General features: G+C 41.6%; 1 protein-coding gene across 12 annotated transcripts; it reads right to left on the bottom strand.

The window, feature by feature from the left end:
* Positions 1–39,579: 39,579 nt before the first annotated feature.
* On the bottom strand, positions 39,580–130,398 carry LOC148021587 (ATP-dependent zinc metalloprotease). 12 transcript variants are annotated; one of them, XR_015694344.1, is made up of 10 exons: positions 129,808–130,393; positions 110,279–110,338; positions 109,937–110,185; positions 79,217–79,293; positions 42,243–42,319; positions 42,033–42,165; positions 41,795–41,941; positions 41,251–41,375; positions 39,995–40,210; positions 39,597–39,918 (listed from the first exon to the last, which is right to left on the bottom strand). XR_015694344.1 is itself a non-coding variant. In XM_087697022.1 (9 exons), exons 1-9 carry the CDS (start codon positions 130,286–130,288, stop codon positions 40,078–40,080), a joined length of 1,362 nt encoding a protein of 453 aa, XP_087553148.1. In that variant the 5' UTR covers positions 130,289–130,394; the 3' UTR covers positions 39,585–40,077. The 12 variants fall into 12 exon arrangements, 10 of the variants coding, with proteins under 10 accessions (XP_087553153.1, XP_087553152.1, XP_087553148.1 ...); XM_087697022.1 differs by having other exon boundaries at positions 39,585–40,210; positions 109,937–110,068; positions 110,279–110,335; positions 129,808–130,394; XM_087697020.1 differs by having other exon boundaries at positions 39,588–40,210; positions 109,937–110,068; positions 129,808–130,394.
* Between the last annotated feature and the right edge of the window lie 13,781 nt (positions 130,399–144,179).

Here is a 144,179-nt window from a genome sequence, read left to right as displayed (position 1 = left end):
CAGCTCACACACTCCACAAGCTCCCTCTCTCCACACCAAGAATCTCCAACATCAATGGACGATGGATTGTGGCCACACTCCCTCCTTTTATAGACAAATATAAAGGAGTTTTCCTACCACAAAATATGCTAACTAATTACCAAATAAAGAATAAAGAGAGTGCTTATAAACATGGTCGTGGTTGCCTGTGAACCTATGTTATGACCACTTCTAATAGCAATACCTTAATTATCGAAAATTCTTGATATCAAAATCCTTGCATAGTCCATCTACATATTAATAAGTTAAGCGAATGTCTCATCTTTTTTGAGTTTCTAATCTATTGTGCATTATTTGTGGTGACTTTTTTGCCATTTTCATGTGGAGGTACATATTTTCATGTATTGTTTCTTGACTAGTTACTAGGTTTGTTTAAGATTCACTTGCCCCCATTATTTGACCTCAAGTCTTCTACATGTATCCCGAATTACTTTTTATCCATATCCTTGATCTCCAAAACAAATTTTAAAGGGCTCACTTTTATACTACAATAAGTGTACCCAAGTTATTTTGTTGAAATCATCAATAAAAGTGAAATAATATTTTGCATGATTATCCATAGAAACATTTTGCCAAGGTCTCCAAAATGTCTTAATGCACCATTTTCAAAAGATGCATATTCTTTTCCTCTTTGGAAATGATAACCTTGATTGATCTAAATTTCATATGCCTCACATACATAGTCATAGTTAACATGTTTAAACAATGGTAGTCCATAAACTATCTACCTTGTTTGCATTTACTTTAACCTTTGTAAGTTCATATGTCCAATCCTTCTATGCCATTGTTCTGCATCATAATTCTATCCATGTCCTTGCTCCACATATACATTAGTTTACACCATGGGAATTTCATCATCCAATGCAAAATGTATCTATTTCTTACGACCTCTAGAAACTAGGGTGCTTGGCCTTCCATTACGAAATTCCTCTAAAGAAAACTTAGAATCCTTCTTTAGTCATTTGACCAATCGATGCAAGGTTTTTAATAGTGAGTACATAAAGCACATCATTTAGCTTATTTTCAATTCCATCCTTAGCAATAAATGATACTCTCCCAATATGCATTAACTTATATACAGTATGATCTCCTATAGTCATATACTAATCAATATTCGTATTTTCCTTAGAATAGAACCACTTTTTATGATTTGTCATATATGGTTTGTAGCACTTGAGTATGAAAACCAAGCATCATCATGTGATGGTTGTTTGATGCTACCAAGTATATGCTCCATAGTGAAGAGGCATTGCACAATCAATGTTTTTTATATGTATATCAATATCCAATGTAAGACATTTCTAATGTTTCCAATCTAATCTTTAAATGCTTTCTTCTACTCTTCAATAGCTCTAGACAAGCACCTCTCCTATAATGGGGTCCCATGGACCTAAGACACCCATTAAAAAAATGCTCCATTTGATATGATCAAACATTATAGTTGTCCTTTTTCAAATTATCAATTACAATTTGAGTGATTTGTGCATTTTTTGCTATTACTTTAGTCAAAAATTGTAGCCCAAAAGTAAGTGTATAATATCTCCACAACAAAGGTAAGAGATCCGAGAATACATACACCAATATGCTTAATTATAAGAGCACAATGTGAACAATCGAACCACCATTACAAATACATAATGGACAAACACAATTTTTGGCAAAAAAAGAGATCAATTTGCAACAAAAAAAACCCTCAAAACACACTAAAAAGACATACATTAAATGCCCATTCAAAAACTATCAATACAATGTGCTCTAATAGCTAGAATCAGGTAATAGAGGCTAAACAACATGCATTGAATGATACCGAAAAGTCTAAATTTCACTACCCAAAAATCATCTCCCAAAAGATTCGTAAAGGTTGATGATGATTTCTTAGACGTTAAAAGTGACGAAAATGTAAATAAAAAAATTTACCCCTGTCGTCGCAAAAAGCGTCATTATTGGCGATGCCATAGAATAGTTCGTATTAGCGTCATTATCAGCATCGCATTTGCGACGCTAATATCGACGCAAATAGCGACGCTTTGCGACTGTGGGAGCCTTCGCTCAACCGCCAAGACCCACAGACCGCTTATTGTTCAAGCGTTCCAAGCCGAGCACTAATGGCTACCTCTCACATAGCCGACGCGCCGTCCACATCTACGGTGTAGTGAGCTTACCTCCATGCCGATCGAGTTACCTCCTCTCCCGCGCACTCCGGTAGCTCAATGATCCAAGTGCAAGCTTCAAGCAAGCTCCACACTCCAAGCTCCATTGCCGCGAGCAAGAGAAGAGAAGAGAAGAGAAGAGAAGAAGAGAGGAGAAGATGGAGAGCTTCTTCTCCCCGGTCCCTCATCCTCACACACTCACTCCCTCATACTCTCACACTCCCTCTCTCAAGCACAAGCTCAAGCAAGCAAGAAGAAGAAGAAGAAAAAGAAGAAGAGGAGAGCCACTCTTTGCCACACACAAGAATGAGCTTCTCACTCACTTTTTAACTTTATATACAAAACCCTAAATTCCTTTTGGGCGGTCATCCCCTTATCCCCTTTTTTACATGGCCGGCCGTGGCCTAGGCAATGTTTCCCATTGTCCTTCTATCTTCCTAGCTTCCTTTCCACCACGTTTACATTTACAAATTGCACGGGTGAGAGCCCGGCACTCCTTGAATTAAACCATGATGCGCTTGCACTCTTTTACAAAAGTATTGACTTGCGCTTTTCCTTGCGCACCTTTCTCCCTTATTTAGGACTTTTCTCATTGTGCGTCTTTGTTTTCCGTTTCTTTTTGCCTTGGCCTTTGTCTTCTGCTTTAGCTTTTCCGAAATTTCCACCTTCATTCGTTTGAGGGTTAACATTACTCCCCTCCTAGACGAGTGCGAGTCCCATGGCACTCATCGTCGTAAGTAGTAGGCTTTAGCATAGACCGAAGACATGGGTGGCAAGGACGTCTATGGTTGGCGTGGAGGAGTGTTGGTAGTGGTGGGGAGGAAGGTCGGTGAGGATACGTTGGTGCTTTAGGTGGCTGGTGGTAGGGCTATTGGAGTTGGTGGTAGGACTGTTCTTTGTGGGGATTGCACTGATGGAGTACAAGTGGCGGTTTGTTGGAGATTCTGCACATGACCATTCTTGGCGGACTTGTAGGATGATAAAGGATAGAAATTCAGAGTTGAGTGTCGATGAAGAGCGAACAACACCTTCGTTGGAGTCTTCAATACCTGCAATTGAAAACCTCTCATAAGTGGTCTCTCTCTAGGGGTAGTGCTAGTCTTCTCTATCGTGCACAAGACATAGTTTAATTAGTTTGGGAGACATGTCGAACTCTAAGTAAGCTGAGAGTATTGTCCTACACTTGAGGACCCAAATTGTGTATATACTTTGGTGTAGATATTATGTGAGTGCTCATGCATACTTAGATATTACGTAGGTAGAAAACCGTGGGCTGGTTTCTCATAACGATGTGTGGATGAAGCAAAGTTATCCATGTTGAGAAGTACACGTGAAGGTGTCTACAACATCCTTTGTAATGTGACTGCACGACGTAACATAATTGAACATAGGGACACTGCACGATCGGTAGCTGGTAGCTATTGGACCTGCGTGATGAGGTCAGTGTACTTCTCATGACCAATCGTGCGGTGCTTACCACAATTGATTGCAATGGTATTAAGGCAGAGTGCAAGAGGGAATCGTGTGAATGGGTCAGGGTGACAGGTCTAATCATAGGCGAGACAAGCTCCCTAGGTATGTCCTGCCCTTGGTGTGCCCTGAACAATTGTGGGTGATGCTAAGGGGCTAGGGAAGTAGGGACGGAGCCAGCCGACTAAGGTCACTGGATGCACCTAATTTGAGGACCCCTAGGTGTTGTGCTATGATCGTGGGTGCTTCTTATTTTTCATTTTTTTCTTTTCTCTTTTTTTATCTCTCTCTTTTTTTGTGTTTCTTTTTCTTGTTTTTTTTTGTCTTTTCTTCTTTCTTTTTCTTATCTTGTCTCCCCTTTTTTTTTAAACTTGCATGAGTACAATCATTGCAATATGTTGAGGCTATTAGCCTTTCAATGGGTTGGGAAATGTCGAACTTCGAAGGCTTAGGAAATAGATATTACAGTGATGATTGTGCCCTAGCCTCATTGTTAGAGAAGCCGTTGTTGAGATGGGGAGAAATACTTGAGATATTGCAAACCTCTTTGCGACATGCGATATTGGTACAATTGAGGTAACAACTGTCGTGAGCCAACTGTAGAGCTTGACCAAGAAAGAGAGCGTAGCCCATGACTATGCTTTGGGTCATACGATGCGGACACTCGCAAGGGTGATTTTTTGCGTTTGGCAGCGTGGCTTTGTCACGGTTCTTTGTGAGGTTGGTGATCTTGCGGTGACTTGGGCATTGAACACGTTTGCATGAAGGCATGTGTCATCCTGCATCCACTTGTCACTTCATGAGAGTATATGCAAGTCGCCTATGATTAGACCTATCCTATGATGCTGATTGTGATGCTTATTCCGGTGCTTGTTAAAGACGTGGCATATATTAGCGATAGGTAAGGAAAGTGTGTACAAGTGGGGAGCCTGCCCCTTTAACCATTTAAAAACAAAAGATTATGGCAGGGTGGTCTTTGTTAAGTTGCTTGTATATCATAGGGGCTACTCGATTTGCATGAGGCGGGGTGAGTCCGGGTGGTCAGGCGACTAAGGCTCTACCGGTGAGTGGCTCCTATAAGGTTGGGCAGGAAAGATGTCGGCCGGGACCTGAATGGTGTAGTCTCTGGCCGCAACCGTTTACAAAATGCTTTTAAACAATGCATCGAATTCTTCCTTGTCTCGAGCGCTCCTCTCTGCTTTCGAGCACTTGGTGTTCGAGCGTTTGTTGGGGGCCTGCACATCCGGTGTTGCCACGCCTTGTGTGCTTCTTTGAGCTTCTATTCCCCTGGCCTGGGGATTTTTTGGCCTACGTCCGGGGCGGTGTCGCTTGGGACCGCGTTTCTTTGCATACCTTTTGAGGCTAGGCATATAGCGCACCGGCGGTGGAGCTTGTGCTACATGTTCCCTTCATCGGCAGAGAGCATCTTTGCAAGCCAGCTGGCCTGGGTGCTCCATGTCTTCCACATAGGGGGACCTACAAAATGCGAACTAAGGATTAGGCCTTGATATAGGATAAAACCATTCGTATGGAAGGGATTATAGTGTGGATTATCAAGCGCATATGACGAGGAGGGAAGAGGTGAGGCATGCAGTGGTTGTAGTAGAGGGATGGCCCCTGTGATGATGTTCGTTTGGCCTCCAACCATTAGCAGATCTTGGCTTATGCTAAATTGTGTGGACTAGTTGTCAAGGAGTGGGGCAGGGCTCATCCTCGGAAGGATAGACCATAAAGGGAAAATGTGTATAGGAAGGGGCGGTACCCTATCCACACCCTCAGAGATGTTGGTCAGAGCTTCCTATGGTGGTGATGAGGGTTGCATGCCCTCCACTTGGAGGCAGTAATGGTCACCTAACTTCTAAATGTGCGGTGAGAGGAGGACCTGAGAAGCTTAGCCTGTTGAACCCAACTCTTCTCCCTGCGCTTGACTATCATTGCTTGTGTGGTTGACATTGTCTATATAGGGTCACAAAATTCATTGTTTATTTATATACATATCTACGAATCCATGTTACTTTACGAGGATAAAAGCCAATTGTAGAACTCCGGATTGTACTATAGCATGGCACATGCATCTAGTACTCGTGGCAGCTTACTCACTACAGATAGATATTTTGCAACATCGAGTAGCATGGAACCTTGTCCGAGTCTATTGGCAACATGTAACTCCTCCTCAGTGAGAACCTTATCAGACAAAGAGTTCTCTTGGCTAGTTTCAGCTAAGTCCGTACCCCGAATGGCAGTCGAGAGAAAGTTGGTGCCACATAGGTTGCACGTCTTTGAGACCACCATTTGACCAATTGCTCCTCTGAGACTGTCATGATTTGGGCTCCTAGTTCGGCCATTGCAACGCGGTTTTCACACCAACGTTGTTCAAATTGACTTCGACCCTCTGATAGTTGCTTTAGTTTCTCTATCTCTAAGAGATTTGGTTGGCAGAGCGCATCATTGAATGTAACAATTAAGCGTAGTTCGTCGGCTTCCTCGTCAGAGATGAGTCGCATGCATTCATACAAGAGCTTGTTATAGTGCTCGTCAAGATGTTCTTGCTCTTCTTAGTATAAGGGAAATGGCAAGTATTCTTCAAGCTACTCTTTAGGGAATGCGCCCATGTCTGCCAGAACATAGACATGTGCGAACACTTTGAGCTTAGCACCCAACTCGGTTAAACATTCTGTGACACTTCTATATTCAGCGAGGACTTGCTCGGTTACTATCTCATGCAAGGTTCTAGGAGTTTGCCTAGGCTTTAGCATAGCTGGGGGCTCAAGCCTAGAAGAGCAAGTTTGGCCAACGGTAGGATTTCTTATGCTCTTGGGGTTGCCATGTTTCTCCTGAGGCTTCGTTATTGCGTCATGGTTCTCCTTGGATGTGATTGGTATAAATTTGTCACCCTGTTATGATAGCATTGTATCCACTCTTGATTGGTCAATGCGAGTTTTATTGTCGGTGGATTGAATGTTGCAAGCAGCCGTTGATGGTAACGATTGCTTTGATTTTTCAGAGCATATGGATGTGTCTAAGATTTCACTGCTATTAGGAGAGGCATCAATGGGGTCATTGGTGGATGGACTCGATGCTTTATTCCTCATCTCTCCAGCGCTCTCGGTGTCAATGTTCTTGGGATCCACAATCACTTGTGACTGCTGTTGTCTTCGTTGTTTTCTCCTCTTTTTCTTGGCTAGTGAAGGTGCATCTCTCAACGACTCACGACCTTGGAATAGGTCAACTGTTGATGTGCTTGGTTGGGCCTCAATATTCTCTTTCTCTAGTGTGTCCTTGTGGGACATAGCCGTGGCCTGCTGAATAGCCTTGCTAGGTTGTGAGGGTACAATTTCCTCCCTCTTTGGAGAGTCTAGCTCTTCATCCAATTCCCTTGTGTTTAACTCCTTCAGCCTAGGCTTTAGGCACTTTGGAAGTGCTGGAGTTGTCAAGGAATTTGGTTGTGACACCTCCTCCACAGGTAAACTACTAAGGACACATTTCACAAGGAGCATTGTCACGGCCAAGGGCTGCGACTGTTGTGATCCCTAATTGGAAGTAGTAACGGCTAGTCTAGTGGGCTCGCTACCCTTGGTGGATTGCGGTGTCAAGTCCCTAGGGCAATCGGAAGTGGTCGTGTCTTTTGTTGCCCTTTGAGCATTCATCTGTGTAGATCGAGCATGAGTTGATCTAGTCACATTAGGTTGCTCAGGCATATCCTTGGGTCGAGAACTACAAATGGCATCATGTCCCACCTCTTGGATATTTTGAAGCTTAGATGGAGATAGAGATTGGGATTGAGCAGTCGCCCTTGACGACTGCTATAGTGCTTCTTGTGTCTATTTGGAAAAAGAAGGTGTAGGAGATTTAGGACTCTTAGGTGGACTTGGCACTGACTGAATAATTTGCTCAAGGCTATTAGACGATTGGGCCATATGCTTTGTTGAGCGATCAACCTTGCCATGAGCAATGTTGTGCTTATGATGCCTATTATCCTCTTGGAAAATCAAAGGCTTTTTGGGCACTAATGGCTTTTGTGCACGCTCAATGGTTACATATGACATCTGCTTATTAAGCATGCTAGACTGAGGCTCTTTCTTTCGAACACTCATGTTTGGTTTCTTGCCTCGAGACCTGGAGTTTCTCTTAGATTTCCTCCTATGCTTTGTTGCTTTTGATGCAATCTGGCCTTTAGCTGATAGAGGTGATTTAGCAGGGGGTTTTGGTACCCAAATCCATCGGTTACCTGTGTAATACCCTTAAGCAGGTAGTAACGCTTTGGATATCCATCGCAGCGTTGTGCTGACCCTTCATCGATGCCTTCATCTATAAGGCTTGGGCTTCTTTTGGGGTCTTCTAAAATATTTGTAAGTCCAAAGCCCGTCCTTGGCATTGTCCCCTAACCTTCTTCTTGTTGTTTGACATGTGCTTGTATCAACTCTTCCAACAAGTCCTTGCTCTCGTTAGTAGGCTCTACTGTTATGTCAGCACCTTCCTTGTCTTTCCCTCGAGGTTCAATGAGGTCACCCTTGCTAAAGGTTGTGACTATCCTCACACCCGGTAGTGTCAGGTGTATCCTCTGTGCTACATAGTCAACCTCACACTTGGTTGCCCTGTTGAAGGGTCTTCCTAGGAGGGCTTCCTTCCTATAATTAGCACTATTTGAAGGAACATGAAATAGGATAGGTAAGCTTTCAGTTTCAATTTTCATAAGGATTTTACACTTTCCTATGAGTGCTTGCAGGTGTCCCCCATAAGGGCTAAGAGTTGCATTAGTCAGTGTGAGCTCTGGTTGGCCTAGTAGGGTCCATGATTCATAGGTCAAGATATTAAAATCTGCTCCTTCATCAATTAGAGCATCAATAGTATGCTCTCTTTTCGCAGTGAGTTTGACCCTAAGATAAGTAGGTGGTACAATGTCTTCGTCTTCCGGGTCTTGGCTTGTAAATTTAAGCCTTCTAACAAATGCCCTTGAGTCCCCAACTGCACGACCAGATGTGGATTCTCCACTGATGTCTTGGATCATCAGTGCAGTGCTATTCAAGGAGCATCTATTGTCAAGATTGTCATATCTAGTCATTATCGCTGTTGTAGCTTGATGTTGTTGCTTTCCACTTTGACTAGATGCAGTCTGAATGCAACATGTATGTGTTTTTGCAGTGTGGCCTTTTTTGCCCTTGTTGGCTAGATTGGCCCATTGAGGATCTAGGGTCTTTGTTTATCTCTATTCGGGTATGGGCTTTTGGTTGCTCTTTTGCAACTGAGAATCCATGCTCATGTAGAGCCATTACTACACTAGGATCTAATTTGGAGGACCTGTCACAGCACGCGTTTTCTTTCCAACCTACTTGGGGGAGGTGCAGAGGGGGCAGAGCCATGCCCAATTTGGAGGACCGTTTATAGCCAAATTTTGAGCTACTTGCTCTAAATTTCAGCCCAGTGATGGATCTGTGATTGTGCCTTTAGCTCTACGTAGCCTTTGGGGTCAATTTCGGGGTTTAGATGCATCAAAATTTGTGTTCTAGTTACCTGTCTGATTTTGATCGTTTTTTGTCCGACTCTCAGACGTTCGATTTTCAGGAGTTCGATTATCGGAATCAGACGTCTAATTTTAGTTGGTCCGATCGGCCGAGTGGTCCGATTTTGGTCACGTCCGATTTCTGGAATCGGACGTCCGATTTTGACAGGTGTCTCATTTTGAGTGTCCGATTCCTTATGTTCGATTTCCAGGGTCCGAGTGTCCGGTTTTCAAAATTAGACGGTCGAGCGTCCAATTCGACAGACAAAGGTGGTCCGATTCTAGGATTGGCCCGATTCTGGGATTGGTTCAATTCTAGGAATTGGATCGGAAGGGTGGTCCAATTTTCGGAGTTGGACGGTTTTTGGAGAGGTCCAATTTTCAGAGTCGGACGGTCCGACTCCAAAGATAGAGCAATCCTATTCTGGGACTCGGACGAACTGGTCCGATTGCGCGGCCAACAGCCCACGAGTTTCACACGATGCCTCTAGGCTGACGTCTACTTAACCGAATCGTGCCGTGCCATCTAATTAGATGCAAAGCAATAGAGGGAAACACCTGGCGTACCTGAAAACGGTGTGGCGCTCGAATCGATCAGCACGTCGATGATCTCCCCGCAGCTCTCTCTCTCTCTCTCTCTCTCTCTCTCTCTCTCTCTCTCTCTCCCTGGCTCTCAAGCTCACTCTCTTCTCAGAGGCCAGGATGTCAAATGTGGCCTTTCCTGGTTCCCTAGGCCTCTTATTGCCCCATCCCAGCCTACTGTGACCTCAGAGGTTAGTCCCTCATACTCTTCCAGCCAGAAATTTGAATTTGTGCCCCTATTTCCCTGTTTCAGCCTATTATACAGCAACAGAAAACCCTACTGTCTTCCTTCTTTTTTCCTATCCTAACCTTAACCTAATGCAACAAAAATCAAAACCAAAGATGGAGATGGATGGTCCTACTCTAATATTCAACAACAAATCAAAAGCCTACTTGCTAAGGAGATCGAATACCTCTTCAAACTCCCTCGCTTCCTACCTATCTACCTCAAGCACTGGTTCGGGAAAAACCCTACTTCAATGCTCGATTCAAAGCGCGCAAGCGCTCAAGGCTTGAATCCGTAGGTCCCGACAATGGAACCAAAATGTGCGAGCCTTTGCTCAACCGCCAAGACCCACGGATTTGTAAATCAAAATGGAACCAAAATGTGCGCTCCTTGAATTAAATCATGATGCGCTTGCGCTCTTTTACAAAAGTGTTGACTTGCACTTTTCCTTGCGCGCATTTCTCCCTTATTTAGGACTTTTCTCCTTGTGCGTCTTTGTCTTTCGTTTCAATTTGCCTTGGCCTTTGTCTTCTGCTTTAGCTTTTTCGGATTTTTCATCTTCGTTCCTTTGAGGGTTAACAACGACGCTAATAACGATGCCAATAACAACATCGCTATTTAGCGATCAGCGATATCGACGCAAATAGCGACGCTTTGCGATGCTAATAACGACACCAATAACAACACACGCATATAAATTTGCGAGGGTAACAGGAAAAAAAAAATATCGACTATGTACTTTATTTCAGCCATACAAAATAGTTTCTGTACTATGTACAATGCTCGTGTAAATAAAGACAAAGTGTACTTAAATCATAACATTAATATATGAAATAAATACATGATCGCATAATGAAAGTGACTGGTACAATCATGGCAAGATATCACTACTACATAGAAAATGTCTACACAGATCACGTGATAAAAAAAGAAGGGTGTGTGAGCTCCAGGGATCCAAGGGCGAGCTATAGATCCTCACCATTCGAAAGCTCGTCCTGCCACAAAGAAATAATGCATTCTAATTAAACATGGTAACTACGGACAAGAAAGATGAGTGACTTATAGGGCCGCCGCGTCCATATAATCAATCGATCAATGCAGTGAGACCGTGTCTCTCTGCATATCGAGTCTCAAGGCCGGTCGGATCGCGATTTGTAATGGAGTGCTACAAAGGAAACAAAATAGTAACTGTTAGAAACATGATTGTCAGTACAAAGGATATTGCAAAAAAGTAAGCAAGCAAAATAAAAGAAAAACTTACAAAGTCCTCTAGATATGTCCTGTGGCCACCACTCCCAAGATGATGGACCACTCCGGCCTCTATTCATGCCCTCACCACCTCGCGCTACTGACTCTAATGTCTTGGTGAATCTGTAGCTTCCTCCCTCAGTCAGCGTCAATCGTCCGCGTCTAGCCACTCAGGCTTTTCAGCCCTGCTCTTGAGTGCCTTGCGTGCATCCGATTGTCTGTGTGACATATATGCACGTATACACTCCATCATCCAGCCCGTAGAAAACCTATATGCTGTGGCTGGTACCGGAGACTCCTCATGCAAGGATGCTACTATGTAGTCCTTGTTCCCCTCCAGTATGTTTTTCCAATGATCCAAGACGTTGTGCCAAAAAACTTGTTGGCACAACTCTCATGCCAGCCATCACCCTCCTTCCCTTATCATTCATGATGATGGCTCCTAACCTATCATCTACAAGGTAGGTATATCCCTCTGGGGTATGCCTAAGATGGGTCCTCTCCCACTTGCGACCACGCTCTTGGGCATATCTAGGAGACCCCTCTACATATAGTGTACTGACCGGAGTAGTATCTATCGGAGTAGCACCCATAGGGGTGCCACCAGCGGATGGCTAAGCAAAAGCCAGAGTGATTGGAGTAGACATCCCCACAGGTGTGAAAAATCCCGGAGGTGATGCAACTCCAGCAGAACGACGAGACAGAGACACTGCGTTCGTGCCTCCACAACAACCACCTGAGCTATGCTCTCTGGAATTGCCACGAGAGCCAAGAGTAGCAACTGTATCCCGAGCCGACCATGGGCTCACTGCATTCGTATCTCTGCAACATCTCCCTGACCTTAAAGCACTCCCTCTATCTGGCTCAATTTTAAAGCGTCGACCTTATCTGCTCGAAGCTGAAGTATCTGATCGCGCCGAAGTAGATCTAATAAAGCCGCCTGATGATGTCCGAGACGACTTCTGGTCCTCCATGTCTCTGAATCTCGCCATCCGATCTGAAGACATGCGCGTAAAGATATCCTACAACTCCTCATCGCTCATCCCTCAACTCATCCTGATGATCTAAGTATCCACAAATGTTATCTGCACAGACAAAAAATGATGTTAGCACAATCAATTTAAATCATACAAAACACGATAATATAAATCTTAAAAAAATGATCTTACTGAAAATGCATATCTTATGTACTCTTATAAGCGATTAGTCAATGAATTGAGTAAGTGGATGCTTCAAGTATGAAGTATCCTATGGTCCCATGTCAATCTCCTAACACAACTCAGCATAAACTGGAAGGTTGATAGACATATCACCACAAAAGGATGAGTCAATCTCGTTCTCAAAGAATTCTTGGACTCCTATATTTTCATCATTGTTACCCGAATGCTAGCTCCTCTACAGGCTCCAAACTTTTGATCGCCTCCACCCCTTGCAATATCAACCCCTCTATTTGCATATTGTCCTCATCTATGCTCGAAACATCACTTTGATCATATACTCTCGCACTTCGGTGGATCCACGAACAAGAAAGAGAGAGAGATATCATGACCACGACCACCACTACCACTACCACTACCACTACCACTATAATAAATAAGAAAAGAAGAAAAAACGACAACAACTACTACTAATACTGCTACTACTACAACAATAAACAAGAAAAGAAGAAAAAACTACTACTACAATAACAAAAAATAAGAAAACTAAACAACAATAAATAAGAAAAGAAAAGAAAAAACTACTACTACTACAAACAAGAAAACAACAACCTCTCCCTCTCCCTCTCCCTCTCCCTCTCTTTCTCTCTTTCCCTATTATGTTTAATGTTTTTTCTCTTATCTCCTCTTCCTCTCTCATTTCCTTTTCTCTTTTCCTCTCCCTCTCTCATTTTCTCTCCCTCCCTCACCCTCACCCTCTCTTTCTCTCTTTCCCTATTATGTTTAATGTTTTTTCTCTCTTTTTCTCTCCCGCTCTCTTTCCCTGTTATGTTTAATGTTTCCCTCTCTTTCCTCTTCCTCCCTCTCCCTCACCTTCTCCCTCTCTTTCCCTATTATGTTTAATGTTTTTTCTCTCTCCTCTCCCTCTCTCATTTCCTCTCCCTCCCCTCCCTCTCCCTCTCTTTCTCTCTTTCCCTATTATGTTTAATGTTTTTTCTCTCTTCTCTCCCTCCCTCATTTCCTTTTCTCTCTCCTCTCCCTTTCTCATTTCCTTTTCTCTTTTCCTCTCCCTCCCTCACTCTCTCCCTCTCTTTTTCTCTTTCCCTATTATGTTTAATGTTTTTTCTCTCCTCTCCCTTTCTCATTTCCTTTTCTCTCTTCCTCTCCATGTCTCATTTCCTCTCCCTCCCTCTCTCTCTCCCTCTCTTTCTCTCTTTCCCTATTATGTTTAATGTTGTTTCCTTTCTCTCCCTCTCTCATTTCCTCTCCCTCTCCCTCCCTCACCCTCTCCCTCTCTTTCTCTCTTTCCCTATTATATTCAATGTTTTTTCTCTTCCTCCATGTCCCTTTTCATCTCTGTCCCTCTTCCTCTCGCTCTCTCATTTCCTCTCCCTCCCTCTCCCTCTCCCTCTCCCTCTCTTTCTCTCTTTCCCTATTATGTTTAATGTTTTCCCTCTCTCATTTCCTTTTCTCTCTTCCTCTCCCTCTCTTTCTCTCTTTCCCTATTATGTTTAATATTTTTTATCACTTCCTCTCCCTCTCTCATTTCCTCTCTCTCCCTCTCCCTTACTCTCTCCCTCTCTTTCTCTCTTTTCCTATTATGTTTAATGTTTTTTCTCTCTTCTTCTCATTTCATTTTCTCTCTTCCTCTCTTTCTCTCATTTCCTCTCCCTCCCTCACCCTCACCCTCTCTTTCTCTCTTGCATTTAATGTTTTTCTCTCTCCTCTCCCTCTCTCATTTCCTTTTCTATCTTCCTCTCCCTCTCTCATTTCCTCTCTCATTTCCTCTCCCTCCCTCACCCTCTCCCTCTCTTTCTCTCTTTTCCTATTATGTTTAATGTTTTTTCCCTCTTCTCTCGTTTCTTCTTTCATTTTCTCTCTTCCTCTCCCTCTCTCATTTCCTCTTCCTCACCCTCACTCTCTCTTTCCCTCTTTCCCTATTATGTTTAATGTTTTTTCTATCTTCCTCTCCCTCTCTCATTCCCTCTCCCTCTCCCTTTTCCTATTATGTTTAATGTTTCCCTCTCTTTCCTCTCCCTCCCTCTCCCTCTCCCTCTCCCTCTCTTTCTCTATTATGTTTAATGTTTCCCTCTCTCCCTCTTCCTCCCTCTCCCTCTCCCTCTCCCTCTCCCTCTCTCATTTCCTCTCTCTCCCTCTTCCTCTCCCTCTCTTTCTCTCTCATTTCCTCTCCCTCTCTCAATACACATGAATTTTAACAAAAACAAGTAAAAGAGAAAGAGAAAACACAAAAACAAAGCAAGAAAGAACAATGCACTCACCGTAAAGGCTCGAAGAAGGGTTTGGTGGCTCCTCTTCGCAACGGCGGATCCTCTTCGCCCTCCGTACACTTCATCCTCTTCTTCGCGAATGGCGGCGACGACGGTGAGAAGCTCTCTTTTTCCCTCTCTCTCCCTCTCCCTCTCAAATGCAAGATGTTCGCTCTCCCTTTCACTCTCTTTCGTGTATGCGTGCAAAATAACGCACTCGGGTTTCGGCCCGCGTTTTTTTCATCTGAGTATCGTCGCTATTTGTGTCGCATGTCACTATACCTTCATATCCTTGTAGTGTTGCTTTAAAATGGCAAAAATATGCAAGAATGACAATATACTTCCATCACATTCAACTCGTTTGAAAACATCCTCTAATCCTCAATGATTTGATGAAGACTTATAAAGTTGTTATTCATCTTAAATTGATTATTTAAAAGGAGATTGTGATTAACAACAAATGTATATAACAAGGGTAGAATAGGTTGTGTGAAGCTAACTATAGAAAAGAAAAAATCATCTTTTCAGACAATTTACCCCTTTTAAGTATTTAAGCCCCCAAAATTCCATCTATTCGGAACAACCTAAAGCCTCAAAGCTAAGCTCAACTTATTACTTGTGTTACTAGTGTGTATTGTTAATGAGTTAGCCTACATAGTATGAAGTCATGAATGTCCATCTTTCGAAAATTTTATAAAAATGGCAGACATTATCCTTTGGTCTATAAATTAGAGGTTTGTAAGACTTCTTTGTTAAAATGCCAAAAGTTATCGTGGTAAATATGGACACTTTTAATAATGAGGGATTTCATACATGGAAAATGAAGAGAATGTAGAGCTTGATTAGAAAAGACCTTCATTTGAGGATTAAGATATTACTAGTGTAGATTTGAGAAAGAGAGACGACAAATCACATGTGAAAATCGCATACGTTTCATTAGATTATGTGTTCCACCACATATTTGGTATTAAAGAAGTTGGAAAAGCTTAGGGAGATCTTGAGAGGACCTTGATAGGATCTTTAGATTATCATTTTATAGATTAAAACATAATGAGTTCAACATTTTGGCTTTGCTTATATACAAGCTCAAACTTTTAGCTCACTTTCATGTGTGCCAAAATATCTCTAGCCAAAGCTAAGGGCAAAATTGTTTTAAGATCTATGTATAAGGATGAGACTTCATATATACCTATGCATGGAACTAGAATAATCTCAACTATCTTAGTATGGATATATTAGTCATATTTATACTTGTACTCAAGTTATGCTATGTGGTCGTTATATGGTTGTTTTTTTTGCAGATATTTAGTTTTCACCCTTTCAATCTTTAAAAAAAGTAGGTGAAGTGGGCATTTTGCTTTACACACCAAAAGCACCCCCTTCTTCACAACAAATGTGGTGTGGCTTAGTGGTTAGGTCCCTTCACTCTCATCTTATTGGAAAGGGTTATGCGTCTCATGGAATGCAAAGGTTACTTTTTGGGTAGGGGTGCTTTTCTTTTGTCATGCGTAGGGTGGTTGCCTACCTTAAATAGCCTGCTACCTACAAAATATGGCCCAAATTAAACTCCATGTGGCTACTTGCTACTTCCTTTTGTATCCATTGTCCATAGAGTCCATGGATAGTGTGTAACTGGCCCTTGATTATTTATATTGTTCTAGACACATTTTCATTTGACCACATGTCTATTTATACTTTTTGGGTTGAGCACAAGATTTTCATATTCTCAACACTTGTGTATATAGACATTTTCGACTTGTTGCCTTGCTATTCTATTCTAGAAAAAGAGAGTGAGGCAAGCCTTAACCAACAATTTTTGGGTGTGCACATACACACACACATTCATTCTCTATGTGTATGCATGTGTATGTGTGTGTGTGTGTGCATTTGATTCATTCACCATACTTGAACTTCATTCACCTACTCTTGGCTCGCTACAATCATATCAACTTGCAATAACATGTACCTTCAACTTCATTTGTGCTTCTCGCAACATTCCCCTCTCTCATGTATTACTCATGTGTTTTTAGAGCATTTTATGCTTTCATAGCGATTCTCCTCTCAAACTTTTCTTCTCTATACTTGGAACTTCTAGTTCTACTTCTCAAATTCTCTTGAGCTTCCAATTCTAGCTCTCAATTTCTCTATATTTCTTTGGGACTTCTAATAGTTTCTCCTAGACGACTTTTGACCTTTCTATAGATTTTCTAGACTTCACTAGATCTTGTTTTGGACTTTTAATGCAACATCACTCAAACCTCTACATATCTCGTCCTTGGATTTTCTACAACATTTATTCTACTCTCTTTAGCTCTTGCGAAGCCTTTGATTTTGGCTTTTTTGTAGCATTTACTTAACTGCCTATAGCTTTTTTAAGGCATTTTATTGTAGCATTTGCGTACAATGTGGCCCAGTTTAGCTTTCGAAATTTTGACTACACGCGAGTATGTTTGCATATTCTCCTCAAAATTTTCCCCAACCCCAACCACTTTGTACCTGCCTTAGTTTCCCCTCCCCTCATGCTCATTTAGAGTGGTTTGCGGAACCGATCTCAGTTCGGCAACCGCTATGACATTACAAATACCCGATCCCTCACCAGTCCTGTGCCTACAAGTCGCTGCTCAAGCAAATCGACGGAGAAAAACGGCCCCACTCCTTTACAGACGTGATCGGTCTCCGCCATCACGAGAGCATGGCCAAGTACGGATGGACATCATCATAATACTAACATTTCTAATATTGACCATGCAGTATACGTTGACCACATACACAGGATCATAATATTGACTGCTGCGTATGTGGTCAACGTATGCTGCATGGCTAGTCAATCGTGAGAAATGGAGCTCCAACTGCAGTTACGAGGGAGGGGGCAGCGCAACAGCAACCTGCAATTTGAGGCATAGCAATAAGTACTACACATGCCACTCGACGCTTCCAAAGTTCTTCTCTATGACTCCATTGCCATTGGTGGACGTGTCATTAGTCACCTCTAGGCTCTCATATGCCACACACACGATCGATTGGGGTGATCTCTATGGTTAAAAACTAAGCAAAAGCTCGATTGTAGTTGTAGTTGCTCGGTTACCACCACCTCATAACCAAAGGAAGAATTGTAACCACTAGTAATTAGGCATAAAAAAGATAGAAGCAATACATTTAATATAGTAGTTGTAGCTTTGGCTTAGAAATTTCCAAACCAACCCAAAAGCTCCCAAGCCTATATGGCGTAAGGAGGAAAGGTTTGGCATCCAACAAGAAAGAGAGCTCTTTCTCGAAGGATGAGTGCAGTTTAATTGCCATTCTCTCCCTCACTCATAAGGTGTTCTTGCTAACAGGTAACCTAGAGTATAGTCTCAAATAGATCACTTATAAATGTTGTTGGAGTGCTATTATGACTTTTCCACGTCTATAAATACAAGCGTTGAATTAAAAAAGGTTTTTAGACTTTACACACACACACACACACACTCTCTCTCTCTCTCTCTCTCTCTCTCTCTCTCTCTCTCTCTCACACACACACATAGATGGCTAGGAGCAAGCAAGGATGACCAGAGGCAAGCAATCTAAGGGAACATGCAAGGGTGATCGATGGTCAAGCAAGGAAACACTACACACAATTATCGTCTTCTATATGATTCCATATGCTTTATGTTAACTATCAATAATATAAGAGAGCGTTGTTGATCTTATAACAAATGCGAATTATTGATATTATAAAAAGGTGCTACTTTTTATTATAAATTAGCATTTATTTAAAAATTGATGTATCTTTGCATAAATTGATATCAATCCATGATTTTTCTAATCATGGTAGCTAGGATGGTGGATGAAATATAAAATTTAGCAAAGAGGATGTATCATGAAAATTGACACCCTTCCTTATGGAGGTACAAGCATAGAGGCCCAAGAAACCACGCACAAGAGCTCCATGGAATTTTGTAGGGATCAAGGAAATGTCCTTAGCATTATGTTATTGAGAGTTGTGATATCCATATATATTTTATTAGGGCAAGAGGGACATTTATCTCCTTCCTTAGTGCACGTGCTTTTAATTTCTGTAATGTTGATGGAGCTTTGCTATACAAGTAGGTTAGTTCGTAGTCAAGTAGGGTTTCAAGTGCTATAGTGTGGATTCTTCTTTACAGCAAGTGTCTCTATCACCTTGTCTTTGGTTTGTCATTTACTTTATGTCTTGAGAGGAAGGGGTGGGGAACATCAGTATTGTTTTCCATGGTGAGGACTTGGGCTAGGGTTTGAGTGACCTGCTAAGTGGAATACCTCGGTCACTAGGTCCTTTTTTGAGGATGCTCATAGGTTGAACTTGAGTATGATTCTCATCATTTTGATAGTTAATATGTGGCTATTTGTTTTGTGTGCAGTAGTCAACCTAGATAGGAGTGCCTAGTTTAACTTCCTATCATGACATCCCTTAGTGAGTGAGAGGCTAGGTGTTGAAGGTAGTCTATAGGCTAAAAGTTGTTACAAGTCCCATCATACTAGAAGTTGCTCGTCCCCTTGCAAGGGCTTGGTAGGTTCCTAGAGACCTAGGGCATTGGGACAATGCCCTATTCTCATTGGGATGAGACCTACTCTTGGGGCTTAAAGGACCAAAAAAAAAATTATATGTGTCACCTTGCGAGATTCTGATAGGTTCTTGGCCACCTTGATCTCCTTGGGGCACGATAGCAAAAGCAATGGCCAATGAAGCATCCCTACTAAGAAAAGGAAAACACAACCAATGTAATGACGAATTGAAAAAACAAAATCATATAGGAGATATTGAACTTAGATTTTTTATCTTTTGGTATAAGAGGGTCCTAAGTAATAGGGAGTTAACCTAGGCCTCTTGCTAGTGCTTGTGAGCCTCATGTGAGGCTGGATTGTCCACTAGGTGTCTATCCAATTGGGCTACAATATCATTTGTCACCTCATAAGTGTTTGACATCAAGGAAAGTTATTAAGTGCCATCTCCTTCAGAGAGCTCTCATTCCTTGGTCCTAGTCTTAGCCATCGAAGCCATGGTTTATGGGGCTAAATGTGAAATCATTGCTATATTCTATGGTTGTTTTTTGCCTATGAAGTGTGCTTTGACAATTTGTGTTGTATTGCCAAGCTTTACTCATGGATTGGATGAACTAGGTTGTCCTATTTTATGGTTGCCAATGAGAGGCAGATTTAAAGGTGCACATTATGAGATTTTAAAGCACTTTGAGTAGATCTACAATGTGCTTTTGGTGGAAAATGAATATTTAAAGCTTAAAAATGGTTCACAATTCAAAGCATCTAAGATGCAATACACAATGCATTTAAAAGCCAAAGATGCAATAAATCACCCAATGGCATTGGGTATTGTGGTAGTGTAATTAGCTTTAATTCATGGCAAAATAATAACATTGCATACAACTTTTAGCCTTAGTAACCTTAGTGTTTGAGAAAAAGGAAGAGGGCCAACACGTAAGTCCATTTTTTACCATATTTATAGAGCATATGGCAAATAATTAAAATTTCATACCTCTAAAAATTGAGAAAAGAGGGGAAATGTGGAGAGAGAATGAAAAAGGGCGAATGACACTTTTATTGTCAAAATTTGACAAAATTAAGGGCCATAGACCAATATACCAAAAGGCATGATACAAAAACTCAAGAGATAAAAGAGAGGATTCGTGTAGAAAAACAAAGTGCCAACATTTGGAGGAAAAAAAGAATCATCTCTTAATTTTCATCTTCTTTCACATGCTGCAAGTGAAATAGATTTTCCTCTGCAAGATCTATAAGCCTACATACTTTATTTAAGAAGAAATGAAGGATGTGTGATTGCTTAAATTCTAGTCTATTTCTCTCCTCTCTGCTTGTCTTTCACTCTCCTCCTTCCCTACATACATAATGTCTGTTGTCACGTAGGAAGAGATAAATGTGTTGTGACAAAGAATGATCACAACATGGTGCTAGAACACATGAGAGCATATCCAAGAGTATTAGCGGCTTTGATATTGTACCCATTTCATCTCATTCAAATTTTTATTTATGCTACATGTGGCAATCTATAGAATAAATAACAATAATTTGCTCTCAATAACTAAGGCATTTTATTATTTTCAAGTTGCTTGGCATGTACTAGTCCACATCAAACTCTTCAACTCCATTGATACTTTCTTGCCATTGATATACTAACCTATCAAGATTGAGAGATTTCTCAAACATCATTGTTCTCTCTATGGCACATGAAAAGCAGGAAGCCACAATGTATCATTCTATGATTGGACAATATGTTCTTGAATTTTCTCTCTGCTTCAATCTTGTGATTCATATCATATCCCCATGACGGTGAAACACTCTAGCTTTTGCCTTTGCTCTCATCCATATTTAGGTAATATTAAAAATGAGTATTTTTTCATTTATGTGAAGATAATTGTCTTGGACTTTGATAAAATACATTTCTACCCTTCTGCATTGATAAATATTAACTCTTGAATTCATGTTGTAGAACATCACCATTCATTCTTGAGAACATTTGTTAAATTATTCTTTAACAATATTTTAAAAAAAATTATTTTGAATAATTAAAAATGTGTTTTAATGTGATGAAGATAACTTATCCCAAGTCTTATCAGATCATACTAGTTCTCTTATTTCTTTAGTTTCGAACCTACATTTTTGTGTAAAGCCCCTCAATTGCTCATGATGAAACTTACTTCTATTGATTGTGGAAGTATAATTTGTCATGAAGGAAAAATACAACATTAATATTTGCACCTTGGATTAATTCCAGCCTTTGTAAACTTAGCTTTAGCCTATGTGTACATGTGTGAACAGCCCTTAAGTTTGAAAGAGGGTTAGAATAAAAGGGACTAGAGGCCAAAGGCAAGACATCTTTTGATCATTCAATAATCTTGGCTTTACCATTTCTTCCATTATTAATGCCAAGAATCACCATCTTCATTCCTGTTTGTAGCAGTCTTTCACAAGTAACTCCGGTTTGAATCCTTCATGTCCTATCAAGTCTTGTCACTCAAATTTCTAACTATGGTTTGCTCTCTCTAGCCTAGGAAACTGAATCTACTACTTCAAAATGACTTCTGCAAGGATCTAAGCTATGGCTCTGATACCAATGTAATGAAAGTAATCAACCATGGAATGAAATCTAACAGAAATTGAAAATTAACTAAGCTACAACAAAGAATTAACAAATTTATTGCACCAAGACATCCTCATCATGTATTAATGGTTGGGGATTCAAGAATGCATGACGGCCATGGCTGAGTGCTTCATAGGCTAAGAAGAAGCTAACTCCAAGAAATGGTAAAGCCAAGATTATTGAATGATCAAAAGATGTCTTGCCTTTGGCCTCTAGTCCCTTTTATTCTAACCCTCTTCCAAACTTAAGGGCTGTTCACACATATACACATAGGCTAAAGCTAAATTTACAAAGGCTGGAATTAATCCAAGGTGCAAATATTAATGTTGTATTTTTCCTTCATGACATAATTTTTAAAATATGAGGGAATGTAAGACATTGTAAATAGTGTTGTAAATCACCTCATAGGACTCAAAGCTTATGCTTACTTACTTAATCACAATCATAAAGATGGTCTTCCTTTTGAATTGCTTTTAAGCCCACCTTTAAAGCAAAGTTTGCCATTGAACGAATGTGTCTTGTGCAATGCCCTCCATCAATTTAGAGGCATTCAACAACTTCTTAGAAGTTTTGTTTCGGTGCTCTCACCATCTTTGCTACGCACGAATCCAATCATACTTTAAGATGAATATGATTAGAAAAACTTACACATTTTATTGACATCAAGAGATTGCTCACGCTATAAACTTATTGCTCCAACTCTCTTTTATATTTTTCACTGTCAATTGGAAGTTGATAAATGGGGAGTAATCATCTTTCCACTTCTGAAAAAAATCATGGAAAGGTCTAGATTCTTAAATATATGTGCTGAGATTTATGGTAATATTTTCTAATAAGCAATATGTTGTCTAGGTACTTTCACATGCACAATTAACTCTTTTACATGATTTTTTAGGATAGTAATGTGGCTTGCAAACCAAAGTACTCTTAACTTAGGATACCATTTTTACCAAGTAGTATGTTTTCATAATCTCCAACACGGAGGAGATAATATTAGATGTTGGCCTCTAGATGCTGCTTCTTTTAAGAAGGTAGATAGCCACCAAAACGATATTTCAATATAAACATGTTTGTAGTCTTCAAAAGTAGGGGGATGTATTGAACAAATATTTAATAAGCTAGTGACAAATTCACTTAAACTTAAAAGTTAAGAAAATTGTTCTCACATCGGTAGTTATAGTAAGCTAGAGTTGAGTTGGCCTTGCGACATCATAAGTTTTTATCTATGCCCATCAATTGCATGAAAATAGGAAAGTTCATGTTTAATCATTGCATAGATAACATGATTGTGCACATCCTCACCAATTTGTGTTGAAAAGGGCAAGGTGAACCCCCCCCCCCCCCCCCTCCCACCCCACAAAAAAGACAAAAAAGCAAAAAGCCCAACTCTTTTCAAAAGCATTTGCACAAATAGATCATTCCTAGTACTTGAAGCTACACACAAGTTCTTATATAAAGTTATATCGCTAATGCGAGTTGATTGATTGAGCCATGTCAAATTCATTTTCTTTTGGATTTTGTAAGACCTCAAAATAATGCATCTTGAATGTTGCTATATTGGCCTCTCATTGTTAATCCTTTGAACACCCTTCATTTATAACTAAGTCTAATTGATAAAAAAACAACAAATACCCCAATTCCCTTTAGTTTGAGTCCAATATTATGTATAGAATTTAACACTATAAGAAAATAACTCACTTGAAGACAAAAAAGATCATATGGGGGACCACTAAGTGTCACTCTAGTGGCCCCTATTGGATGACCTCTCCTAAAGGCTAGGAGCCGATCTTGTTCCACTTGTAGTCCCCAAGCATGTTAGCACATAATATAACTCTCCTCGAGTTTGATATAGCAATGGAAGGTTTATTCATGTATTAGTGTCATCATCAAAGTCATTATTGGCCTCTTTCAAGAAACCCAAGGATAAGAAACGAGGAAAAATCGATCTTATGCAAGAAGAAACTATATACATGTGTGTTTCTATATGTGAAATAATTGTGCTCCATCTTTAGTGCCATTGTTGAATAGTTAATCATCACCCAAGGTGTTAGAAAGAACTATAAGCTAGACTTTGAGAAGCCCTTGTCCCATTAGACCAAGATTGGGATTTCATCTTGAATATGAACCACATTTGTCGAATGTATTGTAGATCCACTTCGAGATTTGTATTTGGATCCCTAAGGGAGAGCAATGATGAACTACAATGCTGACAAGCATAAACACATGATGAAGAAAAGTGACCTCGCAAATGAAACCAGTACTTTTTTGTTCACCAAAGACAAATCACAAAGACACACCTTATGCCATAGCAATTACTCTAAATGTTGTTGGGTATCTTTATATGGGATGTTGTGAAAGTATCGAGGAAATGCCCAATAAGGCATCACATTATTGGAAAAACAAAAACTCTTGAAGATTAAAAAAAGAATACATAATTAAACGTGGGATTAGGTTATATCTAAGTGAAACTGGGATAGGTAATAGGTAGCTCGTGTATATGTAAATTGTCTTCGTGACATTTTCATTGGCTTTGATTGAAAACAGTGTCCAAGATATGCAATTGTCAAATTTGTCCAACTATAATTGTCGGATTATTTTTTCGACATTGTCGAGATAATATTTACAACTCCCAAAAAGTTTGAATACAAAGCTTGGGCAACTAGTACACCTTTGACATGTTTAAATCTTCCACGAATGGCTTCATTTGTGATGGAATAAACTTGCATCATAAGGGATCATGATATTGATCCTCTCTCACGCTTCATTCATTTGCCTCTATCACCTAATAGCATTTCTTTCCAATTAACCTTCTTCATTCCACTTTTGAATTTATTCCATAGAGCTTGTGTTTCGATCCAACTCCAACAGAGATGCTTCAGATCCCCCTCATTTCTTCCACATAGCAAACAAGTGGGAAAACATCTTTAAACTTGCTAACACAATCCTTAGAAGCAAGTTTCTTGGTAATTCATTCTATGAGAAGGGGTAGTATGGAAAGCCTTCTTAAGCCTTCTCTTCCATGTACACATAGCTACCCTTGGATCCTCCTGCTTCAAAACCTCACCCACAACTAAAAATCACCGGACGTTGGGCCCTTTGAAATCCTCCCTTTTCTTCATGGTTGAAACTTGAAGCTAGTTTATCTTTCTCATTCTTCCAATGTTTAATTGATCTCATGGCCTCAGGTTTATTGGAGGTGGATCATACATCCTTCATCCTAGATGGAATCAATTGCAACCAATTGCACTCCTCTGCAAGGCTAAACTGATTATTAATTAGGTCAACAGACTTTAAAGGCTCCTTCAATAAGATCCCATATATCCATCTAGTGTGACAAACCCTTTGAGTAAATCCTATGAGAGATTGCAAGATTGGCAACTACAATAACGAACTCTCCACGATAAGCATAATCATTCAACCATAACTGAGGAAAAGTGAAGCATCACTTTTAGCCCTCTGACCTCCTTCCCATTTCATCTTTTTTTCCATGCTCTGAACAGTTATTTATCAAATTGTGATTCCTTGATCTTGATATTTATGGAACGATGAAAGATGATGTATGCGACTTGCATGCATGCCATGTTTTTCCAATAAGACTTCGACCGTTCAATCCAAGAGGCTAATACAACCAACCATGGGTGCTCCACGAACATCTTCTCCAGACTTGAAATCAAGCTTAAAACAATCACCAATTGATGGAGAAGGTTGGATAGTAGGCAATAGATAGAAAATCCATTTGTGAAATCTTCGTGAACAAGTGATGGATAGCAAAGATATGGCACCTCCAAACTACAAAAACGAGATTTAAGGCTCAATGGTGGGCAGCTTGTCTATTCATAAATAGATGGGTCGTCCAAAATCAAGTTTTGGCTTATGAGAAATAAACACACTCTAGATTGTGTTTCTTTTTAATAAAAGATTGGTAATATAATACATTTTTTAGCTCGACACCCCCTCTTATACCCAAAACTAGAGCTAGGAAGGGACTATCAAGATAGCACACCTAATTTCTCTTTTCTTTTACCCCAAGGCATCCTAACACAAAGGAGTCAAGGCATCAAGAAAAAGGTGCTCTTTGACCACCTAGTGACCTACCAAGACTATGAAGGCCATGGTTATCTTACCAAGGGAGCTAGAGAAATCACCCTAGAGAGCCCAAGGCACCAGACAAAGGAACCCAATGGCCTACCAAGACTTGTTAAGGTAGATGGAACCACATTAAACTTTTTCTCTCTTCTTTTTTGTTTGAGTGTTTGACAAAATAGTTTTCGTCATATTGAGTAATGTGTGCCCTTGGCAGAGCACATCACAAAACCGAAAAGCTATCTCAACCACTTGTGCTAGTGTGACTAACAAGCAGAATGATATCAACCGTGTTGTGTGCCCGAAGGTCTCCTCATAATCAATGACGTGCTTTTATCGAAAACCTTGCACTAAAAGGTGAGCCTCCTATTTATCAAAAGTCCCATTATCTTTCATTTTAGTCCCTAAATCCATTTAGTCCCAATGACCTTATGACCTAAACAATCCACCAAGGTCCAAGTTCTATTCTCATCGATGCTCTCAAACTCTTTTTCCATGGCCTTGCACCATTGGGGATGCTTAAGAGCTTCGTGCCAACTCTCAAGCTCAGAGTCTGCTACGTAATCTATTGTAAAGGTAAGACATAAATGTGGTAGTAGATGCAAGTGGGACATATCTTCTCTGACCCTCCAGACTAGAATCCGATGGGAAGGATCACCGAATCCCACATGGTGTGCAAGTACCAACGAGGTAATGGGTCCTTGGAATGAGGTCTAAGTATAAAAGACTCTATAGGGGCAAGTAGTAGATATGGCTCAAATAGCACTATTTTTGATGAAGTAGACTAAGCAATAGGCTCATAGGCCCGTGCACTAAGCTGCATTGTATTCCCCTCGTCGAAAACTCTCTCTCCGGATATTCAACTTGTTCATCCGAGGATCGAATAAAGAATAGGCTTCCACCTCAGAATACCCTATAAAAGTCAAGAGACGAACTTGAGGATCAAGCTTTCCTATCTTATCATCAAGGATGTGCTTGTAGGCACGACACTAGAAGACTTTAAAGTGGGAAATGCGAGGTCAAGTACCAAAGATTGTCTCAATGGGGGTTTTCTAAGAGACCACCATAGTAGTGAAGCATTGGTTGAGGACATACTAATGTATTAGTAGCCTCGATCCACAACTATTCCGAGAGCTCTACTATGACCAGCATAGTGTGCCATGTTTATCATAGTCCAGTTCCTACGTTGTATGACTCCATTTTGAAAGGGGGAGACAAAGTTAGTGGAGATGAGTTTGTGAGGGATATTGTGCTCATGCAGAACTCGAAAAAATCTCGGGAGGTAAGCTCACCACCATGATCACTCTTCATGATTTTGATACGACGACCTGTTTGATTTTACACAACACATCCATGTAGAGAAGTATACGAAGGTATCAATTTTATGCTTTAAGAAATACACCCACATGTATCTCAAACAGTCATCCATGATTTTAAAAAAAGTACAACGCACCATTCAAGCTGGTAGTGGATGTTGGCCCACAAAGATTAGAATGAATCAATCTAAGGGGCTCCTCGGCTCTATGTGTAGTCTACTATGGGAATGACATGTGATGTTGCTTCCCAAGCTAACAAGCTCTACAAACATCCTTGGACAGTTTCAAACAAGGAAGGTTCTCAACCATCTAGCATCACAACTCCTAAAGAGAGTCATACCCAAAGTATCCAAAGCAGAAATGCTAGAGACACTCATTGTTCTTATTTTCCTTGTGGTAGCTAAAGCCCAAAAATGGTGGAACTCAAAAGTTATTAACAATCAACTAGGAGAGAACCTGAGTTATCATATAGAGGCCATTAGGCTATATCTCGCCGAGAGTAATCACTAAACCATTTTGAAAGTCTATTACATCGACTTTGGTCACAATAAAGAAGACTACTCGCCTCAATCGACAAAGCTACTAAGTAGATAAAAGGTTCACCCCAAGTTAGGGGACATAATACACATGGTCCAAGGAAGTAAGATCTTGGCCCTCATCGGTATCAAGCTTGACACGACCTAGACCACATATCTTGACTAAGAAGTTGTTTCCATATTAAATGTTCCCGACTGTAGAGGCTCATGAGACCAAAATGTCTTCGATCAAGGTCATGGATGGCTCTACTATCCGTAATCCAAACAGGAGATGTGCTCAATTGGATAGAGTGGATCTCTGTGGTCTGCTTCTTAGGATGTAGCTTGTGAATATGGACTAAGCTCGCATTCTCTTATCTCTCTATAGAGATGAGATGGGCCTATGGTCTAGCAAACGAGTCAGACGTGCCCTCTAGACTTGAGAACGATACTAGCTATGATGGCTAACCAATAGTAGTGTTGATCTGAGTCCTCCACTACCCTTGATTTTGGTTGCTACTAACTTGCGTCCCCTGCTAGGGGTTTTCCAATTGAGGAGTAGAGGTCTAATTCTTGGATTTTGGTTGAGTGTCTCTTACCTATGATCATCACTCTTTGTCGAAATGGCCAATCCTTTGACAGTGTTGTCAATGCCTATTTTCTTAGATACATTCTGCTACCTCGGTTTGAGAGCAAAATGGGTGTTCCCTTGCGATTCACTTAATTGGTTTTGTTTTCTGTTTTGATTTTGATTTTATCTTCTTGACTTTATCTTGCTACCCCCTCTGAAAGTTGTAGTAACACGGCCCCTCTTTAAGGAGGAAGTTCTATAAAACCATAATGCAACAAATGACTGGAAAACTCAAATGAGTAATCATTGATATTTAACTAACTTGATCTGAAGGTCATCTCGATCTGTGATCCTAGATTCTTGAAGCTCATGATCGAGATCTGTACAATGAGTCCTATCCCAAGCTATATAGCAATCAGTCAAGTGTTCCTACTACTCCAATGCAAGGTTAAAATATTGTAACTATAAACCAGACTTTGGGAGCAATCCCTGTATGAACTCAATGATAGTGGAGGTGTTTCAAGCCTTCTAAGAACAAACATCATATTGAACAAGAGGAGGGTTTGATTGGATTCCAACTCCTATACCAAGTAGTGCAATTAAGACTTGTTGAGATGAGTATTCTTAATGAATGCATGCTTGGCTAATAAGGAGGAAAAAATATTAGGTATTCAATAAGAGAGATAATGTGGATAATAAGGAGGAGATATATAGGTAAGAATAGGTTGTGGTGGTCAAAAAGTGCCACCTAAAGAGCAATAAAACTTTACTCGACTATAGGCTAAGGTACATGAACATAACCAATTGGTCCACTAGGTACAACCATGTGGGTGAACTCTGGTACCAATTGATCAACACTTACTAATGCTTGGGAGGTTATTCTATGCATAAAACCCAAAAGTGTATAAGACTAAGGTTGAGCCTCCTGCATAGGTGCATTTCACCACCCAAAAAAGAAAATGTTCTAAAGGGCATACCTATGTTTAATGAATCCTCTTGTGTGATGTGAGATGTCAATCATGGTGACTAAAATAAAGAACACAATTATGGTTAGCGTAACTCAGAGATTATGAATGAATATTGAATGTTGAATATACATATGATGCTCGATGCAGCAAACAAGCTATTCAAAGGTGCAATATTAACCCTTGACTCCAATGTCTCAAGGAACGGGGTAGAGAGAATGAGTTGGACGTAGTCTCCTACTCTGACAAATCCCGAAATGCAAGAGACCCCCTCTTGCATGCCTCGCAGCAACAAACACACCTCAAGTGTTGGTGAATTAATGTGACAAATGGATAGGCAAAGTGCAAAATCAACAAAGAGTTGATCAACTGATGACCTGACAGCAAGCGACTGGCGACTAACGACACACTGCAAAACGCAACTTCAAATGACATGTGACAAGTTGTGGGCAATGGCTGGAGCAGTCAAATGCAGGTCTTCAGCTGACGATTTGATAGGCAACATCAGTTTTTGTGCAAACTGCACACTCGATAGCAGTGTAGACCAGTAAATGCAATAGGCCACCAATCAAAATCAAGCTAAAAACAATCACTAGCTGATGGAGAAGACTAGACAGCAAGCGCTAGTCGATAGACAAGAGTGGACAACAGCTCGAATTGTGATATCCTCCATGAATGGAGTGTGGATAGTAGAGATATGGCATCCACAAACTGGAAAAATGAGATTTAAGGCTAAGTGGTGGACACCTATCTATTGATAGATGGACGGGTCCTCCCAAATTAGGGTTTGACTTATGGAACGTAGACACTCAAATCGTGTTTCTTTTCAATAAAAGTTTGGTGATTTTGAGTTTTGGGCTGTAATTAAGAGCTAATTAAGTTATAATGTACTTTTAGCATCCAAATTGCACAACAATGGCTGTGTGACCAAGGCAAAGAGCAATGGGGCGATAGGACTTCTCCAAATTCAAACTTGTCCAAAACTACAATAATGAACTCCCAAGAAACCCTATTGGTCGTAAGCCTTCTAGATCCATGTTAATAAGCATACGGAATTGTTTGATGGCTAAGGCATAGTCAATGCCAAAAATAATGTTCATGATGGCATCATGAATATTCTTGCCATGCACAAATCCATATTGCCTCCTATGGAATAGCTTGGCAACAATGGATTTAACTCTAGTGGCCAATGTTTTTGCCATGAGTTCGCACATGGCATTTAGCATCATCAAAGGATGCCACTGGCTAGAGCTACTGTTTTGAAGACTCTTGGGAATAGTTTTAGTTACACCTTTGTTTACCAATTCACATAATGTTGATGGTTTGGCATGCAACACATCTCTTGCACATGCATCCCAAATTGACAAATAGAATTCAATAGGGAATCTGTTAGGACCGAAACCTTACTTTTTTCATGGATTTTGCTACCTAATACAACTCTTTAGAAAAGGGACAACCTAGGCTTAGGACATCAGCTCCAATCCTCACCTCCGTGCGTTCCAAAAAGGACTGCACTCAAAAATAGTAATCCATACCGCCTTCGACTTGCTTACTAACAATGGTGGATACATGATCATGGAAGATAGCCCAAATGCCATCTTTGTCCAGGGTTGTCTTCGTACACAGTACAAACTGATCCATACGATACGATACATATTCGTACGATTTAATACAAAAAATAAACACTTTTTTGTCACTCTCCTTCAAGCCTACAACTTTTTTTTTCTTCTTTCTTTCTTATTTCTCTCCCCCAAGCCTCTCTCTCTCTCTCTCTCTCTCTCTCTCTCTCTCTCTCTCTCTCTCTCTCTCTCTCTCTCTCTCTCATCCATAATCACCCTACCTTTAACCATATTTGATAATCACTGGTGCCTCCTTTTTTTGCTTCATTCTAAGGGGTGCAAGATACACTGTTGAATGTCCTCCCTCTTTATTAAACATTCTAATACCAGAGCAGCTGCAGCTCTATGGCGCTGCCAATTCCTAATAAAATCTTCAAATTCTTGCAAGAGACAAACTAATATTAGGTTCTACACTGTTCAACTGAATCAAGTTGTGTTGGGAATAAAGACTCACCGTGCCTTTTTTACCTAGTTCCAATGTGAGGGTGTGAACGCTCCCTTCACTTGTACTTTATAAATATATATTCAAAACCTAAAAGTGGTACACTATTAAGATGTTTGCAATCACAGCTACTTTAGTCTCTTTGGATGGAGCAGTGAGGCCTCAGGACAAGAATCCCATAAGCACAGTAGGAGGATGTGCTGCCTAAACTTTCCCATCAAGCATTGTACTTGGTTCCTTTTTTCAATGCAATGATAGTACTCTTTTCTTTCAAGTAAAGTGTCGGTATCATTGTTCACACACAATACTATTTACGAGTCCAAGTCTCAATCTTGGAACCTAATTCACTTGTGTGATAGTTAATCTTGTATAGACACCTAATTCACTTGTGTGATAGTTAATCTTGTATGTGTCTATATCTTCATGACTTTGGTCTTCATTTTTCAGCCTCCATAGCTTCTGCATTGCCGTGTCCTAGATCCATGTTTTAACATGGTATCAAAGCCCAATCAGGCATGGCCTTGGCTCCCTTCTCTTCTCTTTCAGCTTCTCTACACCTGTGCCCAGAGCTCATTTCTCACCTCCATCCTCATTCTTTCCTTCGTGACTATCATAGCCTGCAGGACCTAACTAACTTGGAGGGCTGAGATCTCCTCAAACAAGGCACATCTCCCCGAGCTTTCTTCTATGGATATCTTCTCCAGGTTAAGGCGAGCTTTGTCGAAACCCTAACTATGGCAACCATAGCCATTTCATTTAAAGCTTTCTTTTTCACTTAAGTTTCTCACTGTTCCAGTCAACTTAAGTTCCAACCTACTAAATCTGAAGTTCACAGCATCAAATCAACGAGGGGAAGATTTGGATTTGGAAGATCTTGAAATTTTTGGAAGACCCAAGAAGATACAAGCATAGTGCCTATTAACACTCATTTAGTGACTTTTGCCACTTGTGCCCTTTGACACAATCAACTCATTTGCTGATCTGATCTGAGAATTTTGGTGCTGATTTGCTACTGCTCCAGCCATCCAACATGGGAAAAGACTCTCCAACAACTTGCTTCAAAGGAGTCGGGTTTCACGTCTGGTAAACCCGCACAAAACTCATCCTGATGAAGAAGGGCCTATGTGCCCCTCATAATCCGCCAAAAAAAGGTGTTGCAGAGCATATGAATAGAACCATTCAAGACAAGGTCCGTAAAATGCTATCACGTGCTGCTTTACCCCATGGTTTTTGGAAAAATGCTATTATGACAACCGTGTACATATGCAAGGAAGAACACAACGAACTTGAGCCAAAGTTCTATAAATGTATTTTCCTAGGATATGATGATGAAGTAGAGATGGGATATAGATTATGGGATCTTAAGAAAATAATAGTACGCATCAATGATGTCATCTTTCGAGAAGATCGCATGCACAAACAGCCCGAAAGACCAAAGGAGGTCAGTAGGGTTGTATTCTGGGAGGATGTACCAATAGGACAGCAAAGAATGCCCATTAGACAACAACAAATACCTACTGTAAATGTCCCTGAAAATGCAAGAAATGATGCTGAAAATTATCAAGTATAATCTTGCCCATGATGTCCCACAAATTCACCAAGAACATGTGCACCTAGAACAACCTGAACTAGCTATACAGCAAGCTGTTAATGCAAATTTGTAGACTGAATAGCTACCAAATTTTGACCACTAGGTCTATAGGTCGACCAGAGTGCAAAAACAGCCATATATATTTATTCCTATCGTAAACTATGTGGCTGATTATGTCATGTTATCAGATTGTGGTGAATCGGTATACTTCTAGGAAGCAATGGACAGTTAGGATAGTAAGAAATGGCAAAAAGCAATGCTATCAAAAATGGAATCTCTCATAAAGAATGGCACTTGGGATTTAATACATTTACCAAAGGAACAAAAAGTCCTACCCTGCAAATGGGTTTACAATATGAAAGTTACTTTTGGCTCTTTATCCAAGTACAAGGTACGCTTGGTTGCTAAAGGATACAAGCAATAACATGGAATTGATTTTGATGAAGTATTTTCTCATGCAGTCAAAATGACTACTTTGCGAACCATCTTGGGCTTGGTTGTATTTGAGGACATGAAACTCATACAGACGTATGTAAAAAACCACCTTCTTACATGGTGATCTGCATGAGGAAATCTATATGCAGCCGCCTGACGATTTTGTTGCAAAGGGAAAATAGCACATAGTATGTAAACTCAACAAAAGTCTACACGGACTGAAGCATGTACGGTAAAAATGGTATCACAAATTTGATACATTCATGCAATCTCACGGATTTCATCGTTCTCAAGTTGATCACTGCTTATACACCAAGAAGGCAACAGATGGCAGCCTTATTCTCTTGGTTCTATATGTAGATGACATGCTAATTGCAGGTAGGGATGTTCATGCCTTGGACTCCTTGAAGCAAAGTCTAGACAATAGCTTTGATATGAAAGATCTTGGTGAGGCAATCACATTCTTGGCATGCGTATACTCAGAGATAAATCAAAGGGTCTTCTTTATCGGTCACAACACGAGTATATTACGAAAGTTCTTTCTGCAGCATTTCAATATGAAGGGAAGGGAAGCTATTAGTGTACCATTGTCTCCATATGTAAAACTTAGTACTGATGACAGTCCTACATCAGATGATGGATAGGCTGAAATGGCCAAGATATCCTATGCTTCAGTTGTTGGTAGCTTGACGTATACTATGGATACTACACGTCCTAACATTGCATTTGCGGTGGGTGTGGTTAGCAGATACATGGCATATCCTGGCAAAAAGCATTGGAAAGCAGGAAAGGGTATCATGAGATACCCTAAGGGCACAAAGGATTCTACTTTGGTAAGCAAAAGTCATCTATTGTCGGTTTCATAGATGCAGACTATACTGGCCATCCTAACTGCACAAAGTCTACTTCAAGATATGTATTCATATTCATAGGAGGAGAAGTCTCTTAGATATCTAGACTGCAAAAGTGTGTTGCATTGTCTACTACTACAGAGGCAGAATATGCGGCTACCACAAAGGCATGCAAAGAGACTTTATGTCTTTCACGTCCAGTGAGAGAGCTTGAGATTATAGAGGTTCCTATCCTCCACTGTGACAGTCAGAGTGCTATCATGCTAGCACGGAATTATGTCTTTCACACAAAGACAAAGCACATACAGAGGTAAAGTATCACTTTATCATGGATGTACTTGGCAGCAAAGGCATTGAGCTTGTCAAGAATCCTGCAAACCTTATTACGGAGCTGGCCATCCTAACTGCACAAAGTCTACTTCAAGATATGTGTTCATATTCATAGGAGGAGAAGTCTCTTAGATATCTAGACTGCAAAAGTGTGTTGCATTGTCTACTACTACAGAGGCAGAATATGCGGCTACCACAAAGGCATGCAAAGAGACTTTATGTCTTTCACGTCCAGTGAGAGAGCTTGAGATTATAGAGGTTCCTATCCTCCACTGTGACAGTCAGAGTGCTATCATGCTAGCACGGAATTATGTCTTTCACACAAAGACAAAGCACATACAGAGGTAAAGTATCACTTTATCAGGGATGTACTTGGCAGCAAAGGCATTGAGCTTGTCAAGTTACATACAGATGATAATCCTGCAAACCTTATTACGGAGGGTCTTCCAGTGGAGTGGTTTACTCATAGCCGCCAGATGATGGAGGTTGGATAGTATATGTGTATTTCAGCTTTGTACATACATAGATTTAGCTGATTCTTTCCTCTACCTTCAAGCACGTTGCCTTTAGGTGGGAGGTTGTTGGGAATAAAGGCTCACCGTGCCTTTTTTACCTAGTTCGGGTGTGTGGGTGTGAACACACCCTTCACTTGTTGCACTATATATATATATATTCAAAACCTTAAAGTGGTACACTAGTCTTTGTACCAAACATTGAGTGTAGTGCTCACTCTCTCACTCTACTACTCTCAACTCTCTGCACATTCACTCTCAGCTGAGAAAACTGCACATCAAGTTGTTTTCACCCCATCTTAGCCTGATTTCACCCATGTTGCTTGCTGAATGATGTGATTCTTTTCATGCAGGCATCCCGACTACTAGCCAGGTTCGCACAAGGCCGCCTTGCTTCTTCCAAGTTCCCATGCCTTCATAACACCAGCAAGTATTTCTTATACTTTGAGAGAACTTGTGGTAGGTTTGAAGGGAGGTGGCCCTTTTGTAGTTCATCCACTGCATATCAACCTGCATGTGATCATTGAGGTGCATGATCCAGATGCGAGAACATCCAGATGCAAGATCATTGAGGTTGATCATTGGACTTGGCATGGAGCTAGATTGGCCTTGGCACGGAGCTCCATGATTGAAGTAGAATCTGTCCAATCTAGCTCCATGCCAAGTCCAATGAATGTGCTTCTTATGCCAAGTTGAGTCAAAGCTGAATCAATGGGCTTCTATGCCATGTGACGCCTTTACATGCATCACCGGCAGAGATTGTTGTTGCATTAATCAAATGGAGATGTGTAGTCATGCTTCTCTTTTAGACCTACTGGAGCCATGAGATCTGTCACTCATGCTGGACGCCATGTTCTAGACGCCAAAAAAAGACACCTGCTTCACTATAGGTTGATCTCTCAACCACAGCCACTTTTTCTCTCATATGTGGGAGACATTGGGAGCATAAATAGTGACACAAACCAAGGACTCGCCACTAACCCTTAATCCTAACATGGCATTGTTAAAGAAGCAATAGCCTCATACTGTGATTTCTAAGGGTGTTTCATCACCGAGCTTGGTTTCCTGAAACCCTGCCACATCTGGTTTACTTCTGATCAAAGAAGCCACCTCTAATTGCCTTTCTTTGGAACACATTCCTCTAGTGTTTCAAGGATAGAAACTTTCCTTGATACTTTGTCCATAGAGTAGAGGTGATTTGAGTTTCAGCAAGACTACCCAAAGGAGCATAAATGTTAGCAAATGTTTGGCTACCCCTCACTAGTTACTTGATTGAAACCTTGCCGGTGACTTTGGCTTCTCAACTTTAAGCCAACCTCAATTGGGAGGAGAATTTTCTTTACCATTGTTTCTACAGTCTCCTTAAGCATCCCTAGCTTAATTAGAATCAATGGTAGATACTCTGTTCTCATTTCTACTAGCCTTCTTGACCTTCTCCTTGCTGCTAGGATCCCTGTCAAGCTCTTCACAAAGAGGCAGCAACATGCTCGTAGGGCTTTTCTGCATCCTTTTCTGCAACTTTCTCTGCATGCTGAGTAACATCTGCAGCATCCTTCTTGTATACATTATCAGCAGAGGAGCCATCATCAGTCTTCTGCTTTTGAGGACATGCATAGGCAAAGTGGCCCGGCTGCTTACACATATAGCAAACATCAGGGAAGTTGGAGAATTTGAATTCACATAATAGGGTGAGGCCACACTTGTCATGTATTTGCAATGCTTTTGGAGGCTCCATTCTCCAGTTCCATAGAATGCATGCCCTCTCCCCTTTTGGGTTGGAGAGCAGGGGAGGAACATAAAGTACCTTGCCTAAAGCTGTTGCAATAGCTCTGATCTTCCCAATGCTTTTGGATGTTCCATTCTCCTGTCCCATAGGATGCATGCCCTCTCCCCTTTTGGGTTGGAGAGCAGGGGAGGAACATAAAGTACCTTGCCTGAAATTGTTGCAATAGCTCTGATCTCAGCTTCAAACGCAGTATGTAGATTTGAGAAAGAAACACAAACAAGGCACTCAGAAAGGACTTTATCTGGTGAAAAGGTAGCTGACCATCGAAGGCTGTGAGCCAAGTTGCCTCTGAAACCCACAGAACATGACAAGATCCTGTTAGGGTGAGGCCACACTTGTCATGTATTTGCAATGCTTTTGGAGGCTCCATTCTCCTGTTCCATAGAATGCATGCCCTCTCCCCTTTTGGGTTGGAGAGCAGGGGAGGAACATGAAGTACCTTGCCTAAAGCTGTTGCAATAGCTCTGATCTTCCCGATGCTCTTGGACGTTCCATTCTCCTGTCCCATAGGATGCATGCCCTCTCCCCTTTTGGGTTGGAGAGTAGGGGAGAACATAAAGTACCTTGCCTAAAACTGTTGCAATAGCTCTGATCTCAGCTTCAAACGCAGTATGTAGATTTGAGAAAGAAACCCAAACAAGGCACTCAGAAAGGACTTTATCTGGTGAAAAGGTAGCTGACCATCGAAGGCTGTGAGCCAAGTTGCCTCTGAAATCCACAGAACATGACAAGATCCAGTTCTTCTCGGCCTGAGAGCCAGCCAAGTCTTGATAGAAACCCTTACCCACAAAGTGGTAATAAACCAGGCTGCAGTGTGCCTGATAGGTGCTACAAAACCATTTAGAGAACGCATCACAAGATGGAGCCTTCCCATGACATAAAAATACAAACTAGGAACTGAGAAGTAATAGTATCTCTTGCATCAAGCCTCTATTGGGAGCTCCATTTTCACTTTATGTACACACTTGAGAGTGGAAAGCAATGTCTTCCTTCTAGCATCCCTCACCTAATGCATATCAGGAGAGAGCTTGCACAACGGATTGTATAGCAAGAAGCTTGTCTTTCACACGTGTGGAATATGTTTCCACATCCATTTTCCCATTCGTATCTCCTTTCTGCACCTTGCCCTGTGCTATGCTCTCAGTACCAAAGTCCTCACTTGTTGTCAATTTGGCTTACATGCAAGCCCGACAGGGATCAAACAAGGCATGTGTTGTCCTCTCACAGGAATTTTCCCCCAAGCCTCAAGTGCTCTCCAGAAGCTCTCTGCCCAAGAATCCATCTATCTCAATGCATTTTTCTTTCTAAATATCTTGTCTATTTGTAATTTTTGTCTACCCATAAAAGATTTAAGCCTAAACCTATTTTGTATACTTACACAAGTATACATATTAACTAGTTTACATTACCCATAATTCGCATGCATATCTTAGTTAATTTGGCTCTAGCTATCAAACAATTTGAAGCCCAAACCTATTCAAAATGATGTTCATTCACAAACGTCAAGTTTCAGAAAAAAGAAAAAAATTTGAGCTCATCCTCACGGCCTAGAACTTAACAATTAGGTGTAGCTCGTTTAAGCGATGGCATGTGGGGCCATTATTTTCAAGAATCTGCAAAAGCTCCAAAGGAGGAAGTCGACAGAATGCAAGAAGGCAAAGCAACATGGATTGATGTGGTCAGATAGGAAAACAATCATGAGGTAGCCATGCAAGGAAGCTCAGCCCTTGGACAAACAAGTGCGATGGAGCATTGATAGGAGAAAGAAAGGCAAAGAGATTGACAACAATCAGAGGTCAAGATGTTTCATATAGCATCTTGGTTAAGCCACCATTGGTCAAAGGGGCCATCCCTAAAAACAGTAAAAGAAGAGCTGTTGTATTCACACAGCTTAATCATGTTCCCCTAGATCACCTACACATGGAGCACCCTGAGTTGGATGCAAAACTACAAATGGCTTCAGGAATAGGAGACCACGGGCATTACAAAGTTAGGAACAACAGATGGATTGAGGACCAAATCCAAGCCAGTAAGCAAGGTAGCCTGGATGACAAATACGTGCCAACTTGGTTTAATAACCAAGGTAGCTTGAAAAGCTAAAAGAAGGGATGTGAGAAAGAATCCAACACTGCACAACTCAATCAAATTGAACTAGGATCAAATCAAAATCACTACTTTAATGCCATAAGACTTAATTGGTGCATCAAGAGAAGCTTATTTTAGAAATGGGCACGGAGTCACAACCTAGATGCAATACTTACCCAAGAGCACAAATTGTACTCATGGGGTGGAAGAGGGGGATTAAGTAGGTTCGACAGAATGGATTTTTAAAATCCAATTTTTGGACAACTTTTACACAGAAGGGCATAATTTAATAGAAGTATTCATGGGTTGAATAGTAAAAAGGTATATTTTATTCATGAAAAATTGAGTTGTGCAGTGTTGGATTCTTTCACACATCCCTTCTCCTAGCTTTTCATGAAAAATTCACAGATAAGGGTTTTTGTTTAAATTAGGCCTTGAAATGCAATTGATAGTCAGGGTTTAGATACTCTAAAACCCCTAGGAAGTGAAACCCAATTCATATACAAGAACTACCAACCTAGGAAGTGTTTTATAGGGGGAGCCATAGCAAAAGTTCAAGATGCACAACAATAGTGAAATCAAATAGGGAACCCAAATTTAAATATAGTTCAGAGGATGGAAGCCCTATTAGAGGTCAAGATACAATGGGATAATGATTGCATAGACTTAGTTAATGTATATGAATTTAATGATGGTAGGTCAAGACAGGATCTTTGGCACATGCTCTGCAATTTAGAATGCCATGAAGGTTTGGTGAGTAGATATTTCAACATGGGACTAACAAATAAAATGCTTCCATGGAATCGTCCCTCATCCAAAGGAGAGGAGTTTGTTCACAACAGAGCAAATGGATCTTGCGGATTTGACAAAGTACTTACAAACCGAACAACACACCCTTACATTCAATTTCCTACACCGCCCTAGATATGGGCTTAGACTTGGTAGAAGATACTGCTTCAGAGATGGGGAATGGCTTCCCATTTGTCATCTTGGAAGCCAACTTCAAATGCTTGATGTCAGATCATGTGACTGTAATCTTGAGCCTGAACTCAATAGAGCTAATTAAAACGCATTCTAATTGCTGACACAAGGCACTTTAAACAGATCACGTTCACTTACATGGCAGAAGGAGGTATCAGCAAGTTGGAGGAAGCCATAGGGTATAATGCTTCCGATCCCTTAGAGGACTTCACCCACACTATTCAACAATGCATAAGCTTGCAAGGAGTGTGGCTATGTGACAGGGAGAGGGAGGAATTACCATGGATTGAGGAGGTCTTCACATCCTTCACAGTGAGAGCGCAAGGCAGGAGGTTGAATGATTGGGAGCTGTCCCTGCTCAATCAAGCGCAAATCATCAGGAAATGAGCTTTAGTCCGAGAAATTGAAAAATCTCCCTTCTCATTAATAGAAGAATGATTGTCGCCATGCAGTGGGTCTTTGCAGAGTTTTTAAGAAGCTCAATGAACACATGATTGTGATTCAAAGGGAAGAGGGATCGTGGCTACAAACAAGAAAGGCACTGTTGTATTGTGCAGGAGGCATGTTCAATGCTCGTATGAAGACGGGAAATAGCAAAGCCTCAAGGCCATAGCAACCCTGTTAACGTTATAAAAAAGGTAGTTCCTGATGCACAAAATGCTTCATTTTCCAAGGCATTCGCAAGGGAAGAGTTGAATGGAGCCCTAAAGGCCTCAGACCAAGGAAATCCCCAAGGTTTGATGGAATTACAACTGAAACGATGAAGCATTTTGGGAAGGATCTAGAGGACAAAATATTCTAAATAGTCATAGAATAGAAATGTCATCACCCTAATGCCTGAGCAGGGACATTGCACCGAATTGAACCGTTGGAGGCTGATTTCGCTAATAAGCACACTGTCTAAGATCCTAGCAAAGGTACTATCCAACAGGTTAACTCCAATTTTACAAAGGCATGTGAATAAATATCAATATGGCTTCATAAAAGGCAGGAGCTTGTTGGATGATGTGTTGAATGTCTTGGTTGCAATTGATTGGCAAAATCAACTGGGAAAAATTTGGTTTCATGCAAATAGATGTAGAGAAGGCTTTTGATAAAGTAACTTGGGAGTTCTTGCAGCAAGTATTGCTGAAAATGGGATTAAAGGAAAAAATAGCCAACTTATTTTTCTTTCTAGCAACACAATTAAAAGCCCATGTTGCTCTCAATTGTGCACTTCTCAATCATATTGAGGTGAAAAGAGGAGTGAGGCAAGGATGCCCAGCCAGCCCCTTTGTCTTTGCCTTGGCAAACCATCCTCTTTTGGCATGATGGAGGCTATGAATGCTGATGAAAGACTGAAGGGAATCTGGTTCAAGGGAAAACAACTTGTAAGTCAAGGGTTCGTTGATGACCTCCTCATGATGCTGAAAGCTGAGAGGAAAATCTTGGACAATGCTTTGCATCTGCTGGACCTGTTCAGTGAAGCAGTAGTATTTTCAATCAATTTTCCCAAAGCCCTCCCTGATAAGCCTGTGACCTGCAATGGGAATGAAAATTACAGGTAGAGGCCAGATATTCAAGTAGTTCGGGATTTCCTTAGAGATGCAGAAAGAATGGAATGGGTAATGGAAAAGATGTGCAGGAAACTTAAATACTGATGCACCACCACATGGCCATTGCATCTTAAGCTTAACGCACTCAAGCACTTTATCTACCTTGCAATCTCATTCTACATGCCATTACCTGAGTATGGCATCTCAATCCTAGCTTGAAATCCTTGATTTATGACCTCATGCATCCTGTATGAGTAAAAGTGCTGTTCATGACTTCCTTAAGCTTCACAGACTCATGAGAAACTGTGCACATCAACAAGTCGAACATGAAATATGAGCAAGAACACAAACCCAACTCCCAATGACAAGACAACCAAACAAGCTAAGTCACAACTTAGTCCACCTTAGAGAGGACATGTTCAATGTTTCTGGAAACATCATGTAAACTTGTATTCTTGTTCAGTGACCTGACAACAGCATCTAATGCATCCTGGTGTTTTTTCAAAATCTTAAATGACTGAAGCACTGCCCATCGTGCTTGATTGGACATCTGCCACAACAATCAAAGTCATGAGTAAGGAAAAGAAATCAAGTGTCAGAACTGAGATGCTAGCTTCAAGTCACGGCATGTTTAGGCATACCTGTGAAGCAGACCAAGATGGGCTAAGGTTGGACATCATAGCTTTAAAAAGATTCTCATCACTTTCACCACCATTTGCCTCACCATAAACTAAAGCCTCTGCTGCAATTCCAGCAAAAACAACCATGCTATACCTAGACGTAAACGGTAAACTCACTGAGATGATTAACACAAGAAAAGCTTCAGGGTGGAAGGAATAACCAGCACCTACCGGTCAATTGATGCATTTGTTATACAGCCTCGTTGCACCTCCTCATCTAAAGTTGCATCCCAGAATTGTGTGCCAGCCTGCAAAATGATTCAGCAGAATGGAACTTAGGACTTCAATTTAATACTAGCAGATTTCATGCATTGACATCATACTGTGTTTATCACCGGGCTGCTAATACTAATCAGACTTATACCTAAGACCACAGAAAAACTTTTTACTATCCTCACTATGAAATTTCTTGGGAGCAGCTTAACTATGAATTTCCACTTCTACTGAGATACCTTTCAATGATTACATCAACCATTACCACTTGTTATGTCACCAAACTATAACAAGCCATTGAAATGTTCATAAGTCTGCATTAAACAGAGTAGATGGACAAGGCATTTTGTTACAAGTTTGCATGGAATGATGGTCTTCAAAGCAATTGATGCAAAAGCATTCCAATCATGACTTTCAGGTGCATCCATCAAAGCATATCAAGAGGTAGAGTGAGATATATCCGCACACATGTTCAATTCCCCCATCTGACCACCAGTCCTTCCAAGTGAAAGACATGATTGTAGCTGCCGCCACAATTCATGATGGTGTAAAGCTTCAACATCATACATGATCTCAATAACAAGAAATCGGCCTGACACGTCTCTTTTAATCAACATAGGTCAAAATTTCTCATGCACAATCAGCAATACACTTGAATGCTTCCTTGCAGGGACTTTGGCATAAAAAACTTAGAACTATGACAAAGTACTATTCTGCCAGCTTCTTTATGGCTTTTATGCTCAGTAGCACATAAAACATCCCAATCTTTAGAATTCTCCACATAGCATGTTGTTTGCTACAAAAGCAAACACCACTGACGTTCCATGTAGCGGCTAGTAGTGTTCCTGCAGGCTGTTTTGTGATCACTGCCCGTTTGCACACAATTACTCAAGTGAAGTTTCCACTGAGGACTAGCACAGCCCACAGGCTTGTCAGTATAAGCCCATACCCTGCAGGTCCTCACTGCAGTGACGATTTTCTAACCAAGCAGGTCGTCTCCGCAAACTTTCCATGCTCTGCTGCAGGTCTACCACAGTTTGCCTAATAGCCTGCACTTAAGGAGAACTGCATGCCTGAGTATGCACATGTGTTATGCTGATCAGCACAAACCTGTCTTCCCACGGTCAGTTTTTCCCACGTCATAGAAGAAAATACAAGGTCGGGCTGAAATATTTTGATGGCTGGAAACATGTGTCTGGCAGACCTCATCTTGTGTGATACAGGGGGGCGGCAGCATAGTGTTGGGGGTAAAGGCACCTTTGCCTAGCTGCCCATGTATTACTATACTGACAGTGCCCACACTTGCACATTGTAGGCGGTGGTGGGCACACATCACTGTCACTTCATTCTTTATTCTTTCAGTGACATTTGAATAAAGGGAAGGCCGGTTACATGTTGTGACTGTTGAGTTCCCACATTTGGAGTCTCTCTTTCTTTTGCTCTTGCTCCTTCCACCATAGCTCTTGCTCTCGCTCGTGCTTCCACTTCAGGGCTCACCTCCCTTCAACTGGTATCAAAGCCTTCTTCTTCGCGAGCTCGAGCTTGGTCCGGCATACTCTCAACTTCCATTCGAATACCTAGAACAGTCATCTCTTTGTTGGCAGCCATAGCCACTCCATTTGAGCTCCCTATTGGTTGCCTTCTTCTTGGGCATTCTTTGAGCCTTCCCAAGCAAGTTGGAGAAGCCCCCCATAGCCCTCACCCTACTGGTGCAGCATCATGTTGCGTAAAACACGCCCTTTTTTAGCAACAACTCATGTTTTTCATCTCCTAAAACATATTTTCTTCATTGGGCAGGTATACAACCACTTATATACTTAGTTTTGATACTTGGCATTGATCCTTCCACTCTTGGCATTCGATTTGAGCATTAAGCTTCAGTTTTGGACAGTCCACAGACAGTCATAAAACAGGGCAGCACTTATCTTTGATGTCCACACTCATTGCTATTGGTTGGATGATGCGTGGTTATGCCCTGTTGATGCTTATATATTCGGGGATGCTATGTCATTGCTTGGAGTTAATTTTGGACTAATTTAACTACTTCATTTACTCTATTTTAGCTGGAAATATAGGGCAGCACCCTATTTGATGCTTTTATCGTCAGCTTTGTTGGTCTTATGATGCCCGGTTATGCTGGGGTGATGTCTACATGTACAGGAATGCTATGCCCATATTCTGGGTTGGATTTGGAGCTGATTTTGGTACTGAAATAGCTTGGTTTGACAATGTATTCACTATTTTATGCAATAGGGCTGAACCTCTTTTAACAGGGATTTTATATGCCTATTTCTCCTGGCTATGATTTGGATGTTCTATATAAACTACTGATGTGTACCATTGATGCTAGTACACTAGTATTTCATATGCCCATGATTTGAGGTGGCTTTGAGCTTGATTTGAGGACTAATTTACTCAGTTTTGACAGTGAATTTACTGGTGTAATAACCAGGGCTGAAGGCTATTAGGTCAATGTATGCTCTACCTATTGCTTACAGGTGCTTCCTGGGTGATTCATTTAACAATGCAGATGTATATGGAGGTTGGAAAATGCTTTCTTTTGGTTCCAGAATGCTTTTGAGCATTGATTAAGCTCTATTTTCGTCTACACTAACTAGCATTGAACTACAATTGGCATTCTTTGTGACAGTTTATGCCTATTGTCTATGCTTGACATCTAGGCTTCATGCGTTGATGCTTATATCAGAAATGGATGCTACTTGAAATGTCTATGTTTGACCGACATTTGGGGCTTCATCTGTGATTGCATTTGAGCATTCTGGAGATCTTGGACACCCTATTTGGTTGGCAGCTACTTGACTTTGGAAGCTTTAGTGCTTTATGCTTTACGGCTTGAGCTACTTTGTGATTTATGCTCCGGATGTATCCTATGGGGACTTGCATGATGAGATACACATGGAGCAGCCTAAGGGTTTTGCAGAGACTGGTAAGGAACACCTAGTGTACAGACTGAGTAAGAGTCTTTACCGTCTAAAGCAAGCACCTAGGGAATGGTACGGCGAGTTCAATGCTTTTATACAGCCACACCGCTACAGCCATACTGCTATGGATCATTGCTTGTACATAAAGAAAGCTCGTAATGGTTCATTATTGATTTTGGTACTCTATATAGATGATATGCTTTTGGCAAGAAAAGCTCATAATAAGGTAGACGCTCTTAAGACTCAGCTCAAAAAGAGCTTTAAGATAAAAGATCTAAGACGTGCCTCTTATATACTTAGTATGCGCATTACGCATAACATGTCTCACGGACTACTCTATCTATCACGGAAGAAGTATATCCATAAAGTCCTTCAGCGCTTTCATGTGCAGAATGTGAAGCCTATTGGTTGTCCATTGCTTTCTCATGTGAAGGTATCACAGACCAATTGTTCACAAACAAATGAGCAGAAGGTCAAGATGGCCAAGATTCCCTATGCATCCACAGTGGGCAGTCTTATGTATGCCATGATAGCCACCCGTCCAGATATTTCTTTTGTAGATTATGTTGTGGCACGTTATATAGCTACACCCAACAAGAGGCATTGGAATGTCGTGAAAGGTATCATAAGGTACCTGAAGGGCACTGTTGATATGTGCATTTGTTATGGCAGCCAGGATATAGAAGTCGTGGGATACACTTACTCTAACTATGCAAGACATACAAACAATAGAAAGTCCACTTCCGGCTATGTGTTCACTTTTGTTGAAGATGTTGTTTCATGGATGTTCACATGCAAAAATGCATGACCCTCTCCACTACAGAGACCAAGTATGTTGCAGTTACTCAAGCTTGCAAGGAGGCCATCTAGTTAGGCCATTTGGTTGCTGGCCTTGGTATGGCAGATGCTATCCCTACACTGCATTCAGATTCTCTGAGTGTTGTCTAGTTAGCCAAGAATCTTGACTTTCATGCGAAGACGAAACACATTGAGGTGAGGTATCACTTCATTTGTGAGGTCGTTGAGGACACAACTGTTGATCTTGTCAAGATCTCAACTGAACAGAATCCTGCAAACTTGCTCATGAAAAGTCTCTCAGTGGTGCATTTTACCTTCCTTAGAAAGAAAAGATGATAAGCATAGGATGAGATGATGTCTTTCGTCGTTCTGTTGTACCTATATACACTTGTACTTTTCTTCCTTTTTTCCCTCCTCACTGAGGCAATTCGCCTTTAAGTGGGAGATTGTTGGAGGTAAAGGTGTCTCTACCTAGCCGCCCGTATACTACTACACTGACAATATCTACACTACACAATGCAAGCCGCGGGCACCCATCATTGCCACTTCATTCTTTATTATTTTAGCGACATTTGAATAAAGGGAAGGCCGGTCACACATTGTGACTATTGGAGTTTCCACATTTTGAGTCTCTCAATCCTATCGGACCAAGTGTGCAAGAGAAAAGGAGTCAGTGACTCCACCATTTAATATAACACAGATAGTAGCACTCATAGTGATGGTATAGATCAATCTGGACATACAAGGCCAAAACACATGGTTTGCATGAGATCCATAAGAAAATACCATTCCAAGATATCAAAGGCCTTTCCAACTATACCAAAACAACCTCTTACTGTATATGTCACACATAATCTCTCGCCATCTATACATTCAAGATATTGTATAAATGTATTTGCCCTTAATAAAACCATACTAATGAGGATGCACAAGACTAGGTAGGTGTTTATTATGAGGACAATTCGCCAACACCTTCATAAAGATCTTATACATCATGTCTGTCAAGGAAGTTGGTCTCCAATGCGTAAGTTTCGAGGGGGAGGAAACTTTAGGGGTCAACTTAATGGTCTTTTCTTTCCACGATAAAGGCATGCTACCAGAAACCCAAACCTACTGACACATAGCCGCCAATGGTTTTGCCAAAAGAGATGCATAGATTGCAAAGATTCATTAATACCATCCAAGCCAACCAGGGCTTCTATCATTAGACAAATGTAACAAAACTTCCATAACTTCGCCCTTACGAATGTTAGCCTTGGGATGTCTTTCATGTCTTGGGGAACCTCAACTTTGACCAAGGTATAAAAGACTGCACGGGCATGAGCAACCTGAGGAGAACAAGCCATGAACACAAAAGATTCACAAAGTAGTCCCGAAGGGAGAAAGCCAAGATCAAAGATCCTCTTTGAGAACCTCCATCGCAAAAGCATTCCAAGCCCAGCTTTCTGGGGTGTCCACTAGAAAGTGCTCCAAACTAGATTAAGAAGAGTCAACGCACATTTTAAAATCGCCCATAAGCAAACCCAGTCTACCCAAAGACAAAGAATCATGAAGGTGGTTCCACAAGGCCTGATGATGCAATGAGTTATTAGGCGCATAAAGGCCAACCAGCCATAAAACCAACTCTTCCCATGCAAAATACGCCACATGTCATGTCTCTTACTCTCCAGGAACAAATCCTACAAACATTCCAAGTGGCGATCTGCATATTTGAAACAAAAAAAATCAAGGATGGGCTCCTCATGCCTTGCTTAAACTTTGTCTATGAATGCCTCAAAAATTGCATCATCTAGGAAATCTACCGAAACTACAAAAGCATTATGCTCGGGTCGACTAGACTTCGAGGAGGAATGGTTAATTTCATTCGTTGGGGCCAAACAAGGGTATCTACAATCCCACAAGGTGATCATCTTGCCTTTACCATTAAAAGCAAGGCATGCAAGTAGGTCCCAAGGACGATCTTGAGAGTTCTCAACATGCAGTCGCAACTATGTGCCCTACTTTTAATGGTAGATCCTCCCTGGGACAATCTTGAGAGTTCTCAACATGTAGTCGCAACTATGAGCTAGAAGGGTCCATGACAAGCCCACACAGCCCATCAGAAGTTTTATCCTTTCTACGTACGTATGTATGGAAGGAATCCTAGGCCCCTTAAATGGACACATGAGCTACTAAATTTCAACATTCTTGCCTTTTCTATACTAACCGACCAAAATCATCAAGATCTTAATATAGAATAGACTGCTTATCTTGGAACAAATCTTTGTTAAGAAATTGGTCCCAAGAGTGACTCGAGCATCAACTATCGTATCTGTATCCATATTATGAGAAGTAAAAGCTTCTCTTTTTTTTGGACACTTAAAGAGTGGCCAACAAAGGTGCCCCATTTAAGCCAAAACCATAGTGGATGCATATTAATGCAATTAAGATGCAATCAATTGGGCCTTTTTCTTGTGCTATCCCCATAACATACACAATCGATTCTTGTTACCTATCCTCGTACTTGGAGCTACCAAAACAGTACTAATCGCTACCATTAAGATGCATATTAATGCAATTAAGATGCAATCAATTGGGCCTTTTTCTTATGCTATCCCCGTAGCATACACAATCGATTCTTGTTACGTACCTTCATACTTGGAGCCACCAAAACAATACCAATGGCTGCCATTGCATCCCTTAGCAAAGGCCAATAAACCGCAAGACAACTTTCCACCCCAAGCCACACTGGACATTCTTATTTAAGCAAACGTTGAAAATCAATCACGGGTCTTCATGGCACCACATGCACCAACTCTCTATCAAAGAAGAGAAGCATCGACCATTGTATCAGTATCCATATTATGAGAAGCAAATGTATCTTTTTTTCCGAACACAGCCATCAAGTGACCAAGTTTGCTACAAGAGAAGCAGTGGCTAGTAAAGGTGCCCCAATTAAGTCTAAACCATAGTGGATGCATACCAATGCAATTAAGACGCAATCAATTGGGTCTTCTTCTTGTGGTATCCCACAACATGCACAATTGATTCTTATTGCCTGCCCTCATACTTGGAGGCACCAAAACGGTGCCAATGGTTGCCATTCCATCCCTTAGCAAAGACCAATAAACCATAGGAAAACTTTCCACCTCAACCCACATTGAACATTCTTGTTTAAGCAAGTGTTGGAAATCAGTCATGGGTCTCCATGGCACCACATGCACCAACCATCTATTTTAAGAAAAGGGGCAACCTACCCAAAAGGCCATCTCAATTCACGATTGATATAAGTACGATCTCATGGAAGCCCCTGGGGCCTACAAAAATCTCTTCAACTCAATTATATCTTAGAACGAAAGTCAACCACCGATGGATCCAAGGTATCACCAAGATCCTACCCACGAAAGAAAGAATGACCCCATGCTCATAAAAAGCAAAGAAGGACCAAAGCACTTTCTTTGTGTCAACATGAGCAACCGCAATGTCTTCTTCATCACAATTTGCAAGATTGTTATAATTGTGTTGAACATATTCACTAAACAAAGACTTGGCAAAGAGAGAGAGCAGATGCGGGCTACTAATGTTTTTGGTTTAGTCGAACTGATACTCAAGCAGAATTCCCATTACAAAAAAATGTGCACTTCTTAAGGGTGCATGTCTACCTTGTCATGTTGTGACTATTATGCGCATGCGAATGCAGCTAGGAGATGGGAAGTACGCTTGGAGTATTGTCCCACACTTGAGGACCCAATTGATGCTAGGGGAGGTGCAATGTAGAACCCAGGGTGACAGATCTACCAATGCTCTCGGGATGTCCTGCTAAGAGTGATTAGTAGTCATGCATACAAGCGAGACTCCAAAGGGATAGAACTCTCAGCGATCATCACATGAAGGCATTTGCATCATGTTTGCTGTGTTTCATAGCAGGCTGTGTATAAGAGCATGGAGCCATTTCCTCAATACATGGTACCATCTGCTCTCTGCCTCTGAATCCCTCCCCAATGCTTCAACCACTTGATCTATGAAAGCTATATTATTGAGCTCAGACATGGTGACAAAAGGGTGGCCTGCAGGTCTGTCTTCAAGGTTGCTGCCCTCTGCCCCTTAACAATCCTGCCCTGGATTGTGCCTGTTGTAAAAACGAAACCCTAAAAGCATCTGCAGTAAAAAGCAGCCTATCCTGGAGACTGCACCAGTGCCGGTGTGTCTGAACATATTTCTCTGCATTCAGCTCCAGATTTTACAGGGCCTGCAGCCCCCTCTGCTCTTGGTAACCAGGCTCTGGTAGCCTGCACCTGTGTCTGTCCAGTTTTGACAGCTTCTATGCAGAGCCGCACCTGCCCACAGCCTACGTAAACTGTACCTGCCTGTAGTAACGTGTAAGATCTCTCTCTCTCTCTCTCTCTCTCTCTCTCTCTCTCTCTCTCTCTCTCTCTCTCTCTGTAAAAGGTAGTTATATTATTTACAAAAAAAGTATAAGATTACAAGGTTACAAGATACACGATGGCTCTATGCCATCATGTGTAAAATCAAGACATCATAGAGAAGGTACAAAGAAGTAGAGTGACTCAAGGGGGGCAGAAGAAACTGCAGTGTGTCAAGCAAGCAGATCCTATCTAGGGAGAATATCTGTTAACTCAATCAAGTCTAGCTACTAATAAAGAAGCCCTTTCAAGCGGGTTATATGACAATGCACGCCAAACGAAGCATCAAAGAAAGGAAAGAGCACTTTCATATCAGCCTGCACGGAGTCCAGAAACTTGGGATGTCCAAAGACCCAGTCCTTTGGAAGCATCAGTAGCCCAACCACTCAGAACCAAATGGCCGATGGTAGTGACGAAACCTTCCTTGCAACCAGGCACGTAAGCAACTAATGCTGTGGGGCTTCAATCGACGTCTAACAAAAAAAGCAGCAACCATTGGAAATCCTGCTTGGAGAGCGCCAAGGCAAGAGGAAGCATACCAATCAACATTTGCCAAATGAAAACCTTGGATCGGAAAGGTGTTTTGTTAGTTAAGCCACAAATTTCCACCACACTTGGCCTTTTTGGAGACCCTAGTTGGTATTGCCTTTCTAGACAAGCAAGTCCTTATCACAAATCAGCAAATGGTATGTTTGATTCGCGGAAGCATGACCCAAAAGCAATCGACCATTAATCAACCAATCCTGCCAAGGGGCCCCCTAATCCAAAGAGGGGAGAGGCTGCATGGCCCGTAAAGAGATGGAGATGACATTTCACAAATTGCGGTAGCCTCGCGAGACATGAAAGTAACGTCGGGCCAATTTGAAGGATATAATAGCCCCACTAACAAGTAGAAGAGCATCAGCAATAGTGATGAGTCCAAGGCACACTATCCTATTCTACATCCACAAACTTGTCGAAAAACAAGAAAAACACATCTATATACATACTCCAAATATATGCCTATGCGATTGTTACTCATAATTTTGATAGATTTTCTAGGCTTAGAATTGGTCTTCAAAATGGTTTCAATGACAGCATTGTACGGACCTTGTCTTGAATGGTCTTGTTCATACGCTCTACAACACCATTTTGGGGTGGATTATGAGGGGCGCTAAGCTCCCTTTTAATGCTTTTGCTGTCACAAAAGTCTTGAAAGACTTTGGACACATATTCCCCACCATTGTCAGAGCAAAGACACTTTAATGTCTTGCTGGTCTGATTTTCAGCAAGTGCCAAGAATTTTTTACATTTATCCAAGGCCTCTTCTTTGCGACAGATTGGATAAACCCATACTTTGCGTGTGGTATCATCAACAAAGGTAATGAAATACTTCTTTCCCCATAGAGATAACCCTAGCATTTAACATACATCTGAATGTACCAACTCTAAGGGTAAAGACGTTAGAGAAAGAGATTTCTTATGTGACGTTTGAGCATGCTTGCTATAAATACAATAATCACACTATTCAAAATTAGCATACCTCAAAGATGGCAAATAACCTAAGCGGGAAAGCACTTTCATTCCAATTTGACTCATGTGTCCTAACCAACTATGCCACAAAGAAACACTTGGCTACTTGGTTATGGCGACTACATGGTCACGCATGCTAGATACATACAAAGGATACAAAGTACCACTTTCGGAGCCCTTGGTCACAATTTGAGAGCCCTTACAAATTTTCCATTTGCCATTCCCAAAGGTGGTGTGATAGCCTTCATCATCTAGCTGCCTTATGCTTATCAAGCTCTTCTTGAGCTGAGGTACATGCCTCACATTATACAAAACAAACATGGAGCCAAGTTGAAATTCTAGTTTCACACTGCCAATGCCTGCAAATTTACATACATAGTTATCCCGTAAGTGGACAACACCACGTGCACCACCATTGAAGTCAGAAAACCACTCATGGTGTGGTGTAACATGAAAAGATGCACCTGAATCAAGTATCCAAGTGTGCGTGTCATCCTCAAAATCTGCAATCAATGCATGTGTACTCAAAGAAGAAGCAAGAAGTACATCACCATCACTATCATTCTCATGGGTGACTACATTTACCTCTTCTATCTTCACATTGCTCTTCTTTGCAAGCTGGTTGTCCTTTTTCTCAGCCTTGTTGTCTTCAGTGTTTTTATCTTTGCCTTTTTCTTTCTTCAATTGAAAGCAATCCCATTTGTAGTGCCCTTTCTTGCCACAATGATGACACTTCACATTTTTTCCACAAAGACTTGCTACATGCTCCATTTTCAGAATTTCCCTTTTGCTGAAATCTGCCTCCAGTATGCAAGGCATTAGAAGACTTGTTTGTTGAATTATTTTGCCTGTTGAGTTCTTCCATCAGCAAAACAACTCTCCACATCAGAATATAACAGCTGAGCATTTGAGTTACTCAAAGCTATCCTGAAAGTATCCCAACTTTCAAGCAAAGTGCATAGCAAGAAAGTAGCCTTGAACTCATCATCAATATCGAAATTCAAAGCAATTAGCTGCTTGAAAATTGAGTTGAACTCGATCAAATGTACAAACATGGTTGTGCATTCCTCCATGAGAAAGTCCATCAACTTTTTCGGCCAATAAACCTTGCTCGCTGCACTTTTCTAAGCATATAATTCTTCAATTCTTTGCCACATTGCATATGCTGAACTCAACTTCTCAATGTTAAAGAGCAAGTTGTCTCACACTGAGAGCTCAATGGTAGAGCGTGCAAGCTCATCCAAATCATCCCACTCTTCTTGTTCCATGCATATTGGTTTTATGCCCATCACCTGTTTCTTCTTCTGCACCAAGACATTGTAGCACTGTTTTTGACATATTGCAAAATTATGTGGACCCTCAAGCTTCTTGATGTGCAAAAGATTGCTGTTGTCACTATTTCCAGACATAATTTGTAGCACTAAATTGACTCAAAAGTCACCAAAGGCAAGCCCAAAAGTCACACAAGTGACCATGGTATACTGCAAGTACCAACCAGCCATGAAAATCAAGAAATTGCAGAAATTTCAGATTTACAAATAGATTTTCAGAATTAGAGAGTATTTGTTGCTGCACTCCACAAGCAATTACAACCAAATTTAGAGGCCAAGGCACCAATTAAATGTGAAATCCCCAAATTTTGACTGAAATTTCTACTCCAAAAGCATTCACGAGCACAAATTTGACAATGTCGGTCAAAAGCCCCAAATTTTCAGAAGGAAATCCATCCAGATTCCATCAATACATGTACCCAAGTGCATATACCAAGCAATTGTTGCACAAATTGAAGAAATTTTGCAAAAGCCCCATTCTTGGGTCCAGCGTACACAAATTTCAATGAAATTGAAAAATTTTCACTAAAATGTGAAAAGCCCCAAAATTTCTCAAGCAAATGTGTACCAAATGTGCAATTTCTGAGTCAGATTGTCGTGCCCCAAAATGACAAAAAAGAGGACGTCCGTCAACGAAACTCGAACTCCACGCGTTGACCTGTCCGCGTGTGTCGTCAACTCTGCCTGCCCGCGTGCGCCATCAGCTCCGCTTACCGCGTGTGTCGTCAACTCGCCTGGTGTTGAGCTGCGCAATAGCTATCGCAGCCCCATCGACTGTTGACTACTCCCGATCGCTTCGCCTGTTGCCTCTGACCTGCATGCCGTTGCCTGCGTGTCAACTTCCTTCGCCTCACATGCTACCTGCCTAGTTGCGTCGACTTGACTACAGAGTTGACTACTCGCCCACTGTCCAGCTCATGCCTATTCACTGCACCTTGAGAAGCATGCACTCATAAGTTGCCTTTTGTTGGGTTCTGATAAGAGTTTGATGGCCAACTTGCTAGGATCGAGAAAGAGTATAGGATAGATCGAGTGCAGAATTTAGAGTAGGAAGAGTGAGTAGGAGTGAGAACACAACACACAAAGTGTTTTGGTACAATGGCAAGATGTACCACTTTAGGTTTTTATAATATATATAAAGTACAAGTGTAGGGGTGCGTTCACACCTGAACACCATAAAAGGTACGGTGAGCCTTTATTTCCAACATATGGGAGGTGGTTCCCATACTGATGGTGTAGATCAACCTTGAGATGCAAGGTCCAAAACCCATAGCTTCTATGAGATCTACACAACAAAAGAACATTCCAAGAAGTCAAAGGCCTTTTCCAAGTCCACTTGCACCAAAATAACCTCCTGTTATAAGTGTCGCGCATAGCTTATGGCCATCTATGCATTCATTATATTATGAAGAATATTTGTGCCCTTAATAAACCCATATTGGTGAGGATGAACAAGATCAAGCAAGTGTTTATGGAGACAATTTGCCAACACCTTTGCAAAAATCTTATATATAGAGCCCATCAATAAGATCAATCTCCATTGTGCAAGTTTGGATGGGGAGGAGACTTTTAGAATCAACTTAATCAATCCTTCTTTCCACGATAAAGCCATGTTGCCCAATGCCCAAACCTGTTGGCACATGGTAAAGCCAAAGGTTTTGCCAAAAAATATGCATAGGTGCCAGAGAATTCATTGGTGATGCCATCCCACTCAAGGCTTCTATCATTGGCAGATGCAACGAGACATCCATATCTTCGCCCTCACAGATATCAACTTCCACGAAGTCTTGCATGTCATGGGGAACCTGATCTCTCATCAAAGCATAAAAGGACGCACGGGCTTGCACAACCTATAAAGAAGATATATGTCACGAACCCAAAAAGTTTACAAAGTATTCCCTACGCATACTTACAATTGTTCAAGTATCTATAACCATGTGAACTTCCGTGTCTTGCAATCTCATCACCTTCTCCCACACTATGGATGCATCCAAGGCCTGAAAGAATTTGAGTCTGACAAGAACTCTCTCAAAGACTGTTAGTCAAACTCCTTAGCTTAGCTCGTTGGTAAGATTGCAATTGAAAGCGAAGCAAGATAGATCCCATATTGCCTTGACACCTTTTGGACATTTGAAATCAGTCTATCGAAGTAGTCTAATCCTTATAGTGGAAAATTACTTGGAAAGAAAGAGTTGAATCTCAAGGGCATCATACCCCGGAGACTGGCAAAAGCATGCACTGGTTGCCTAATACATATTGTTGCAAGACTTGTATCTCCAAAATTTCTAGCCAAAAGGCGTCTTCATGCATAGCATAAGGGCTAGTGGAGACCACATGGCCAAATTTTGAGACAAGTAAAAGGTAAATCTTGAAGCCAATGGAGAAAGCCAAGACCAAAGATCCTGTTTCAAGACATCGATGGCAAAGGCCTGCCACGCCTTGCTTTTTGGATTCTCCATTAGAGAGAGTTCCTAAGTGGACTAAAACAAGTGAACACACATGTTAACATATCGCCAATAGGCAAACCCAGTCTTCCCAGACTCAACGAATCCTAAAGACAGTTCCATAGAGCCTAACGATGCAACGAGTCATTGGGCGCATAAAGGCCAACCAGCCATAAGACTTGCCCTTCAAACACAATCTCAATCACCAAGAAGTATCCATGAACATCATTCTTAACAAGCACTCGCATGAATTTCTTGTGTATAATCATGAGGACCATAGCACGGGGGAGTTTTAGAAACGAGCGAAACGGAAATGGGAAAAACCAAACTTTCGGAGTTTTAGCCAAATTTTGGAAATGGGAAAACGGTATTTCGGATTGTGTACTAAATAAATATGTTGTTACATGGATATGTAAATACATCAATCCTACAACAACATGTATTTAAATTTTATACAAAACTTTTCAGTCTTCATATCATATGATCGAAATCATGATTCATTACACGTGTCACGAGTCAAGACTCAATAATTAAGATAGTTTAACATAGTTAAGACAAAATTTTCAAACTTTAGACAGCAAAATATATTATAATTTATGAGGCATGAACCATCCAAAGATTGATATCAAGAACGGTGGAACCAAGATGCATGTAAGTATGTAATGTGAATAATCGGTGAGAACTAAGTACATGTAACTACTGAGTAATAACTATCAACATCAATGAACAATCATGATATCATCATATGCGTGTGACATGCGTAATGCCATTGGCGACTAGTAACTAGCAACTGCAATGCTAAACTGACTCTTGACTCTTGAGGTATCACGAGTCTAATCTCTAGAGTCTATGAGGCAAGACTTGTCCCAATTTTGAGGATCCATGCACTATCTCTTTATTCAACTCTGAGGACCCTTGTATCCCTTGATTGGATTGACGTGCCTCCAAAACAAATGTAGCGCCATGATAAGGTAATGCAAAATAGGAATTCGCAAGAAGTTAAGAAGTAAAAGAAGTTTGAAGAAAAAGGAAGAGGAGGCGATTAGCAGGGGGGAGTTGGTTGGACGGGGTTTATAAAGGAGGAGGGTGGAAGAACAAGAAGAACTTAGAAAACAAAAGGGAAGAAGAAGAATCTAGGAGGAGGAAAGAAGAAGAAAAGAAGGAAGGAAGGAGGAGCAGGAGGAGGAGAAGTCTAGAGATGTAGGAGGTAATGTGCTTAAGCAAGAGGAGGAGACGGTTACACAGATGACCGGAGCAAAACTGAAAACCGGTTTACTCACCCACCGCAAGGTGCCGAAACGGCATTTCGCCATTCCTCCGAAACGGCCGTTCCATTTCGGGGCCCATGAAACACCGCCTTGGGATACTATGACATTGAGGACACCCGAATGCTATTTAGCCTTGTAACTAGCATAAAAGAGACAGAATCCATAACAAGCCAAAACTCAACCAGCATCATCATGGCTTTTGTGCTCAACAGCACAAAAAGAATCTCAACGTTTCTCATGCAAGAATAAATCCCATGGACATTCCAAGTGGCAATTCACATATGTGAAATCAAGGAACTCATGGCGACGCTCCTCACCCCTTGCTTGTACTTTCTTAACTAAAGCCTCCAAAATTCCTTCAAAAAGAAAATCTGCCAAAAGAGCAAAAGCATTCTATCCTATGCAAGTAAATTTGCAAGGGAAGGATTGCTTCCATTTATCACAAGCAAATTATGATATTTACAATCCCACAAGGTGATCGTCTTGCCTTTATGATCAAAAGCAAGGCGTGCCAAAGGATCCGTAGGGTGGTCTTGAGGGCACTCAACCTACGATCTTGACTGCGCGGCCTCCTTTGAATTAGAGGGGTCCATGACAGTTGTACGTGGCAGCTCAAATTATTTATCCTTTCTACACAGATTTGTATGGAAGGCATCTTGAGTGCCTAACGATGAATCCATTCACTATTGAATTTCAACCTTCTTACCCTTTCTATGCTGAACATCAGCCATCCCAAATCATCCATATCAAAAGAAAGCACAGGTTGCTTTTGCTTGACCAGATCCCTCTGCAGAGGCTGTTCCTCAATGAGCAATGCCTCCACCATCATCTCAATATCCCCATTACGAGTAGCAGTAGCATTCTTTTTGTCCTGACACTGAGCCACGGAATGACCAAGCTGGCCATAAGTGAAATAGTGGCATGCAAAGGTGCCCAATTAAGCTTAAACAATAGTGAATGCATGCCAGTGCAATTAAGGGGCAGCCAATTGGGGCTTTTCCTCAAGGTGTCCCATAGCATGTATAAACGATTCCTCTTGCCTTTCCTCATACTAGGAGGCACCGATAGAGTACCAATCGTTGCCCTTGCATCCCTTAACAAAGGCCAATAAACCACAGGGCAGCTTTCTACTTCAACCCACACTAGACATTCCTGTTTGAGCAGATTTTGAAAATCAGCCATGGGTCTCCATGGTGCCACGTGCACCAACTGCCTATCATAAAAGAGGCACAGCATTATGGCAATATACTTTGACTTCTTTAGCAATCAATAAGGCAGTGATTCTTTTTTTCCATTCAAATATATACCGTAAAATAGATGAAAATCTATTGTGTTTTCGAAAATAGTTATATATTTAATATGCACACATTCGTTTAATGTTTCCCGACTGAAGGCAAGCCATTAGCTTTTCATATCGTCTTCCTTCCATTGGACACTATCTAGTCCACTGCTATCACCACGCATCCTACAACATATTCGGTGATCTATATTTTGGTCTTCTACACCCTCCAATACACTCTAACTAATGGTTACAGCACTTTGAATCCATCTTCGGTGGACGGCTCTTGAACATTTTGTACACTCTTACATTCATTTACTGCATTGATTCATTCACTTCAGAGTTCTCCTCCTCTCTTTGCCTCTGTTTGTGTTTTTATGTTTTTGAGTTTTGAGTTCTGCATTTTGTGATTTGCAAGTAGGGTTTGAGTTTTGCACGTCATTGTCTATGTCTTCATGTTTCTATCGTGGTCATACACTCTGTGTTTCCTCAATGCAAACCCTAGCCATTTCTTCACATGGTATCAAAGCCAATGCTCTTGTAAAGAGTATCTTGGGAATATTGTGGAGTGCTAGGCTTTATGAACGGCACACGAACGACTCGTAACCAAATCACAATGTCTCAGTCACCTTCTTCTCGGGACCCCATGATGTCTTATCACGCTTCTCCATCGTTGGCGGCCCTTAGGAGGCATTGTGGACTCCATGAGGAAGTCAACACGCCACTTCACCTTCACCTTCTTTGTTTTCTCCTATTCCAGATTTTAGTCTCATGATAAAGGAGTTTTGAAGAGTACATGTGGATCACATATAGTCAATCTTACACCCCTCCTACCAGTTTTGCTACACCATCTTGACCAGTTGGTGAGGCTGGCCACTTCTCCAACCATGGAGGACATACGACATTTGGGACGATGGGCGATCCATCTTCATTTCAGCCAAGCCCAACGTCAGGTTCGTACAACTCCTTTGAATCATATGAATCGAAACCCTCTATTGTTTCTCCTTTTGTTATGCAGGATCCGGATGATTTCCCGTACATAAACGTCAATAGAGGGGGCTCTCGAAGCAGTCATCCTTCATCAGGTATATCTACATCTTCTATTTCATTTGAGCATATCAGCCACTCTTCTCAAATCTCTCCCATCCCACCCACCTCTTCTAGCCCACATCTCGATTTCCTCACTTCTTCATTTTAACCCCTTCGATTACACCCGTCATCTGCATCCTCCACACTAGAAGTTGAAACCCCCATTTCTGCTTCTAGCACATTCTCATTCTCGATTCCATACTCACACTTTCCTACCCCTTCACATCACGGTACATTGTTGCGGGAAATGCCACCCTTTTACATTGTACCCTCCACTAACTCTCAAGTCTATTTGCACCATGGGGCCTTGTTATAGGGCATTCGACCCTTTACCACAGTTGTCTCCATCTTTCCGTCAGTGAACACATCATTTCCCACTAGGACAACTATGATGGGTATCCCCTTCCCTATCCCAATCACCCACCTTATTTGACCTCTTAGACGCAAGGATTTCCATCCTTTGCTTATGGTGTGTCATCTCACATTCCTTGGGTCACTCCTATGCAGGATTCCCATCCTCTACTCCAAATGTCCCTATCCCTCCACCATGGGCTCCTCATGCAGTTACGATGCCCATACCCAATCAGCTAATGCCCACATTTGGACCCACTGTGCACACTTCTCATATGCATGGTGGGCACTCCGCGGTTATTTCACAACTGTACTCCACTCCCCCACACTATCCCCATTTTACATCCTATCCCCATTACACACCTTAACCATCTCCTAACATTACCATTCCTGTTGCAATGGCCAAGAATGCCTCCACGAATAAGACTTGTTTTAATGGGTCCAATTTCACCACTCGGTCAAACTTCATGCAACAAGTGCTTGAATCTCACGGACTTTGGGACCCTGTCGTTGAGCACTGAACCCTTGATTAGCTCACCCTGATCACCTCTGTCAATGGAGAGCCTGAAATGCCACAGCCAATCTTAAGATAATGCAGAGGTTGCTTCCTGAGTTCCACTCTCAATTACAGCATTCTTCCCTCGCATCTGAGCATTGCAGTCATCTCACTGATTACTATGCAGCACAAGATCACACTTGATGTATCAATATCCATTTTGAGCTTTAGGAGTTTTCCATTAAGAAAGGGGATGATTTGAGAGTCAAGTTGGCCATATATTGGCCGTTGCTCATGGAGTTTGCCACTACTGGCTCCCAAAGTCAAATGACAATCAGGTTATGTTCTCCTTGAACAAGTTACACAACAAATTCTTCCATTTTATCCCCCACATATCTCACTACCTAGATCGCCAACCTTCTATGAGTTTGAGTGTCAATTCTTGCGTTATGTACAGCTGCACAATCAAGACCACAAGAAAGCCTCCATATAGCCTTACTCTAAGCAGAGGGGATCAGTTGCTTATTCTTCAGGAGGGAAAACCAACGATAGCAAGAACTCGCAAGATGCGAAGGCAAGCCAATGAAAGGATTATGCCTCTTCCTCAAACAGAGCCAAAGAAACAAAACCCATGGTGCAACAACTCCCTAAGAAATATAGTTTTACACACAGTGCTAGAGGTCACAACCTGTGGATGAGGAGTGTCATACCAAGGACCAAGGTCTTCCACCTAGAAAACCACAGCAAACTGATGCGATTGCCTCCACTCTGGCTGGCCAATCCAATGGGGCTACGCCTCCCGTTGCTACTCCATCTGCTCCATCTACCCCAATAGCTACTAAACATGTGGCATGCGAATAGCCGAGCACTCTTTGTCCAACGTCGTCGTACCATCTCTAGGGTGACTACTTGGACTCCATTGGTAAGATATCCATCACCTTTGTAGTCTTGGTAAGCCATTGGGCAGCCACCATGCACCCTTTGTCCAATGCCTTGGCTGCTTTTGGGTGGGATGGCTTGGGTAAACTTTGGTTGGCCTTTCTTTCTAGCCCTGTTTTGGGCTTGAGAGGGGATGTTGAGCTAAGAAATGCATTCCACGCTGATTAGCCTCTTAAATAAACCCAAAACATACTTATTGAATTAAAAACACAAAATCAATGTGCGGTTCGAGAGAGTTTCTGTGAAACCCTAATTTCCATCCACATCTATAAATAGATAGGCTCCCCCCATTCAATCTTCATCCCTTCTTTGCTCGTTTTTCACGTTCACATGAAGATCTTTGCCATCAGCCTTCCTCCACGTGGCTGTCCAACCTTTGTGACTACTACCACCAATCCATCTGCCGCTCGAGCCCCTCGTGACTACCCTTCCAGTTGCCGTCTGTTGTGTGGCACTTCTTCCACTATTGTGTTTGTCCCTAGACATTGTCCCTAGACAACCATCGCTAGTCCCAAATGATACCTCTTCTACTGCGTTTGGCAGTTTTAGCCATCACCCATATCCTTGTGCATCTCCACTATTGTCCCCAAGCATCCTTCTGTTTCTGGTGATCTACATTTTGGTCTTCTACACCCTCCCACACACTCAAACTAGTGGTTACATCACTTGGGATTCATCTTCAATGAACGTCACACTCTGACACTCACCGCTTTGTCCTTGAACAATTGTACACTCTTACATTTACATTCATTCACTTCAAAGTTCTCCTTCTCTCTTTGTTTGTGTTTGTGTTTTCACATTTTTGAGTTTTGAGTTTTGCATTTAGAGTTTTGCACGTCACTATTTGTGTCACAATCATACACTCCTTGTTTCCTCAATGCAAACCCTAGCAATTTTTCCACAAGGCTTGGCACACAAGCAACGGCATCTCTCTCTCTCTCTCTCTCTCTCTCTCTCTCTCTCTCTCTCTCTCTCTCTGAGTGATTTTGCTATTGACAATGGTGATAAGAATGATGCTATTGAATCTCTCTTTTTTTTTGTAATAGGATATTGAAATGTATGTATGTGCATGCACATGCATTATTCCTCAATCTCAGGCTTCATGTCAGCCTGGGGATGATATATAGGTTTGTGGTATCCACAAGTCAATTCGCATATATCTTTTGGCTTCGTATTTTATTCTCATATTTAGGCAATAGGGACACTCACATGATATTTCGTACCCCAACTTCTTGGGCCTTGGCATCTTAGCATCTTCATCATCTATGATCATTTCACTTAAGGTTTTTTTGGGGATTCTAACTCATGGTCTCATAGGTCATTTTTGCCTTTGTAAATGTTAATAAATCATTTTGCGTGCTACATTTTACTTTTGTGCCTGTCATGTTCATGTTCATGTTCTCTCTCTCTCTCTCTCTCTCTCTCTCTCTCTCTCTCTCTCTCTCTCTCTCTCTCTCTCTCTCTCTTCGTGAATAAATATATATTAATTTTGGAATATTTACATCCGACCTTCAAGGCATCAAAACAGAAAGGATATGAGAGTCGTTGAGAAACCCTTCACCCTTCACCTGCAATTTGCCTTTTTGCGTTTCTGCGTTTTGTATTTAGGGTTTGCAGCCCCAAAAAGGAGCGCCATCCTAGACTCATTGTGCCTATTTATAGGCCACTCTCTCATTCATTCCTTATGGCTGATTCATTAAATCTGTCACCTCTTCTCTCCAGCCTCTCCACTACACTCACACCCCTTCAAGAGGACATTGTGATTCATGGTCCATGGTTGTCTTCATCATCTTCCTTGTGCTATAGCACCCTTGTTCCCTTGTATCACATTCACTCCATGATTCAAATCTTCATCATTCCATTCATCAGAGTTTTCTTCTCTCTTCTCTCCTCTTCTCCATGTTTGCCGAGTTCACTCCATGTTCCTCCTTGCAAAACCTACTGTCTCGCTAGTATGTCATCTTTTGACATGGTATCAAAGCTAGATCTGCTCAAACAACGGCAAAGATCCTCCACTCCAGTGATGGCAAAGACCATTGGTGGGTTCGGCATCCACTTCTCTTCTTCTTCTTCCATTACATCAAAATCTCGTTTTTGCAGGTTTCACGTGTTTTCAGCTTGCTGTCCACACCCCTTTCGCGGAGGACATCACAGTCTCAACTGTCCCTTGCTGTTATCTACAATCTAGCACCTATTTCCAACCTTGCACCTGCAATTTGTAATTGTTTACAACAAAGTGACTGTTGTTGATCACTCTCCATTCAGAAAATAATATCGTTTTTGCAAATTTCAGGTATTTCAGTTTGCTGCCCACACCCCGAACATGGAGGACATCGCGGCCCAAGCTAGCCATGGTTGTCTATGACAGTTTGATGTCTGTTTCCAACCTACCACACATTATTCGGAGCTAATTTCAATATACTGACTGCTGCTACTAGTTCTTCCTACATTTTTAGTCTTCCTCTCTCCTCACCTGCGTTTTTCTACTGGTTGCAACCTCTTACTGCTGGTAGCATCCTCCTCCCACTGGCAGCTCACTTCCAACCCTTCCACTACCATCCCACCCGTTGCAGCAAACATTAGCTTTCCTGCTTCACACTGCCCTCACACCCCTTAAGGTAGACATTGCGGTTCGTGGTTTGTGGCTGACCTCTTCCATCTCTTCCTTCTTCAGCAAGACACATTGGTATCCATGGCTTCTTTACCAACAAATGACCAAACTACTGGGTGCTCATATTGTGGCACGAACGGTTATCCCAATGAATATTGCCGACTTCGACCTTTGCTCCCCCCCCCTCCGAGCATATGTATCTTCCACTAGGCACTCTTTGTGCCACCTCTCCTTTTTGGGCCACAGAGATCGTTCTGCATCGGCTATCAGAGTACTATGCTCAAGGCAATAAGATGCATCCAATGCGCACTAAGTCCTTTCGAGCACATGGAGGATCGATTGGCACTATGACCTCCTCGAATTCGTCGCGATGCCAGCGGCAGCAGTCTTCTCCCACCTACTTTTAGGTACAGTGGCTACCACGGCCTGCGGTTTTGAAGTCCGCTCCATCAAGAGAAAGTGATTATTTGATACCGTCTCCTCGTTAGTCCACTCCTTCGAGAGACAATGGTTGCTCGACTCCTTCCTCTTCTTTGGCTTCCCAATCCGCTCCATTGAGAAGCAGTGATTGTTGCCCACACATTGCTCAGTCTAAGCCCCACCCTTCACCGTCGCCTACTCAAGTTCGAGAGGCCACCTTTGGGCGTTCTTCACCACCTCAAATACCTTCTTTGGCATGACCAGTGATACTTCCTTCATCCTCAGATGCTTCGCAATCTGTGAGCCACGAAGGGTTGGATTCCCTTTCTCTCTCAGACTGAGATTAGAGGTGGATTTTCTTACTTTTCCCTCAGAGAGATCTTCCAGTTCTTCTTCGGCTTCAAAGGGGGCTCCTACTTCTACTCCTAATTCAGAGAGGGACCCTATGTGCCATGAAATTCTTCCCACATCACCACCTTTCACTTTTGAGGAGTGGCTCTCCTTTCAGTAGTCATTTCCTCTACTGATACCTAGGATCTAGAGGATCTACCTAGATCCGGGCCCTTGGGTCTTCAGCAACGACTTGAAGGCTAGGCCTTTGTATTCCTTCCAGCATGGAGTCGCGAAGCTAGTGGCTTCTCTCCCGAGGTTGAGTTTCGGGTTCTACTGCTCATCCTGTCTCCTGACTATCTTCCAAGGTCTCCTTTCACATGGTATTCTCAGATTACAGGGTGGATCTTCTTCGTCCCTTGGTCAGCATGGAGCCCACTCCAGAGATCAAGTACGGGCATATCCTTATGGTTCTCGGCACCACACAAGGTCCGACATTCCTCCTATACATTGCATGTTTTCCTCATTTTGTACTAAGGCCCTTGGGCAAGTGAACAATTTCCTCAAAAGGGACACTGTCCAAGTGGCACCTGTTGCATGAGCATTCTTCAGCATGTGGCATTGCATCTCCACCTCACTTTTCTCGTTTCCCTTTCTGGGCCTAAGAGGGGGTATTGAGAAACCCTTCACTTGCAATTTGCGTTTTTTGCGTTTTTGTGTTTTGCGTTTAGGGTTTGCAGCCCCAAAAATGGGCGCCATCCTAAACTCACTGTGCCTTTATAGGCCACTCTCTCATTCATTCCTTACGGCTGATTCATTCAGTCCGTCACCTTTTCTCTTCAGCCTCTCCACTACCCTCACACCCCTTCACGAGGACATTGTGGTTCGTGGTCCGTGGTTGTCTTCATCATCTTCCTTGTGCTACAGCACCCTTGTTCCCTTGTATCACATTCACTCCACGATTTAGATCTTCATCATTCCATTCATCAGAGTTTTCCTCTCTTCTCTTCTATTCTCCATGTTTGCCAAGTTCACCCCGTGTTCCTCCCCGCAAACCCTACTGTCTCGCTGGTACGTCATCCTTTCACAAGTGTCACATCAGGCCTATTGGCAACCATGAAAATCCTATCAAGCACAAGTCAAAGCCTAAAGGCTACAATAAAATAACACAAAAATATCATGCTGGCTGCAAAACTGGAGTAGAGTGAACAATATCCAACCAAGGCATATTAGGGAGAAGCACATTTGCTGAAATCATGGAAGAGATCTGCCATAAGATTAATCCATGAGCTGTTAGAGTGCAGTGATGCGGAGGAGTGGGACCAAGACAGAGAGAATGTGAACACAGAGAGAAGACAGAGAGAGAGGAGACAGTGAAACGCAGAAAATCTGCAGTGTAGAATGCTGTATAGGAATGCAAAAATATACACGGGTGCAAAGAGAATATCTGCATATGTCTCCGCCTTGAGGACCTCGATCTCTATCACCCTGCGTGCTGTCAGTCACCAGCAGGCTGTCTCAGTCGGATGTAAGATGTCCAAGTGCTGGACAGGACTGCTATATATAGCAGAGGAAATACCACAAATATGACTAGAATCAGGTCAGCCAATTGCATAAAACAGCCCAACTGCTGCTGTACTTGACCGACTGCTGATGTGGCAACTGTCCGACTGATTTGTCTCTGCTGCCTGCTGACATGGCTGTGCGACTGGTGAGTCCGTACTATCTGCTACAAATCTGCTGTCCAGGGAATGACTCTCTAACACCCCCTCTAAGATCCTGGACAAGTCAAAAGACTAAGGGATATGGCATGTCTCCAAAAAAGAGCCTGGGGAAGCCCCTTCGTGAACAAATCTGCAAGATTATCCTCCGTCTTGCAGTACTCCACATCAATGGTCTCATCCAAAAGCTACACCTGAATGAAGTGATACTAGATCTCAATGTGCTTCATCCGGGCATGGAATACAAGATTTTGTACCAAGGCAATGCAACTCTCATTGTCACACCGCAGACGAGTAGGACGAGACTGGGGCGTCCGGGCATGGAATACAAGATTTTGTACCAAGGCAATGCAACTCTCATTGTCGCACCGTAGAAGAGTAGGACGAGACTGGGGGCAGTCAAGCTCTTCCAACAATCTCCAAAGCCACACAACCTCACATGTGGTGAAAGATGTGGCCTGATACTCCGCCTCAGTAGAAGAAAGGGCTATCGTGGGCTGCTTCTTGCTAGTCCATGAGATAACACCTGTACCCAAGGTAAAACAATAGCCTATAGTAGACCACCGATGGTCCACATTGCCAGCCCAATCCGCTCCAACCTGCAAGAAAAAGTCAGAGGTCCCTCTCAAATACTGAAGAATCCTCAGGGCAACCTGCCAATGCACCTATTTGGGTTCACTCATGAACCCCACCAAAAGACCCACAGCAAAACAAAGCACAACACAAGTGTTGAGAAGCCAAATTAAGAAGCCAATCAGTTGACGGTAGCGGGAAGCATCCATCAAGGAGAAGCTAAGTGTGAAGTGGCCTGCTAGTTCAGATTCATACGAGTAGAAATGGTCCGACAAGTCTCCGTCTCAAAAGTCACCAAGAGCTCCTAAATGTATCTCTGCTGACAAATGAAAATCCCCCTCTAAGACTGATATATCTCATGACCCAAGAAGAAATGAAGAAGCCCCAAATCCATCATCTCAAACATGTGATGTAAAGTTGTCTTGGTCTCTTGGAACTTCTATGCATAGTCACCTGTAAGAATCAAATCATCAACATACAACACAAACAACACACAAACACATAAAGCTACGGATTGGCCTTGGAGGGCCGATAGCCGATATCCTAACTTTGACTGAAGAAACGAGTTAATCTTCTCGTTCCATGCACGCGGAGCCTGCTTGGGGCCATACAAGGCCTTCTTTAGCCAGTAAACGTTCCCATCCAAGGATCCAAAGCCAGGAGCTACTCTACATAGATCTCCTCCTGCAAGTCACCATTGAGAAAGGCCGACTTCACATCCAACTGATAGACAAGCCATCTCCTATGGCTAGCCAAGGCAAGAACAGTTCGAATAGTCGCCATACGAGCAATGGGAGAAAAAGTATCATGGAAGTCAATGCCTGGGTGCTGAGCAAAACCTTTAGCAACAAGCCGATCCTTGTGCTTATCCAAAGAATCATCACTAAGGTACTTGGTCTTGAAGACCCACTTGACGCCAATTAACTTCTTGGGAGAGGGACGAGGCACAAGGTACCAACTGCTATTCCTCTCAATAGCCTCCAACTTGGCTTCCATAGCTTTCCACCAATGGTCAGACTACAAAGCCCCCTTCACTGAAGTAAGCTCTCAATCCTGCATAACATGGGTCATCAAACAATAGTTAGAGCAAACAAGCTCCGTAGAATGTGCCTGATTCCTCCATGACTGTCGCGGTCCATCCTGCGATTTCACTCCTCAGGGACCCCCTCGATCCTTGAATCTCGGAGTGTATCACAGGCCCAACGAGGAGGAGGCCGGATCTCTCCCCATCACTCTCCATCTGCTGAAGACTCGTGGACATCCACCAACGGAAGCTCCACCAAGAGGCCAAATCCATCGCTCTCCATCTACTGAAGACTCGGAGACATCATTGTCAAACTCCACCAAGAGGCCAAGAGAACAAATCTTATGGACCGAAAGCAAATGATGCCCTAAACCTTGCACATTCAACACCTCAGAAGTGTGGGTACCACCACATCCATCTGGAATCAGCTGCATCTCACCCCGTGCAGCAATAGATACAAAAGATTTGTCTCCAATGAGAATCTGCCCACGCAAAGGTCGCAAATGGACAACACCAACGGGAGAAGGAGTCATGTGCCATGAGGCACCACTGTCCATGATCCACTCTCGAGCTTGGGGAGCTATCATCGCAGCATCAGAAGTCTTCGGTGTAGGGTCCTCAATGACCGCTAAGTGTAGAAAAGCAGCTAATGAGGATGCAACCACCGCTCCACAATCCTTCGGATCCTTCTCCTTGATGTCCTTCTTATCCTTTTCAGGGCAATCCTTCTTCCAATGACTGGTCTTACCACAAATATGACAGGTCGATTCCTTCTCCTTGTCCTTCTCGAATATGTTATCCTCCTCCTTTTGGTCCTTCCCCTTTTTCTGAGAAGCTTGACCAACCAATGCCTCCGATTTGGAAGCATTCTATCCCTTGAACTGTTCCTCTTGGTCCAAGACCATAGGAACCAGCTCTTCCCATCGAAGAATCGACTCCTGTCCTAATGCAATAAGAGTGGAATAGAAAGTACCGAATCGTGGCAGCAACTGGGATAATAAAGTGATTGCCATGTCTTCGGAGGGAATAGGCTTCTCCGCATTTTGAACCTGCATCTGAAGTTGCCGAAGCTTATTGATGTGTTCCCGAAGCGAAGAAGATTTATTCACGGACAAGGTCCGCATCTGCACCTCCAAAGAAACCCTCTTCATTAGGGTCATCTGTTTGTACATTTGATCAAGCTCCAGCCATATCTCTCGAGCCACCGTCAAGTGCTCGATGTGAGCTATCATGGTTGTGGTGCAAGACAGAAAAAAAAAGAATGAATCCTGGCATTCAGTTTGTCCCAATGAGACTGGGCCTTGGTTAACTCCGCACCAGCATTGGAAGAGAATTTGGACTGATCTCTCACTGAGAGCCGGTTAATCTCCTCTATCACAAGCTCCGCCAAATCATAAGACTCCAGAATGGCCAACATCATCACACGCCAAATGCGGCAATTGTCACTATCAAGCTTCTAATCTGATGGAAGAGCCGATAGGACAGGCACCTTCTTATCCATGATCGCCTGGAACTCCAAGTTAGTCTCGGTAGACATATTCACCTACAACGCCTGCACAAATGCAAAAGCAGCCCCCTCTAACTGTGAAAATCCAGCCTATTAGGCTTGTTTCCTCCGCTTCCCGAACCTTCTTCAGCCGCCGGAGGCGATGAAAAGGTAAAATCTGCACTGAAAGGCCTAAAACGCAGCCTTCCTCCCCTTCAAACAGCAACAACCTACAGCAAATTCACCAGCTGGACTCCTTTCCCACACACCCACATTCGCTTCAGCCTTGATCCGATGGGCAGCCCTCCCGCTCGCCCTCGAATGCTGGAAACGCAGCCTTGTGTCACGCTGAAATCTCCTCTTCAAGTAGATTCTTCGATCAGTCAGTCCGTCTTCACTGCTCCGATACCATGTCAAGGTGCAGCGATGCGGAAGCATGGGACCAAGAGTGAGAGTGAGTGAACACAGAGAGAGAGAGAGAGAGAGAGAGAGAGAGAGGAGACAGTGAAATGTAGAAAATCTGCAGTGTAGAATGTTGTATAGAAATGCAAAGATATACACAAGTGTAGAGAGAATATCTACGTATGTCTCCGCCTTGAGGACCATGATCTCCGTCAGCCCACGTGCTGTCAGTCACCAGCAGGCTGTCTCAATCAGATGTAAGATGTCCAAGTACTGGACAGGACTGCTATATATAGCAGAGAAAATACCACCAAAATGGCCAGAAAAACAGTCCGACTGCTGCTGTACCTGAACAACTGCTGACGTGGCAACTGTCCGACTGATCTGTCCGTACTGCCTGCTGACATGGCTCTGTGACTGGTCTGTCCATATTGTCTGCTACAAATCTGCTATCCAGGGAATGACTCTAACATGAACATGGGCCACATGACCACGAATACCCGAGGCTGAGTCGAAAATAAAGGCATTACATGTACGCCAAGTGTTCCAGAGGGATATCCATCTAAAAATTTGGAAAAGGCAAACATAATCCAAGTGCAAAGCAAACAATGAAGACATATGGCCCAAGACCCAAGAACGGACGGGCGTCTACTGTTGACAAGTCACCAATGTCCACACACAGAACAAAGCTCCAAATTTGTCTCACTAGAGGACAAGACATGAAGAGGTGAATTGGTGTCTCATCACAAGTAGTGCAAAAGACAATGGCCCCACGAGATCTTCCAAGCATGTAGGGCATCCCCAATACGAAGACCGCTGATAAGAAACACAAACACTTTTCCCTGATAAGGAATCTTGAACCTCCACAGTTGAAGAAATCTATCCCACCACTTCTCTCTACTATCTCGGGTACGCTAGACTTTATTTGCTTTCTCAATGACCCATCACTTGTCCTCTACCATCTTATGGTAGACCAGATTAGCCAATCTTTTAATTTGCAAACCTTTTTTGAAAATCATCCAATTTCACAAACATCCAATCATGCCACAATGAAGTAGCCTGAAAAGCACGCAATGGGTTATGATGCTAAAGTTGGTCCTGCAGGGTCAACCAAATTTGTCTATAGCCTCTAGGCACCTGAAAGTGTTGCCATATGCGCCGAAAATAATAGAGACGGGACTGCCTGTGAATGACAGCACCATGTACCAATTGCAACCCCAATGGAGCTATCCGATTAAATTTATCTCACTGCAAATCTTTATCTGGCCAATGAAGGAGCCTAGATGTAACCAACACTTCTGTCTGCAATAAATTGGCCGCCTTTTGGAGGTCAAGAGGACACCAAATTGTAAAACAACGTATCTCTTGCCAAGAGGCAATCAAATGAGTGAAAAGAAATGACTGCCACAATCTAAAAGGCCTTCTAGAATTCAGCACATGCCACCAAGATACCCGAATAACCGTGCAACCATGGGAGAAACTCCTTAATGAAAAATTTTGCAATATCAATCCAGGGATGGGACTTGCAAAAGTGCCATTCTGAGAGCGGGCATATGAAGATGGACACCCAATAAAGCACCTTCCCCCAAGCATTTTGGAGTAGTAACATGCTTCCATTGATATCCACACCTAACCCAAATGATTGCATTTCTTTTTCCACAACATAAAGCAAATGGGCTATACCAATTCCAAGGGAGACTTCTTGGTCCAAGGAAGCAAGGGTAAAAAATAAGAGACATTACTACTCATGATAGATTGAGCCACTTTGAGTCCCACGTTAAGAGGCAGCCCTAAGATTTCAAATACAAAAACCTCTCATGAATACGGGAGGATATCCAATCAAGCATAAGGCACATCCACACCAATGGGATATGCGAAGTGCCGAGTAATGTCACCTTTAGAGACAACACCTCCATGCCACCCAATTCCTACAAATATGTCTCCATACAAGAGATCGATGTTGATTTTTGAGCATTAATATGAAGGCTTGAGGCCAAACCAAACAAACTCCAAACTGCCATTACCTGATTGACATTAGTTCCATCAGCCTTGTGAAACATAAAGGAATCATCTACCAAAGATTGACCCAAAAGTTGAGAACCACTGGAAAGAGATAAACCAATAATCTCCCCCATCCTCCACCAACCAATCCAACAAAGAAAGCATAGGGTGAGTGACCAATGCAAACAATAAAGGACTAAGAGGGTGCTTGATGAAGAGAATGAGATAAAGCAATCTCTTCTATGACCCCCCCCCCCCCCCATTAAGCGCAACCTATGCCATTGCATCTTAACTGATACTGTTAATAAGAGAGCTCGTGCGGGGAGTGAATCCCATGGAAAACATCAATTGTTGCATAAAGGATCGAGGCTTTGGCATAATCAATCCCCATTTGAACATTCAAAATATTATGCATGATGTTCCGTCCCTTAACGAACCCATACTGACCGGAATGAATCAATTGTGGAAACACTTTCTACAATCTATTGACAATGACTTTGGAAAAGATTTTATATAACGAACCCATTACCAAAATGGACCTCTACCTCTTCAAAGTGGATGGGGAAGGAACCTTGGGGAGCAAGCAAATAACTGCAATTTTCAAATTTGTAGGCATTGATCTAGATCTCTAGACATGCTGGGAAAGGCAAGTCAATGGGTCCTTAAGCTGTTCCACATTGGCTGAAAACAGCTCATTATGGAGGCCATCCCAACCCAGACCTTTTCTACTCAGCAAATGGCATAGCACATCCTCCATTCTTCCTCTATGATAATCTGCTTCCATCAATTCTTTCCATTCGAGCTTGACCGAATTTCGAACCAAGTTACAAATGTACCTTCCAACATAAAGAACTTTCTAGGGACCCAACAAAGATTCCTAGTATTCAAGGCACATCTGAATGATGGATACGGGCCCAACAACCATTCTCCTTCCTCGTTTATCAATCGCACAATATTCTCACAGGCATGTTTCTAACACAAACGAGCAAAAAGTGATAAGTCTCACGATTAATATCATGCCATGCATCCAAATGAGCCAGTAATTTGAACTTAGCATGTTCTTCCTCTTGTAGAGATTCTACTCTGCATTTCAGCCATTCAGAACATGTGGCCAAATCATCAGAGTTGCCTCCATCCTATTGCATACTGGGCGAATCTCCCAACAAAGAGTGCATATACTGCAATCTAGCACGCAAAATAGAAGCATGCTGAATACTATACTGTCAGGAAGAGGCACGTGCATTATCCCTAAAAACGGGCCATGCATCAATGCCCCCAAACAAAACCTGTGTGCTAAACTAACCAATCAGCTGCTGCATGTGCCCAAAAAACTGATCATTTAATAGAAAAGACTGATTCAAACACAAACGCAAGCAAGCAAGAAGAAACTTGAAGGCATCCACCCACATGTCAATCTTTGTTGGAAGGAAGGAATCACTATGGCAAATGTACAATCTATCCAATCGCGCCCAAGTTTTTGAAAGTTGAAGACATCAGTATGTAAAACCCGACTCATGAGAATATAACCACAACCACATGTCCTATTTCAAAACCAAGGCGGCCATCGCATCCCATGCTTGATGCTTAGAGTCATCCATAACAAAGTGAGAAGAAGTCACCTGTTCCATAGATATATAAACATTAAAGTCACCCGTAACAAGCCCCTAACAAGCCATGGACAGAGACTACAAATCCTCCCAAAGCTCGTGATGGTCTCCAACTATATTAGGTGCATACACACCTACCAACCACAAGACCTCCCCCTCATACATAATCTTCACCATGAGGAATCTACCTTGAATATCCTGACGACCAATGAAGGCGACATCCAGGACTGCACAGACAACATAACTCCAAATTTATGAGGAACCCGGCCACTAAAGAAGACTGTAACGTCCTTATAAACATAGGTAGAACTGGCCAAAGAGTGCTACTTATGCTCCACCGTACAAAAACTATCCCAATTACTAGCAAAAACCATCCTCCACAACCTATACTACTTGTTGGGCAACAAAGCCCCTTTGACATTCCTTAAGGTGAGTTTCATGAAGAGCAAAGAGGGGAAGATCTACTCGATCACCGCTTTCCCTTTTGCATCCACTGATTTACTGGCCCGAAATCTCTACATTTCACTGCAAATCACATCCACAAGATCCACCCCCCGCAATCCAACAATCCATGCATGAGGGAGAAGCTAATGTTGTTACACACGGAATGCATCTTGGGAGAGCAACCACCTACCATGAGCACCAAACCTCAAAGTAGAATCTGTAGCACCTTTACCAATCACTCTTGCACATACCCAAGAAGATTGTGGTTGAGGTTTTGAGTAGAATCCTTTACTCCTGCATTCAAAAGTCTGTGTGACATTATCATAGGCTGAATGCACAAGAACTGAACGAGCTTCCTATCAAGCATGTTGTTTCACCACAAAAACCCAAGGAGCATGCTTAGGCATTTGATCCTGACACACAAGACATGTCTCAACAACAAGCCAATCTGAAGTGAATCTGTATTAGCATTTCCATATTGCCCATGAGGCGGGGGGGTAGGAGTGGAGTGTTGTAGCATAGCTTAGGGTCACACTCTTGCATATCCACCTCAACATCCAAACCACGCTACAAAACCTTTGGAGTATGAACACACTCCGAGATAAAATGACCCAACTGGCCACATTTTTAACAATGTCCAACAAAAGTTCCACATTTTAGCTCAAAACCCAATTTACACAATCCCAATGTCTCAACAAGAAGTTTATTAGGCCAAGGTTTGCTAGTATCCCAAAGCATACAAGCTTTGTTTCTGTTCTAAAAGACGCCAAATGAGGCTCCACCAAGACCTAACCCCCATAGATCTCAATACAAGAGGAAAAAGCTGCCAGAGGTGAAAAGGGAAATTAACCACTTCCACCTAGATCAAGCATGCCTGCCTAAGAATATCCTAAAATTCCTCCATGGGCCTTTGTGAGATGGCATGAACCAATTAACCATCTAGAAATAGAGCAATATGCTACATTATGTGTGCATGAGCATCTGAAGAATGAAAGAGAATCTCAAAAAACCCTTTAGGGCCATCATAAATGTCCTCTACAAGAGGGGCTTGCACTTGCCCTAAAGCATCAACCTAACTCCCATCATCATTCAAAAGTATGGACTACAACCACACTCAAATACAGGGAATCAAAGGAACCCTTCCTGTAAAATAAAAGATGGCTGCCCTCTCATGGAAGGTAGCAATCTGTTGTAATACGATTTCTATCCCCATGACCACCACCACAAGATCACCATCGATAAAGAGCTTGCTTTTCCGTCATTTGCATGTGCGTTTAATCATGCATGAGGTTATTCGTGCTAGCAAGCATATACTAAAGAGTCTAATCTATACGTGAGAAAGGGGTACACGCGGTCTACTAGGACATGTCACCTTGATACTTGTCCCCTTGCTACTACAAAGGAGGGCAACCACCCTACTACGAGGGTGTATCGTCAAATCTGTAGGTTCCTTGACTATCTCACAACATTCACCTGCTTCATCGCCTTCAGCATCCTCAAGGATATCCTCAACCCAAGATTCGTGATCTGAATCCAAATCATCTTTACCTTCTACCCCAGCCAACTCCTGATCCAAAAAATCCATATCAATGCCACAAGAGCTCTCTCTCTCTCTCTCTCTCTCTCTCTCTCTCTCTCTCTCTCTACACACACACACACACACACACACACACACACAATTTCCACACCACTTCTCGTTCAAGTCACAGTAGGGCTGCAGCAACACGGCTATCTATTCCTATGCACTGCAAGGGTTCTAGGACACACAACAAACAAGCATGCTCTCATAGCGATTTCTGTCTCAAAACTTTGACAATGGTCTGTGCCTCCCTTCCCCCCCCCCCCCTCTCTCTCTCTCTCTCTCTCTCTCTCTTTGTGTGTGTATGCAAGAGCGGGCCAGCAAAAAGGGTGCACAGAATAGTTTGAATGCAAGTTTTAGAGCACAAGTCCAACAAACAAGCCAGAGAAATTGGCCCACAAGTCAAGAGTAGCAACCCACCCAATTGCACTAGGCAGGATCTCTCTTTCTGCAACGATTCTCTCTCTCCCTCTCTGTGTAATTTATATTAATTTTACGAAAAAATTTACAAGAAGACAAGATTACAAAGCACAATGCAATACTAGGCCATCATATAGAAACCAAGTACAATGGATTCAACAAGACATAAAAAGACGAGTGTGCAAGAGGCCTCATGGTGCTAACATGCAAGACACATATGCTCAAGAGTGCTAACAAGATTTTGACGCATGGGCCTGGGCCTTTGCTGCCAATGTCTCTAGAACACCATCTTCAAAGAAGCCTTATGCACTGCAAAAGGGTTTGGCCTATGAGATGCAACTCCTGACGACAAAGGTCCATCTACAGAGTGGGAAGTACAACCTGGATACTTGCGGTTCCATGGAGTAATGATACAACTAGCAGCATCGAAAGCCAGCTCAGCTAGAGAGTCACAGGCATGCTATTGTTGTTGCTGTTGTTTCGAGGGTGTGGATCCTTGGGGTTGGTAAGGACTCCGGCGGTTAGTGCATCCGATGATTTATCTCAACAACGCGAATAAGTGCGAAGGAGGTCTCACGATGAAAAAGGGTTTGCAAGAACTGAAGGCACATGAATTTCCTTGGCTTTCCCTTTATTGCGGCGGGCTTCCATCCATCCTTGAGTCTCTAGATCTGAAGGAGCCGATTGCTTGGGTTTAGACTGGATAGGTTGAGCGATCTCTTGCTCAATAGGATGAGAGGACACATTTTGATCTTGGTCCATAGGCTGGTCCAACAAGGTACTCTTTCAATCGGGACATTCTACCAACTAAGATTTTCTTCATCATCAAAAACCCCTCTTTTTTTATAAACACTTGGTGCATATTGCTTCGTGGTGTCCACACGCTGATTTCCAATGTTTACTCAGGCAAGCATGTCCGGTATGGGTGGAAGTGGAGAGTTGCCAAGTTGTTTGTTGGGCCTTCCTTAGGGATGCTATGGAGGCAGTGGGTCATGTGTTGGTGCTCCCTAGTCTGAAGGTAGCCAACAGAAATTGCCTATGTATGCTATGAAATACAGCCAGAAAGAGGCCTAGCTGGTTGCGCCTCAAATGTAATGGTATGCAGACTCTTTGATTTCAGCTCAAGTGGGGTACTTTTGCTAGACATTGCTTCTCCTGTGGTCAACTAGCGGGCGGAAGGCGAATGAAGCACAACCTCATAAAAGCCACCCTGACCAGCAAAACGCTCTCCACACTGGTTGTTCCTCAAATGTAATGGTATGCAGCCTCTTTGATTTCAGCTCAAGTGGGGTACTTTTGCTAGACATTGCTTCTCCTGTGGTCAACTAGCGGGCGGAAGGCGAATGAAGCACGACCTCATAAAAGCCACCCTGACCAGCAAAAATCTTCTCCACACCATCAGTATGAAGAAGAGTTGTCAACCATTGATGGATCCTAGCTAGGACGAGGATCCAGCCAGTAAAGAAGAGGATGACACCTCACTCATGAAAGGCATAGAAGGATCAAAGAACCTCTTGAGCATTCACTGGTGTGTCCAAGATTTCTTCCTCCGTGCAGGCAGGCATGACTCGATGATTATGCTCAACATACTCCTCCAAGAGAGGGTTGGCAAACTCGAGCAGCTGCTCCCAATTTGGCTCTTGCAAATCCTCCAAAATAGAAGCCGCATGGGCATACAAGCATGGCGGAGTATCACCGGAGTCAAGGGCCTCACAAACTACAGAAAATTCTTCATGCTTGCTGCATTTAAACAAAAGTGAACATCAGAAGGAGACGAAGCCATCTCTTCAGTACAAGGCACCATATCCTCTTCCAGTGCGCCATCTTCAACATCCACTCCATCATCTTCGACATCCATGGCTGGGTCTCCAACCACAGGAGTCGAATCAGAGTAGTCCATAAGCAGGCATCAGTTGGCATGTCTCAAAAGCAAGCCTAGAACAGGAGGGTGGCAACCTGCACAACTGAGCCTGCACTGATCAAACAGGCAACTGACATGTCTTCGTGTTGCAGAAAGGAAGGTGAAACTGTGCCAGTACGCAGTCTGCAGGTGACGACCCAACACCAAACACACAGTGTGCAAGGTCAAGGTCGCAGCAGGGCAGCGCACAAGTCAGGTCATATCCAGGGTTAGGGCACAGCAGGGACGGCACAAAGGTCAGGTCGCAGAAGGGGCACCCATAATTCAGGCCGATACCATCCTTCATGACTTCTCTCCTCCCTTCTCTCTCAGCAGCAGGCTGAGGGCGGTATGATACAGGACCATGTGATCAGAGCAAAGATACTGAAGCTAAATACGGAGAAGACTTGGACCTCACCCCCGCTCTGCCCATGGCACCAGGATGGCACACTACCAAACTCACTTCCTTCAAGTATCTGAGGATGGTTTCATCACCCGACCCAGTTACATGGATACACAGCTGCCTCATGGATTCCGCATAGTTATTGGTCAGATCTGCACCTCATCCCACCACCTAAGGATTGAGACGAGCAAATGCGAGAGAATACAGACAGAGAAACGCATATGCCCACTATGCGACACAGAGCCAAAGGCAACGGAACACTACATCTACCGATGCATGGTATATTATGATATACGAGGTAGATACCACTCTCTCTTTCAAGAGGGCTTTGGACCCTTGAGACAAATCATGCAGTTTGAAGATCAAAGATGCTTGGGTTTCTTCCTCTTGGAGCTACACAGACGTAGAGCAACTATTCTACAGAGTACGAGACTGCCATAGCTCAGCTCACATAGATAGAGAGTGGTCACTGATTTTTTCACTGCTACATGACCGAGTATGGCACATACCACTACTACTGTTACACAACCTACAGGAGTACATCATCATTGGACCTCATCTTCTTATAGGTGTCCCTTTGGACAAAGCAGTGGCACTCAGCCGTTCTAGGCACCCATGTCCACCTAGACAAAGGCCTAGACATACAAACCACAAACAAATTAGAGCCATCATTGGGCGCCACACGAGACAAATGTTGAGACGCCTCAGCCATGCAAAGATACATCTCCCTAGAGGACAGATATCTCATTGATGGAAAGCTTCCTTTTTCTACTCTTACTTTTAGATCATCGACATGTCTTCTTTTCATAGGACGCCATTTCACTTTTCAGTCTTGTAGGCATGTTTTTCATCTTTTCTCATTCCAGATGAGAAACACACCATCATTATATGTATTGCTTTGGTCTCATAGGCCACATTGGCATTTTAGAGATGTTAATATACTCTCTCTCTCTCTCTCTCAACCATTGTTCATTATCTCATCAAGTCAAAAATGAACAAGGAGAAAAGACTTCATAGCATATTCTTTTAGAAACAATTGTAAAAAACATCCATAGGAGTGCCACTATGGCAACAACAACAACAATACACGCACACACTTGTTGGGAGTAACAGAATTATGTCAACACCTACTTAAACAAACAAGCATCGCTTTGTTCACCTGTCCTTGAATCCCGGAATTTAGCGCTTGCAAAGGATCCAAAATCACCCCACGCACAGGACAACCTAGTAAATATGCTGCCAACACAATAAAAAGGACTGTCAACTTTGATCCTCACACCCAATTCAAACTATCTTTGCTTTAACTATTGAAGTATATAATATTCAAGTACTACTGCTTTCATATTTGTTGATTTTGTTCAATATCGTACTTATTCCATAATTTCTATTCCACAGCCTTCCTTAGATGCTTAAGTATTCTAAATAATAGCATGCACAAGATATTGCCCAAATTCTCTCCTGTACTAATTTAAAGAAAAAGTATTGTAGAGGAGAAGTTTGCTGAAGTACGCGTTTAAGACAATTACAGTGAAATAGCAAAAGATAAGCAACATACATTCTACAAGAAGACATTACTCAAGTAGAGCAAAAGATAAACGATACACGTTTTGAAATGAACAAAATAAGTCCACAAACACTGACCAAGAGCAATGCAATGAAACCTAGCCAAGCAAGTGAGAGAGATGGCTAAGCCAAGTGGCTGGACAAGAACTTATTTTGAGAAAATTGAAAAGCTAAAATTAAAATTAGTCTCCCTCCCCCCCCCCCCCCCTCTCTCTCTCTCTCTCTCTCTCATAAAGGGTAATGTTATGAACTACCAAAACATAATCTCAAAAGAGCAACATGATCAAGAATACAAAGATACATCACAATCAAAAGCACAAAGGAACTAGATGGTTTGGAAGGGGGCTGAAGAAACTACAATGTGCCAAGAAAGCAAATCCTATTCAGGGAGAATATCCGCCAACTCAATCATGTCGGGTTGCCAATGAAGAAAGCCCCTCAAGCACACTATATGACTCTACACTCTAGATGAAGAAGCAAAGATGAATCCATTCCTCATAGTCCGTATGTGCCAATAACCCGAGAAGCGTAAAAACTGAAAGAGTACTTTCATATCAGCTTGCACAAGATCCATGAAATTAGAATGTCCAAAGACCCAATCTTCTAGAAGCATCAACAGCCTGATCACTCACGACCAAATGGTCTCTCTCTCTCTCTCTCTCTCTCTCTCTCTCTCTCTCTCTCTCTCTCTCGTGAAGAAGTTTGAATTAATGTATAGAAATATTTATATCAAGCCTTCTCGCCAAATAAGCACAATCATAGCCTTTTCGAAATACATTAGGCCTTCAAGCCCAACAAGACAAAATGGCAATAGCTGTTACAAAGCGAAAAGACTAACAAAAGAACATGATGCACAAACAAAATCTCTCTAGAAAGCTATCAAGCAACAATCCACAGGAGTCAAGGAAGGGGATCATGAAGATGGTACAACAAGGGTGGAGCAAACAATGTCCATGCATGGAGCAGTCACCTCTCCAATAATGAGGCCAACCGAAATCATAGAAGAAATCTGCCATAACAGCAAGCCTTGCACTCGTCCCACATGGCCATGGAAACCCGAGGCTAAATCAAATATAAAGGCATTTCTAGTATGCTAGATGTGCCAAAGAGCAATCCATCACATGAAGTGAAAGAGGCAAGGATGATGAGACCACAACATGGCTAAAGAAGGCATATTACCAAGGACCCAAGAATGCATCGCGATTCTTTGACTTACCAGCAAGGTCCATACTCTGGAAATAAAGTTCCAAACTTGTCTAGCAACTCGGCAAGAAATAAAAAGATGAACCAATGTCTCATCACAAGTAGTACAAAAGATGCATGAGTCCTAGGATATCTTTTGGGCTCACAACACATTGTCTATCGGGAGACCCCCAATGAGAAGCATCCAAATAAAAATTTTCCCTAGATAGGGAAGCTTTGACTTTCATAAGTGAAGCAAGTGATCCCTCCAATTAGCCAGACTATCATACACCGACCAAACTTTATTAGCTTTTTGAGTAATCCATCTCTTATCCTCCACCATTTTGTGGAAATTTTGATTAGTTGATTGCTTCAAAAGATCCTACAATCGCACAAAAGCCCAATCCAACCATGGTGACAAGGGTAGAAAAGCAAGCAAGGAAGACAATCTCTGAAGGCAATTCTCCAAGGTCAATCAAAGTAACCTGTAACCTCTCGAAATTCGAAAGTACTGACAAATGCAATGGAAAGAATAAACCCTCACCCAACCTAGGAAAATAGCATCCTAAATCATCTTCAAGCCCAATCTTGCTATCCTATTAAATTTAGCCCTTTGCAATTGCTTATTAGCACAATCAAGCAACCTAGAAGCCAAAATGCAATCAAGTGGGTGAGAAGAATAGACTTCAAAGTTTTAAATAGTTGGATGGAATCAAGATATTACACTGCAAGACCTGGAAAGTAGTGCGTCCATGGAAAATGGACACATCCTCCATAAAAAACCTAGTAGCATCCATTCAAGGGTGATACTGAGCACACAAAGCCTATAAAAGAGTGAATCTCAAAGCTTTCATGTGAATTTTCACATCCAACAAGTTAGCACCACCCAATCCCTTTGGCGTAGTCACATGTTGCCAGGATACCCATACTTGGCCCATACTATTTCCTTGTTTTTTTTGAGAGCATGAAGTAGATAGGATGCACCAACTCATGGAATGACTTTTGTGTCCATGGAAGCAATGGCAAAAAACATGAAATCGTATTGATCATGATTGTTTGGGCCACTTGTAATCGCACATACAAAGACCAAACTTGAGATTTCTAATACATAAACTTATCATGTATACCAAAAGACATCAAGTCTAGCAAGGCTTGAGGATCCACATCCACCCCTATGGGATAACCCAGGTGGCGAGTAATCTCACCACAAAGTCGTGGGTAAATCAATTGTAGAAAAACTTTTTACATTCTATTTGCAATGATTTTGGAGAAGATTTTATATAAGGATCCCATAACAGAGATGGGCCTCCATTGCTTGAAAATTTGGGGAGAGAGAATGTTAGATGACATACAAATTAGTGCAATCTTCCAATCTGATCTGAGGGCATGCAACCTGTCACAGAGACATGAAAATTTAAGATGCTTTAATCTTGCTAATAACACTTAATTAAGTTATTAATCAAATGTGCAAGGTTGTTTAGCACATGTGATCCACATGGCAATTATTTCATAGTAACAAGCCAAGGACCCCGAGAATGCAATGGATGTCAAAGGCAAAAGTCGTGATAAGTTATGTCTGACAGATAATAGGTGATACCTAGCGTCAAATCTGCGACTAGACCAATTTATTGGCCACTAACATCAATGGTGGCATTAGAGACTAGATATTAATTAATTGATTAACGCCAGTTTAAGGGTCAATAATTGCTTAGAGACACTTGGAATACAAATTGGCCTAGCCAATTTAATTATTGACTGGTGAAAAAAAAATTTGAGAGCTAGAATAATTATTAAATTTATTTTCAAAATTAATATTCTACAAATTAATTTAATGCTAAAAAATGGGATTAGAAGGCTGACACTTAGCAAAACTTGCCCATGCAAGTGGGAGAAACGTTTTCAGGGGCTCCTGGAAGTCTATTCCAACCCTTCTGAGAGAGAAGGAGACTGTTAGAGAACACGGAAAGGCTATTGATGTGATTTGCAGCCACCAAGGATCAATTTTGCAGCACATGTGACAGCAGTTTGGAGCCCTCCACGAGTAGATGGCAGCAACCGAAGGTCCTTCTGATGCAAGTGACAACATATAGGAGGAGGCACCAATCTTTCTGGTGGTCTCAAGCTGTAGGTAACAACTTCCATGGCCATTTGAGCACGGTAGTAGTAGCTTTTTAGTGTTTCTCTCAATGAAACTCTAAAATTTCTCTCTCTACAGCATTCCCCTAGCGATCTCTCAAGTTATCTTGGCATTTTCCAACAGTTTGAGCCATCAGAGGAAGAGATTTCAGTCAATCTCTCCTGTAAACCCTAATTTACAACAAAAATTAGGATTTGACAATCCCCTTGGGATAGTGCTTAAAATTGAAGACCTAGGACTTGAATTCCAATAGCTGAAATTGAGAAATTTCAGGGAGATTCAAGAGGCCATCCAATTAATATCAGATTTGGGGCTGAATTTGTCTTTCAAGCAAGGTGAAGGCCAATCCCCGAGCAAACCAAGGGGCAAATTGGTTTGGAGGCTTGCTAGTCATTTATGACAACAAGGGGCATTTGGATTAGCTAAGGTCAAAGGATCTCAATTGTACTCCATCCATTTGCAATAGAAGTTAAAGAAATACTACAAGAGGCACTAGTTTTGGGGCCAACAGGTTGTCCATTGTCCAGATTAAAGTGAAAAACTGTGCATTTCAATTTATGTGAATTGTTTACGCATTGAAATTAGGGTTAAATCAAGTTAGTACCACCCTATCCGAGAAGGAAGGGTGATTTCACAACATGACCACCAAACGTGTTCAAAAGATGGGCCAATGGGCCCTTCAGTTGATCCACATATGTAGAGAATTATTCATTAGGCAAGCCATCCCAAAATCGGCTTTTCCTACGAGGCAGATGAGACAAGACCTCCTCAATCTCCTCCTCAATAATATCGGCCTCCATAAAATCTACCCATTCAGGTTTCACCTGGTCATGCACCACACCCAAAGTATAATTATGGACAACACGAACCATATCAGTAAGAATTATTTGAGGACCCAACAAAGATTTATAGTATTGAATGCACATTTGTATGCTAGAACAAGGCTCAATGACCACCTCATTTTATGTATCCAATAAGCGCACTATAGTCTCATGCACATATTTTTGGCGAAGCCTAGCATAAAACTAATAAGTTTGGCAATTACAATCACATAAGGCATCCAAATGGGTCAACTGCTTATATTTTCCATGCTACAAGTCAAGCTTTGTACCCTCCCAAAGACCCATCTAATTTGTAACTGGTCTTCCGAACACATTTTGTACCAATTACTTTTCTATATTCTCACCGATCAACCAAGTCCCAAGTTTGATTTTTCATGATATTGTCATACTCTGATTGCATGGCAGCTTTCCACTTTGGATTATACATAGCTTCATCCAAACTTATAGGCTTCTTCATTTGCATTATATCAGTCAACAAGGCCATCTTGACAATGCACTCAACCTTCTTTACTCCTCTATTTTCTTTGACCTTCAAGGTCCATCAACAAGTGGCTCCTCAACCGTAGGAGTTGGATTCTTCTCATCAAAAGCTTCTTTGCCCACTTGAAAAGTGGCCTCCCTTATAGCGCCAAAGTAGGCTGTTGTGGTTAAGGAACTTCATCATCCGAGAGATCCTCTCCTCCTTTACAAAAACTTCAACATTTAGTGTAGGCACATGGCAGTTTACTTCTTCCAATCTTTCTCCTCCATTGCATGTGACTGCTCCACAAACACCACATCATGGCTGGCAATTATATTCTTACCCTCACAATTGTACTAAAACCGGTCTATGACTCACATAAAGCGGTAGTTCCTTCAATTAACACCTGGTCTTTTCACACACACACACACACACAAACGGAGACCTCACTCCCTCGCTCAACATCAGACTGGCCCCGAAGACCGGCGCCCTTCTCGGTATTTCTTTATCAATTAAAAGATGGAAAGTTATAAAAATGAAATGTTCCAAAATACATAACCTCTGAACAGTTGGTTTTCATCTTTTCTAAGTAAATCCCAACTGCATAAGGACAGTACAGCATGACCAGAACAACATTCCTTTTAGGAAAGCATTTTATGTGACCATAACTCAATAATTCATGTGCAGAATTGCAATGTGCAGAACTCTATATTTACTTTGTTTTTACTGTCCAGCATATCCAGAACAACATCCCTTTTAGGAAAGCATTTTCTTTGACCATAACTCAATGATTCATATGCAGAATTGCAGTCTGCAGAACTATGTATTTACTATATTTACTATTTTTACTGTCCAGCATATCCTACATTGGAGAAGCCAACAGTTGCTCCTGAACCTAGACAGTGAGGCTCTTGCCTCAGTAGAAGTGCAAAGAAAACACAAAGCTATACCTTCGATAGAATCAACCCATCATGCAAAGCATTTCCTCTGAAAATAGAGAGAGAGTTGACCAGAGGGAGCGAGCTCTACCTCCGTACATGAGCCAGAGACAAAGAAGTACTCTCCATAGCTAATGAACTTGCAGCAATGTACCCTCAGCTCCTCAAAACTTCTTTCTCAGATCTGCCCCTCATGCCTATTACGTTTTTTTTTAAATAATCTCTCTCTCTCTCTCTTTTGGAAATTTGTGCCACATGGCATACACGTAACAATTTTCCCATTTAAACCTTCTGGTCTAAAATTCTCCATGATCGGTGCAAAATTTAACCTCGGCACAGACCAGAGAATTAATCCTCATGCAAAAACGAAGATAATGCAAAAACGAAGATAATGACACAAATAGATTCTGGGATCCAAAAATAGCAACTCCCTAAATTTTAGGGATGGTGACCTCTACATTTCTCAAGTTCTTCTAAGCAACTTGTATCATTGCAACCACATCAAAAAGTGTAATGTGACTCAGTTACAGTGACTTTTATTCCGTAAGCATTCTCACATGTGCATGTTCTATCTTGGCCCAACTCATTGTCCTACACTATCTCCAGTGGCCAAGCACACAATCCCAAACCACTGGCATTCTATACTTCAATGCCCATTTAATATGGAACCAGTCCTGAGGCTCAAGTAAACCATGAGTCCAATTTGTCCCAATGGCTGCCTCCTCTAGCCATGCAAAGATCCTAGATTAATCCAAGAGAACTCTGGGGGTAAAAAGCAACAGCAACTAAAGAAAAGAAAAATAAAATATTTATATAAGTAAATAAGGAAAGCAACTGCAAAAAGTATCACCACTTGGTGACACGTCCAACCCATAAGCTTAGATTTCTAGATATACCCAAGAAAGATACATTTCTTGCTCTTGGCTGCTATCTTGATTCTTTCCTTATTTAGAATATGAATATAGCACTTACATCCAAATGTTCTAAAATGTGCAATAGAGGATTTCGTACTAAAGTAAGCCTCTTAAGGTGTTTTTTCCTTCGGCGCCTTACTGTAGCTTCAACTGAGGATGTATACTACCATATTGACTGCTTCACCCCAAAAAGAGTTTGGCAATCCTTTTCTCTTCAACATACACCATGCCATCTCCATGACAATATGGTCGCATTACTCCATAACACCGTTTTGCTAGGGTGTGTAGATTTTTGTGAGCTAGCGCCTAGTGCCATTCTCCTTCATGTAATTAACAAACTCATTGGGAGTGAACTCTCCTCCTCTACTACAACAAAATTTCTTCACCTTTTTGCAACTTTTATTATCCATATGCTTAATGCCAATGTTTAGACTTGCCAAAAGCTTCAACCTTATCTTGAAGAAAATACACCCACATCTTTCTACTATAGTTGTTGACAAGTAGGGTAAAGGGCCAATAAAGTGACGCCCCCCAAAAGAAAAATGCACCCCACCCCAATTGAGTAACAATTTTGCAAAAAAGATGTAGCTTTTTTAACTACTCAACATTACGATATAATTTTTTTAGAATTACAAATGAGCTTAATGTGAGTCAAACAATCGAGCCATGTAAATTTTATTATATTTTGGATTTTATAAAATCTTTACGTGATGGACCCTTGAGTGTCACTCCATTGGTCTCTCATTGACACTCTTTTATTAACCCTTCGTTTATAGTTAACTAGGGCTACTTGATAGATATATCAAGTTACCCCAATGTTTTTTCTTTTTCACTCCATATGATATAAATAGTTTGACCATTAGGAAATGTTTATAGAACTCACTTGGAAAAAAAAGTTATGATGGAGGATTGTTAGATGACACTATATTGGCCCCTTTACCCGCATAAAATAGAAATATCCTCCCCAAGCTTGAGTAGTCATCTTTCCACAAAGATCAACATGCACCAACTCTAAGAGGAGTCTTCACCCAATAGTTGCTCTATTTTAAAAATAACCTCCTTTGATGCTTGCCCATCAAACAAGCTTCACATATTTGTCGCATTTCACCAAAGTTAGAGGTAAGTATGCAACCATCCCAATCTTCTACATTTCTTTTAGAACAACAAAGTCAATATGTCCAAATCACTCATGCAAAAGCTTACTACTGCCATCCCCAATGGTGGCTATTGTGAAGATATGCTAAGGTTTACACAAAGAAGAGAAAAGACAAAATGTACGAACACTTCTGAAACGCAATAATTCAAACAATAATGCAATAAACGCAAAACGCAAAAACGCTAACACGAACAAAGAAGAAAGAGAACTCTGAAGTGAAAGAATCAATGCTGTGATGAATGAGAGAATATAGAAAATGCTCAAGGGCAGAGCTGTCCAACAGCCAATGGTGTAAGATCGAAGTACAGCAACGGCTCGATAAATAACTGAAAACATGCTTTACAAGTTGTCAATGTGACATGCATGGGCTATGCATATATTTGCTCAAGGCTGAAACTGAAAATTGAATATCTAGCCTGGTGTTGCATAAATAAATGAGGTACCCAACTGCAAGAACATGTATATGGATATCAAACATATCATTGCCATCATGCAAAGACAACTTGAGTCCAGTCTCCATCGGTGTGCTTAGTGGCTTGCAATCTTCGAAGCCAAATCTTTGGAGCTTACCAATATATCTAGACTATGACAATCCAATGCCTCCAACATCATGAATAGACTAAATGCACAAATAGTAATGCAAAGGCCCCAAATCTGACATATTAAAATTTTTCTGCAAATTTTTCTTAAATGCTGAAATTTGATCGACATGTGTCCTTGTGAGTAGAAGATCGTCCAAAGAAAGGCAGATGACCAGTAAGGATCCCCCCTCTTTGCATATGAAAAGAGTAGACTCTGATGGGTTGTTTATGAACCCTTAGCTAAGTAAGAAGGCATCAATTTTTGCGTCCCAAGCTCATGGAGCTTGTTTCAAACCATACAAGGCCTTTTTCAGCTTGCATACCAAGTGTTAGGGGATCCTTTAACTGCAAAACCAATGGGCTGCCGTACATACACTTCTTATTGAAGTTTCCCATGTAAAAATGCAATTTAAATGTCAAGATAGTGCACAATCCAACTATCTTGGGCAACCAATGCAACCATACACTTGTTAGTGAAAGTGAAAAGTATAAAGTACAACCCTTTCTGGAGTTGTGAAAGTGACTTAAATTTTCACATAAATATTGAGCTATCTCTTTTGTAATAAAAGAAATAACAAAAGGTATTCACACTTGAGGATTTATATATCAAATCTAGAAATTTATTTATAAGAAATAACTTGGTGGTATGAGGTTTACCCTCAGCATCAATTGTGAGTCTTAAGAAATTATTCATCAAAGTGAATGGAGGGTCCCTAGATTAGATTCTTAATTTAGGGGGGTGAATTTGGGATTTTGAGACAAATTTTGTGTGTATAAGCATGAGAAGTGAAAATATAGTTTATTTACTATGCTTTCTATTTAGTTAAGTCAAAATTATAGAAAGGATGATGTTATCAAAAAATGAAAATAAATGTATTTCTTAAATATTTAATGAGCAATGATACAATACAAGTTATATTACTTGACAAGGTGGGATGCGAATTAAAAGGGGTTAAATTATGGGGTTTCATTAGATGCTAGGTTGTTTGTTTTGAATGATTTATTTTTAATCCTAAAAAAGAATTAACTGTTATATATCGCGGTTAGCTGGGAACTTTTCTCAAAAGATGTGACAACGAGATTTTGAAGACCTAGCGTTAGTAGAGTTAGAATCCCGATTTATGTTGTTTTAGGGGAACGGAATGGGACTATGCCTTAAGGGCAGAGAGGTTGAGCTTCGCATCCCTCATGCCCTGGAGTCCCCAACTACACAGCTAGATTTAAGTTCTCTATTGATATCTTGGGTCATCTGTGCAGTGCCGTTCAAGCACACATAGATGTGTGTATCGTGCAATAAGTGACCAAAATGTGTAACGTAGATACACAGATAAAAGTAAAAGTGACTAGGGGAAAAAACCTTTCTTACAAAGAATAAAAAAGTGCCCCAATGTCCTGCGTGAGGATCACTGACACTCCTATGTGAGCGTAGGTGCAAATAAAACCCAACAAATGGCTCTCATGGGAGCGGACTGAGGGAGATGTCAATGTGTGTCATCCACCAAAGACAGATCTAGAGTGCAGTAACCACAAGTAAAAGTAGAGGCTGATAAAGAAAAGCATTGAAAACACAAAAAATATCTATTGTAGATACAAACGCAAATCAAGCTAATGCTAAAAATGGAAGGCTAGCAGGATGGAAATCAAAATGCAAAAGTCTCTGGGGTTGGAACTAGTAAATGTAGCAATGTAATCGCCTAAAGATCATGGCACCAATAGGAGACTCAGCGATAGCTGTAAACCACATATCATCGAGGGCTTGACAACTAGTGGAAGAGGGCTGATAGCCGAAACCTACAAGACAAGGATAGACTGAATGGTAGGCAGCTTGTCTATTTATAGATGCAAAAGAATCCTCCCAAATTAGGGTTTTGCTTATGGTACACAAAAACTCTCTAAGATTGCGCACTATTTAATGAAACTTTTGGTAGAAACATGTTTTGGGGCTATTTTAAAGAGCTAATCAGTTTGTAATGTATCTTTGGCTCAACAACTGTAAGAGTTGTGAGCCCATAAAAGTTGTTTCATCTCACTCCTTTGCCGAAAACATTACCAATACCATCAAGAATCTCTGCACTTGTTTCTTCAACTAGGTATATTGCATTGTCCTGACTATCACAGTGATGGGTTCTTTTCGAGACCTCAGAGAACTATACCATTCTTTCTCACTGGTCATGTGATCAAGCGCTCCACTATCTAGCATCCAAGATTCATTTTCCTTTGAAATCTAAGCTCAAGAACAAACCTCCTCAATCGCTATGAATAGCTCCAACTCAACTTCAACAATGTTCACAGAGTTGTTGCCTTTGGAAGAAGACCTTATTTTCCAACCTTCTTCTTCTCAGCTTTAGCTTTGGTAATTACTGCTCTCCACCATTGCTTCCATTACGGCTATTAAGCAACATCTCCTCCTCCAATAACATAACACTTAAACTCCTCAAGAGTAAGAGCAAGAGTTCTTACCTCTGTATTTAAAGCTATAACCAAGCAATTGTGGTTAGGGAATAAAACTTGGATGTATCTCCTAGCCAACTCCGCAACTATCTTTGCTATCTTGACCATTAGCATTTGGAATGCAAATTCTTAATTTGTGTAATGAAAACCTTTAGTGCTTCTCCATCCGAAAGCTTTTCTATAGTAAGCTGGTTCTCCAAGTTTTAAATCTGGGCCTCGTTTCGTATCTCATACTAACATCTTAGTAAATCCCAAGCTTAGCTAGCTTTGGATGTGTGTTGAGAGAGAGAGAGAGAGAGAGAGAACAAAATCAAATGCACTTGTAACGACGCCATAGAGTGCATCTCCATTTCTTAGTTTCCAAGTACGAAGAAGAGTTGGATCAGGTGGGATTTGGATGTTAGGATTGCTTGGACTTGGGTTTGCAACTAGTTGAGCATCAATCCCAAAAAATGTATCCAAGAGCTCATATGAATCCAAGATGGCCCTGATCTTGAACTTCCATAAGGTATAGTTTGTTCCATCAAGTCTACCTTCCATGAAGGCACATGGACAAACTCCTAAGGTTTACATTGATGCAGCCAAATTGCTGCTCCCTCCGCTAATGCTGCTGCTGCCACAAGTTGAAATCATTTCTAGCCTTTTCAACAACAAAAGTTGAATTTTCTTGCACTAAGTTGTTACTCAGAGACCCTAGTGCTCTCGTACCATGTAAGAAAATAGAGCATGCTAGAAGACAACAATGAACACTAAGTAAGAGAATAGGAGAGACTGAAAGAAAATAATTTGCTCTCTTTTACCAATGTAATACACAAGTCCAATGTTTTTGCAGGAAGGATGGAACCTCATATGGGACTAGCCATCCTATTAGAGAAACAAACAAAGAATACAAACCTTTATATACTTCTCCTCATTCCACTCCAATATCAAGTACATAAGTATTTACTTCTATTTCCACTCTTTTCCTACTTCTATACAAGATGTTAGTAATACTCAAGATGAAGGAATCTTAAATTTGTTCACACAATTCTAAAGTCTTGAAGAGGACATATACTTGTATGTAAACACAAGAAGACGGGCATGTAAGAAAAGATTGGGTAACCCTCTTTCTAGTTTTCCTTCTTCAATTTTTTCTTCAAGCTTTGCTTCTCATAGTCAATGTAAAGTTGGTACACCATTATTTCATTCTCATCTACTTTTCAATTTCAACAAAATCATTTATCTCCATTCACATCTGTCCTTTCCATACCACAATTTCTAATCCCACCCATCTTACCCTTCTCTTCCATTGAATCCACATCTACATTTATACCATTTTTCACATCACCATTCACCGATTTACCTATCCAACCACACACCACACTAGGGGATCTTCAAATACAGACACATACATTCCCTCTGGATTCTTTGCATTTGCACAACCAAGTGGTGGAGATGCACCAGTTGGGGGGTTTATTCCCCAAAATAAGCCTCCGTAAGGGCCTACACACAAGGGTATCCCACCCATGCATCTCAAGCCCTACCCTACTCTCCCATCTCCCAAGTGGCCTCACAGTTTTCCAACATATCCCAGTAGGCCACCCTACACCTTTTCGGTATTAGGACCACACACCAATCAATTGCCTCCTTTGGGCACACATCCAGAGTCACCATGCTAGGTACATCGATGCCATATGTAACAACTAGTTACCCCCACTTCTATCCTATATGCCACCCACTTGTCCCCCACCTAAGCTAGCCATCCATCCATTTGTATAAACCAGCATGCCTTTATGGATAAGACTTGTTTTAACCAATCTAACTTTACCACTTGGTCTAATTTGATGCAACATGTGTTGGATTTCCAAAGCTTGTGGGAACTTTTTCAAAGGCAGGAACCTCATTTGATCCCCACTAGTCCTCATATAAGGTAGTTTGTTCTTGCAAGAGTAGAAATGCCATAGCTTGTTGAGTTGATGTAGGGTCTTATGCCTGAATTTCATTTCAAAGCCCAAAACTTCGACCTTACATTTGAGCATTAGGTACATGTAGTCGACCAATATGTGGCTCACAATCATATCCAATGTATCAACCTCGACCATGAGCTCCAAGAGTTTAAAATCACTGAGAGGGATGATCTGACTATCAAGTTAGTTGAGCATTGGCGACTACTTGCTGAATTCACCATTACTAGCTAGCCCAAGTCAACCAATGATCAAGTCACTTTATTCATGAATAAGCTATCAAACAGATATTTCAATTTTATCCAGCAAGTTATCTCACAACCTCAATTACCCATCTTCTATGAGTGTGAATGTCAACTCTTGCATTTCACAAGATTGTTCTATCAATTTCATACAAAATCCCAATTTCTATATTCAAAGCATGCCTTGACTTCCCAAAAGGTGAAGCAAGGTGGTGGAAAGAACAACAGCAAGACTGAGTCGGGTAGTGAGAAACAAAGTAACTCATCTCCTAGATTGAAGATAGGTTGGCAAAACATCTCCAAAAGAAATACGTACTGTCAGCAGTGCTAAAAGGCTTCTTTTTTTTATTTGCCCACTCCATCGATTGTGCAACTAGACACAATTGGGCCTACTTTCGCTAGAGACCCTTTGGTCCAATGGATCATGGAGCCTTCCTTCAATTGGTACCAGTGATACTAACCACACTCCTATCATACTTCCTGCCTATGTATCATTTGGTCCTTGCAGGGCATGCTCTAGCCCATATTCTCTCTTCTATTGCACATTCCTACTCTTACTTCCTTACTTCTTTAGTGTACCTATCTCTTGATGGTAGAAGCAACTCAAACTTAACAAACTCACCCACAAGCATTTTTTACTAAAGTTAAGGTATGTGAGTTTTATGGCCATATGTGGTATTCTTTGCTATTTACTTATATTTTCAAGTTAACACTAACCCTTACAAGACCTACCCATTAATTGGAGCAAAGACTTCGATCGTTCGTGAAACATCCCCCTAGGATCCAACCTACACACAAGACACGACACAAGCCGTTCTCACAAAGAAAGGGACTAGACAATAGACTCACCTCCCAACCATTGAGTCAAACAAGCTCTCCCCAAGCCCGATTCCCAAACCTTTGACAATAATGTTTAAACCTTGACAATAATGTATAACATTAACATTAAAATATGCAAACATTAAATGCTAAAATCGGGCTAATATTTAATGTTACATTAACATTAAAATCAATTATAACATTAACCATAAATATTATATTAGTAAAAATTATTATCAATTGAAATTACGATGCTTATCTGAAGCACAAGATTTCAGCTTCTAGTGTCGCTCTACCATAGTTCTAGAGTGGCAGCTTCCCAAACTCCAATCATCAGAACCACCAAAAATCCTTGCGCACAAGCATCATCTTAACACAAAAACCTAAGCATGAGTACAAAACAAGAAACATACCTTGCTTTCATATCCACCACCCGCAACTCGTGTCCCCAAGCATGCCCCTCTTGCCAACAATGTCCCATATCATAATTAAGGAGATAAGGGCGTACATGTCAAGCATGAACCATCACGGTTCCATGAACAAAAGTGGTTTTGTGCACATCATTGTATCTCATATCCAATTACAAGTTGACACTCTAATACCAATGCAACATTCCCCTAGGATCCAACCTGCATAGGAGACACGACACAAGCCATACTCACAATGAAAGGGACTTGGCATCAAACTCACCTTCCACGCATAGAGCCAAATGGACTCTTCCCTAAGCCTAGGATTTAGCAATACTCAAGGTCACAACCACATCCCAAGGGTTGGCATCCCACACCACCAACCCACACCATTCCAATGTATAAATGCATCGGCCAACAAGCCAAGAGTCTAGGAGTGGTGATCACATAATAATGTACGCAATAGCGCCTTGAGTCCTATAAATAAGACTTGGCTGCCCTAACCTCGAAGTGCCCTTAATGCATTCCTACTAAGTCACTTCACGACCATTGTGACCAAGGCTACTCACACCCATCCGAATGTCTAGAGGCATAACAATTCAGCAATATTTTGGTTGCCCCTCTTTGGTGAAGCTTCGCACTTTACCAACATGGAGTCTTCTTTTCCCAAGCCCATTTATTGCCCTCCTTGAGGCTACCTTAGAGACCATTCATTTCACAAGCTTTCCACTGGACATTCATCTCACTTTTTGAGTGGTACTTCTTTCCCCAACCATCAATATCAACATCTTGGGCAGAGAGGGAGGCTTGCTTCTCCTTCCATTGTCTAGCGATGAGAGGGGGTGGTATTCTTTTCTTTTGGCTTCCAAGATTTTAGTCACCATTGCTTCAATGACATTTGTACTACTATATCATTATTTGTTTGCATCTTGATGATCATGATTGTAAAAGCGCTCTTGGGTAGGTGAACAATTGCCTTTGAGGGCACTGTCCAAGTGACACCGTTGCATAGCAATTTGCTTGAGCATGAGATCTTGCATTACTTTATACATTAGAATTGTGTTTTTGTAGACATGCATCTATGCATATTTATCCCTTTTGTTTCATCGAAGAGTGGTCGACTTGGATCCATCACAATAGCTCACATGGTAGCATAAGGCACATGTTCTCCATGTTTTCTTCATCATCGACACCGACAAGTAGTTGAGATTGCTTTCTATTTTGTGATGTTGGATCTTACCAAAGTAAACAAACAAATAAGCAAGCAAAAAGAAAGTTCAAAGCAATTCCATCACCTTTGCAAGCCCTAGTAGGCCATAGGACAGCCAATGAGCACCCTTTGCCCAATGCCTTGGTCTCTCTAAGGTGACCCTTTTTCCTCCTAAGGCCAAAAATAACTGTCACCACTATAGTCTTGGTAGGCCATTGGGCAGCTCACATGCATCCTTTGTTCGATGCCCTAGCTGCTTTGGGGTGGGACACCTCGGGGTATTATGGGCTAAGCTATGCTTTGCAGCCCCTCCTAGGTACCAATTTTGGACCTAAGAGGGGAAGTTGAGCTAAAAAATGCATTACAAACTTATTAGCTCTTTAAAACAACCCCAAAACATGTTATTACAGTATCTTGGAGTCAAGAATTTGAAGAGGCAAATTACAGTAACTTGTCCATTGAAAGGACTATGATGAAAGTGAATAAACATGGGAACTAGCTTCACATCTTCAAAGAGCTCCTAGAGTCGAGAATTTAAAGAGGCAAATTACAGTAACTTATCCATTGAAAGGGCTATGATGCAAGTCGAGAAATAGACAAGATCCTGGAGTCGAGAATTTGAAGAGGCAAATTACAGTATCTTGTCCATTGAAAGGGCTATGATGCAAGTGAACGAACATGGGAACTAGCTTCACATCTTCAAAGAGCTCCTGTTAAGGTTCGCGAATTTCATCTTCAACATCCAACCAAGCCAAGGCTTATTCAAAACCACACCACTACCCCTCATGGAACTCGATGCTCAAAAAGAAGATAATGTGACGAATACTCAAGCAAGGACAACCTTTGGTTCGTATAGAAGTTGGTACAAGCCCTTGTTCCATGAAGTTTCTAGAAGATTCTAGAACATTCTAGAAGATTTGAGAAAATACTTAACAATCCTAAAAAAGTTCTAGATAATTGTTTGAAAAGTCTCCTTCTTAGATAATTATTTGGAAAGTTCTAGAAAAGGCTTGCATCAGCACTTACATCAACATTGCTTATATCATCACTTATGTCAATGATACTTATATTGTCCATGATGTTATCATCTAAAAGTTTCTCCTTAACCTCCTCAATTCTAGTATAAATAGGGGTCTTGGCCACAAGCCTTTAAGTCTTGCCAACACCAATTGTAAAGCTTCTACGAAGTAAGTCCTCTTCCAGTTCTTGTCTTGTTCTAGTCTCATCTTGTATCAAGTAAGAGTCTTGTAATTAATCAAGCCACACTCTTGTGAGCATTCTCTTGTAATCAAGTTATATCACAATCAAGTTCTAGTTCAAGTTCTTCTCTTGTAAGTTGTAAGAGCAATCTCGTCGCTCTCGAAGAGCACTTGCCGTGCTCATAACACTAAATCTAAGACATGCCTCATTAATTTGACCAAGTAGTGTGGTTAGTCTAGTTGAAACGAGTCTTGTCAATGAATACATGCTTAGTTGATAAGAACTGTGAGGTGCCCAATAAGATGGATAAGGAGAATAGAAAAAGGGCTAGGATGCATAGCAGCCAGAAAAGTCAGAAACGTTTAGAAACAAAATGTCAAAAACGTGTTTTGTAGGTTTCTTTCAAGAGGGGGTAAAATAAGAAACGTGGGTTTTTTTATATAGGGATTTTTAATAGTTTTAACTAGGGAAAGAGGTTCTAAACCTCTATGAAACTCTCTCTTAAACAAAGAATGGCCAAATGAGCTTGAGTGATAATAGAGTCAATTGAGAATAATACATTACATATCCATGATACATTATTGACTTGTTACTTATGTCAAAGTTAGTCTTTGGACAAGCTATACTATGGTTTGGAACTCAAACATTATGGTTTATACATATCATACAAAGAAAATTGAAATTAACATGTAAATTGCCTATCTACAATATGGACCGAGTCAAGTTGCAACATCATGATTCTCATTTCAAAACAAACTGACAAAATGTCAAAATCGAGAATGAATCATAATATATCATAAATAACTCATAAATGAAACTAAAGTCGTATAATATTCAACTCTCAAGACAAGAATAGAAACTAGATTGACCAAGTCCAATAACTAAACAAAATCACAAAAAAAATCAATCTCTCATCCAAAATCTTGAGCCCTCACGAGTCGTTACACATCATCATCATCATGTTTAACACAGCCCAATAGTTTTTGTCAAAAAAATGATGTTTTGGTTCCAACTCACCCAAAAAACCAAAAAAAAAAAACATATTTCTTACTCTCAAAAACGTTTCATTAGTTTCAAATTCATAGAAACGCGTTTCTTAGCTGCTATGCTAGGATGGATAGGCATGAATGGACTGAGAGGATCCAAGAGATGTCAATGGAGGAGGCACTAGAACTCTATAACCATATTTGATTGCCTATCAAGGCACTAGAACAAAGCCAGACGGTCCACTAGGTATGGTCATGGAGGTAAATTGTGGTATTAACTCATCCACACTCGGGAAAGGAAGTGCTTGGAAGGCCATCTCATGCAAGGAGAAACCCGAAAGTATGTAAGGTGGAGACCGAACCTCCCCTATAGGTGTATCTACACCACCCAAATGTGTAAATAAAGAGGTCCTAAAGGCTGTGCGTACGTTTGAAGAACCCGCCCAGTGTGATGTGAGATATCACATATGATGTGTGAAGAGCAGATGTAAATGTAGTGAAAGAAAAGGATTGGATGGGCCGCATTCGGAATGTTTAGGGTAGAATTGAATGGTAGTGTATTAAATTGATTTTTTTATTCTAATGGTTGAAATTGAAGTACACTTGATAATGCAAATGAGGAGATGATTTACCAACTTCAAATTGACCTTGAGAAACAAAACTTCAAGGAAAAGATAGAGAAGTATAGCTTACAAAAGAGTTCAGTAATTTTTTCTAATGCGCACCTCTTTTTGTGCTTGCTTATAAATAATGGTCCTCTTTAGGACTCAAACAATAAAGATTCAAAAGTACCTTCTTCATAGAGCTTCCCAAGCGCCTTTGGACTGAGGCTATTCATACTTCGAAGAACATCCTCAACCGGTGTCTAATTGTACTAGTCCTTCAAAAGACCCCCTTCCAAGCATTCTTTCATACTCAACCTCTCATTTTCCACCTTACAGTATTCATCGCAATTGTGCTTACATGCACGCTCCTAATGATAAAATAGAAAAGCTCAAGTTGATCTCTTGATTTTATAGGATACTCCTCCAAGGCAAAAGCATACCACTTGTTTGATCCCAAGTTACCTCCTAGGGACCCGTTACCTCACTAGTACTACTAGACCATGTGGGATTTCGAGATGCTTCCACCAAATTCCATCTCAGAGGGCCCAAGAATATCAATCCAACTTGCACCAACTGTTTCATTTGCGTGTATCTCTACAACAAATTATATAGTGCACTTTGAGCCACAGAGTAGGCAAGAGGCTCTAAGGCATCTCCAATGGTGTGAGGCCATGGAGAAGGAGTTTAAGAGCATTGACCGGAACGAAACCTGGACCTTGGTGGATCGTCCAAGCTACAAGGTCCTTGGGACTAAATAGATCTTTAGGACCAAACATTGGATAAGTACAAGGCTTGCCTTGTGGTGTAAGGGTTTTGACAAAAGCAAGGTGGTGACTATGAAGAAAACTATATGGTTGGCATCTTTAGGACCAAACATTGGATAAGTACAAGGCTTGCCTTGTGGTGTAAGGGTTTTGACAAAAGCAAGGTGGTGACTATGAAGAAAACTATATGGTTAGTTACACTAATCGTCACAATTAGCTAGTCTATCATATGGATGTCGAGTGTCTTTATGAATACCTATTCGGTTGAGGAAGTCTTATGTGGAGCAATTGTTATGAGAGCAGTGGTGCGGAAGCAAATGATCGAGATTGAGAGATAGAGTGAACACGGAGAGCAAAGAGAGAGAGCAAGAGGCAAAGGAACGCAAATCTGCCATATGAAGAATGCTGAATAAGGAATACAGATATGTACACGGGCACAGTTCGTATGTCTGCATATCTCCACCTCAATGATGTCACCCTGCTGTACACCTCGAAGTCTGCAGCAGTCAGCATGATCTTTGCCCAGAACTGAGTCTGAAATCTGCGATCAGAATATATATGAAAGTATGCTGGAAATCTGCTATATATAGCGAAAAAATAGGGGCCATCCAAAATAGCAGTCGGCCTGCCAAATCTGGCCGACTGCAGGAAATATGGCCGATTGCTGACATGGCAACCTGCTGACATGGCATCCTGTAATAAATGTGATGCTTGTACAGGCTGGTACAGGCTGTCCAATATGCTGCATGGCTATCCAAGGGATGACCATATCTCTAACAGAACCTCCCAAGCACCACGCTCATGGTACCATAGGATGGATGAGTTCCTCAAAACTCATGGCTATCATGCTACCCCATATGACTCAAATTATATGTCAAAGTCACTTCAAAGGGGATCAGCTTTATTTTGTTGTATGTCAACGATTTATTCATTATAGGCTAAGATTCTACTACCATTGCATATATAAAGGCCCAACTTTGCTCCACATTCAAGATGACTGACCTTGGTCAGATGTCTTTTTTTTTTGGCATAGAGGTTATTCGATCTAGGGATGAGATCTTTGTATCTCAACAAAAATATGCCCTTCAAATAGTTGAGCAGTATTGCATTGATTAGACATGGCGTGTGGCACACCTCTTGATCCCACTGTAAAACTATCTAAGGATCTACATGGTCAGCCCTTTGATATTCACAACTATAGGTCTATAGTAGGAAACTGAGTCAAAGACTTAGCTTACTCAATATCCTTGCTCAATCAATATTTCAATGCACCTAAAATGTCACATTGGATTGCTCACATGCGTGTGTTGAAATATGTTCATTCTATCGATCCTTACGGACTAACATATAGCCATGGTTTGATTTTGCAGGGGTACATAGATTCCAATGGGCCCAAAGATCCCAATACTTGGCGTTTCCATCGTGGCTACAACTTCTCCCTAAGTACGGGTCCTATTTCATAGACTAGAAGTAAGCAAGAGACTATGGCTACTTCCAGGGCCGAGGCACAGTATCAGGCTCTATATGATGGCACTGTAGAGGCCATCTACTTGAGAACCTTACTAGCATCACTACATTTTCCATGTGATATTCTGACCATGGTCTTCTGCAACAACTAGAGTGCTATAGGATATAGCACTTGTTGATAATCCCATTATAAGTCAAAAGTCAAAGCATGTAGAAGTACACTAGTTCAACTCTTTCTTGCTTCTAAAGCTCGGCTTGACGATCTTTTGGATCTATCTCATTGCCCTTTGGCTTACACTAGTAAATTGGTCCCTATTGATTGAGATTCCAAAATTGCCACTTATTAGCATCTCCCGGCAAATGCACCACCTGTCAGGACCTAAAATGGGCCCGACACTGGCTCTATGGCATTGGCGGGGCCTCTACTACTCACTCATTGCTCTTGCATTTAATAGCATTCTACAAATGTCTTTCATCGTAGCTTACACGGTTGTGAGCTAGTGAATAGTGTCATTGGGCTAGATGCGGGCCGAAATTATTAGAAGATATTCTCCACAAAGAAGTAGTCCAATATCCCTACAAGGGCAGGTTTTTATTAACCCTAGCCCTACGTATAGTCTGTTGGGAGGAGGAAGTTCTAGCACTTTTCATCTTCCAATTAGTCAGCCCACATGTAAATATTTGCCTAGTGCTTATGCCTTCATTGGATAATTTTGTAGACATTTTAACCAAGCCGATCAATCACCCAATTCTTCAATACTCACTACCCAAAATTGGCATGGATCCATCCTCCCCTTCTACTTCAATATGATGGGGAGAAGATGTTACCAGGATGTGAAATTGTGATGCTTTGCTTAGCATTTGATTTAAGTGTTAATTAAGTGTACAAATGTTAGGTGCACACGTGATGTGCAATTTAGTTATTTCACAATGACGGGCCAAGAGCCCTAAGAAGTATGTGGATGTCAAAGGCAAAAGTTGCAATAAGTTATCCTTAACAAGTACTAGGTGGTACTTAGTGTTAGAATTTGGCCGAGAATATTTTACCACCCATGAATGTCAATGGTGACATTAGGAACTAGGCATTAAACTAATTAATTAATGCCAATTCCGAGACTAATAGATACTCAAGGATATTTTGAAAATTCATTTAATTGTGCTGAAAAATGCATTTAGAAGGCTGTCACTTGTCAAAACTTGCCCACGCAAGTGAGGAAAAGCCTAAAGGCTATTAAATGTTGTTGGAGCCTCATTCTAACATGGTGGAGATTGGGAGAGGAAGAGAAAGACTTTCCACTACAATTTTCCAGCCATTGGTGATCAACATAATGCGCTGATTAGGAGGCCATTGGAGATAGGTGACACCCTCCGTAGGCTGTCTACAAGCAAGTGACAATAAGTTTGGGGTCCACAAGGGCAGATGATTGTATGTGGGCCTCCTATTGATGGTAGGCTACAATCAATAAGCCATTCATGGCAAGGCAACATTAAATTTCAGCCAATTATGGCAATCAAACTCTAAAGTTTCTCTCTCTCCAACTTTCTCTCCATTCTCTCAACCAATTTATAACTTCCCTCGAGAGATCTCAACCAATTTTGTCCCAAGAGGGTGCAAGTGAAGAGTTTCTACTGCTAAACCCTAATTTACAGCAAAAATTAGGGTTTACCAGCCACCCTAGGACGAGTGCTCAGAGTTCAGGGCCTAGTACTTGAATTTAAGCAACTAAAATTTAAGAGTACTCAAAATTTAAGGCCTAGTACTTGAACTTCAGCAACTGAAATTTGGGGATTTCAAAGAATTTCAAGAGGGCAGCTAGTCAACATTAAGTTTGGGGCAAAACTTGTCGTCCAATGAGCCAATTGAAGCCCAATCCCCATGCAAACCAAGGGCCAAATTGGTTTGAAGGCTTGTTGGTCGCTATGGACAGCAAGATGTATTGAAGCCACATTAGCATGGATGCCTTGCTATCCATAACCGAATGGATTGGCACTTTCAAGTTTGCCTTGCTTATTCACCAATTTTCCCATTGGCATCATTCAGAACATCATGCTGCTGCATTGGCTCTTCCTTTCATGCATCGTCCTATCCCAAAGCTCGTAAAGAGGATTTCCTCTTCTTGCCTTTGCTGCCCTCCTTAAAGGGGTTCAAAAAAGTGCATAAACCAATGACCTTTTGCCAATTGCACAAGCATTTCAGCAGCTACCCTCAGCTGGTCTTTAAACTAGTCATCACATTACTCTCCCTCGTGTTGGTCATCAACTTCAAGAGACCTAGAAGGACCCACGTTTTGGTCTAAACCCACATTATCAGCTTGTTGCACATGCTACGTGCCTTGTCCAACATCAAGCATCGCATTTCCCCCAACATTTTGTGAATTCTTTACATTGAGAGGCATCATCTCTACTTAATCCAATCTCACTATCTAAAGACATTCTTGCTATAATGCTCAAAGCAAAGCTTTTGCCCTTCAATCAAGTGCCTTGGGCCCACCAAATCAAGGGAATTGATGGTATCCCAATAATAGAACCATGAAACCAGCCTTCCTCCTTAAAAAGGGTGGTAATAACCTGATTTAACAATAATTACAGCCAGCATAAAATTCGCATAAACTGAAAATGCTTTGTATCATTATCCATATCATCAGGACGATGATGATTGTAAAAGGGTGCTCAAGCAAGTAAACAATTCCCTTGCAAGGGCACGATGCAGCAAGCATAAAATTCGCATAAACTGAAAATGCTTTGGATCATTATCCATATCATTAGGACGATGATGATTGTAAAATTCGCATAAACTGAAAATGCTTTGTATCAGTATCCATATCATCAAGACGATGATGATTGTAAAAGGGTGCTCAAGCAAGTAAACAATTCCCTTGCAAGGGCACGATGCAGGAAGCATAAAATTCGCATAAACTGAAAATGCTTTGTATCATTATCCATATCATTAGGACGATGATGATTGTAAAAGGGTGCTCAAGCAAGTAAACAATTCCCTTGCAAGGGCACGGTCCAAATGGCACCATTGCATTGCATTTTGCTTGATCGTGGCATTTTGCATTGTCCTTTGCATTACCCCATGCATTGGTATTCTATTCTTGTGAATATACATATGTGCACATTTATCCCTTTCCAGTCAAAGAGGAGTCAACTCTAGATCCTTCATATTCATAGTAGCTCACATGGTAGTCTTCCTGGGCAATCTCATGGCAACTTTCTTACACATACCCTTCATATTTTCTTCTTCACTAATACCCACAAGTAGTTAAGATAGCTCATCTATTTTGTGATGTATTGAATCTAACCATCCATTTTGTTTTTCCCTTGGGACACAGATGCTTGATAGGACAAAAACACTCAATCAAACTCAAAAAACCAAAAAAGTTCAATGGTCCCATCTTTGCAAGTCATGGAAAGCCACTGGGTAGAAGACGAGCATCCTTTGTCCAGTGCCTTGGCATCTCTGGGGTGACACTTTGGGCTCCCTTACTCTATAGTCTTGGTAGGTCCTTGGGCAATCAACTACATCCTTGGACCCATGCCTTGGCTACTTTTTTTGGGGTGCGAAGCCTTCAGATATTTATGGGCTTAAGTTATGCATACAATCGCTCTTGCTTCTAGTTTGGGGCTTGAGAGGGTGTGTCGAGGTAAAAATGCATTAAAAACTAATTAGATCTTTATTACAACCCCAAAACATGTCCATGTCCCAAGACTAGGATCGAACCCAATTTGAGATGTGTTAGCACATCCCTGTTTAAGATGTATTCCCCAACTAGACAAGCTAGGAAAAGCAATGAGAATTGCCAAAAAGGTTGTCTAAGGGACTATTTCATCTCATTTCAAAGCAGTGGAGACAGATCAAGGATCAATTAGTGGAGAATAAATACTTTACTAAAAACTATGTATAAAACCATTGCAATAGCCAATCTCAAATTATGTCTTTTCATGCCCTAGCATTATCCACACCACCCAGATAAATTTTATTTGAGTGTGTAGTATTCTCAACAATACTTTTACCTTCTCAAAATCCACCGCCCTTGCACCCTCCACAAGACAAGATCTCATTGTGTTACTTCTTGATTTTGTGATGCTTTGCAAAAGTTGATTGGGAGTTTCTAGCGAGCACCATGGGTTTTCCAGACCAGCACGTCAAGGGCATAGCATACCTTTACTCTTTAGCTCATAGCAAGGCTCTTATTTGTGGTACTAGAGATGATAGATTCAACATTTAGGACCAGTGAGATAGGGCTGCCTCCTTGCCCCTTTACTCTTCCTTTTTGAAGCAAAGGCCATGAGCTTTTTTCCCATGTCCAAGGCATTAGGTTGCCAACTTGCCCCATCCCAAGAGTTTGAGAAGCTTCTAGATGTAGAGTTTTCATATGATATAAGAGTCTAGAGATCATTTCATGGTGTCTATTGGTGGCTTGTGATGGAGATTTTCTACAAAGCCTTGGGAGCTCCAATTAAGTGGCACAAATCCTATGGATTTTGGGTTTGCGACACTCAATAGCTAGATTGGAGACCACTTGAGAACTTCAATTGGCTTCCCTACAATACTTAGAGCATCGCATGGGTATCTATATCAGCTCAAAGTAGCAACTAACACCCTTACTCTTGAGCATTGGGCAAAAGTTCTTTTTCTAGCGTATGGGAACATTTTCTCTAGTAGGAAAGTGGTGGTGGCTGACAAGGTTTTAGTCACCACCATGTAGCATGTCACTTCTTGTTGGGCCTTTTTCCAACTCATGCATGTACTCATCTATAGATAACAAACATAATCGTATGACAAAGCACAAATTGATAAAGAACACAATTAGGGTAACTCAAAGACAACGAATATAGAAGCTGAATAATTAATGATAAATAAATACAATGCTCAATGCAGCAAACACACTATGCAAAGGCAAATATTGAACCTCGATCTCCCACGTCTCTAGGACCAAGACAGAAAGTATGAGTTAGAGAATGTGTTGAACTCTTATGGATCCTGAAATACAATAGACAACCTCCGAAAGTACACACCAGCAACAAACACAGATTTGGGTGTTTGGATCAACATTGCATGAAGTTGGACAGCACGAACTGTGAGCAGCAAGTAGAAAACTGTCATGAGGACATGTGTTTTTGAAACCTCGCTTAACATGTGGATTAATTTTTAATCACGTGATTAAGTAAATGTTACACATGTGAGGTGCAACTGGGATTAAAGTAAATTTACATGCCTGGGACCCGAGAAAATCATAAGATGTCAAAGGCAAAAGTTACTATAAGTTAGGTTGCACAAGTACTTGGAGATATCTTGTGTCAATTGTTGGCCTAGGTCATTCATTTGACCATAAGTGTCAATTGGTGACACTAGAGATGTGGCGTTTAATGGTACCTAACACCAATCTCATGGTTAAAGATGGCACAGAGAGACTCGGGAGTGGAAGATGCCTAGCCAATTTAATTATTGGCCAGTCAGATTATTTTTCTGGGCACCAAAATAATTATTAGATTAATTTGCAGTAATTAAAGGCTGAAAATTAATATTTAATTATGGACAATGCTGAAAAAACCATTTGGGAAGGCTACCACTTGTCAAAAATACTCACGCAAGACTGAAAAACGTCTTTAGAGGCTGGAGAGAGGCATTTTTAGTATATTCAGTCTACAAGAGAGAGGGAGGAGATGTTGCTGGTCTGATTTGCAGCCATTGGAGAACGTTCTGAGGCAGCGAGGAGAAGGAGAAGACCAATCAACAACACATGACAACATCTACAGGCTGTTGAGACAGGACAAAAGCAGTAAATGACTGATTTTCTTCACTTCTTTACATCTACAAGCTGTTGTGGCAGGGCAACAGTTGCATTTGACTGATTTTCAATCATTCTTCGTGACAAAACTCTAAATTTTCTCTCTACAGCTTTCTCTCTCATCTCCCAACCGTATCATCATCCTTCCTCCTCGGTCAAGGGAAAGGGCTGTCATGAGAACATGTATTATTGAAACCTCACTTAACATGCAGATTAATTTTTAATAACATGATTAAGTAAATGTTACACATGTGAGGTGCAACTGGGATTAAAGTAAATTTACGAGCCCGGGACCTAAGAAAATCACGAGATGTCAAAGGTAAAAGTTACTATAAGTTATGTTACACAGGTACTCGGAGGTATCTAGTGTCGATTGTTGGCCTAGGTCATTCATTTGGCCATAAGTATCAGTTGGTGACAATAGAGATGTAGCACTAAATGGCACCTAACGCCGATGTAATGGTCAAAGGTGACACAAAGAGACTCAAGAGTGGAAGATACCTAGCCAATTTAATTATTAGCCAGTCAGATTATTTTTCTGGACACTGAAATAATTATTAGATTAATTTTCAGTAATTAAAGGTTGAAAATTAATCTTTAACTATGAATAACGCTAGAAAAACCATTTGGGAAGGTTGCCACTTGTCAAAAATGTCCATGCAAGACTGAAAAACGTCTTTAGAGGCTGGAGAGAGACATTTTTAGTGTATTCAACCTACAAGAGAGAGGAAGGAGATACTCTTGGTCTGATTTGCAACCATTGGAGGACCTTCTAAGGCAGCCAAGGGTAGGAGAAGACCAATCAACAGGATGTGACAGCATCTACAAGGCTATTGAGACAGGACAGCACTAGTAAATGACTGATTTTCCTCAGTTCTTTGCATCTACAAGCTGTTGTGGCAAGGCAACAGCTGGATTTGATTGATTTTCAATCATTCTTTGAGACAAAACTTTGAATTTTCTCTCTCTACAGCTTTCTCTCTCATCTCCCAACCATTTCACAACCTTGGTCTAAAGATCTCAAAATTTGGACCCTTGGAGGCTAAAAAATTGCAAATTTCTCTGCTGTAAATCCTAATTTACAGCAGAAATTAAGGTTTAGCAGTAGCCTCGAGACGCGTGCCAAAAATTGGAAGCTCCAAGACTTGGATTCAATAGGGCTAAAGCTGTTTTTAGCCTATTCAAGTGGAGGGACCAGCAAATAATTGAATTTGGAACATTTTCCATCTCCATCAAAGCGGGTGAAGGCCAATTAAGTGCCCGAATCAAAGGACCAAATAGATTGAAGACTTGCTAGTCACTTTGGACAACAAGGGGAGTTTGGATTGCCAAGGGGATCGGGAGAATCCCATTGTAAATCAACTTTTTCTTCAATAAAGCTAAAGAAATACTGAAAGGGGCGCCAAATTTGGGGCCAATCGGGTGTGCATTGTCCAAGATCAATAGGTAAATTTGTATTTTCATATTTGCATTTATTGTTTGCTTCTGTGATTAAGTTGTAATCAAGGGTGTACCACCCTATCCGAGGAGGAGGGCTGGTTACAAAAACAGTCCAAAATAGACACGCAACAACTGCTGCAGTAAAACGCAGCTGCGATGATGACATGGCAGGCTGTCTGGCAGGGCTGGTCAGAAAATGCAGATCTGAATGATGACATTAGCACCCAGCCCAGATCAGCAGCAAATGCAGCCTCTCTAATGTGAACCACAGGCTGCAAACAGTTGCCAGCAGTAAGGAAAAGGGCTGGAAGCAAACACCAGCTGTGGACAGCAGCTCAAACTAAGATATCCTCTGTAGATGGGGTGTGGATAGCAAAGACAGGCACCAACAATCTGAAAAACAGGATTGGCTGGGTGGTGGGCAGCTTGTCTATTCATAGAAGTGTGGATAGGGGTGGTTTGGCAATCAAAGACACAAACTGTTAAGAGTGTTGTTGGTGAAGCTCATAGTGGGGGTCTTCTTCTAGGTAACAAGCCGTGGAGAAAGTTACTCCTACGAAGAGTAGAGACAATTGCTCCTGCTTATAGAGAACAATGGCAGCCCTTCATTGGAACTTTAGCAAAATAAAGGCTACAAAGTTTGGGAGAGGTTTGAAGGTCAAATTTCCAATTGCTACTATTTGAACTAGGAGATTAGTACCTTCAAGGCTCACCAAATCATTGCAGCCATCACAAAAGAGAAGATGAGCTAGTCTCTTCTCATCAACAACCTCTTGAGGACAGATATGCCATGACATAGAAAATAGAACACGTCTCTTGGGGGAAGTTCTCTACTCAAGTAGCTTCTACAAAGGGGAGTGGTTTGTTTTTCTGGATTTACCAACTAATTTACAAAGACATAGACTTCACAACATTAGGAAAGCTAGGGCCATTATGGAGACTATTATGAAGTTTGTACCCCTAGACTAGGCTACTACAAACAACCCTAAGACCTGAATTGCTCTCTTTTCCAAAGGAGACATTCTACTTGTAGTGTTTGCCACCAATGGAGAGTGTTTTAACCTTTTTGGTATAGGAGGATGGTAGACTCGTGAGAGAATTTAGATCAATCAAAGTTCACGAGATGTTCTCATCAAAGAATTAGAGTGATGGCTCATTTTGAGAGGAGGTGGTACTTACACCTAGATCTAGTCCTTGCATGATGAATGATTGCAAGTACTAGGCTTATTGAAGTAAGCCACTCTAGAGATTACAGTGGGGCCAAGGGGAGTGGGGTTTGTAGAGATTTCTTTGTAGAAAGACCCAAGGTGTTACCACTAGATTGAGCAAGACGATCTAGATGGGCAGGATTATAGCAATGCTAGGTGCTAGCCAACATTGGATTTGATAGGGGGAATCTCGTTGCTTTTTGTGGCTAACTTCTAGAGAAGATTGGATTATAGCTTTAAACCCAAGATTAGAGCAATGCTTGGTGCTAGCCAACATTGGATTTGATAGGCGGAATCTCGTTGCTTTTTGTGGCTAACTTCTAGAGAAGATTGGATGATAGTTTTAAACCCAAGAAAATTTCACTCTTTTTATGGTATTAGGTGCACAAGAGTTTGGCACTAAGCTTGTTTATGGCATGAAATGATGTGAAGTGACGGAGGAGACCCAAAGACATTGTTTACGGGATTGCCCCGAGGTTCAAGAGGTTTGGATGAGAGCTGTCATGATGATTTTTCATAGTGACATGGAGAAATCTTGCTTAGGTCATGCACAAAGGCCCAACTTGTGGTTATAAGGACATTTAAGAGAGCTAATCATATCTCAACTCTAGCTAGCTCTTAAGCAAGATAGCCACAATATATTTTTCACAAAGATGAGAGCTAGTAGTTTGTATCATAGCTTGGTTTATTTGGGCCACCACATGTACTCATACTATAGATTTACTTAGAGGATCTCTCCAAGATTTGGACAAAGATTGTTTGCAAGAGGTCGAATAGGCTCCTAAGTGACTTATAGACTATAAGGAGGAGAGATGCTTTTGTCAAATCTGAGATCTAGCACTTTCTTTCATTTTTGAGTCGCACAAGGTCTACCATTATAGGCATTTGCATCAATTATTCATTTAGGCCTCGTAATAGACTACATTTTTTGTTTTTGTTTGTTTGAAGTCCCTTTACAAAGCTAATTTTGCACTTTGCCTCGAGATGTTTTGTCCTACAAGGATTTATCAATAGATTCATTCTTTTTTCCTTTTTAAAAAGTACACTTAAAGTTCTCCAACACTCTCACTCTTTAAATATTACAAGAGCTCAAAGTTATCCCCTAGGTATTGTGGTTCAAACATAATACTTACACTATTTGCATTAATTGCTTACAAGTTAGCATTTCCAAGGGGAAATAAGGTTCGCCCAATGATACATATGAGTGAGCTTAAGCAAAATTGAGAGATAGCTCTAATTTAGTGAATTATGGTTAACTCTTCATTACCATGCATGAAGGTAGAAGAGCCATAAGAAAGCTCCCCCAGACACGGATAGGCAGCAAATACTCACAACATTGTGACTACCACACAAATACCCCACACACATGCACGCACACGCGCGCACACACACGCGCGAACAAAAACACTAAACATGCAGGTGCCAGCATGTATGCATGTATAGACATAAATATTCAAAACTAAATTTAGCTGCGCAAGCATTTTGATGCACATTGCAGCTATCAAATATACAGAATGAATCACTACAAAGTTTACAAGAAATTTCAAGTTGAAAGGTTTTCAAGGATACCGATCAAAAGATGTCCAGCTTCATGAACTAGCATGCGTCTTTTGTATGGAGGCCATATACTAAGCACTTGGACAACTCCACTTCCCCCAAGATATATGGCATCGGCCAGCACCAATGCCAGAACTGAACCAACTGTAGGCCGGATATCTACCCCATTATTGACTAAGAAATTGAATATCGTAATCGCACTTATTAAAAGAACCACTGAACTCCCAGATAAACCCCATTTCTTAGGAGATAATTTAGATGCTGCACATAAAAACTGTATCCAGTGTGAATTGGCCTGCTGCATAAACAAAAAATCTATAAACCAGCAACATCAGTATTAAGTGTTTTTCTTACCTTCTAGTCCAGCCACCCTCAAGAACTCTCCAGGTGTTACATCTCGAGGACCCTCTGCTGCTGCAAACCAAATGAAACAAGCTAATTTAGAAACAGAACCTTTTGCAACTAGTTGAAGACAGAGATTCATGAACAAGAGAACCTTTCTCAGCTCTCTGGCATAGTCAAACTATGACAGAAAATATCCTCAAAACCATGTGTTTCAAGATGTTGATTGTATACCGGCATAAGCAATACAAGCAAATTTAAAAATGAGAAGAATGGCATTTGCAGAACCTTTCAGAGATAAAGCCTACCAGTTCTAAAGGACATGTTGCGGTGTATTAAGGCTACATCTGCTGATGTTCTGCTGCGTGGTTTTGGTTAAGTAAATCAGATTAAACAAAGTTCTTTCAATTTCAGATCAGAAATTCTAGCAACATTAATGTGTGCAGGACACAGCATCGAACTTTACATTACCTGCACTCCTTAAGAGCATTTACTATTGTCCTTCATTTGCCTACTTTTTGCACAAAGTGAAACACCTTGCAATTTTGTAAGTTATTGTACAAGAACACCCATCATTTGTTTGGCTGATAGCACTGCTACAAAGTAGTCATCCAGAGTTTGTTCACATAAAAGGACCATCTTGATAGGCACAAATTGAGCCGTGGAATAGGCATTCTGACCTGCCCACACATGCAAAATAGAGAGTTCTCAAGAATGTAGAGAGCTTAGTGAGTGAATTCCTTGGAGATGACCCACTGATTCATGTAGTCATGACTCCAGGAGAACCGTGGGTCTTGTGTTACATGATGATGGTCGACTATTGTGTCAATCAGAGATATGAGGGGAAATATCAATACTATATAGGTCTAAAGTAATCTTGTGCATAACAGCAAGCTAAGATTTTCACACTTCCGCATGAATCCACTTCCAGGCTTCTCCAATGCAGTTTTTGAAAGAAGTATGTAAAGCAATTATAGCCTATTTGACAGTTAAAGAGGAGGAGGTTTCTAATAAAGTCATCCAAGCTTCACCACAATTCAAGACCTAAAGATACCCTCAACCTGTTGTCATCATTGCAGAAGAGAAGATGTAACCAACGAAAGATCCCAGCTGCTCTTGCAAATAACAGCTGGGAGAAAGACCACAAACACCAAATATATTTATGAAGAATAAAACTTAGAAACAGGAGAGGGCTTAGAAACACAAGAGGGGCCACACAATTAACCAAATAATTATACAGATCATTTCTGAACTCCAGAATATAAAACAAATGCCTGAAAAGATGTTAGCAGATTAGTCAGCTCATGAGTGAGTCCAGGCATGTCCATTTTTGGGCTGGCCACTGTAGATTATTTTAGGTATTTTTTATTGTCATCATTCTAATGATTTAGGCCATTTACTACTGGACAACTGCATATGTATGCTGGCTGACCTGTTATTTTGTTGGCATTATTTTAGGCCTATATATTCAGCTCCCTCCTCCTTAGTCCGCATCATCATCATCCACTTGCAAATTCCCAATGCAAGTCCTATTGGAGAGAGGGTGCCAATGCCAGTGCCCACACAGCCAGTGACTCACTATTGTACACGACTATCTCATGTTTGGTATATATATTCCATTTCCTGAGCATATCTTTGAGTTCTCCCTTTGCAGTGTTCTTATGTTTTTTCTAATTTCTCTTTTCTCGTGTTGTGCACTGTATTACAGCAGTCTTCTATGCTTCCATCATTGCACCCACTTCTGACATGGTATCAAATATCCGTGTTCGAGCTCTGGGTGCTGTTTTCTGCAGTGGACAATCTGACCTCACACCATTTTGCTGTTGATCAGCCTCCTACTGTCTGCTGCAGCTCAGGCGACCTGTCCCTGCTGCAAATCAGCCTGATTTTCTGGCCCTGAAGCCTACATTTCATCTGAGCTGCCTGTATTTTTTAATTTCTGCATTGATTTAATGCTATCAACTGCATTTAATGCCTTATCTGTCTGCATTTGATCTGCAGCTGCTGCATTTTCAGCATTTAATGCTTGTGCAGGCTGGGTGACAGTGATTTCAGCCTTTTCTAACTGCTTTCACCCTGATTATTTCAGATTTCGCAATTTTTTTATGATCAGCTCCCCTTAACACTACTACGTGTGAACTTGTCATCCATGCAGTTTGTGTTGTGTTTGATTGTACTCTCTGTATTCTTTATCTTCTCATCCTATCCTCTTCACATGGTATCTCCTTGCTATTCTACCGATGACCAACTTCACGGCCCTAATTACCTAACATGGACTGCTGAAGCTTGGCTTGTGTAAAAGCAATTGCAGTATGTGGTTTCTACCGCTATTGAGCCGCCTCAACCTCCCACTCCTCTTTTAGATCATTGGGACAAGGACAACCATGAGGAAGTTGTGCTTACATGGAATTCTGATGATGCCCGTGTGTATTCTAGTCTTCTTCGATGTATCTCTAAAGAAGTTCTACTGGCAATCACTGGCTACAGGATAGCTTCAGAAGTATGGGAGAACCTTCAAATGTTGTATGAGGCTCCCTCAGCCATGCATGCAGTTACCCTTTATGGACAACTCCAACAAATGAAGTTTGAGCCTAAAGGATACTATCCAATCATTCTTACTTCGTGTTACACACGTACAACATCAGCTTCGGCATATATAGTCCGCACTTCCAAAGGCTCATCTAGTTAGGACTGTGCTCAATGAGCTTTACACGTATGTCCTCGATGCTACTTAAGCATGAGGCGTCATTGGGGTTACAGGGGAGGCATCCATCTCAATATGGTGGCCCTGATGAGGCACGTGCAAGTTTAGAGAGGGTTGACAGGAAGAAAAAGTCAAAGGCATAGTGTTATCACTATGGTAAGAAGGGACATTTGCACAAGGATTGTAAGGAGTTAGCAACTTCATGAAAGAAGGAGAAAAAGAAGAAGACAGAAAATACGAACTCCTCCTCTAAGTCATCCTCCTCCTCCAACTCCAACTCAAATCCTCCACCCAAGGCGAAGGGTCGTCTCAGCTATAGAAGCTAAGACAACACTCCATGAACTGAGATATCCACCAATAGGGGTGTGGACAACAATGGAAAAGTGGGCACTAGTTTAAGATTGATGATGGAATGATCAAGGATGACAACTAACTACACAGCCCATCTATTTATAGATAAGAAACCAACCAAAGTTTGTGAGTTTTCTTATGGGACACACATTTTTTGTAGCATTTTGAGTTATGGGGCTGTTTAAATGAGCTAATTAAGGTTTTAATGTGTAATGCACCCTTTTTAGCTTAACACATACTGCTCAGATGCAAGGTTGAAATGTTGAATGTTGTGACTGAAACTCAAGCATAAAACCCTCCATGAGCTCAAAAACTGCTATGGCGTTTCTACTCTTCAAAGAGCGAACTACCTCATCAAGGACCATTGGGAATCAAGTTGGGATTCCGCCCCCTAAATGAGCTCCGACAAGCCTTGAGAATCCAAGACATGCCACATTTATTTGGACTAAGTAGTTAAGTTAGACCCGTTGAAACCAGTCTTATCACCAAACGCATTCTTGTTGGTTGCAGATATATGGAAGGTTGTGTGAGGTGTCAAATAAGTGGGTGGCATAGAATAAACTAGTAGATGACTTGGTGGTGCTACATGTGGCACCAAATTTTGTGAAGTGCCTCTAGATGTTTGCCCCAAAGGAAATAATTAACCAATCTGTGATACATGTGCTAAACAAGTATAGGTTGGCCCACTAGGAATCGAATGTTGGTAAAGTGTGAGACCAACTGTGGAATGGGAAAGATGGGAGAGTCAAAGTGCAAGATGCGGAAGCGTAGGACAAAGACTGAGAGAGAGTGAACACAGAGAGGAAAGAGAGAGAAAAGGAGACAGTGTAACGCAGAAAATCTGCAGTGTAGTATGCTGTATAAGAGTGCAGAAATATACACGGGGGTAGAGGAAATATCTGCATGTGTCTCCGTCTAGAATACCTCGATCTCCGTCAACCTGAGCATAGTCAGTCTCAGCCAACAAATCTCAAGATCAAAATGAATGATGGATTGTGCCACAAGCTTGCTATAAATAGCCAAAAAATAGGAAATACTAGCACCAAGTCGGCTGTGCAGCCGACTGCAATAAAAACTGTCCGACTACAAGCACTACTGATGTGGCGCCTGCTTACGTGTCCTCTGTCGTACTGTGCTGACGTGGCACTACTGTACTCTACTGACATGTCCGACTGCCTTATCCAGCGGATGACTCTACCTCTAACACCCCCTCTCAGATCCTGGACAACGCAGCAGGCTAAGGGATCTGGAATGTTAACAAAGTAAAGCCTGGGGAAGCGCCTTCGTGAAGAAATCTGCAAGATTATCCTCCATCTTGCAGTACTCCACATCAATGGTCCCATCCAGAAGCTTCTCCCAAATGAAGTGATACTGGATCTCAATGTGCTTCGTCCGGGCATGGAATACAGGATTCTGCACCAAGGCAATGCAACTCTCGTTGTCACACCGCAGAAGAGTAGGATGAGTCTGGGGGCAGCCAAGCTCCTCCAACAATCTCCAAAGCCACACAACCTCACATGTGGTGGAAGACGCAGCCCGATACTCCACCTCAATAGAAGAAAGGGCTACCGTGGGCTGCTTCTTGCTACTCCAAGAGAGAACACCTGTACCCAAGGTAAAACAGTAGCTTGTAGTAGACCGGTCAGTGGTCCACATTGCCAGCCCAATCCGAGTCACTCCAACCTACACGAACAAGATCTAAAGCATTTGTACCGGCTGGATAAGAAATCCCTAAGTCAGAGGTCCCCATCAAATACCGAAGAATCCTCAAGGCAGCTGCCAATGCACCTGTTTGGGGTCACTCATGAGCCCCGCCAAAAGATCCACAGCAAAACAAAGATCAACACGAGTGTTGAGAAGCTAGATCAAGGATCCAATCAGCTGACGGTAGCGGGAAGCATCCGTCACGGGAGAATCTGAGTGTGAAGTGGCCTTCCAGTTCGAATCCATAGAAATAGAAATGGGCCGACCATCTCAAAAGTCACCAAGAGCTCCTGAATGTATCTCTAGTGAGAGATGAAAATCCCCCTCTGAGACTAATAAATCTCGTGACCCAAGAAGAAATGAAGAAGCTCCAAATCCGTCATCTCGAACGTCTGATATAAAGCTATCTTGGTCTCTCGGACCTTCTGTGCATGATCCCCTGTTAGAATCAAACAATCAGCATACAACACAAACAACAAACGACCAACCTCGGAAGTGTGCACATAAAGCTGCGATCGGCCTTAGAGCGCCCATATCCCAACGTCGACTAGAGAAACAAGTTAATCTTCTCGTTCCATGCACGCGGAGCCTGCTTGAGGCCATACAAGGCCTTCTTCAACCTGTAGACTTTCCCATCCGAAGACCCAAAGCCAGGAGGCTGCTCAACATAGATCTCCTCCTGCAAATCACCATTGAGAAAGGCCAATTTCACATCCAACTGATAGACAGGCCAGCCAAGGCAAGAACATCTCGAATAGTCGCCATACGAGCAGTGGAGGCAAAAGTATCATGGAAATCAATGCATAGGCACTAAGTAAAACCTTTAGCAACAAGGCGAGCCTTGTGCTTGTTCAAAGAACCATCGCTAAGATACTTGGTCTTGAAGACCCACTTGACGCCAATCACCTTCTTGTGAGAGAGACAAGGCACAAGAGACCAAGTGTCATTCCTCTCAATAGCCTCCAACGCGGCTTCCATAGCCTTCCGCCAATGGTCAAATTGCAAAGCCTCCTTCACTGAAGTGGGCTCACGATCCTACATAACACGGGTCATCAAACAATAGTTAGAGCAAACAAGCTCCGTAGAATGTGCTTGGTTCCTCCGTGACCTCCGCGGTCCATCCTGTGTTCCCACTCCTCAGGGACCCCCTCTATCCCTGAATCTCGGATGGTGTCACGTGCCCAACGAGGAGGAGGCCAGACCTCTCCCCGTCGCTCTCCATCTACTGAAGACTCGGGACCATCCACCCACAGCTCTACTGGGGTGGCTAGAGGAAGGGAAGACTCTGAATCAAAAGAAGAATCTCCATCAAAAGACTCTGGCTTCAAGGGAATTGTCTCGTGAGCCAAACTCTCCCCTCGATCTCCAAGGACGAGGTACTCCTCACCCCTCTCAATGGCCGGAACTTCCACGAACTGCACATCTTAGCTCGTGTAGACATCCCGCTTGACAGGATCAAACAGACGATAACCTCCGGACTGAAAGCTGTAGCCAACAAAAACCAGTCGTCGGAAAGCCGCCTCGAACTTGTCACGCTGTGTCTTCGAGATGTACACATAGGCGTCACACCCAAAGATCCTGAAATAAGAGACATTAGGTTTAGTCCCAAATTAAGCCTCAAAAGGGGTCATCCTGTCAACAGCTGAAGTGGGAGATCGATTGAGGATGTGAACTGTGGTAGCCACTGCCTCAGTCCACAAAAACTCAGGTGTCTGTCGGTGCTCCATCATGGTGCGCACCATCTCAATCACACTGCGGTTTTTCCGCTCCAAAATGCCACTCTCTTAAGGAGTGTTGGTATTAGCAAACTCCTGGTGAATGCCCCTATCTGCACAAAAACGAGTAAACTCATTAGACATAAATTCACCACCCTTGTCTGAATGCAAGGTCTTTAGTCGCCGGCCAAATTGGTTCTCCTCAAAGAGAAGCCAATTCTTGAAGTGAGAGAAAGCCTCCGACTTCAAAGTCAAGAAATAGGCCCACGTCATCCAACTGTAGTCATCTACGATCAACATGAAGACAAGCTCCCCTTCAAGGACTCGGAAGTCATCGGGCCACAAAGATCCGTAGATACAAGCTCCATAGGTGAAGTAGACCACCTCGAAGCTTTGGTGGGAATTGCATCCCGATGCAGTTTTCCACGAAGGCAGGAGACACATGGCTGATTGCTCACCACTATGTCCGGCAAACCTCGGACAAACAATCCCCATGACGCCTTCCGAAGGTACTCATAGTTCAAGTGGCCAAACCGAGCATGCCATAGCTCGGACTATGTCAGAGAGGTAAGAAAAAGAGAGGTAAGAGCTGTAGAAGACTTCAATTTGTAAATGTCATTCTCCTCATACCCTGCTGAGAGAACCTTCCTCGATCCACAATCAAGGACTCGAACAGTATCACTGTCAAACTCCACCAAGAGGCCAAGAGCACAAATCTTATGGACCAAAAGTAAATGATACCCCAAGCCTGGCACATGCAACACCTCGAAAGTGTGGGTATCACCACATCCATCTGGAATAAGCTGCATCTCACCTCGCACAAAAGAGCTGTCTCTAATGAGAATATACCCACGCAAAGGTCGCAAATGGGCAATACCAACGGGAGAAGGAGTGCCGAAAGGCACCACTGTCCACAATCCACTCACGAGCCTGGGGAGCTACCATCGTAGCATTAGAAATCTTCGATGTAGAGTCCTCAATGACTATTAAGTGTAGAAAAGCAATTGATGAGGGTGCAGCCACCGCTCCAAAATCCTTCGTGTCCTTCTTCTTGGTATCCTTATTGTCTTTGTCGAAGCAATCCTTCTTCCAGTGACCGGTCTTACCACAAATATGGCAAGTTGATTCCTTCTCCTTGTCCTTCTTGGATTTATTGTCCTCCTCCTTCTTTTGGTCCTTTCCCTTCTTCTGAGAGGCTTGACCAACCAAAGCCTCCAAATTGGAAAGCATTTTGTCCCTTCAATTGTTCCTCTTGGTCCAAGACCATAGGAACCAACTCTTCCCACCGAAGAGTCAACTCCCGCCCTGATGCAATAAGAGCGGAATAAAAGGTGCCGAATCATGGCAGCAACTGGGACAACAAAGTGATCGCCATGTCTTCGAAGGAAATAGGCTTCCCCGCATTTGAACCTACATTTGAAGCTGCCGAAGCTTGTAGATGTGTTCCCGAAGTAAAGAAGACTTATTCACGGACAAGGTCCGCATTTGCACCTCCAAAGAAACCCTCTTCATCAGGGTCATCCGGTTTTGCATCTGGTCCAGCTCTAGCCATATCTCTCAAGCCACTGTCAAGTGAACGATGTGAGCTATCACGGCTATGGTGCAAGACAATATATATATATATATATATATATATATATATATATATATATATATATATATATATATATATATATATATCCTGGCATTCAGTTTGTCCCAATGAGACTAGACCTTGGTCAACTCTGCACGAGCATTGGAAGAGAGTTTGGACTCATCTCTCACCGAGAGCCTATTAATCTCCTCCATCACCAGTTCCGCCAAATCATAAGACTCCAAAATGGCCAACATCATAACCCGCCAGATGCGGTAATTGTCACCATCAAGCTTCTGATCCACTGGAAGAGCCGATAGGACAAGCCCCTTCCTGTCCATGATCACCTAGAACTCCAAATCAGTCTCAGTAGACATGTTTACCTGCAATGCCTGCACAAACGCAAAATCAGCCCTTCTGACTATGTAAACGCAGCCTTCTAGGGCTGATTCCTTTGCTGCCCAAACCTTCTTCACCCGTCGGTGGCGATGAAAAGGTAAAATCTGCAATGGAAGGCCTAAAATGCAACCTTTTTTCCCTTCGAACAATAATAAACTGCAACAAATTCACCAGTTGGGCTCCTTTCCCACACGCCCACGCTCGCTTCAGCCTTGATCCGATGCACAGCCCTCCCGCTCGCCCTCGAATCTTGGAAACGCATTCTTGTGTCATGCTGAAATCTCCTCTTCAGATAGGTTCAACACTCGGTCAGTCCATCTTCACCGCTCTAATACCATGTCAGAGTGCAGCGATGTGGAAGCGTAGGACAAAGATTGAGAGAGAGTGAACATAGAGAGAAGAAAGAGAGAGAGAGAGAGAGAGAGAAGGAGACAGTGTAATGCAAAAAATCTGCAATGTAGTATGCTGTATAAGAGTGCAGAAATATACACAGGGGCAGAGGAAATATCTTCATGTGTCTCCATCTTGAAGACCTTGATCTCTATCAGCCCGAGCACAGTCAATCTCAGCCAACAGATCTCAAGATCAGAATGAATGATGGAGTGTGCCACAAACTGGCTATAAATAGCCAAAAAATAGGAAATACCAGCACCAAGTCGGTTGCACTAAATGCAGCCGACTGCAATAAAAACTATCCAACTACACTCCTGACGTGTCCCCTACCATACTGTGCTGACGTGGCACTGTTGTACTCTACTAATGTGCCCGACTGCTTGTCCAAGAGTGGAGCTCCCACCATCATTGCACCAACAACACCTAGCTAAGGAATAGTAATGTGACCTATGGGATGCGTGCCTAATGGTGTGGTATCCCAAAGTGTGGTGAAGTATGGACTGGATGAGTTTGTGTGAATGCAGTGAAAGCAAATGACATTTGTATAATGGGTGGATTGGATGGGAATTGAAAATGTGAAGATTGATTTTGATTGAATGAGAAAATTGAAATTGTGAAGATTGATTTTGATTGAATGAAGAACCAAAAGCAACTTCATTGGAGTTAGCATGTTACGCAGAGGTATCACTTGACCTTTTGATTCTATAATCACCTCTTCTTGTGTCTATATATTAATATGTGTTTGGGTCTTCATGATAACTTACATCCATTACTTGTGTTTCAGGAGCAGGAATGAAAGAAAAACTTGCAAAGTTGTATCATACATAACTTGAACTGTATTTTGTAGAACAATTGACATTGGATAGCTCAAAGCTCTCCCACTGCCATGCAAGATCTTTCAAGTTGTAGACTCGATCTATGGAAGGATATACCAAAAGTAATATGTGAGGTGAGGTGGATTGTAAGCGTAGGGGCTCACTACTATAAGTCAAGTTTTCTCTTATCTCTCCCTTGAGACCAACTTGTATTCCTCATTTATGATCATCAAGTTGATAGAATATCTTCATCTAGAGGAAGCTCCACCCTCTCTTTCTTGGGAGAGAATTGACAATATTAATCCCTTGAAGCGGATGTCATTGGCATTGAGGAAGATTGCTTTGGTAAAGATGTGGAGGGCATCTCAAAAGGTGTTCTTGTGTTCTAGAATAGCAAACTTCGTTCTTCACAAAGAGCAAGGATCTTGAGCTCTTAAAGCACCTTTGCTCTGATACCATGTAAAGAAATGATATGACAAACATAGAAATCGCAAAGTGTAGGAGAGCACAGAGAATGCAATCTATAAAATGCTGAATTAAATTGCATGAATAAAAATGAAGATGATACAATCAAGGGGCCTCGAACCTTAGTGTTGTTAAGAAACCCTTCACCCGCAGTTTGCGTTTTTGCGTTTCTCCGTTTTGCGTTTAGGGTTTGCAGCCCCAAAAAGGGGCGCCACCCTAGACTAACTGTGCCTATTTATAGGCCACTCTCTCACTCATTCTTTACGACTGATTTATTCAATCCGTCCCCTCTTCTTTCCAATCTCTCCACTACCCTCACACCCCTTCAGGAGAACATTGCGGTTCGTGGTTTGTAGTTATCTTCATCATCTTCCTTGTTCTATGGCACCCTTGCTCCCTTGTATCACATTCACTCCATAATTCAACACTTCATCATTCCATTCATTAGAGTTTCTGCTCTCTTCTCTACTCTTCTCCATGTTTGCTGAGTTCACTCCATGTCCCTCCTTGCAAACCCTATTGTCTCACCGGTACGTCATCTTTTGACAAGTGCCTCTAGAATCAAGGTAGAGATGTCTAAAGAAGAGGTCAAAGAGTGTCATACTCAAGACAAATCCCAAAACGTAGCTGCAACAGTCTATGCTACCTAAAGATGATGACGACTGATAATGGTAGCAAAATGCTGATCTAGCAGCAACTTGAAGCAAGCATTGATGATGTCAACACATCGGAAGGCTCTGAAGGCTCGGTAGCTGACTAGTGACCTGCTCTAAAACACAAAAGTGGCAGCTGCAAAAGACCTTCTGAACAGCAAATACAAGGGCCGGTGATGCAAGCAACTCTTGCAAGATGGTCGAGGGGCCCAAATAGAATCTTCTTTTTCATTCATCTTTGTGTTCATTGTCTCTTGTCATATATTTGTGTTTGTTATCTATAGACGAGCATTTGTTTACATTACAATCCAATGATCAACATGAGGTAGAGACTAAGGAAGAGTTAGTCTAAAAAAGTCTCCTCTTCCTCTAACTATTATGGAGGGTTATATAACCAATAGGCCTATTAGTGGCTTCTCTATTCTAGCAAACACACATAGTATGAAGAAATGCTCTAAACATAAAAAGCACAAAACCAATTATATGACAAAGCACATACTGATAAACTCAGAACACAATTGGGGTTAGGGTTAGGGTAACTCGGAGACAATGAACACAATGAATAATAAAGTGAATGAATAATGAATATACAATGCTCATGCAATAAATACACTATGCAATGAATACTGAACCTCAAACTCTTGTATATCTAGGATCAAGGTAGAGATTATGAGCTATAGAGTGTGTCGTACTCCGAATAGATCCTGAATCATAGCAAATGCAGCTTTTGAGTGTCGAACACCGGCAAACGCAGCCAAGGAAGGCTAGATCCGATGCAAACAACAGTGCAGGAGAGAGAAAGACTAAAGACGCAAGTACCTGAGAAAGAAAGTCTAAACAATAGCTGTTAGATGCAAACGCAATAGACAAAGGTGTGAGAATGTTAGAGCGGCAACCAGAAACCGAAAATGCAGTATTCAGAAAAGAGAGAAGATAAGGGGCAACGATTCCAAGCTGATGGTGACACCACCAAATGCTGACATCACCATCAAACACAGCAGCAAACTGTAGGTGACAGCTCCAAGGTACCAGGCAACAGCTACAAACAAGAGATGAAAGCTGGAATCACGCGCCAGATAGTAGCAGATGGCTGGGGGAAGCTCTGACCGCGATTATCACAATAAACGTAGCCGTGTCTAAGGGGTGATGATAGGATTGCCCACTAGGGCAATGGCACTCTCATTGGCACAATAAGCAACTGTTTGCAACTCGCAAGGAAACAGTAATACAGCTAGCAAGTTCCATAGATAGATAGCCTCCATAGTGCCATCGAAAAAAGCTTGATACTCAACCTCAGCCCCATGGAAAGCGCCACCATCTCCTGCTTACAACTGGCCCAAGAGATAGATGTTGTGCCCAAGGTGTAGAGGTAGCCTCTATGGAAACGCTAGGTGTCAAGATTGCCCACTCAATCAAAATCAATGTACCCCTACAAGCATAAACCATAACCATAAGTTAGTCCATACTTATAAATACACCGTAAATATCTTAACACACGAAAACAAGCAATCCAATGAGACATTCTAGATGCCTTGAAATACTAATTAAGAAAACTCACTAAGAATGCAAAATCTGGCCTAGTACAAAAAAACCAAAGTAATTTCCCTACAATAAAATGATATGTTTGAGCATCAAATGGCTAACCCGAGGTATCCTTGTGCAAATCGACAGTGGGATCTAGAGGCGTGGCCACTAGCCGTATCTAATTAGTGCAATATTGTCCCACTAGTTGTAGGGCATACTTCTCATAGTCACAAGTACCGAGGGATGGGGACGAGGACGAGGACAACCAAAAATAAGGGACGGGGAACAAGGGACCATGACAACATTAAAAACATTCTAAATATACTTAAAAATTAACTATTTTTTTAACTTTACCTTTGTTCAAAATGTACATCATCAAAGTAACATAAAAAATTTAACTTAACACTATTTCACATTAATGAGCCCAAGGAGCCATCCCCCAAGGCAAGTGCAAAACTCATTGATTTTTAAATTTTAATAATACAGTAAAAATAAGCTGCCGAGAGTGAAGCACATATGTCATGACTCATTTGACAAGTTAACATTGATAATGAAATTTCAATAGTACAAAGTTGAAAGATATAAAAGCGGGACGTGACTAAAGTAGACAATTTACTCTAATAAATTCAAAATGTCAAATGACAAAAAGAGTCAAGACTACTGCAAATCAAAAATGACAAAATGGCATATCAGAAATGCCAAGGCCCAAGATACATGAAAGCTAGCGCAAAGACAAATCGAAATGGGCCATCAATCATGCCATGGTTGCAGGTGTGACTTGGAAACCTCCTCATCACGATGATCACTATGATTATCCTCATCCTCATCCTCATCCTGATGGTGCTCCTCTAGCTCTTCTATCTATTGCTCTTCCCACTCCATAAAAGGATTTGCTTTTGCAATCGTGCTTTTGTGTGCCAAGGCGATTCCTTCTTTTTTAATCCTATATGGCTGTAGGAGCTCCACAATTGCTCCAAACAAGATGAACTAACTAGCTGACTAAGTACGTGAATGGCCAAATCCTGCACATCAAGCCCATCAGCACGAAAATCCTCCCACCATAATGTTGTCAAAATCTTAAAACGCTCCACAAGTGCTTCTAGGCAGCCAAAAGAGCCCTCTAGCTCTCTATGCTGTGCTAGCTGATTTCTAATTTTTCTCCTCATATCAACATCAAGCACCATTCTCCAAGATAGTCCTCCAATCAGCCCGAACCTCTTTGTCTTTCATTTAATTGCCGCCTTGAAACTCTGGATCCAACACAAATGTTGTTGTATGCAAGGGGAAATAGTAAGAATTCCATCTACTGATACATAAGTCATGGATGGACTCATACTCATACCTGTCTGCATCGAGCTCTAAATCCTTCAATCTCTCTATCAGCTTGTCCATGGCCTCATGTACCTTGCCAATGCATGGCTGCATACCATCCACAAGCCTCAACAAATGCATTATTGGCTGCACCATAGCATCAATGCGCTTCACATCCGCCCAAAACACAAGATTCTTTGCATTCTATCCCAGTAGCAGTGATAGCCAATGGTGAAGAAGTAAACTCATCACTTAAAAAGAGCTATCTTAGAGCACCATTGCATGTGCCCAATCGATCCAACATAAGAAAATTGAATGCAAACCGAGTTCCAAAATATTTTAGCAGCATGTTGTTGGACTTCTTGCTGGACTCATGGCGCAAGAACTTATGATTCAGCACAAATGACACCATCAAATTTGCATTATCAATGACAAGCTGTATCCGTGGCAACCTTCCAATGTCTTTTAGCAAATTGTTCAAACGGTGAGCCATGGAATAAGAGATAGTAATATGTGAATAGACATTCTACAAGAAAGCATCGGACTTGTGCTTGAGAAAGTACACCCACATGTATCTAGAAAAATCATCCATGATCAAAAAGAAGTACAATGCCCCATTTAAGGCGGTACTGGATGTGGAACCACGAAGATCTACATTAATGAGCTTAAGGGGTTCTGCAGCATGTGTGATAGATTGGTGAGGAAAGGGTGTACAATATTGCTTACCTAGATGACATGCTTTACAAACCTCTCGAGATAGTTTTAGGCGTGGAAGGCCCTCAGCCATCCCCTAACACAACAGCTCATAAAAAGAGTCATAGACAAGATATCCTAAGCAAAAATGCCAAAGACGCTCAGAGTCCATGGGCTCCCATGTAGTGGACAAAGCCTAGAAGCGATGAAACTCCGAATCATCAGCAATCCACTTGATAAGAAAGTGTGTCATGTGATAAAGGCCATTACCTTATGCCTTGCCACAAGCAATCACTAAACCAATCTGAGAGTCTAGGACCTCAACTATGGTTGCTGTGAAGAAAACTACTCACCCCAACTGGCAAAGCTGTTGAACAGACAGTAAGTTCACCCCAAGCTGTGGGACATGGTGAACATCATCCAACAAAGCGAGATCGAGACCTAGGTCAGTGGGAAAACTAACACGACCTTGGGCTTGAATCTTAACTGAGGAGTTGTTTCCTACGCAAACACTCCCGGCTACAGGGGGTTGGGAAAAAAAAATGTCCGTTCTAGGAGTCATATGATGGGTAGCTCCACTGTCCACAAGCCAAACAGGTACTAATGTGCTCAACTGTGACGTGTGGGCCTTTGCAGGCACCTCATCAGAAGGCAATTCGCAAATGTGAACGAGACTCGCATCTGATGTCTCGAAGAAGACGATATGGGTCTCTACACACTAGTCAGACAAACCCTCTAGAGTTGAGTAGTTCACCAATTGTGATGACTGACCAATGGCAATGTGGATCTGGCCTCATCACTGCCCCTGCTGAGGGTTGCCACCACCCTGCTTCCCTCGTTGGGGGTTTTACCTGACTAGGGTTCAAGGGTCTGATTCTTGGATTTTGGCTATATTCCTCTTACCTTTGATCGACACTCGTCATCATAATGGCCAACCTTTTGACAATGTTAACAATACCTATTCTTCTTAAGTATATTCTATTATCCAGGTTTTAAGTCTAGATTGATTGGTCCCTTGGGATTCACTAGCCCTACTGTGATTTTGATTTTGATTTGAGTTTTGTGTACCCTTGCCCTATTGCCCCCTCTAAGAAGATGCAAGCAAAGCCCTCTCTATCGACGACATGTTAGGAAATTGATTGAACAACTCTGCGTAACGCAACAGCTGACACTTGAACTCATAAAATGTGGGTATCTGAGGCAATGAAATCACCTGTTGCACAAAATGGAAATATTTTTGTGGCACCTTGTTGAGGAACGGGGTAACCTAATCATCAAAGGACTTAGGACCCCCGATGGTTAAGAACTCCGCAAGGAGACGCCAATACTCAGCCAACTTGACTCCTTGCACTAAATCCCATAGATTCTAAGAGTCCAAGACATACCTCATCAAATTTGACCAAGTGGTGTAGTTTGACCCGTTGAAACGAGTCTTGTCATTAAATGCATATTTAGCGGATAAGGAGCTAGAATCATGAGGTATATGTAAAGATGGATAGATGGGATAAGATACAGGATAAGATGGTGGTAGTGGGGGTGGATAAGGAGGAGGAGGAGATAAAGGTAGATAGGTAGAAATAAGTTGTTAATGTACAATGAGTGCCGATTGCTGCAATTTACAAAAACAGACATAGGTCCATATGATACTATAGGTGTAGCTAGACGCACTGGGACATGGTAGCCTTGTCCAAATGTCAGTTGGGGCACAACATAATGATCGGATGGTCCACTAGGTAATGCCATAGAGGCAAACTATGATACCAAACGATCCACACGCCAATATGGCTAGGATGCACTCTCCGAGGGATAACCCGAAAGTGTGTGCACAATCAAGCCTCCGTCATAAGTACACCACCCGGAAATGAATATGTAGAGGTTCTAAAGACTATGCCTAAATGTGCAAAACCCCCCGATATGTGTGGTGGATAATGTGGTGCACATAATGAAAGTGGAAAGAAAGGTGCATCGAAAGATGAGGGAGGGATGGCCAGAAGCCCAAATGGATTTGTAATGGACATTGTTGTGGGAAACATGATTGGTTCCTTTTGTCCATTAAAGGCACTAGATGAAGATGCACCTACTCCATATATTGACCATAAGAAATAAAATTGTTTGAAGGAAAAGGAATGGTAGAAATATTTAGAAGTTCTTTTAGCTTCTTACCTAGTTTTGTGTTCATAAAGAAATACATATATTCCTCATTACTCACAAACCAAAGCTTGTTTTGAAGAGTCCCTTCTTGATGATCATCCCCTGATCCAACAAAAAATGCAAAATCAATTGCATATATCTGAAATAATAGGATTCATATTTGGCATTGAAGAAAATAAATACTGTGAAAGTGATATGTAATCCAAGCCAAGTTTCACTTGCAGAAGGCCAATCTATAGTGGAGATTCGGAAGGTCATGTAAGATCATTAGTTCTGTGCACCGAATCTAAAGGAGAAAACTTGGGCTTACCTTCAACCTCTTACTGAGCCCTGTGTATAAGAATGAGATCATACTCAACGGTAGAAATCTAATATGACTTGTGGACTCCATGGTAGTCCAATGGTTCTCTGCCCATGTCAAATCGAGCAGTAGCAAGCTGAGAGGCCCACTCCTAATCGTTTCTGTCCATATTTGGATATGGAGACTGGAGCAGTATTGTGTATGTGTTTGAAGTCATCTAACCCTTCTATTGTTTCTCCTTTTACGAATGAGCTTTGCGATCAAAGGACAACGTTTCTCAGGGAGTATCTAGCTCTCATACCATGTAAAAAAATGCTCTAAACAGAAAAGACACAAAACCAATCGTACAACAAAGCACAGACTAATAAACTCAAAACAAAGTAAGAGTTAGGGTTAGGATCAAGGTAACCCAGAGACAGTGAACACAATGAATAATAAAGTAAATGGATAGTGAATATACAATGCTCGTGCAGCAAACACACTATGCAGTGAATATTGAACCTCAAACTCTCATATCTATAGGATCAAGGTAGAGGTTATAAGCTGTGTGTGTTGTACTCTGAGTGGATCCCCAAATCACAACAAAGGCAACCTCCGAGTGTCGAACACCAGTAAAAGTAGCCAAGGAAGGTTGAATCTGATGCAAATGGCAATGCAAGAGAGAGAAATACTAAAAACGCAAGTACTTGAGGAGAGAGAAAATCTAAATGACAACTGTTAGATGCAAATGCAACAAACAAAGGTAAGAGAATGTCAAGGCAGTAGCCAAAAACTAAAAACACAGCATTCAGAGGAGAGAGAAGATCAGGGTGACAGTTCCAAGCTAATGGCGACAACACCAAATGTTGACATCAACATTAAACATAGCAGCAAATTGTAGGCGACATCTCCAAGGTACTAAGCAACAGTTGCAAACAAGAGGCAAAGGCTGAAATCAGCCGCGCCAGATAGTAGCAGATGTATTGGGGAAACCCTGACCGCAATGTCCTCCATGAATAGGGTGTGGATAGCAAAGATACGACTCCTAAAACTACAAAAACAAGATTGAGAGAGAGTGGTGGACTACATGTCTATTTATAGAAAGTTTGGGGCACCCAAATTAGGGTTTTGTATGTGGGACACAGTAACTCTCTACGATCACGTTTCTTTTAAAATAAGAGGTTTATTCATTAATTAAGCATGTTTTGGTACTGTTAAGTCACGCTAATGCATTTTTAGCTCAACATATAAGATCCTCCCTACCACAAGGATATCCCAATCCTAAATTACATGAAGCCAATGCTCACCAAGACAAATGCACACTCCTACATGTATCTCTAAGGCTCCCATATAGCAGGCACCCAATATGCAAAACTTCATCCTAGCAGCACCTTCTCACTGCACTCAAAAAATGGCAAGTGACACGGTGTCTCTTGCTACATGAGGAAAAAGAGAATACGAAAGTGTGTTCACGCAAGTGTATTCACATGATGGAAAACCTTCCAAACATAGTTAAAAGATTTATCCTAAACATGCAACAATTACACTACTAAGGGAAACTTTTCGACTACATTTTTCATTCATTCATACACAGAATATATAGGACATGTTTGTATCTATATCTTCGAATTGTTGTCTTTAAAATATGCAGACTACCTAAACTTTTCTTACCTATAAAAGATTAAGGTCATCATGACTAGAAAATAACCCTCATAATGCTATACAATATAAAATTTGTAAATAAGTTATGTGACCGGAGTTGTTTATTAATTTCCATGGGAAGTTTTAACTATCACTATCATTGAGAATTGCATAGAGTACAAGGTTCTTAGTCTCAAATGCTCTTGTAAACCATACATTAGTTTCCACTACTTTGATGTGTGGACAAATACACGACGTAGTTATTGGACTAGTTTACATCCAATATCGCATCCTCATCAGTATCAAGAATTTAAATGTAGACTAAGAAGTCCTTTATGTTCAAACCTCCTTCTGTGTCTTACTTGGCTTGAACTCCTTGACAATCTCACACACAATTCCAAGCAAGCCAGCTGACTCTTCACCCTAACTTAGTTGGTCTTAATCCAATTTCTTTAAGAAATCCATGGGTCAATGTGAAGACATTGCCCATTGCTGATCATGTTCATAGACTTCATGCTTGATTCTTTTGACTGCAATCAAGTGCAAACCTTAGACAGTTGATGATAGATTGAAAAACAATAACAAAGCAAATCTATCCTCTTATTTAGCTCACTGTATGAGCAGCTCTGAAGTTCCATGCATGTTTGCAAAGATCCTATGTCATGTCTTGTGCATGATCATCTGCCATGATAGTAGGCAAACATAAATCCAACCAATCATGTTTTGATCCTGCAGTACTTGCTTTTTGGATCAGCAGCTGTCCAGGTGCTTTACATATCCTTATGTTGCCAACACTCCCTCTGAAACAGGTACAAACAGCACAGCCCACAAGGTTTTTCCTCCTTGTTTTGAAGGACTCCAGTCTCAAATATTCAAAATATGCAAACCTTCAACCAGTCACAAACAGCAACTTGCATCTGAAGAGCATGCATTCATTGGAAAAACACATGAATGGCAGAGACAAAGAGATTTTTTTTGGGTGATTTTTACAGTTGTGCACAAAAATGACGATAGGAACCACCTTTGAGCAGACACGCACGAACAGCCCCATTCCCTTAATTTTGACAATGAAATTCCTTCGTCATGCCGTCCGTGCGGATCCTAAAGTATTGTCAAGTACATCTAGGTAACTAAAGGTCAAAAGAGAAGTACTGACTAGAAGCACTCACGGATATTATAATACCGGCCAAAATTCGGAAGTAACCCCCTTGATTGCAAGGCCCTGTACGTCCGGGCGACAAGCTTCATGTCAGTGGCATTCAAGCACGTATCAAGAACTTTTCTCAGGTCTTGGTAAGGAGGAGGTATCACAATCTCCTCATCTGCGCCATTCTTGAAATCGGTTTCTGCGTCTTTTGCCTCATAAATGCTGATATCATCATAATCGCCATCATCTTCCTCTCGGACTGCAAAAGGCGAGCTGGAAGGCACTTTCTTTCGTTCCAACACTTGAACGGCTTCCAGAATTTGCACCGCCTTTCCGAGGTCTCTGCTCTCCAGCGCCCGGTCATACTCCTTCCATATCCTCCGGCCTGTCGGGTCCGTCCGAGTTGCAAGTATGCAGGGCCGCCGATAAAACGGCCTCTGTTGAGTTGCCTCGAGGTGTACAAGCCTCAAAGCCGACGGCGTATACCTGTGCAGCAGCGCCATCGGTACTGGCAGTCACCTTTTAGCTCTCTCCGTCATCCCTCGGAGAAGTTCATTGTCGTGTGAATCGTGATGAATATGGTCTTACCCTTATGTAAAATAGATAGATATTTCATTTCATTTCAAGTGATATAAACATACCTAGTTGGGGCGGCCGGTCAAGCGAGTTACCGCATTTCAGACGGTTGGTATCATTACATAGCTAGCGAAGCTATGCCTAGCTCGCTTTCTATTCATAAATGAGCAAAGGGAAGCAATCATGCTATTGGGCGTGCTCAAATGAGACAAATCTTTGTCTCAATGAAATGTTGTAATATTTAATATCACAAAACACCCTATAAAGAATAGTTTTTTTCCCACAAATGGGCATTGTCTACACCATTGGAGCATTTGTGACATTGTGCATTGGTGATCCCAACACCATTCATTTATGTGAATGGTCATCAACTCTCGTTAACCTAAATTTCATTTCACCTGAGAAAAATACGTGAACCACTTATTAGTAGGAAACTTGCATAAAAGAAAATTTGAAATTAAAGAGAAAATGTTCAAAAAATGTAGTCATAGTCACCTAAAAGTTTAGTCATAGTGATACATCCTTGTATACATTAGTATCCACAAAGTAGGAAAGTTGTGCGTTCCTATGATGTTGAAATTATTTGGTCCTCATGACCCTCATAAAATGTTTATTGTAGAAGCTCATAGAGGGCCTTTTTACAATAGATCATGGCCTGTCCTCTCACTCAAAACTTCATCTCCATGTTGCACTAAGGCTTGAGCTTTAAAAGGGGCATCCAAATAGAGATTTTGAGCGCATAAATCAACATGCTAAAAGGTGTGAATCCAATTACCTATGCATTTCAATGATTAGAAGGTGATCTCTATAGTAAGGAATCATGAAGTTGGTTGTGCCTCAATAGCTTTTATGATTCAAAATTGCATAATCGATCCTATGAGAAGATTTGTCTCTTAACCAAAAAAATCTATATTTCAAGGATTCACAATGAGATATTACATACAAATGTACATATAACATGCATACAACAATGTGCAAAACCAAACAATTGCAAGACACAATCAATCTCAGTTTTGCTCAAAATTTTTACTAAGATTTAGTATATTTTCATTGGGAAAAACAACACACTCTTTCAAGGAATCACAATGCATACAATGTTGAAGAAGTTTACATGCAATAACACAAATGGACTACAATCCATTAGCAGCTCAATTGTAGAGCAAAAGTTTAGCAATGTAAAGTAGGCCCACTAATTGACCCTAAGCTTCATTACTTTGCCTCATTGCTAAGCTTGGGAGGCTTCACCTTGCTTACTTCATGTTTTTTCCAACAAAGGGAATCAACCATGATGCACAATATGCTCCATGCACAATAAAATTGCACACATATAATGATGTGTAGAACCCCAATAACTCCGAGAGGTCAATGGCTATACTTAGAGAAACTTGAATTCATTTTTAGAAAACATCATTATCTTAGTGGTAAAGAAATGCACCCTTTCAAGATTCATGAAGTAACTCTGAGAAATAAGTATATAGATGATGATTGAATTGTATTATAATCATGAAAGCTATATACTAAATTGAAAGAGTTACAATGGGAAAGAAAACAAAAGTAAGCATGGTCTTTATCACTTAGCACACGTGAAGCAATGGCCATAGGCATTAGAGGTAGAAACATCATTTAAAACATGCCTCATCATTAGTTAGAATGAGCTAAGCAAAACCGCAATGGGGCAAAACATACTTAGAAACTATGCTCTTGTCCTGCCCTCTCTCTAACTTGACAATCACAAAGAAATTGTTCAAACACATAACTCACAATTTTAATAACTTTTCTCTAGAGTCCCTTAAAATATATGGAAACCTTAATCATCTCCAATACCATGGATTTGAAAAACATTCTTAAAGTAAATCCAAACCTATTTGCAAGGCATGCTTTCTCTCACATCAGTTTTGAATGTATTGGTAGAACATGTATGCATATTGCATTAATTATCTCAAAGCAAAAGTAACTACCATCATTTGGTTTACTTTTAGGTTCCCCATGATTATTTATTCATATATATGAGATAGTGCAATAAGGCTATCCTATCATTCTTGACAGCACCTACATTGTGTGTGCTCTTCTCTCTCACATCTTCCTCTTCTCCTTCTCCATTGCCATTGCATCCCCTTCAACTGGTATCAGAGCTTGATCATGGAGCTTGGCCTAGCATTACTTCAGCCCAAATTGAAGACCTAGAGTTTGGAGCTTCAATGCTAGCCATGGCTTCTTCCCTCCGAGGTAAGATTTCATCTCCCACCTCTCTCGGCCCTTGTAGGCTCTTTGCAGGTGTTCCTTGGCTTCATTGGGCACCTTGTATGTCCCCATTTGTCCCCTTATCCTTAGGATAACTAGCAGGCCCCACAGTAGTAGCTTACGTTTTTTTTGCGCCTGTTTCAAAATCTAGCTCAAAATTCCCATTTTTTCTCATATCTCGGGCATCCGAAACCCAATTTAGGCAAGGTAGAAGTCTAACTTAGGGTTTTGCACGCTTGGATGCAATGGTAATGTCAAATCTACCAAATTCTAATCACAAAATTTTCTGCAACAGATATGAGTTTGATTTGCATCAAGAAAATATCATGCTCTTAGCTTATGTGATGCTCCCTAAGCTTGGTATTTGATGTCCAGATGCTTTGGGGATGTTTGCACAATGTTTTGAGATGCTTTGAGACTTGGTTTGAGCTTCCATAGCTTGATTTATGCAAGGATTTACTGTTGTACATTGTTTGGCCAGTAAGGTTTTATCAGGGACGGCTTATGCATAATGTTCTTTGTTAACATTCGGGTGTCATGTTGGATGTATTGATGCTTGGTTATCATGGTTTATGCCCAAATATGCTATTTGAGAGCAATTGAGCCTTAATTTGGATGTGGACACTTCATTGTTGGTTGGGATTTATGCTATCTTGGTTGACAGGTTATTTTACCTTCTATTTGGTTATGCCTATGGTCTATGAGTGCTCCCAACTACTTGGGATGACATGATAATGTATTGGGATGATGCCACTTTGATGTTTATACTCCCGAGCAAAGAGTAGAGCTCAATTCTTAGTTCATTGTCATTTTCTTTGCAGTTGGCATTTCGCTTGACAAGGTTTATGTCTCGTGCTATCCATTATGGGATTAATGTCTAATGTGGATGCTTTTGGGTTCGGCTATAGTATGGCAGATATTTGGGCTTGAATTGACTTACATTTGAGAACTTTGTGGAGCAGTTTGCATTCGGTCAACTTATCACTTATGCGGTTTGGATGCTATTTGGCCCTTAATGCCCCGATTATGGATCTTGGATTTACTTGGATGCAGATACATGTTTGAGCAGTGCTTGCTCCATTGTCTTCGCAGTTGGTCATTGAGCTTTCATTGCTCATTGATTCTTGGTTCTTTGCGGGTTACTCCTTGATCAATGGACTTCTTGATAGTGCTTGGGTTTAGCAGTTATGGCTTGTTGCTTTTGTCTTGTCTAACTTCTATGCTAGTTGGGTTGCTTTTGCCCATTAAGGTCAGAGAGCAATTGCTCTTGATGCTTACCCGGCTATGCACTTTGTCTATTGTCATGTACTTTACAGAGCCACTTACTTGGATGTTGTTATACAGATACTTGGGCTTTTCCTAGAGCTTGACTCTTGCAGGAATTTTTGCCTCTTGCCGACGGTCTTGGCTTGACTTGGCTTTTCCCACATGGCATTATGTAATGCAGAGCTATGCTTATGCGTATGGTTATGGACTGATTTTATGGCTGAAATCCATATACTCTTACGATAGATGTCTTTTGCTTTATGCTACTGTGGTTGGCTATGTCATGCAGTAACCTACGAGGTTTGTTCATGTGGAAGCTTTTGCATCTTTGCTTAATACCTCTATGTTCCCTTTTTCGTTACGGATGGATGAGTCCTTGCAGCAACATGCTTCTACCACTGATGTACTTGCAAATGATTGTCTTTATGAGTAGGTTTCCTTTGTCGGGACATCCCTTGACTCCTTGAGCTCCATGGAAGCTATGGATAGCCCTATTCATGATGACTTGGATTCCTTGTCGTCTTTTACAGGTTCTTCAGTTTTTACAGATGTTGTATGTTTTCATTGTGGAAAGCTTGGACATGTTAAAAGAAAATGTTTTAGACGGATTAGAGACTAGCAAAGACAGAGACGGGCTCGACATGAGCAAAGAGTCAGCAATGCAGCAGGTGTTACCACTCTTTCTAGTGGTGAGGTACATGCAGTTACCAATGATGATGCAGTTGAGCATGTCCTCCTGTCATCTAGTTTCCCATCATCTTACTTGCTCAATGATCAGGCCTATGTCTTTGATTGGCTATTGGATTCTTCAGCCTCTTGTCATGTTACCCCTCATAGAGCATGGTTCTCTTCTTACAGGGAGGTTGACAAATCTATTGATTTGGGCCTTGAGCAGACTTATGCTTTTGTTGGTACAGGGGACATACACCTAACTTTGCCTGATGGGACTTCTCTTGTGCTCCATGATGTATTACATGTTCCTATGCTTAGTAAGAGCTTGATGTCTATCCGTCAGTTGCATAATGCAGGTTACTCTATTTCTCTTTAGGATAGGTCATCAAAGTTCTGTCGTGGTTGCTTGGTTTTTGCCAGAGGTTCTAGAGTTGGTTCTCATTACCCAGTGCATGTCTCTCATGTGGGAGATTCTAGGGTTGTAGTTATCCGGATACCACATGCATTGTTATGGCATTATTGCATAGGCCATATGCACCATAGAGAGATGGAGATATTATCTTGTTCAGACTCCATGCTGCCTCCTTTGTCACATGCAGATCTTGATGCTTGCCCCGATTGTTCTTATGGTCCTTGTAGAGCCCCTTTGGCTCATGGTGATTGTGAGAGGCATGATCCTCTAGATCTTGTCCATTATGCAGTTTATGGACCTATGCCTACCCAGTCACTTGGTGGAGCTTCACATTTTTTGACCTTCGTGGATCATGCTACCCACCGTGTTTGGGCTTTTCCCTTGGTACGGATTGAGGATGCTACATCATGCTCGACAAGCTTATGGATTTTGCTGGTTGCAGGCCTAGGTGCTTGCAGATGGATTATGAGAGTTATGCTATCTCTGCTAGCTTTCAGTCTGATTGTCAGCAATCTGGCATTGATTTCCTAGGCACACGGTATTACGGGATTGCTCATGGCATGTGCCTGACTCTACAGGCAAAGGTTGCTTCTATACTTACCACAGCTGGGTTATCTTATGGCTTTTGGGATGAGGGCATGTGCCTAACTCTACAGGCAAAGATTGCTTCTATGCTTACCACAACTGGGTTATCTTATGGCTTTTGGGCTAAGGCCCTTATGATGGCTGTCTACTTGCTTAATAAGACACCGTGGATGGTATTACACCACACGAGGCATGGAGTGGCATGAGACCCTCCTATGATTACTCGAGGATGTTTGGTTGCCAGATATTTGTATGTATGCCAGATATGCCTATGTCACGCAGATGTATCCTCCTTGGTTATGGAGATGGTGACTTTCAGGCTTACAAGTTATAGGATTTGGATGCCCGACAGGTTATACGCAGTTGTCATGCTGTCTTTTATGAGACATAGACATCTCTTAAGCCTCTTGATGCACGTTCAGTGCGCTTTATGGTTGATGCTACACCCGTATGTCAGTCTTATGCTTCGCTGAGGCCGCATACTATCTTGAGACCCCGTCAGACATGTGTCCGAGATGCTAGCTCTTCTTCTATGATTGACTTTAGAGAGTCTATGTGCTCTCAGCTGTCTCTTATGCACCACGCTGATACTATGCGCTACTCTGATGCTTATGCATTACAGCCTTTGCACTCATCAGTTGTGCTTGCTTCATGAGAAGCATTCTTGGATTGCTCTGCGATATGGAGCTGCGAGATCGCTTGTCTCCTAGATGTCATGGACTTGGGGGGATGCTTGACTCTTCTTTCACAGAGGTTCCCACTTATTGCACAGCTCGCTTTCCAATCGGGCATTGGGTGAGATGTCATGATTCCTCACCTTGTCTCTTTTTTTTTCTTTGTTTTTTCACTCCTTGGTCCATTGGCTTTTTAGTGGGAGGTTGGTCAGGTAAAAGGCCCTTGGGCTTGCTCACGTACAGTGACTGCCCATGTTCTTTATTCATACATATGAGATTGTGCAATAAGGCTGTCATATCATTCATGACACCACCTACACTGTGTGTGCTCTTCTCTCTCGCATCTTCCTCTTCTCCTTTTCCCCTGCCATTGCATCCCCTTCACTTTGCAAATCGATGTCTTAAGGCTTGAAGTTATAGGCTTCAAAAGTGTAGCATGCATGAATAGCACACTCATGTTTACACATAATACAAATGTTTTGGCCAAATTTGTTCATGTAATGCAAGCACATAACATGAATAGGTTCAAAGTTTCCCATCAAATTGAACTATCTAGCAAAAACTACATCTCACTCTACAAGTTTTCAAGGCATAAAGTTATGGCTTTCAAAAGCATAACATGCATGTAAAGCACACTTATGTGCTAAGTGTGCACATATCAACAATGTTTTATCCCAAATGTTTGCATATACTATAGAGCATATAAATGAGTACATTGAGCATCAATAATATATAGTGGTAGGGATAGTATGACATGATCCATAATCATAGTATATAACCACATACAATACACTTAGCATGGGGAGCACAAATGCTACAAATGGCACCACATGATAAATCAGCATAGTAGATTTGCATATAGAATAGATCTCGGTGCTATTAAAGATGGAGGGTGCGCAACTCAAATCAAGGCTAGGATGGAGCCATGATGTTGTTGTGTACAAAGGGAAGTTGTTAGCAAGGGAAGGGATGTGGCTAGAGAGGGTGCAAGCAGCTAAATAGAAATGCCCCGATGCTAGCCAGGTTGTCACATTCGGAACAACAATTACAACTTATATGACCAAATGGTCACATTAATAATTATGTGGAAAACTCTATAAAGCAAGAAAGAATATGCAGTGCTATAATTTAGCATTCATTTGCATGTTGAAAACTAGTAGCAATATCGATTTCTCTCTTCATCGTATTGTGGCCATCTCATTTATCTTTGATGATATGGCCATGGCTACATACATAAGCCAAAGACAGTAAGTTAGATAATGAAATACAGGATCAAACATGGATGCCAATAATATGTGTTAATTGCATCATGAAATACCCTCAATCTTGACCTCTAGCCTACCATTGGTGTAAGTTGGGATTGCATGGATGGAAACCATTCTTCATAGATTGAACAAAGCTATTGCTACTTCCACTTCTTACTTTGAAATGAGTATTGCCATGGATACCTATGACAATGAGAACTATTAACACACTCAATACTGATTGTAAGTAAAAATTCAAAGTTGTATTCATGTTGCTCATATGAAAATCATACTTTAGAAGGCTTGGATATCAAGGGTTTAGTGCCATTGGGCTTATTGATTTCAAAATAGAATACATAGAAGATAACTGTTAAGACACTAATAGCCAAAGATTGAGAATACTTTCCATTTCAAATGTAATAGAGCTAAGCAATTGGTCCACAAGTTTGGATGCAAACAATGAAATGAAGTTCCAACAGTAGCTTTGTCTTTTTCCCCAATAGATGTGAGAAAAAATTCAAGTGAATACTTTGCAAGAGCTACTATGCACAATAATTCAAAAACATTATTGCATTCAACTTTATAGTCAACAAAAAGTGACCACTTAAGAGTTGGGACCAATACACATTCAACTTCAGGGTAGATCCTTACTTGTGCAAGCCTTGCATGGTACTATTACTAACTCAACTACATTGCTCTTGTTTGAATCTACAACCCAAAATCAAAGTTTTCAATCTCATGTTGTTTACTATAATCTTTGAATGCAAAACTTATGTTTGGTCACATTTGATAGCAAGGCTTAAACATGTAAGCATGCAAATCATTGCTAGCAACCATTGCTAGCAGACTTACTTTACCCATTCTATGAGGTATAACAATTGGATCCTCTTCTTTTGAGCTAGCCATATTAACATCCTTGTTTGTCCCATCTCGCTCCTCGAGCGTAGTACTGCAAGAATGAGCATAAAGTTCCCACAACATGTTTCTTGTTCTCTCTCTAGGCCATAGAAGATGCATAATTAGAGAGCAACTAGCGCTCCTTGGGCAAGTCATGCAATCTCGCATTTTATAACATCTTCCGTGATTATAGTAGAGACCTGCCAAGATGATTCTTCACCATCTCTACTCATTGCATCAAGCACCTTATGTGTATATTAGCACAATTTTTCCAAGCTTCACCAACATAAATATCTTGATTGATCTCATAGAATTAGCATTGCTAGAATTGATATCATGTCTAGCTCAATAGCAATAGATGTAATTAATCATGGGTGGAGAGGCAGAGAGACAGATTTGATGTAGCCTTTATGGAGGCTTTTGGTCCATGCCACAACATCTGTTGACGCATCTCCTATGTTAAGTGTATCCACTGCTTTTCCCCCCTACTCTGCCCTCATTAATAACTTATTTTGCAACTCTATTCGAGGTTGGGGACAAACAAAATCAACATGCCTGTGTTTCACCTAGAGAGGTAAGCAACTAGTGTTGTCCAAATCATCTTCATCGTAGCCGAATGCAAGGAAGAGAAGGTGAGCTTTGGCAGTTGTGATCAAGTCCATAGAGAAGAAGATGGCATGTGCTGCCTTCCAGTGCTTCCCATGCTCTACTTAGGATGCTTATCTTGTGTTGCTATTATTGTCATCAAGCATGCAAAAGATCACATCCGTGTTGTTGTTATTTTCAAAACCATGTGGCAATGGGTAGCTTGAGCCCAACAACCGACCCTAAATCAGCACCATTTGCATACTATGAGCAAGAGAGCAAAAGGGAGGAGGGAACAAAGAGTTGAGAGTCACCATTCTTTCTCAATAGGTGAGCGCACGCGCGCGCGCGCACACACACACACACAGAGCTGACATTATATATCGGCTTGTTATGGGCTATCGCTCGTAGACAGGCCACATGTCGGTGACCCAACACTTTCTAGGGGGTCACATTCATTTTTATGATATATAAATTTAGAAAATCCAATGCTTTTCAACTACATGGGCACATGTGAGTGGTAAGACATCTTGTTTATCAGTCGAGAGGCATGAGTTCAACTCCCAACAGTAGCAAAATCATACTGTTTTGGTCCAAAGGGAGTGCTTTGCATTGTCATCGGCTGTGATCGGCTGCCACATCACTAGGCAGATGAGAGATCACCTCAAATAGCTTGGGATAACTGCATTCTACGGCTATGGTAGCAACAGCCCGACATGGTCATACACCATAGCTAGGTTCGAGGGTGCCATGGCGAGCAACCTAAGGGCCAATGACTCAAGTTAGATATCAAGTGGGGTTTTTTTGTCCTATGTACACGTTTGCTATCAACAAGCCGACGTAGATATGTGACATGTTGGTAAAAAATAATTATGGTAAAAAGAGACTCCGCATGTATGCATGCCCCATGGCCATGCGTTCCATGAGAGGGGTCCCCCAAAAACACACACACACACACACTCTCTCTCTCTCTCTCTCTCACACATCGTGGAAAAGGAGATCTACTCTGCATCTCTGAAGCAGAGCCGCCCCCCCCCCCCCCCCCCCCCCCCCCCCCCCCCCTTCTCTCTCTCTCTCTCTCGCGCGCACGAAGAAGGAGATATGCTCGGCTCCTCTGAAGCAGAGGTCCTCCCCACCCTTCTCTTCGAGGATCAGGGCATCCGAATGAACCCCACTTGAAATTTGTCGTGAGCCCCTGGTCTGTCTCTTTTTCTTCTGTGGTAATCCCTAATTCCTTCACTTGAAGCTCGTGACGATCGGTTATGGCCCTGTTAACGTTTGTGTGGCCCGCATCATCATCATCATCCTTTTTCGCTAGGTGTTGCTATATCTGCCCCTTCACAGCTTCACCAAAAACAGGCCGCATGCCTTCTGCGGGAGAATCGTTGTCCATGCAGTTGATCTCGAGACCTCTCATTGAGAGAAGAAACCCTAGTTGGCTCATGCTTTGCTGCTGGCCGTGATCAGACATAGGGTTCTCATCAGGACTAGGGGGACGATTAGCTACTCCAGATCCCTCCGAAGGCTTGACCTTAGCTCCAACCTCCTTTCGGCCGCCTCCCCCCCCTCCGCCTTCTCTAACCTCCCCTCCCTCTGCTTCCTTAACCTCAGCCACAATGCCTTCTCCGATCCCCTCCCCCCATAGACATGGCACCTCCTTGCCTTGCACACCCTCTAACTGCTCTCCCTTGCCGATAACCAGAAACCCCCCATGCAGGCACTAGACGTGCCAAATGTCCTTCCCTTCTGCGCTGCCCTAGCCCACCGCTGGCTTGAGGCAGTATCCTTCATCACACGCAGCCTCATATTAACATCCCTGAGCCAATGCACGCGGTTGCAGGTTCTTGTCCTGAAGGAGACAAGCTGGCTGGCATTATCCTTGAGGACTTCTGGTAGCTGCCTTCTCTCACAGTTCTAGCACTCATCTTGTCGTCGGGCCAGCAACTGGCCTCTGCCACGGTGCTTGCTTCCATGGCGTCTTGTCCCTCTCTTATTAGCCTCTAGTTAGAGAATATCATGCTCACAGAAGCCACTTTGTCGTCATCCCTTGGCGACTGCAAGAACCTTGAGATCCTTGCCTTTCAGTTGTGATGCTTCCATTCTGTTGGATTCCATACCAAGCAACACAGCCGAGGAGTCAGGACCCAACCTGACCGTGCGAGTGTTTGATCTCATCGACCATATCAAGGCCGCTCCCCTGAAAGCCTGCCCCCGAAGTGTCTCGTGCGCTGATATCATCGCCTATGCAACTTGAGAATCCATTGCTCTGGTATTGTGAACCCGACCCCCCAAACCCCGCCAACTACGTCTACCGGGACCCGTAGCTTCACCACACAGAGGCCTTGCATTAGGCCCTTGCCGAGGTCTTTGTCAAGGGCGGCAACCATGGCTTCCTCGTCTTCCACCCAGACGCTTTGCTAGGCACGGTGGGAGAGCCCGCAGCCATCCCCACGCAGAGTCTCCAGCTCGGCTTGGGCTGTGTATCGATTCATCAATGCATACAAGTGTATAGAAGTTATTGATCCACGATCATTCCAAGCATATCTGAATCATATATCATATATTAATCTTAAGCAAGTTCACATTCTATTTTACCATTATCTGCGCGTGTGCATGCGTTTGTGTGTTGCACTCTCCATCATGCAAAATAGATGAGAAAAGAAGGAACTAAGTATTTCATCCATAGACATATCGGAAATCGACACAGATTATAGCTCAAACCTCAACTTTTAAGGCTAGTAGTATTGTACTTGTCTCTTCATGTGAAATATACTCAATGCTATCTTGGGATGCTTTGAAGTATGCATATGATTGAAGAGATGAACTCACTACTCCCTCCAATCATATGATGCAAACTTCAAGCGGATAATCACGAGACCTGGAGTCCACAAACACATATTGTTGATGTGACTTGGCTTTCAAGTGTTTAATCGATTATTTCTTAGCTTGCTATCAAGCTACTCTTCAACCATGTGGATGAGTTGTGCCTTTCGATAAATAATGTGATCAAAGCCTTTATCATCATTTAGAATAAAGGAAAAAGACATTGTTACCTCATCCAAAAGCAAAGTTGATCATTGCAGTGCCAAAAAAAAGTGCACCTTTTTATGAGGAACTGCAAGGAGATGAAGGCATCTCCTTTCAATGCTCAAGTATATTCTTCAATATGGAAGATAATGTTGATATTTGATCGTAGAGCTTCCTTCGATGAAAGATTTTGTTGCCGAACTTCAAGCAAAACCTATAAGTTCTTCCAATATGCAAAATGGGACATGGGTGTACAAATGAGCAAGTTATTTCTCCATCACTTGGTCTTAACATAATATGGTACATATCTCTAGTTTGACAAAGAACTAAAACATTGAGGGGAACATTCAAGGAAATAAGTATGGGCTAGATGTGTTTTGTGTTTTGATATGTATCCATTTATTTTATCTACATGGAAAAACTTCAAATAAGAAACAAGCTTAAAGAGGCAAAAGTGTGTCTTTTCCCCCTAAAAAATAAACACCCTAAAGTGACATGTAAATGCCACCTCAATATGATGGAATGGATTAACCTAGTAGAAGTATTTGAATTTTAGAATATTTCTTCCAAATACCCTTTGAGTGATCACAATATTATATCTCCCTTGAAACAATCCCAAAAAAGAAGCATGGAAGAGCATTTCTCGAAAAAATGGAGGTGTGCCTTATTGAGCTACAAAGAAAGATTGTTGTTAAAGCAATGACATCAACCAAATACATTAAAAGATAGAGTCAAATAGGAAAACAAAGGTTTAACAAGGATAAAAAGGTCAAATGGATGTGTGTGTGTGTTATGCTTATAAGGTTGCTTCATATGCATGGTAAGTGCAAACTACCCTCTTTGTATATGTGTGTATGGTGCAACTACTCTCTCTAGTTTTGTCATTTTCAAAAACGTTGATTGAACTAGCTTCTCTATTGGAAAACCAAGGGCAATAGAATAAGAATGAGCTATATGCAAGTAATGATGTGATTGGCATTGACTCAAAGGAGATGGAGTGAAAATGATTCAAGTAATGGTGGATGCTGCAAGATCAAGCTCAACCAACTCTTACAATTGTAGGCTAGTTGTACCTCATGTATGCTAATAAATGAGTCAATACGACCTAACTCGAATTAGCTACTAGGTTAGGTCTTTACACTATGGTTAGTGTACTTTGGCTTTGGTGTGTTACTTGAGTATAATGAATAATGAAGAAGATATAGAGTTGTATGCTCTATGAGATTGCCTCATTCCATGTCTCTCTCTCCCCCTTTGCATCTTGAACATGGTATTAGAGCCATGAAGCCATCAGACCTTGAGAGCCTATGAGCTCAGCATTGGTATTGCAAAAGCTAGAGTTTGAAGATAGGAGTTGCATTTTACTTGCAAAGGTTCATTCAAAACCATAGCCATACTTGGATTGATTTGTGTCAGAGATTTGAAGGCTTACACACTAGAAGAGCTTGTGGAGGCTTACAAAGAGCGGTGAGCATTAGAGCCTGTTAATGTGAGCATATTTAGGACCAATAGAGCTAGCAACAAACCAATATGGACTAGGCATATTGTGCCTATTTTTTTAATGAAAAAAAGGGGAAAGCACTAAGCAAGCAATGCAGTAGTGATTGTGGGTATTTTGACCTTTGGTATTGGAGCATTTGTAGCCTAATGGGATGTCGGTAATTTGCAGCATTAATCACAATATGAGAGAGAGAGAGAGAGAGAGAGAGAGAGAGAGAGAGAGAGAGAGAGAGAGAGAGAGAGAGAGAGAGAGAGAGAGAGAGAGAGAGAGAGAGAGAGAGAGAGAGAAGGTCACTCCAAGGATAATGTAAAACATTATGCAAATAAGTCAATGTCATGTAAAGATATGTCCATATGTGTTGATGTAAGCAAAATATCCATTAACTTGAAGCTTGCCCTATTGCTTCATCCTCGCATGCCTTGTCTAATTTGTCTTGCATTGTTGCCTTCACTTTTTTAGGAGGCTTTGGGAAAGAGGGAAGAGCCCTTAATTGCTCTTTCCACTTTAAAACATTCTTATGGTAACCAAGCTCAAAGAATGGCTGTGCTCTAGCTAGAGAATTTCCAAAGCCATCCTCAATAGGGTGCAACCTACTAAGTGGATGCGCTAGTTGCGACTTTGATGCCTTTGCTTGTTGGATAAACATTTGCATTTGAAGAGCGAGACATCGAGCAAACTCTAATAGCTCCAAATCACCATCTGCCAAGCACCCAT

The sequence above is a fragment of the Lygodium microphyllum genome, chromosome 17 (assembly GCF_053477565.2).
Source record: "Lygodium microphyllum isolate KBCC chromosome 17, Lygodium_microphyllum_v1.1.10, whole genome shotgun sequence".
Taxonomy (NCBI): domain Eukaryota; kingdom Viridiplantae; phylum Streptophyta; class Polypodiopsida; order Schizaeales; family Lygodiaceae; genus Lygodium; species Lygodium microphyllum.
This window is presented reverse-complemented; position numbering and strand designations above follow the sequence as displayed.

Excerpts from the sequence above, each read along its gene's own strand:
- LOC148021587 (XM_087697017.1), bottom strand. The coding sequence starts at position 130,288 with ATGGCGCTGCTGCACAGGTATACGCCGTCGGCTTTGAGGCTTGTACAC. Across the intron at positions 110,339-129,807 it reads TGGCCGGTATTATAATATCC|CAGCAGAGGGTCCTCGAGAT; the intron begins GTGAGTGCTTCT and ends TTTGGTTTGCAG. Across the intron at positions 42,166-42,242 it reads ACAAATGCATCAATTGACCG|GTATAGCATGGTTGTTTTTG; the intron begins GTAGGTGCTGGT and ends GTTTACGTCTAG.